General features: G+C 40.3%; 11 protein-coding genes across 22 annotated transcripts in view; 5 read left to right on the forward strand and 6 right to left on the reverse strand.

The window, feature by feature from the left end:
• Positions 1-5,216: 5,216 nt before the first annotated feature.
• LOC146628047 (long-chain fatty acid transport protein 2-like) lies at positions 5,217-12,359 on the reverse strand. 6 transcript variants are annotated; one of them, XM_085359335.1, is made up of 12 exons: positions 12,095-12,149; positions 10,421-11,743; positions 9,697-10,174; positions 9,344-9,553; positions 9,105-9,260; positions 8,769-8,893; positions 8,478-8,672; positions 8,299-8,389; positions 7,925-8,123; positions 7,749-7,846; positions 6,645-6,775; positions 5,217-6,528 (listed from the first exon to the last, which is right to left on the reverse strand). In XM_085359335.1, the coding sequence occupies exons 3-12, from the start codon at positions 10,154-10,156 to the stop codon at positions 6,352-6,354; spliced, it is 1,842 nt and encodes a 613-aa protein (XP_085215461.1). In that variant the 5' UTR covers positions 10,157-10,174; positions 10,421-11,743; positions 12,095-12,149; the 3' UTR covers positions 5,217-6,351. The 6 variants fall into 6 exon arrangements, with proteins under 6 accessions (XP_085215461.1, XP_085215460.1, XP_085215459.1 ...); XM_085359334.1 differs by having other exon boundaries at positions 9,697-10,177; XM_085359333.1 differs by having other exon boundaries at positions 10,315-11,743.
• Positions 12,360-13,072: 713 nt separating this feature from the next.
• Positions 13,073-32,988, reverse strand: LOC146628048 (long-chain fatty acid transport protein 2-like). 4 transcript variants are annotated; one of them, XM_085359338.1, is made up of 10 exons: positions 32,355-32,987; positions 29,924-30,133; positions 29,685-29,840; positions 28,465-28,589; positions 28,174-28,368; positions 27,969-28,059; positions 27,506-27,704; positions 27,334-27,431; positions 17,570-17,768; positions 13,073-13,194 (listed from the first exon to the last, which is right to left on the reverse strand). In XM_085359338.1, exons 1-10 carry the CDS (start codon positions 32,812-32,814, stop codon positions 13,125-13,127), a joined length of 1,803 nt encoding a protein of 600 aa, XP_085215464.1. In that variant the 5' UTR covers positions 32,815-32,987; the 3' UTR covers positions 13,073-13,124. The 4 variants fall into 4 exon arrangements, with proteins under 4 accessions (XP_085215464.1, XP_085215462.1, XP_085215465.1 ...); XM_085359336.1 differs by lacking the exon at positions 13,073-13,194 and adding an exon at positions 14,236-15,725 and having other exon boundaries at positions 32,355-32,988; XM_085359339.1 differs by lacking the exon at positions 13,073-13,194 and adding an exon at positions 15,665-17,487.
• Positions 32,989-35,409: 2,421 nt separating this feature from the next.
• Positions 35,410-47,195, reverse strand: cep152 (centrosomal protein 152). Of its 2 annotated transcripts, XM_085357528.1 has the most exons (26): positions 47,106-47,195; positions 45,068-45,177; positions 44,878-44,938; positions 44,449-44,736; positions 43,944-44,091; positions 43,498-43,638; positions 43,022-43,161; positions 42,567-42,767; positions 42,284-42,431; positions 42,092-42,183; positions 41,832-41,995; positions 41,523-41,724; positions 41,306-41,410; positions 41,090-41,220; positions 40,868-40,996; positions 40,491-40,791; positions 40,141-40,398; positions 39,459-39,590; positions 38,727-39,380; positions 38,307-38,382; positions 38,004-38,171; positions 37,815-37,899; positions 37,140-37,222; positions 36,821-36,977; positions 36,630-36,733; positions 35,410-36,227 (listed from the first exon to the last, which is right to left on the reverse strand). In XM_085357528.1, the coding sequence occupies exons 1-26, from the start codon at positions 47,193-47,195 to the stop codon at positions 35,410-35,412; spliced, it is 4,986 nt and encodes a 1,661-aa protein (XP_085213654.1). The 2 variants fall into 2 exon arrangements, with proteins under 2 accessions (XP_085213654.1, XP_085213653.1); XM_085357527.1 differs by having other exon boundaries at positions 35,410-36,243; positions 36,643-36,977; positions 44,422-44,736; positions 47,106-47,192.
• A 1,317-nt stretch (positions 47,196-48,512) lies between these two features.
• On the forward strand, positions 48,513-51,994 carry galk2 (galactokinase 2). Its single transcript, XM_085357529.1, has 10 exons — positions 48,513-48,709; positions 48,789-48,877; positions 49,162-49,285; positions 49,425-49,518; positions 49,640-49,786; positions 49,999-50,097; positions 50,215-50,367; positions 50,605-50,815; positions 51,074-51,275; positions 51,781-51,994. Exons 1-10 carry the CDS (start codon positions 48,660-48,662, stop codon positions 51,986-51,988), a joined length of 1,377 nt encoding a protein of 458 aa, XP_085213655.1. The 5' UTR covers positions 48,513-48,659; the 3' UTR covers positions 51,989-51,994.
• Positions 51,995-54,720: 2,726 nt separating this feature from the next.
• atp8b4 (ATPase phospholipid transporting 8B4) lies at positions 54,721-73,161 on the reverse strand. Its single transcript, XM_085357531.1, has 27 exons — positions 73,128-73,161; positions 69,139-69,197; positions 68,944-69,057; positions 68,757-68,855; positions 68,600-68,661; positions 66,926-66,998; positions 66,654-66,724; positions 66,429-66,508; positions 66,142-66,300; positions 65,910-65,998; positions 65,430-65,626; positions 65,118-65,326; positions 64,243-64,286; positions 63,989-64,154; positions 63,719-63,907; positions 63,421-63,536; positions 63,136-63,300; positions 62,941-63,052; positions 62,755-62,860; positions 62,457-62,598; positions 61,895-62,078; positions 60,986-61,209; positions 60,013-60,096; positions 57,726-57,971; positions 57,487-57,625; positions 57,277-57,407; positions 54,721-55,032 (listed from the first exon to the last, which is right to left on the reverse strand). Exons 1-27 carry the CDS (start codon positions 73,159-73,161, stop codon positions 54,721-54,723), a joined length of 3,606 nt encoding a protein of 1,201 aa, XP_085213657.1.
• A 10,741-nt stretch (positions 73,162-83,902) lies between these two features.
• On the forward strand, positions 83,903-91,012 carry sqor (sulfide quinone oxidoreductase). Its single transcript, XM_085357532.1, has 10 exons — positions 83,903-84,037; positions 84,664-84,868; positions 85,044-85,214; positions 85,347-85,400; positions 85,505-85,699; positions 85,830-86,039; positions 86,235-86,418; positions 89,728-89,795; positions 89,915-90,093; positions 90,180-91,012. Exons 2-10 carry the CDS (start codon positions 84,671-84,673, stop codon positions 90,235-90,237), a joined length of 1,317 nt encoding a protein of 438 aa, XP_085213658.1. The 5' UTR covers positions 83,903-84,037; positions 84,664-84,670; the 3' UTR covers positions 90,238-91,012.
• Positions 91,013-92,049: 1,037 nt separating this feature from the next.
• ctdspl2a (CTD (carboxy-terminal domain, RNA polymerase II, polypeptide A) small phosphatase like 2a) lies at positions 92,050-104,941 on the forward strand. Its single transcript, XM_085357533.1, has 13 exons — positions 92,050-92,314; positions 94,325-94,536; positions 97,332-97,467; positions 97,640-97,786; positions 97,974-98,213; positions 98,356-98,449; positions 98,959-99,070; positions 99,185-99,271; positions 99,382-99,444; positions 99,542-99,621; positions 101,412-101,538; positions 101,678-101,773; positions 104,029-104,941. The coding sequence occupies exons 2-13, from the start codon at positions 94,348-94,350 to the stop codon at positions 104,092-104,094; spliced, it is 1,437 nt and encodes a 478-aa protein (XP_085213659.1). The 5' UTR covers positions 92,050-92,314; positions 94,325-94,347; the 3' UTR covers positions 104,095-104,941.
• A 1,975-nt stretch (positions 104,942-106,916) lies between these two features.
• Positions 106,917-108,420, forward strand: LOC146628054 (uncharacterized). The gene is made up of 4 exons (XM_085357534.1): positions 106,917-107,331; positions 107,894-107,981; positions 108,060-108,255; positions 108,361-108,420. The coding sequence occupies exons 1-4, from the start codon at positions 106,917-106,919 to the stop codon at positions 108,418-108,420; spliced, it is 759 nt and encodes a 252-aa protein (XP_085213660.1).
• Positions 108,421-112,703: 4,283 nt separating this feature from the next.
• On the reverse strand, positions 112,704-118,209 carry parp16 (poly (ADP-ribose) polymerase family, member 16). Of its 2 annotated transcripts, none has more exons than XM_085357535.1 (7): positions 118,130-118,209; positions 117,252-117,448; positions 116,386-116,523; positions 116,096-116,302; positions 115,786-115,957; positions 113,803-113,947; positions 112,704-112,970 (listed from the first exon to the last, which is right to left on the reverse strand). In XM_085357535.1, the coding sequence occupies exons 2-7, from the start codon at positions 117,438-117,440 to the stop codon at positions 112,835-112,837; spliced, it is 987 nt and encodes a 328-aa protein (XP_085213661.1). In that variant the 5' UTR covers positions 117,441-117,448; positions 118,130-118,209; the 3' UTR covers positions 112,704-112,834. The 2 variants fall into 2 exon arrangements, with proteins under 2 accessions (XP_085213661.1, XP_085213662.1); XM_085357536.1 differs by lacking the exon at positions 118,130-118,209 and adding an exon at positions 117,913-117,998.
• Positions 118,210-120,573: 2,364 nt separating this feature from the next.
• scamp5a (secretory carrier membrane protein 5a) lies at positions 120,574-126,662 on the forward strand. The gene is made up of 7 exons (XM_085357537.1): positions 120,574-120,631; positions 121,476-121,554; positions 121,657-121,776; positions 122,871-123,027; positions 123,112-123,213; positions 124,303-124,420; positions 126,402-126,662. The coding sequence occupies exons 2-7, from the start codon at positions 121,548-121,550 to the stop codon at positions 126,588-126,590; spliced, it is 693 nt and encodes a 230-aa protein (XP_085213663.1). The 5' UTR covers positions 120,574-120,631; positions 121,476-121,547; the 3' UTR covers positions 126,591-126,662.
• A 7,355-nt stretch (positions 126,663-134,017) lies between these two features.
• Positions 134,018-140,036, reverse strand: part of LOC146628057 (ubiquitin-conjugating enzyme E2 Q2-like) — a 10,119-nt gene continuing 4,100 nt past the window's right edge. Inside the window, exons 2-13 of one of the 2 annotated variants that reach the window (XM_085357539.1) lie at positions 139,156-139,260; positions 138,926-139,048; positions 138,784-138,840; positions 138,536-138,685; positions 138,087-138,171; positions 137,916-137,976; positions 137,729-137,819; positions 137,581-137,639; positions 136,013-136,061; positions 135,841-135,936; positions 135,643-135,709; positions 134,018-134,462 (exon numbers count right to left, since the gene is read on the reverse strand). In XM_085357539.1, the coding sequence (XP_085213665.1) occupies positions 134,431-134,462; positions 135,643-135,709; positions 135,841-135,936; positions 136,013-136,061; positions 137,581-137,639; positions 137,729-137,819; positions 137,916-137,976; positions 138,087-138,171; positions 138,536-138,685; positions 138,784-138,840; positions 138,926-139,048; positions 139,156-139,260 (975 nt within the window). In that variant the 3' untranslated portion in view covers positions 134,018-134,430. Of the gene's footprint in view, positions 134,463-135,642; positions 135,710-135,840; positions 135,937-136,012; positions 136,062-137,580; positions 137,640-137,728; positions 137,820-137,915; positions 137,977-138,086; positions 138,172-138,535; positions 138,689-138,783; positions 138,841-138,925; positions 139,049-139,155; positions 139,261-140,036 lie in introns of both variants that reach the window. The other variant, XM_085357538.1, reaches the window with a different exon arrangement.

A 140,036-nucleotide genomic window follows, 5' to 3' on the forward strand; every position in this document is an offset into this window, starting at 1 on the left:
GCAACCTTTATCATAAATCCGCAATCTGAGCGGTGGTGGGCGTGCGCCAGTGCGCCTTCTGTATTCGTCTGCTGATTTATGGGGAGGAGCTCCTCTGCGAGTTGCACAAACGCTCGCTTTTTACTCTCTGGGGGAGAAATAACACAAACATCTCGCCGCACCCTGCTACCAAGTCTGCGCTTTCGGGAAAGATTTGTGATTTTAGTGTCAGATATTACCACTGTCCTGCAGATTTGAGCGGTGTGTGAAATTGCTAAGGCTGTTTCAAAGTGTGAAACAGGGTAGTAAACAATGCTTGTTTCCAGTAACAGGCTTGTTTTTCCCAGTAAATCTCTATAATCTGTAATCTGTACTTAAAAAATAGAGAAAAGCAGCAACTCATTCAGTGAAAATAGGTCAGGCTTAAAGGGAACAAAATCTAACTTCACTTGATGTCTTTATAGTGTTTGAAACTAGAGACCGACACCAGAAATCAGAGGTGTGGACTCGAGTCACGTGACTTGGACTCGAGTCATTAATGTTATGACTTTAGATTTGACTTGAAAAAATGTTCTAAGACTTGTGACTTGACTTGGACTTTTACACCAATGACCGGGGACTTGAATTGGACTTGAACCGGTTTGAAAAGACTTGATATTTCTCCCCAAATCTAAAATTTAACACGCATATTATATAGAAAGTGTGCACCATTAATTCAATTCATTCATTCATTTATTCAAACCACACTCCGTACGTATGTGTGCGGGAGCTGTAGCAAGCCAATCAAATTAACCAGATTTTTTTTAAGAAAAAAAAAAACGCTCAAAAATGCTGCAAGGAGTTATTTTTTTCAAGTACATAAACTATGAAGTAGTCAACAAAAAATGAAATGCAATATGCAAAACATGTAATCACAGACAGAGATGGAACAACTTCCAACTTTGTCCGACAGTTGAAGCTACGTTGATGATACTGTTTGGTTTGAATGTGTATAATATTTTTGTCATGCTATTTTAAAGCCGGTCCTACAAGCGCATCCAAGAATAACATGCAGCTTATCTCAGAATTGTTGGTGAAAATTATTCTTGGAGCCAAGTGTAATTGAGCTGCATTTTATAGAGGTGCAATTTCACAATTTGTGTATATTTTCTAAGATCACTATTCCGTCATGTGTTGAGAAAAACAGAGATTTAAAAATCACATGGTCTAATATTTACATTTAGCATAACTGCAACATTTTATTTATTTATTTATTTTTTTAAAGACTCGAAAGGACTTGAAATTCAAAGTTTCAGACTTGTGACTTTACTCGGACTTTTACACCAGTGACTTGAGACTTGACTCTGACTTGCCTGACATTACTTGAGACTTAACTTGTGACTTGAGGGTAAAGACTTGAGACTTACTTGAGATTTGCAAGACAATGACTTGGTCCCACCTCTGCCAGAAATCCACCAGGAAAGCTTAATTTACTCATAAAATCAGACTTCTGTTAGCAACCAGAGGAGCCACCCCCTGTTGGCTATTATAAAGAATGCAGCTTTAAGGCCTTAACTTTTCAGACCTGAAGCTTCTCCATAACCAGCAATACTAGTTTGCCTGTTTGAACAGTAGTCATGGCTACTATTCATTGTGGTCAGCTTAGGTGATGTGTTTGGAAACAACAGGTATTACCAGCTGGTCTATTCAGTTACTTTCTATTTAATTCGTTTAATGTCATGTGTTGTGAAGACCCATATTTTAGCACATCCTAGCACACTCACTCACTTCACCAGATGCACCTTGTTTAGTTCTCTCACCTTTGATTGGGTGTAGTGCTTGTCCTTAATTGCACTCACCTGTCACATGTTATATAAGGACGGCATTTACTTTTGGCTCACTCTTTCTTCACTCCCACACGGGGTGGCAGCAGCGGTGAGGTTCTGTTTGGGTTTTTGATTTTATATATTGTTTAAGGTAATGAGTAACTTAAATCTCTATTTTCTTTCAGCATTGGCAGTCAATGCGTATCTTTCCTTCTTTCCTTTATTGATTTGAGAATAAAAGGAGAACTCTGTGAATGATTAGATGACTGCTTATTCTCATTCTAATCAGATGAGCCCATGATGCTGATTACTTAAACCCTGAGCCTTCCTTCATAACATCATGCAAAACAAAAATAAATAAATAACTAGTGACGTGGCCCATGTCATCCTGTCAGAAGTCACACAGATCCACACAACATTCTGCTCAGTGACGTCGCAAACTGTGCGCCAGTGCTGCTGACTACAAATGTTGATGTAGAAATAAAACACGTTTGCAAGATTATTCAGCCCCACACCCCCAGTCAGCCAGATCATCACATCAAATAAATATTGTTTGAAGTGACAACGAAAAAAATCCAGAAAATAAAATTGATATGATTGTTTTCTGAGGTTCAGGCCAGTAATGATGAAAGTGTATTATCAAATCCCAAGAAGGACCCCAAGCTCACAAAAGAAACCAACTTTTCTGATCCTCCAGCTCCAGCTGTTCCTGCTGAACTTGTGATTATTATTTCAGCACAGGGTGGCAGTCACACCACAGAGTAACATCAGGCACAGTCCTTTCCACTCTGACAGAGACGTGCCCAGGCAACAGTGCAAACTTTGCACCAGTGCCGCTCATTGTTGATGTGACAGTGAAACACGTTTGCCTCATGTTTCAGCCTGTAAGTAAATAACTTTGACACAGTACAGCTTCTGCATCACCCCCTGCTGAAAGCTCATGCTTCACTGAGGTTCAGACCAGAGAAAATGTGATTATAATACCTAATCTGGAGAAGGACCCCTGACCCACAAAGGAAGCACTCTCTGTTATGGTTTCAGCTCCTTGTCCTCCTGTTGAACTCACAGAGCAGCCAACAACCATCTTACGCTTACTTATCCCCAGCTTAGATGAGTTCACCAAGGCCACCACAGTACAAGGCATTGCTGTGGTTTGATCTTTACTCCTCTTGAACCAGTTATCATTAATACAGATGAGAGTAGAACGAAGAAGAAAGCAAAGGGAAACTCCTCAAAACTCTGTCTATAAGAAAAAAAAAATTGATTCTTAAGATCAGTTAAATTTGTACCATAACAAAGATTTTAAAACAAAATAGTCAATTACAAATAAAGATTAGTAAGTAACTGTCACGGTCGGGATGGTCGGTGTGTTTGCGGAGTGGACCCAGAGCAGACAAGGGAGAGAGAAAACTAAGGTATAACAAAAAGGGAGCCATTTATTTGGCTGATAGGGAAAAAACACAAAACAAAGGCAAGGTGAACTGGGGCAAAACTAAACTAGAAACTAAACTGGAAACAGCTAAGACTAACTATGAGAACTATGACATAAGAACATGAACATGAATCTGAGCAGGAACATGAAAAAAACAAGATTTGAGGCAGAGAAGACAAAGGCGTGAACATGAACATGGAGCAATGCAGACAATCTGACACTAAACAGAGGGAGACAGAGGACTTAAATACACAGAAGGGTAATGAGGGAAGTGGAAACACCTCGAGAAACACAGCTGACACAAATGAACGTGACGCCACAGGGGAAGCAAAATTAAACACGGTGAACATAAATAAAATCTAAATAAAAACAGGAAACATGGAGAGACAAGAGACAGAGAGAGGGAACGAGAGAGGCAGAGGGACAGAGGAGAGAGACACAAGGGGAACCTACATAGACGAGGAGATAATACGTGATAAACAGAAAACAAGGAGACATGGACGATAACATAAACCAGACTAAACTTCAACTAAGATGAACTAATAATAACCCCAGGACTCAACATTAACTCATAAGTAATCAAAAAATACAAAATAACTCAAAATGCTGGGTCACAGACTCAGCCCCCTGACAGTGACAGTATAGAAATAGAAAGCTTTCTGAAAGATCACAAGTTGTGCAAGAAGATCAGCATTTTCTTTAGGACAACTCGTCATCTAATAGGATTTTAAATCCTCTCCAACCGGTCATGGCAGATGGCTTCCCCTCCCTGATCCTGGCTCTTCTGGAGGTTTCTTCCTGTTGTAACAGGGTGTTCCCCGTCCTGCTGTTGCCAAGTGCTTGCACATAGGGGATCACCTGACTGCTGGGGTTTTCTCCCCCTCGTTCTAGTGTCCTTACCAAAAAATATAAAGTTGCTTGAGCTAACTGATACTGTGATTTGGCTTTATATTATAAGATAACTGAAATGTAATGGAATTAAACATCCTAACAACTTCTGAAATCATTTCCAGAAAAAAAATGGATAATTTGGCAAAAGTTATAGTTTAAAAAAAGTCCAAATATGAATTCTACAAACAAAAAAACAAACAAACAAATCTTTCTACACGCATTTCAGCTATTGTGTGTTTTTGCAACCTGGACACATTTGTTGTGGAAAGGAGGTCACTAAAGAAACTGTTATCTATCACAGATAATCCTGATTACCTTCTGCACCACTTACTGGACAGTTAGTGCAGGACTTTCTCCAACAGACCGGCTCAGCTTCGCTGTCACACACACAGGTTGAGGAAATCTTTCACAGCTTGTGCATTAACTCTCTACATTGTGACACTTAACAGAGAAATCTGTTCTTTCACATTAACTTTATAAATATATATTGTATATTCAGGCTGGAGCCTATCCCACCTCTCATCATTCTATAACATGGCTAAGACATAAGGACACAACCTTACATACCTATGGCCAATTTATAATCACCAGTAGAGCTAAAATCCATGTTTTGGTGGGGGTTGGGGGTGTTCGGCATTGGCTGCTTTTTATAAGGATATAAGGATATTGTGTGCTCACAGTCAGCTTTCTTAGAGTTTGGGAAGTTCATTGATCCATTTCTTAACCTGTGAAAATGTCTCCCGCATTCGCCTCCAGCTTTGGCTCTCAGATCTAAGATAATTATTTTTATGCTTTTGTCATGTCTACATTTCTGTGTGAGTGTACTATGGATGCATGGTTGTAATTATGCATCGTGTGAGTGAGTGTAAGTGCATATTTAAAAAATGGAATATTAAAATGACGTCAGCTCCTCCTGTAGCTCCAAACAATGAAGTAACTTATTTGGATCAAATAAATTAAAAATTAAAAATAATCTTTATCCAATAAAAAATTTGTGTGGAGATTTTAAAGTATTCACCTGGAAAAACTAGAGATCCGCCACCCCCCCTTCCCCCTCCACAAAAATATAGCGCAAGAGAGAGGCAAAGCACAACAGCACATCCGTCGGCACTTTTCATTTAATTATAAAATGTGATCAGATCGCTAATATTCTTTAAAAAAAGAAAGAAAAGACAGATTTGATATAAACATGTTCAAATGCCATGGTTACGTTTCTTCAAGGAGTTGAGAGTTATTACCAGCAGCAAACCAACTCTTGAGTAACCTGACATTTAACTGATGGGTGGCATCAGAAAGGAATTAATAATATAATGAATTTAAAGTGTTATACATTTAATGCATTTCCTGGGTGTCTTACAGCTTATCTGATATGTGAGATGGAAAAAGGAGATGCTTTAAATCCTGACACTCAAATTTGAGCCAGATTCAGAACAATTGTGGTTTAATGCTGCCTAAAATGTGCGTGCATCCCTGTAAAATGCTGCACTACAGTTTGCTGTATGTTGACAAAATATCTTTCTGTGCATGTTCTCGAGGGCCGTGGTAATCCATCGACAGCAAGTCACTGGACAAAAGTGATGGATGGACTTGTGGACAGTGGCAGAAATAGCATAATATATTATACCACTGAAAGAAACATTTTTTATTCCCCCATTTATGATTCCCTTTTTAACATCAGTGACCCTGTGGTTAATGAGCTTGCTCTCCCCTGCCTGAGCTCCATGGCTTTAATCCAGGCCTCCTGAACACTACGAATCACTCAACCAGAGGGTGAAAAAAGAGCACCTACGCTGGGAGCTGGTGTGAGCTTCTGGGACATAAGACTAGATAAAGTTATTCAGGGTATACATTCTGCATGAAACCAGCTGTATGAGCTGAATTACGCCACTGAATAAATCCACTTACAAAAGCATAAACTTTGGGTGTGGAGGTTTTAAATGAATATTAAAGAGAGCAGAATGTGTGACAGAAAGATATGTTTGCTCCCACACTGCCAAAAGCCTACACGGACCAGAATGCAATGCAGGAAGGAGGTGTACAGCAATCCATTTAATAAACTAGTGAACCCATCACCACACTCACAGATTGGTACATCAAACTCAAACATGGGGGGTGTGCATGAAAGAACAAAAAATAAATTTATGCTTTACACCTTGTCATTAAAATGTGTAACCAGAAGTGACACAACAAATGATTCGCTTGTGTGTGAAAAGGTGGATTTTTTTCTTCAAAAGTAAAATCACTTTATATTTTGACGTCTCCTGCTATAATTGAATCAAATACATCTGGCGTGAGTGGAGTATAGTTCTTCTCTTTTTCATTCAGAAAGTAGAGTGGGTCTGTTATTTCATTTGGGTTGAAGCCCTGCTCCACTACTTTCGTCTTTATTAGCTTGAACGTGCCTGTAATGTCCAGTGACCTCTGTAATAAATCACAGTACAACCAATCATTAGTGGGCTAAATAAATCACTATGGCAACAAAGAGGCTTACCCACAAATGCATTTGTAAAAGTGTAAAATAACTGCAGTAAACATACTTGAATCCTCAGAAAGCGTGGCCTGGCGTAGGACGGCAGGAAGTCCTCGACATGTTTAAAAACAGCCGTGGAGTCAAACTTCAGTCCATCTCTCAAAGTAACAGCAGCCATCCCGGCTCTTCCCTCCTGGCCTGGAGACAAAAGTTAAACAGTCACAAAACAGGAGTTAACTGAAGTTCAGTATTGCTAATCTCACAATAGTGTGTCAAAAAATTCTCAGGAAGCTGGACAAGTGGAGGACAAAAGAAAAGGACAGGGCTAAGAAACCTACAGCAGATGAACAACATCTGAAAGTTATGTCCTTAAGAAATAGGAAAGTTGATCCATCTACTGTTCATAGAAGCCTCATCAGAAATCTCAATAGAAGAGTGGCTGTCAAGAAGCCATTCAAAGGATGTGAAACAGGGAGAAAAGGCTAAGGTATGCCACATTATACAAGAACTAGACTAAAAATCGGTGGTGACAGGTGTTATGGAGGGATGAATCTACATATGAAATTTCTGGTTCATGCCATCATGAACATATACGAAGGAGGTGAGGAGAGAAGCACAACATTGAGTGTTTACAGACACAATGGAGGCTGGTTTGGGGCTGCATTTCAGCCATTGTTTGGAAATTGATGGAATTATGAATGCAGAATAGTATGGTCTGATTTTAATCCACCATGCAGAAGTATTTGGAAAGCATTTGATTGACAAGAGCTTCATTTTTCTGCCTCACAATGACCCCAAACACACTGCCAATGTAGTAAAAACAAGTTGGATAGAAAAACATACAATGGATCACTATCAGTCATGAATTTGTATCCTCAGATCTTGGACTACAAAATTATTGAAGTAGTGCGGGATCATCTGGATGGAGCACAGAGCAACAAGCAGCAAACATTGCCCCCCCCCCAATATTTTGTACGGCTATATATAAAGATTCAAAGTTTGGTGAGGCTTGGTAATGCCATCTTAGAGCTCCTTTTTGTTTTAAAAAGAATTCATTTTTATGCATAGCGAAGAAAAAATGCTGGATATCATTGTTAAACAATTTGATCATTGATTCAGTACCATGTGTTTCTTGGTTTTGGCACAAGCGCAGCAACAAAGCAACATGTACCTGGCACTTTGACTCCGTAAACATTGGCTTCTTTAATGCAGTCAGCCAGCGCGAGGATGTCGGCCACCTCAGCTGTAGCTACGTTCTCTCCTTTCCATCTGTTGGTAATTTTTGTATTTTTTCAGTGCTCTGTGTAAGCTCACATTTTTAAGCATTATTTCAAAACATGCGCTCACCTGAATGTGTCGCCAACACGATCGTGGAAGTACATGAAATTATCCTCATCGATGCGCAGCAGGTCGCCAGTGTTGAAGTACAGATCACCTTTCTTGAAGACGTTACGCAGCTTCTTTTTCTCAGTTTGCTTCATGTCTCTCACATAACCAATGAATGGAGCTTTGGCTGTTATTTTAGTCACCAGAAGTCCAGGTTCACCTGATCAAAGTACAGGAGAAGTCATATTTGGGGTTGTTATATTTAAAGTCAATATTAATGAGATTTAAATAAATACTTATTTTTAAAGATGCATGGGTGAGAACTTTAGAAATATAAATAAAAGGACAGGAAACAAAGAATCTTTGGTTTTGTAAGCATCCTGCAAGTAACACACCTCTCTGAACCTCCATGCAAAAACCAGAAGAATCCCTCAAAGGTTCTTCTTTGTCTATGTCATATTTGATCACAGCATATGGAAAAAACATCTGTAAGTTTAAAAAAAAAAAAGCTAAAACACTGCTTCATGAGTGACAGGTTTTACTTCTTAATGTGAGCTGAAACATGGACTTTTACCTTGTGCAGGAAGGTGTGTCGCCCAAGAGCTCCCATCTTGCTGCTATAATTCAACAGAGCAAAGTTTCCCTCAGTTGCTCCGTAAAATTCTCTGATTTGAATTTCCCCAAATCGTCTCACAAAGTCCCTCCAAACATCTGCTCTGATCCCGTTGCCTACTGCAAGTCTGACTTTGTGGTTTTTATCAGTGAGTTTCTGTTTGAAGAGAAAAGAAGAGCATGCGTTTGTTAGTTTTTTAAAGCTTTCTGTGTGAGACAGTAGTATTAATGTTGGTGCTGTGTTGGCACAAACCTGTGGAGTGTTGCAGAGATAACGCATAATTTCACCTATGTACTGTATGACGGTGACATTATATTTTCTGCAGTCGTCCCAGAACTGGGAAGCAGAAAACTTACTCCTCAGAACAACAGGAATACCTGCACACAACAATAGATGACAACAGCACACTTTAAAGAGTAGCAGTGGAAGTAGTCAAAATTTTGGGTTTTTCAACAAATATGTAACATATAGTTACATATATGTAACTATGGTTTTTATATTACATTGGTTAAAAAAATAAATAAAATAAAGTCATACACCAATCATATATCTAAAAAACACAATATTATATATCCAAAGAGTTCATACCCCTCTCAATGGCCCCAGTGAAGACAAGGAAGCCGGTGCTGTGATAAAGAGGGAGGGTATCATAAATCACATCTTTGGAGTTCACTCCTGATGAAGGCAGAAGTAAAGACATGGTCCACACTCTGCCTTGAGTGATCAAAGCTGCTTTAGGGAGACCTGTTAAAGACAAGCCAGAGGCTCAGGTGGCGAATCTTCTGTTTCTTTCACTGATGCATCGTGAATCTCAGTAAGTAGTTTACCTGTTGTCCCTGAGGTGTATATGTAGGCTGCTGGACTCTGCATGGTTAAATGGGACCTTAACTCCTTGGGTATAGGCTCAGAGGAAGCCTGATTCATTTTATCAATGAAGCTTTTCACACCTGTAACTTCACATCTGTCAGCTAAGATGAAAACATTGATCTGCTGTTCGTGAAGATGGGGCAGCACCTCCTTCACTGCATCCAGCAAGTCTAGAAAATTGTTTCATACAATTGATGAACTCCAGGCCTGTCAGATTATTTATTTATGTATTTATCTGGTTATTTAATGTTGAGTAAATGAGCTCTCTACTGTCTCCATTGCTTGGAAAAGCAGACAGAAATGCAGGTACTACCTTCAGCTGCTACCAGAGTTGTGGCTCCGCTGCAGTTGAGGCAGTGTAGCAGAGACTTGGATCTGATGTTGGAGTTGAGCAAAGCTCCAGCACATCCAATCTTCACCAAACCCAACCAGAGCCACAGGAACATCGGCTGGTTCCCCAGGAACAGCGCCACCGTGTCTCCTTCTTTTACGCATCCAGCCTGCAGAAACGCTCTCGCAACTTTGTTGCTCAGGACGTCTGCGTCCCGGTAGGTGAACGTTTCATCTTTAAAATAAACGAAAGGCTTGTGCGGCTGCGTCTTCACCAGCTCTAAAAAGCGGTCCAGGATTGAGTAATTAGTCTGCACGCACTTTTCGATGAACCGCCTTACTTTTATTTTAGTGAGCACGAATTGGACATCCTGGAGGAAGGAAGAATGGCGGAGTAAAACGCCACATGCAATCAAAGCCGCACACACTGTCCAGACCAACATGTTTGTCTCACAGCTGTCCTGCTGAAGACAAAGCAGAGGTATAAAAAGGCATGTGGAGCAGGAGGAGCAGCACTGAGAAATTCCAAAGGTTGAAAAGCATTTTGTATTGCTAGTGAACAACCAGATGAGCTGCATCAATGATTTACAGTATAACATACTGCTTTCACGTGTTTTAGGCCTTTCACTGGCTTTATACCGAGTGACCACTTTAGATTGTGCTAGTGGACCAAAATGAAGCCCAAACAGACGGTGAGAGGGTAGCACCTGATGACCTGAACGTGAAGACAGGCTGGAGATTGTCGGATCTCAGCTAAGCTTTTGCTGGGCTGTGTTCACTCACACAGAAGGGCAGGTGCAAGTTAACCTTTAACTTGCAGTTTTGCCAAGAGCCACTGGTGAGTCTGTTGGGGCACAAGGCAAAAATTCAGAGGAACCCTTTAACTAGCACCAAATACTCTGACTATCAACAATAACTGTCTAGAAGGAAAGTGAAACCCTTTTCTGTGTCCGCTGCATCAGCCAGCAACATCGGGGAATTAGGCAGTCAAGGCCCCGATGTTTCTGACCTCACTGTTTATAATGAGATTACTAAGAAGACTCCTCATACCGAGACGTTTGTGCATGCAAAGAGGAGTATGCACAGAGAGCCTACTCCTGGCTCTGAATGTGAGAAGCTGCAGGAAATCTGGTCGAGGCCTCTGTTTTATGACTTGAGGCAGCGCCAACAGGACAGCAGCTTTGACAGTCCCTCCTAACAGCAAAACATTCTAAACGTTATGATCCCCAGTTTATGTTTTTCCCAGTGGTCCTAAGTTTCAACTGTATAAATTCCAATTAACATGTATCTGTTGTGGAAATATTAGTAATAGTAACAAGAAGTTGTGTGCCAGAAAAGCCAGACAGCTGTTAATTATTGAGCTTCAAAGATGTCAGAGAGGATTTCGTAACCTGCTGCTGGCTGGAGTTTACATATTTACAAAGTATGTATAGAGGAGGTTCCTGATTAACTCTAGTGAATATGTATGTTTCTTACTGCTTTATTGCCTTGTGTAAACAAACGCAGGCTAAATTCCATATCAGGAGTAACACTTCAAAAGCTAAATTCAGTGCAGTTTTGGACCTCTCAGTCAGTTTTGAGTAAATCTGCTTCTGTCTAAAAGCTTTTAAGTGGTCTATTACTTTAGCAGTATAGTTTATTACTGTGTGTATGTGTGTGTATGTGTGTGTATGGTCAGATTTATAGTGTCACGGCTGCCGAGGCGAGCCGTGTGGTGTTGGGGGAAAGGAGGACCCAAAATGCAGGCAATGACTGATGATTCGAGTGACATTTATTTACAAGGTGGTGTAATGGCAAACAGGCAGTGAGGGATGACAAGTAACTAAAGAAACCTAAACTGGGAAAACTAAATAACAAACCTGAGAACACACGAAACGAGGTGCGGGGCAGAGAGGCGCAGTGAGAGGAACGAAACACCGTGGAACACAGACGAACCGGCAGCAGGCAGGAGAACACACAGGGCTTAAATACACACAGCAGTAATCAGGGGATGAGAAACAGGAGGGCAACACACCTGGGAGAAGTCGGAGCTGGCGGGACAGGGGAAACGTAAACTGAACACACTCACATGAGACGGGGACCTTCAGAATAAAACAGGAAACTCAGACACAGAGAACCAGATAAGACACTGAACTAAACAGACAGATTCACAAACAGACAGTGTGACACCATAGACAGACAGAACACAGACGTGGGACCAGGGCAAGCACAGAACAGAAACCTAACAAATGGCAAATCATAACAGAATACATACTCAGAATAAACAAAAGCATAAAGAGACACAAAACACTGAGTCGGCAGACTCAGGACCATGACATATAGATGTTCAAACAAATCTTTAAACATGCATCAAAAGATTTGTTACTCTTGAGATGACTCACCCTCGAGTCAAAATTCACAAGTTGCAAACAACTTTGCACCTGTTTCAATATCTCTGCAGCAAAAAAAAGAAGAAGAAGAAAAATCAGATACAAAACAAAACAGTTTATATGTTGGGTTTATGTTATCCACAATTTATTGGAAGCTTAACTTCTGTTCACAACTTGCTGCTGTTGCCCAGGGATTACAGACGATCTCTATGGATATAGATATGGATATGGAGGGTGTGTGTATGAAATCACAGCTTTAATAAAATTATTATGAAGGCAAAGATCATTTAAAACACCTTGTCATTAAAATGTGCAGCCAGAAGTGCAACGCTGTCATCTCAATAATTTGCATCCCGGCTCTTCCCTCCTGACCTGAAGACAAAAGTTAAACAATGACAAAACATATGAAACATGACAAACACACTACAGGACAAAGCATGATGTCATGGGCTGGGTTTTTTGACCTAGCATTTTAAATTTCATGTCCCTTTTGTATTATGATTACAGAAATGACGGAGCCAACTAATGTGTCAGAGTTGCGCAGTTTTCTGGGCATGGTGAATCAAGTGGGCAAGTTCATCCCCCATTTAGCTGAAAAAGACAAAGCCCTGCGAGATCTTCTTTCCACAAAGAATGCATGGTACTGGGGGAACTGACCAAGCGAGAGCTTTCAAAACATTAAGAGATGCCCTGACCTCACCCCCAGTGCTCGCAATGTATGACCCCAACAGAGACATTAAAGTATCAGCAGATGGTTCATCCTATGGTCTCGCAGGTGTTCTTTTGCAGCTGTAGGAAGAAGGATGGCGACCAGTGGCGTATGCATCGAGGTCCCTTTCTCCTACTGAACCACGATAGGCACAAGTAGAAAAAGAGGCACTGGCGTCTAGTCTACATGGGCGTTTGAGCGATTTCGTGATTTCCTGATTGGTAAACATTTTTGTCTCGAAACGGACCACAAACCTCTCGTTTCCTTACTGGGAGGACAAGCTCTGGATCTCTTGCCACCCAGGATCTAGCGATTCAGAATGAGACTCATGCGTTACTCGTACAATGTGCAGTACGCCCCAGGGAAATCGCTCTGGACAGCAGATACTTTGTCCCGCTCGCCTCTGAAAAAAACAGTGAACATGTCAGACAAAGAGCTAATGGAAAGCACAGACATACAGGGAGAGCAGAATTATTAGGCAAGTTGTATTTTTGAGGAATAATGTTATTATTGAACAACAACCATGTTCTCAATGAACCCAAAAAACTCATTAATATCAAAGCTGAATGTTTTTGGAAGTAGTTTTTAGTTTGTTTTTAGTTTTAGCTATTTTAGGGGGATATCTGTGTGTGCAGGTGACTATTACTGTGCATAATTATTAGGCAACTTAACAAAAAACAAATATATACCCATTTCAATTATTTATTTTTACCAGTGAAACCAATATAACATCTCCACATTCACAAATATACATTTCTGACATTCAAAAACAAAACAAAAACAAATCAGCGACCAATATAGCCACCTTTCTTTGCAAGGACACTCAAAAGCCTGCCATCCATGGATTCTGTCAGTGTTTTGATCTGTTCACCATCAACATTGCGTGCAGCAGCAACCACAGCCTCCCAGACACTGTTCAGAGAGGTGTACTGTTTTCCCTCCTTGTAAATCTCACATTTGATGATGGACCACAGGTTCTCAATGGGGTTCAGATCAGGTGAACAAGGTGGCCATGTCATTAGTTTTTCTTCTTTTATACCCTTTCTTGCCAGCCACGCTGTGGAGTACTTGGACGCGTGTGATGGAGCATTGTCCTGCATGAAAATCATGTTTTTCTTGAAGGATGCAGACTTCTTCCTGTACCACTGCTTGAAGAAGGTGTCTTCCAGAAACTGGCAGTAGGACTGGGAGTTGAGCTTGACTCCATCCTCAACCCGAAAAGGCCCCACAAGCTCATCTTTGATGATACCAGCCCAAACCAGTACTCCACCTCCACCTTGCTGGCGTCTGAGTCGGACTGGAGCTCTCTGCCCTTTACCAATCCAGCCACGGGCCCATCCATCTGGCCCATCAAGACTCACTCTCATTTCATCAGTCCATAAAACCTTAGAAAAACCAGTCTTGAGATATTTCTTGGCCCAGTCTTGACGTTTCAGCTTGTGTGTCTTGTTCAGTGGTGGTCGTCTTTCAGCCTTTCTTACCTTGGCCATGTCTCTGAGTATTGCACACATTGTGCTTTTGGGCACTCCAGTGATGTTGCAGCTCTGAAATATGGCCAAACTGGTGGCAAGTGGCATCTTGGCAGCTGCACGCTTGACTTTTCTCAGTTCATGGGCAGTTATTTTGCGCCTTGGTTTTTCCACACGCTTCTTGCAACCCTGTTGACTATTTTGAATGAAACGCTTGATTGTTCGATGATCACGCTTCAGAAGCTTTGCAATTTTGAGACTGCTGCATCCCTCTGCAAGATATCTCACAATTTTTGACTTTTCTGAGCCTGTCAAGTCCTTCTTTTGACCCATTTTACCAAAGGAAAGGATGTTGCCTAATAATTATGCACACCTGATATAGGGTGTTGATGTCATTAGACCACACCCCTTCTCATTACAGAGATGCACATCACCTAATATGCTTAATTGGTAGTAGGCTTTCGAGCCTATACAGCTTGGAGTAAGACAACATGCATGAAGAGGATGATGTGGACAAAATACTCATTTGCCTAATAATTCTGCACTCCCTGTATAAGTGGACAGTATTGTAACAAACATGCCTGTCAGTTCCTCATATATGCAAACACTGAAGGAACAACTGAAAAGCGACAGTGTTTGTGCTCGCGTCATGGACATGTGCACCCAAGGCTGGCCAGAACATGCAAAACAAGAGCCTTTACTGAGAAATTACTGGCCTGACCGAGCCACGCTCACAAGACGGCCTTTTGCTAAAAGATACACGGCTTGTCATTCCTTCAGCGATGAGAAACAAGGTGCTGGAAAAACTACACGAAGGACATCAAGGTGTTGTAAAATGTAAAGCTTGTGCACGCCAAACAGTGTGGTGGCCCGGGCTGAGTCAAGAAATCTCTGAGATGGTGCTCAGAAGCAGAACGTGCTGTACAGACTGTAAAAAATCTTCTGAAAAAAGCAGCTGATCCTTATCTAGCTCTTCTTGCCTATAGAGCTACACCACTCCAGGCCGGATACAGCTGACTGAGCTTTTAATGGGCAGACGTCTGCGAACCACACGGCCAACACTTCCATCGCAGCTGGAGCGTACACTGCCGGACGGCGCACTGCTTGCTCAAAAGGAAAGGGAGAAGAGGATGATGGACATGGCAATGTCTAACAGGCGCCACCGTGCAAAACCTTTATGCAGCCTGTCCCCTGGAGAGCAAGTTTGGGTGCCGATGTCAAAACTCCAGGCACTGTTATCTAAAATCACTCTATACCACGATCATACACAGTGGAGTTACCACAAGGGACTGTGAGGCGTAATCACATGCATTTGATTCCTTTAAGTTCACCAGTGCACGAACCTGATAATGTGCCTGTGTTGCAGAAACCACAAACACCCAGTGTAATCCCTGCTACACCTGTTAACGCTGATGTTGTCTGAACCAAGTCAGGGAGGGCAATAGTTAAAGCTAAAAAGTTAGATCTATAAGAGAAAAAAAAAGGTTGTTGTTATATAACTGTGTTACAATGGTTTTGTAGAGCAGAGTAAAACAAATCAAAAAGAGTTGTCAAAAAAAGAAGAAGAGAGAAATGAAAAAAGGAAATAAAAACAAAAGGTTAAAAATGTGATGCAGTTTGTTTGCCAGATGTTTTTGTTTGGCTTTGAAAAAGAAAAAAATTATCAAAAGGTAGTCCACTCGAAGGTTCTGTCCTGAGAAAAGAAATATTCTGTTTTTGTTTAAAAGGGGAGATGTGGTGTATTCATAATTGTCCCTGGTACATTTGTTGTATGGGCAGTATGTGTTTATTGTTCGATTGTGTAATTACGTGTTACGCACTGGCAATGCATGCCAGGAGGCGGTAATACAGTGAGTAAAGAGTTGGTCTTACGGCACTCAGTGGTCCTGCATACTTATTCAGATTCAGAGTAAGAATCACACAGAAACTAGCAAGCTAACTCCCTGCTAACTTCTGACTCCGTTAAATTTCATAAATTTGGTTTTCGTGGATGCCTGGATGTTAAACTTAATTGTTACACCTGGTAGAGCAGCAACGCTGATCATTTTATTACAGATGAAAGGATTTAGACAGTTTTTAACTCCCAGTGATACTGCAGTGTTCGTTTGACTTTGGGACCTGAAGAGGAGTTTGGGCCCAAGCACGGCCAATGATGTCAGACTTAAAGACCGGATTCAGCCATCAATAAACGGCTCGCTCTTTGTTAAATCATAGATTTGGTACAAGTGTCTGCATTTGGGTCCACCTCCTCTCTCCACATGGTCTGCCAGCACAGACCCATGACAAATGGAAATGAGGTAGATGGTGCAGTTTTCTTGAATAGCCAGAAACAAGCAAGGGGGTTTGTCATAATCTATAGCAGCATTAAATTTAAAATAAAGTGAGTTTGGACCAAAAGCATTTTAACTCCGTTTAAAAATTACGGTGCTTTCAGATGTCTCATTTATTGTCACTGTCAGCTTTTATCTTCAATGTCACAATGTTGCATTCAGTCATCATGGTATGCTTTAAACTCTTTGCCTGTACACCCTTTGCCCCCTGTGATCACTGCTTCAGATAAGCTATACTGAAATATAGGGTACAATCCTCTGACTGACAAAGAAGGATAACCCTGCTGCACTCTAGTGTCACGAAGTCTAAAGTTAATAAAACTTGCGTACTTCTAAAGTCGAATCCATCAGTGAAAGTTCATGACCGCAGCACGACTTCAACTGACCTACCAAGTGCAAACACCACTGAGAAAATAGGGCAGGTTTTATGATCGATCACTACATTTCATAATCCTCTCATTGAAATTTTTAGAATGTCTGAAAATTTCTAGATTAGAACAAAAGAAGTGAATGTAGAGGAAGAGTCCAATTATTTTCTGTAGTGATATTTGGTGTAAAGCAAATATTTTTAATAAATGCACCAATATATAAAAGATTCAAAGTTTGGTGAGGTTTGTTAATACCATCTTGGAGCTAAAAGTTACCCATCTATTGAGAATGTGTTTTTACATTTTGCCAAGAAAATGCTGGAAAACATTGTGAAACAGTTTGATCATTGATTCAGTAATCAAACTAAGTGCAGTGTACTTTGATTTGAACATATGTTTCTTGGTTTTGGTGCAAGCGCAGCAACAAAGCAACATGTACCTGGCACTTTGACTCCATGAACAGTGGCTTCTTTAACGCAGTCAGTCAGCACAAGGATGTCGGCCACCTCAGCTGTAGCTATGTTCTCTCCTTTCCATTTGTTGACATTTTTTGTTTTCAGTGCTCTGTGTGAGCTCACATTTTTAAGCATTATTTCAAAACATGCGCTCACCTGAATGTGTCGTCAACACGATCGTGGAAGTACATGAAATTATCCTCATCGATGCGCAGCAGGTCGCCAGTGTTGAAGTACAGATCACCTTTCTTGAAGACGTTGTGCAGCTTCTTTTTCTCAGTTTGCTTCATGTCTCTCACATAACCAGTGAATGGAGCTTTGGCTGTTATTTCAGTCACCAGAAGTCCAGGTTCACCTGATCAAAGTACAGGAGAAGTCATATTTGGGGTTGTTATATTTTAAAGGCAAGATGCATGATACATGCTGTAAAGACATTGCATTTCTGAGTCTTTTAAACTTTCATTTTGTGCATGGTGAGGTACACTGTGGCTGAGAAAAGGAACTGTGTAGGTTTGGATTAAGGCATATAAAATGTTTATAGCATTTGAAAAGATGCATGGGTGAGAACTTGAGAAGAAAAGAGAAGAAAAAAAAATATTTTGCATTATAACCTTCCTGGAAGTAACACACCTTTCTCAACCTCTATGAAGAAACCATATGAATCCCTCAAATGCTCTCCTTTGTCTTTGATCACAGCATATGGAAAAAACATCTACAAATTCAAAAGAAAAAGCTAACACACTGCTTCATACTTCACAGTGTAAGCTGAAACATGGATCTTTACCTGTCTCGCCCATGATCTCCCATTTTGCTGCTATATTTCAGAGTGCTATGCATCAACAGAGCAAATTTTCCCTCGGTTGATGCATAAAATTCACTGATTTGAATTTCTCCAAATCGTCTCACAAAGTCCCTCCAAACATCTGCTCTGATCCCGTTGCCTACTGCAAGTCTGACTTTGTGGATTTTATTACTGAGTTTCTGTTTGAAGAGAAAAAGAAGAGATAACGGATAATTTCACCTATGTACTGTATGACTGTGGCATATTTTCTGTAGTCGTCCCAGAACCGGGAAGCAGGTAATTTACTGCTCAGCAGCACCTGGCTGCCAAGTCAAACGACTGTATAGGGTCCTATGGATGTGTTCTTTTTCACATGACCATATGTCCCATTTATGACGATGTTGCCTCTCTTGACTGTTTTCAGTCTGCCTCAATGTAGAAGATTCCTACAACTTATCCCAAAACACACGTTACTTTAAGATTAGGCTTAAAACTTTCCTTATTGCTGAAGCATATAGTTAGGGCTGGATCAGGTGACCCTGAGTCCTCCATTAGTTATGCTGCAATAGGTGTAGACTGCTGGGGGACTCCCATGATGCACTGAGTATTTCTTCTTTAATCACCTTTCTCACTCACTATGGGTTAATAGACCTCTCTGCACTGAATGATACTTGTTATTAATCTCTGTCTCTCTTCCACTGTACGTTTTTTATCCTGTCCTCCTCCTCCTCTCACCCCAGCCCATCACAGCATGGCTGCCCCTCCCTGAGCCTGGTTCTGCTGGAAGTTTCTTCCTGTTAAAAGGGAGTTTGTCCTTTCCGGTGTCGCCAAAGTCGTATTATTGTTGAGTTTTCCCTCTGTATGTATTATTGTACGGTCTACCTTACAATATAAAGGACCTTGAGGTGACTGTTGTTTTGATTTGGTGCTGCATAAATAAAATTGAATTGAAAATACTCTGACTTTGGCGTAAACAACATGAAATCGTGCATCAACAGTTCAGGCTACTGACGGTGATCCAAAGGTATGGGGGATATTTACTTTGAGCCCTTTAGTACAAAAAGACATCACTAAAGCCCGGTTACTCACTATTTATCATATTAGATGATCAGTTCCTTCGCTTGCCCATATTAATATTATTATTATTAGTATTATTGCAAATATATTGTGCACACAAAGTGCATACATAGTCTACAAACTACAATGTCCAATGATAACTACAAATAAGGCAGTGAAAGAGACATACAATATCAGTAGGTCTTTAATTAAAAAATATATATAACATGGACGGACCAGAATGCATTGAAGGAAGAAGGTGCAGAGCAATGCGTTTACTTAACTGAAACAATTCACTGAGTGAACTCACAGCTCAGTACATCCGTAGAAGGCTAAATCATTAAGGATGTGTGCATAGAATCACAGCTAAAATCAAATTATGAAGGCAAAGATATAATTTCAAACACCTTATCAACAAAATGTGCAGCCAGAAGTGCCACGCTGTCATCTCAATGATTTTCTTACAGAGGTGATTTTCTTTCCTTTAAAAAGTAAAATCACTTTATATTTTGATATTTCCTGCTACAATTGAATCAAATACATCTGGCGTGAGTGGAGTATAATTCCTCTCTTTTTCATTCAGAAAGTAGAGTGGGTCTGTTATTTCATTTGGGTTGAAGCCCTGCTCCACTGCTTTCGTCTTTATTAGCTTGAACGTGCCTGTAATGTCCAGTGACCTCTGTAATAAATCACAGTACAACCAATTATTAGTGGATAAAATAAATCATGCAAGCAACAAAGAGGCTTAACCACAAATGCAAAAAAGTGTAAAATAACTGGAGTAAACATACTTGAATCCTCAGAAAGCGTGGCCTGGCGTAGGACGGCAGGAAGTCCTCGACATGTTTAAAAACAACCGTGGAGTCAAACTTCAGTCCATCCATCAAAGTAACAGCAGCCATCCCGGCTCTTCCCTCCTGGCCTGAAGACAAAAGTTAAACAATCACAAAACAGGAGTTAACTGAAGTTCAGTATTGCTAATTAAAAGTGTCAGTACTGAGCAAAAGTCTTGAGCCACCACTCATCTCTTCATATTTTGACTTTGTCAACTGTTCTTATGCAATAGTTTTCCAGGCTTCCTTAAGATCTGTCAAACTCTTTCTTTAGACATTGGCTGCTTTCTCATTCATTTTTAGTCCAGTTCTTATCTCTGACCATTTTAAGAGGAATGTTTTTTTTTTGTTTGTTAAGCCATATGACTGTCATGGTCCTCCAGTCCTCCTGTGCTGGCTCCCCATTTCTCTCTCCACTGCCCATCTTCTATCCTTTGTGTGTGTCGCGTGCATTGTGTGTGCGCTCATGCATGAGAGAGAAAAAAAAAAATACACACTTTTTGATACAGGGACAGGTCATTCCTCTGCATCCTGTCTTTTAGTCCATCATGCCTGTGATGATGAACTCACTTGTTGGTAATCCTGTAATCGGCTGGTCACTACTTAAGGAGAAGGAAGGCCTGATTGTTAAACTGGATGCAGTTTAACAATCTCTTACCTGACAAATTGTAGGGCTGCGTTTGTAAAGCTTTAGCATATTGTGTTCTCCTCTGTGCAGATTTTTGAACATTCATACCATAGCTGGACTGGCCATCAGGCATTTGCTCGGTGGGCCGATGATTTTTTTTTTTTTTGGAACGGTATAAACAATGAAAGGTGGTGGATTGGCCAGATGCTGGCCGGTGTGTAAAAATAACTCAGTTGTTTGGTGGTGGATGTGGCGGAGCTTCCACAGATTCAGTAATATTAACAAGTGGTGGAGGCCAGCAGGTGGATGAGGGACAGGGGAAGCAGGAGGAGGAGAGACCCGAGGCAGCCGATGGTCTGAGTGTCATGTGAACTGAACTTCAGGTAAGAAGTTATGACCTGCAGTCTCTCTGGGTCACATATAAACCAAATTTAGGTGGAGTTTATTTTTGTTATGCTGACTTTTTACAGTCAGTTACAATAACTCGTACTGCGTACTAGCTAGCATGACAGAGTTTCTCTACAGCTGGGTGGGTGCTATGAATTTACTGATGTTGAACTTTATTTTGTTCATAAGGTTAGTTAGTAGAGTTGCCAACCGTCCCGTACAAAAGGAATCGTCCTGCATTCAGAGAAATTATTACGCGTTTCGTGTTGAGCTGAGAGGAGACGCAGTTTGTCTAGGATGGAAAAAGACACAAAGGTGGATTTATTCTGTCGTTACGCTGCACAGCTGCCTCTTCTTCTCTCATTCTCTCCTTCATTCTCTCATGAGTGGGAGACCAAAGATCACATTAACATGTGTGTCTCTGTATTAACAGACATGCCATATTGGCTTAGTTTATTTTTCTTATCATTGTTGTGAGGAGACCATAAATAGCATTTGTATTTTCTGTTGTACAGTCCATCTGCTGTTATGGAGTTCTTCTTATGGATAAAAAGTGTCTTTTTTTGTTTCAAAATAGCTGATAACCATTCGCTGATAGCGGCCAACATCCGCAAACAAATATAATTCTATAAAGTGGTTCTATATATTGTGTAACTGCTAATATAGAGCGTTATTAAATTTATTGCTAATGCAATCATATGGCACACTGACTTCTGAGGAAATTTTAAATGGCACTCGCCCTCAGAAAGGTTGCCTACCCCTGATGTAAAAGATGGATGAAGCCACTGATGTCATCCAGTGCTCTTTGGACTGTTTGTTTTATGGAGATAAATGTTTAATCTCAGTTTGCTGCTCCGTTTGGTTAACCCTCATAATGTCCTCCTGATTTTCATACACCTGTGGTCCTCAGGGACAAAAAATGACCCAAGGACAACACAATTAAAGCTTGCTTTACCTTTTCTTCAGCAGCTTCTCAAGTTGGTTATGGTCCATTACATCACAGCCGACGGCGTTTCCTGGATCGTGTCATCTCCTGTCCGGTTCCCGTGGTGGGCTTAGGTGTCCAAAACCCTGCTCGCTGCTGTTTTTTTTACATCTTGGGAGTCGTGGAATAAACCTTTTTTGCGCCTATTAACCTGGGCTTTACAGACAACTTCTACTCAGGCTCCAGCTCCAACGAGGACTGCTCTAATAAATCCGCAGTCCTTAGCAAATAGAATGTACATTATAAACATTTTTTTTTCTTCCAATGAATTGAATCTCCTTTTTGTTTGGGGAAACCTGCAGTCGGCTGAGACTGAAGAAGTCACTTGGGTAAGTGATGAAACGTTTCTCCCACAAAATGCTACATCCAGATGAACAGAATCAACTTTTGGAGATTTACTTACCTGGATGATTGAGCATGCGTCAAGACATCTTGTCACTGAGTTACCGCTCTCATCAGGTAACATAGTTATTCGTACCATCATGAACCGTTTTTCCAAGGCTGTACCACTTTGTGGCCCTGTCTAAACTGCCCTCAGCTCCTGAAACAGCAGAGTTACTTGGCCAATATGTCGTCCAGCTTGACGGCTTCACATCTGACATTGTCTCCGACTGAGGACCACAATTTACCTCTTGCATCTGGAAAGAATTTTTCACCATCCTTGGGCCACGGGCCAGGTTGCTCTTCAATACATATTTTCTTCCAACCAATCTACCTGGTGCTCCCAGTTGGTGTGGGTGAAGTATTCCCATAATTCCACAAACTCTGCAGCCACTGACCTTTTTCCTTTTAATTTCTAGCTCCGGTGAATTGACACATGGGAGTGTGTCAAAAAGGGGGGTATTCCAGGTTTAACATGAAACAATGGTTTCTATGATCATTTTTATGATATTTTTTTAGGCTGAGTATCACACTGGGACAGCAGGGTAAATGAAAAATGCTTTTTGGTCACATGTTAGAACGTGTGCAAGGAGGGAAAATGTTAGGATTTATTTTTTGATTTCTTTTACTAACATAAGCGGTTATAATCATTTTCATACACACATTGCAAATGTGCTCATGAGAGTCGGCACTCAGTCTTCTGAAGGTCATAAGCTTCGTTCGGCACGACTGTGTAGACTGATATATTGTAGGAAATGACTTAGAGTGCAGAGGGGTGACTGCAAACATGCTTACACACATAGATAATAATTAGACGAACTCTCTAGGCAGAGAGGTGTTTGCCTTTTCTGTCTTTTACAGAGGAAGGAGCAGACACCAGACGAGGTCATGGAGATATGAAGATCCTTCGCACCGAGACTGCCAAGACAGCAATTGGGGTCAAGGGTCATGCCGTTTGGGCTCCTGCTAGTCACCTCGAGAGGATCCCAGGACCACAGCAATAACCGTGAAGGGGTTGGCGGAAATCCAGAAGCACCAGACCAAGGCGGGTCTGGCCAAGAAAGGGGAACATGGCTGTGACCCCAAAAGAAACATGGATCCCGGCCAAGGGGCAAATAAATCCCCTGATCTATGCAACAAACTGAAGGGTAGTCTAACCCCTGACGTTGAAGAAAGAAGAGGAGAAGAGCACAGAGAATCGCCCGTCCCGTAAGATTAGCTGTTTAACTGTAAAGAAGGTCTAAAGCTCCTAAGACAGAGGTTCTAGTCTGAGCACAAAGGTGGAAGCAGAAAACAACCAGAATGGGAGATCTGAGAATTAGCTTTAGTAATAGTCTGTGATTTTTATGTTATGACAATTGCCCAAACACAACAGTCATCCCATATATGGTCCACCCGTTAAAGGGGGACAGAGGAACAAAGAGGGAAAAGCAGCGGGACAACCAAGACAACTGACACCTAGTGGGTAAAAAAAGGGGGGGGTGTAATGTCTGGAGAGATGTACTGCACTTTCATTCTTAAGAATACGACCCCAGATGGTTCTGTAACTAGAGCCCTGGGAAGATTCAGAACATCATTTAAGAAAATTAACGAATAGATAATGATAATGATAATCCGTTGGAGGAGTGGATGACGTCTGTCCTTGGGCAATGGAAGGGGTGTATTATGTCCATTAGGGTTTCCTTATCTGTTTTTACATCTGATCAGATCGAAGGAGGGACTGTTGGGATTAAATAATTTGCAGTGCCTCAATAATGCTATGTGTTTTTATTAATAAGTGTTATAAAGTTATATAGTGTAGTATTAAGTGGACACAGCCCTGTAAATAAAGGCATGAGAACAGGTGTCCTAGGGGAGTAGAAAACTGCAGACTCTCGCTCATGCTTGCCTGGGAAAAATACAGATAAGAGGGGACCATCTCTAATGGAAAGTTACTGAGACACTGTTGTTTAGACTAGAATGAGGGAGCTTCTGTAATAAAACTGTCAGGGGCACGCCACCATTTTGAGATCCGTGGCAGCGTGTCATGCAGGACGCATCTCCTACTGAGCAGTGTTTTGTCTTCCATCGGATGCCTCTGAGGAATCAAAAGAACTTGGTGAAGTGTTGATATTTACACTTTCTACCTTCAAGGCATCACTTAGCTACCGAAAGTGCAGACTCAGGGAGTCAAAAAGTGCACTCAAAACAGCTTTACTGCTGAACACAAAATAATTAAACTGAAAACCCAAAATAACTTGACAAGCAAGGCAGGCAAACAAAACACAGCATGAGATGAAGGAGATTGTGACACAGACCAAGGAACATACAGGGCTTAAATACACAGAGGGAGCAATCAGGGAATGGGAGACAGGAGGGAAACACAGCTGGAATAAATCGGAGCCAACGAGACAAGGGAAGCAAAACCAGAAACAATAACGTAGGACACAGACTGTCAAAGTAAAACAGTAAGTGACGGGAACACACAGGCATGGGACCAGGGCAGGCACAGAGACACAGACTAGACACAAAACAGAGGGAGTATGGAAACCAAAACCAAAAACACTTGCAGGCAAAAACCATAATGGCTTTTTGGCTCTCAGCGAAGGCGGTCGCACTTTTCTCCTCTCCTTTCCCTTATCTTCCCTGCTTAGCTCCTCATGTCCTTGTCTTGTTTTGTTTTTTACTACTTTTCCCTGGAACATCCTCTCACAGTCTGTTCTCTAAAACCTAAAAGAGGAATTATGGATTGGATCAACTGGTCCCTAAATGCAATTGACACCCCTTTCAACGAGAAGTTTGGGCTTGGGTGATCCTGAGTGCTGAAGATATCTACCTATTCAGAACCATGGTAACAGGGTTCTGGCTGATTGGAGCTGGCTTGGCCCTGACTTATCGAAGAATTAAGAAAGCGGAACTGGCTGTTCAAACTCCCCACAAGGCTGCCCGCTGGGATTGAAACGATGGGAGAGGCGTGAGTTTCTCAAAATGGGCTCATTGAGTCAGCACGGATAAGATCTTGGAGAGGCTATGGCTGCTGTGAATACTCAGAATAAGATCTGACTGCAGACTGGATACATCTCGGAAGGGCTAGCCCGGAATAACATCTCTGGGCGCAAATTGGATGACATCTCGGGGAGGCACACTGCCGTGAGTTCTCAGAAATCGTCTCCTTGAGCACAAGAAATGACAACATCACAGGACGCAAGTATGGCGAAGCTCGCGGCTCTCCAACGGGAGATTGAGAGACCAGTGTTGGACTGTAGAACTGCTTTGAAAGTCATATGAGCTGTTAGCACTAAAGTAACAATCACCATCACTTATGCGGATACCCTATTGGCGCCAACTGCAAGGCTGGAGCTGAACAACAACACCCTGATAACGACTGTGTTTAGTCTGTTCCTTCCCATTCCATGCAAGGCCACCTGGGTTGGCTGGTAGACTGTTTACTTAGCCTGGCAGGGCGAAGGACACTATCTCAGCTGAACTATGGACACGCACACACACTTACACTAATAAGCACACACTCATCCCCCTCCCTTTCCAAACGTCTTCGATGCTTGTTTCCTGCGGGGGAACACAGCGGGTCTGTGTGCCGCGCTGGAATGGTAGCGCTGTGCAGGGCGGCTGCTGTGTTCGCTTCGGATTACTCCTCACCCCCTACCCGACCCTGTGGCTTGTCATGTCCTTCACAATGTTGTGCTGTGGACATTTATGTGCAGAGGTTTTTTTGCTTCCTGTTCTCATGCTGTCCTGCCATGGAAGCACAGCATGAGTAGAGGTCTCTTTTTTTCCTCTTGTACTTTCCCATTGTAGTGTACATTTCAGTGTCTTTCTGTAATGCTACCGATCTCCGACTTGTATCCCCATGTAATGTCTGTGTTGTGTGTGTAAGGTCGGGGGGGGGGGTGTCCCATTTCACTGCAGGGAAACCTGCAAGTGGCGAATAAAGCTTTGATTGATTGATAAAAAGTACAAAAGTCAAAACACTGGGTCGATGACGACACTGTGTACAAAAGGCCCCGTAGTTATGGTTTTATTCTGTTCAGTTGTTAGTTCACCTGTAGTTTTTAGAGTGGCCAGTAGAGGTCACCCCACCGCTTTGTATGAGAGAGACTATTTTCAGGGAGAAACGTGGGCAAAGCACCTGAGCTTTTCTGCTCCAGATTACCGGCAGAGAATTGGTTATTCAGTGAGAAGTGTGCGTTAATGAGCAACGTAAGTTGGTGATGTGTGAGGATGTGATAATAAGATGTGTTTGGGACTGTAACCAAGGTTAGGGGGGAAATGACTATGTTTCTGTCTGTGCCGCTAGCGGGTGCTAAGCTAAGCTAACTCCTGCCGTGTGGTTGGGTAGAACTGTGTACCTGGTTAGCTCTCTCAGTGGGTCTATGCGTGAGTCGTGGGTAATATATGGCCTATGGTATTATAGAAGATGTTAGTTTATTTCCCGCCTGTGTTTATGTTAATGTACTCTGGAGATATTGTTGTGAACATTTTAGTAATGTAGTATTGTATTTTCTTTCTGTTCCTTTCAGAGACCACACACACACACACACACACACACACACACACAGATTTATTGCCAAGTAATATTTACCAGTATATCCCTGTATTCAGCACCAGCTGCCCGAGTAGTGTGCGAGGTGCATTCCACCATGGCACAAACTCTTTGACTGTATATCCTTTACCCCATGTGTTTACTGCTCTAAATAAGCTATATTGAAATAGAGGTACAATCTTCTGGAGAGAAAAAATAATAATAAAATAATAAAATCTTGATCTTGATTAAAAAAAAATGCTTGATTGTGGAACAATTTGATTAATGATTGACTAAACAAACTAAGTGTGGTGTACATTTTGTTCTTGATTTTGGAGCATAATATGTACCTGGCACTTTGACTCCGTAAACATTGGCTTCTTTAACACAGTCAGTCAGCACAAGGATGTCGGCCACCTCAGCTGTAGCTACGTTCTCCCCTTTCCATCTGTTGACATTTTTTGTTTTCAGTGCTCTGTGTGAGCTCACGTTTTTAAGCATTATTTCAAAACATGCGCTCACCTGAATGTGTCGCCAACACGATCGTGGAAGTACATGAAATTATCCTCATCGATGCGCAGCAGGTCGCCAGTGTTGAAGTACAGATCACCTTTCTTGAAGACGTTGTGCAGCTTCTTTTTCTCAGTTTGATTCAAGTCTGTCACATAACCAGTGAATGGAGCTTTGGCTGTTATTTCAGTCACCAGAAGTCCAGGTTCACCTAATCAAAGTACAGGAGAAATCATATTTGGGGTTGTTATATTTTAAATGCAAGATGCATGAGACATGCTGTAAAGACATTGCATTTGAGTCTTTTAAACGTTAATTTTGTGCGTGGTGAGGTACACTGTGGCTGAGAAAATGAACTGGGTAGATTTAGGATTTAGGCATATAAAATGTTTATAGCATTTGAAAAGATGCATGGGTGAGAACTTGAGAAGAAAAAAAAATCTTTGTTGTTATAACCATGCTGGAAGTAAAACACCTTTCTCAACCTCCATGCAGAAACCAGAAGAATCCCTCAAAGGCTCTCCTTTGTCTGCATCATATTTGATCACAGCATATGGAAAAAACATCTGCAAATTTAAAAAAAAAAAAAAAGAAAGAAAGAAAGAAAAGAAAAAGCTAAAACACTGCTTCATGAGTGACAGGTTTTACTTCTTAATGTGAGCTGAAACATGGACTTTTACCTTGTGCAGGAAGGTGTGTCGCCCAAGAGCTCCCATCTTGCTGCTATAATTCAACAGAGCAAAGTTTCCCTCAGTTGCTCCGTAAAATTCTCTGATTTGAATTTCCCCAAATCGTCTCACAAAGTCCCTCCAAACATCTGCTCTGATCCCGTTGCCTACTGCAAGTCTGACTTTGTGGTTTTTATCAGTGAGTTTCTGTTTGAAGAGAAAAGAAGAGCATGCGTTTGTTAGTTTTCTAAACCTTTCTGTGTGAGACAGTAGTATTAATGTTGATGCTGTGTTGGCACAAACCTGTGGAGTGTTGCAGAGATAACGCATAATTTCACCTATGTACTGTATGACAGTGACATTATATTTTCTGCAGTCGTCCCAGAACTGGGAAGCAGAAAACTTACTCCTCAGAACAACAGGAATACCTGCACACAACAATAGATGACAACAGCACACTTTAAAGAGTAGCAGTGGAAGTAGTCAAAATTTTTACTTTATCACCAACGTCGACCTCACACTGGAGCGGTTCACAGCTGAGTGACTAACAGCAGAAATGGGTGGGGGGTCCAATCCGGGTCAGAGAATTGTTGCCCCAAGTCGAGAAGTATCTTGGGGTCTTGTTCATGAGTGAAGGGAAAGGGGAGTGGGAGTCCTGTGGTGTGGGGTGTGGCTCAGCAGCAGGGGAGGGTTGACACAGTGGGTTCAGGGAGCAGTGGTAGGGAAGTCTGTTTGGAACAGCTGACAGACAGAGATGGGTGTGCGGCAGAAGAGAAGTTGACAGCCAGGAGCTGTTGCCATATACCAGAGTTCGGCAGGCAACAGCACAAGCGTGTGTGAAATCATCAATTAAGAGTTATCCTTCATTTGAAACATTGCATCCCATGTGTGTGTTGTGAAACCAGAACATGTTACAAGAAAACCGATGATTGAGGTCACAGCTGCAGTGATGCAGATTGTCATCCAGCATGTCTCTGACTCTGGTTACCTGGTCGACCTCCAAGAGCTGTCATTTCTGGTTTTTGGACTTGTTTTGCTTGTTTATTTTGATCTCAATCAAATAGTGTGTGTTTTGGATGTGGTGGAACAAATCTGCACCAACTGTGTGATGCATTCACGTCAATATCGACCAATATCTCGGAAGAATGTTTCTAGTACCTTGTTGAATCCATGCCACAGAGAATATTGCCAGACAAAGGCATTTAACACCGTACCACAAAGATCTGCTTTATATAGTAACAAGTGTCCGTTTTTGGGGTTTTTTGTTTTTGTTTTTTTAAACAGACCCAAAGAAATTCAATATTTAGTGATGTTTAAGTCAACTGTTCTCTTAGAAATCTGTTTTTAAAAAGTGGCTATTTTCTAAATGACTTAATGAGTTGTGGATTGATTGTTGGGCACAACGCAGGGAGAACGTGGAATTGCATCTGGAGATTTTGATCTCAGCTTAAACACTGGGTTTGTTGATAAGAAAACTAAAGATTTACACAGTTAACAATAGTATATATCCAAAGAGTTCATACCTCTTTCAACAGCTCCAGTGAAGACAAGGAGGCCAGTACTGTGATAAAGCGGGAGGGTATCATAAATCACATCTTTGGAGTTCACTCCTGTTGTAGCCAGAAGTAAAGCAAAGTTCCACACTTTGCTGTAAGTGACCACAGCTGCCTTAGGGAGACCTGTTAAAGACACGCCAGATGCTCAGAGGGTGAATGTGCCATTTCTTTCACTGATGCATCGTGAATCTCAGTAAGTAGTTTACCTGTTGTCCCTGATGTGTATATGTAGGCTGCTGGACTCTGCATGGTTAAATGGGACCTTAACTCCTTGGATATAGGCTCAGAGGAAGCCTGATTCATTTTATCAATGAAGCTTTCCACACCTGCAGTTTCACACCTGTCAGCTAAGATGAAAACAGTGATCTGCTGTTCATGCAGATGGGACAGCACCTCCTTCACTGCATCCAACAACTCTAGAGTAGAAAAGAAAGAAAGAAAACACAACAAACCTTACAAAAGATGTTCCTGTATTTTAACAAAGCTCAGCTCAATCTTCCTCTGCAGCTTTATTGCTCATGAGTGATGATGAAAGATGTGCTTGAATCCTTTAGATAAAGGGAGACAAACAAACAAATACTGGAGCACAAATAAAACCTGTGTATTTGAAATATTAGGTAAAAGGTCTGTGAAGGTTCTCAGTCATCCAGGTCATCGTAGTCAAAGGAGCTTGCAAAGAAAAGCGTCTGGACTTCTTTAAGTTGCTTGAAGACGTTTCACCTCTCATCCGAGAAGCTTCTTCAGTTCTAAGGTCAAATGGTGGAGAGTCCCAGATATAAACCTAGTGGGAGTTAGCCCCCCCAGGTTTCACAATGAGCTCACCCGAAACTCTGGCTGATTGGGACCCACGCCCAGTTTCACACCTTGGCTCAGGCGATTAGAGGATCATCAGGGGGTCCTTTTGTCCCTCTGTGGGGGGTTACTCCCACTAGGTTTATATCTGGGACTCTCCACCATTTGACCTTAGAACTGAAGAAGCTTCTCGGATGAGAGGTGAAACGTCTTCAAGCAACTTATAGAAGTCCAGACGCTTTTCTTTGCAAGCTCCTTTGACTAGGTAAAAGGCCTTTGCAACAAGACCACTTAAAAAAAAAAAAAAAAAAGCTAAGCATACAATCTACATGGATGTACATCACCCCCCCACCCCACCCCTTCCACACAAACAAGATGCACGAGCACCTAATGAAGGTAGGTTAGGGCCGGGTTGTGTGTAGAGATTTGATTGGGCAGTGACAGTAAGGAAAAATGTACGAATGGGTTTTTGTCATGGCTTGTACAGCTGGTGGACAGCAGCCCCTCAGTTGACCCACCGGGAATATGCCCAGTGTGCCAGATTACCAGTCCAGCCCTGGTCTCCCATATTGATGTGAAGGAATTTTGGCTGCCTCTGCTTTACAGGGTTTCTTCCGGTCTTTGCCTGCATTCATTGATGCGCAGCTCTCTCAAAGCCCCACCACTGCTTTTCAGTTGGGTTGGGGTCTGGACTTTGACTGGGCCATTGCAACAGTGTGATTTTTCTTCCCCTTTTTCAGCCAGTCTGTTGTAGATGGTTAACCTTTTTGGCCAAGCTATAGCTGTTTGACAGTTTTTGCCAATTTTACTTTTGTTTTTCCTTTTAACTCCTGGTAGATTCAATTATTGTGTTAACACATCTGAATGCTCCAGACAAGCAAACAGAGCTTCTGGTTTTACAGGTGCGCTCACACTTGTTGCCCACTCTATACAGTCAAAGGACTGTATAGATTGGAAATTATTTTTCACAGGACGATATGTCCCATTTAAGATATCCAATTTAATTTAAATCAAACAATCTCCCAATGAAACCCTAAAGCCACATATAATATATAAACTACGGTTCTATTAATACTGTTAATTTTTTGCATCCTCTTCAGCCATTTAGTTACTGATTGATTTATGCTGGGGAATCTTTTTTTATTTTTATTTTTTAATTCTTTGTTTCCCACTGTGACAGTTTAAGTCAGTAAATCTTTAGAGAGGCATGTTCCATTCTTGGAACTGCCTTGATGTTTTGTCACTAACAATATATGTGCTAAATGAAGGGGCAGTTTAAATAACTAAAAGTTAAGATGGACCACAAGTGCAACACATTATTTTTGTCTGCTTTGTGAAGAAGAAGATGAAGACAGCCATATGCAGTCATAAAAAGGTGTACTGCATGGTGGAGAAAGTGGTTTTCCTTCTGTTGAGTATACATGTACTCATTTCCAAATATTAAAAATTTAACTAAAGCAACAATAGGCAGTGAGAAAATGTTTAAGAAGCTTCTTATACGGTATGAAAAGTCATCCCTGTTACTGGAAAGTGACAACCATTCTTTGCATTTAATGTAAGATACTGACCCGGAAGTGAAGTAGAAGCACAATTTTAGATATGTGAATAAAGACTGATACTTTATTGTGGTGGAGTAAAAATGGAAATTCTTATATCAAACTCCATCAATAGATTACTCCATTGCAGGCAAACAGTGCATAGCCTACATTGGTGTTTTTCCCATGGCATGCCAAAGTACAGTTTGTTCTCTAATTATTTATGTATTTATTTGTTATTGAATGTTGAGTAAATGAGCTCTCTACTGTCTCCATTGCTTGGAAAAGCAGACAGAAATGCAGGTACTACCTTCAGATGCTACCAGAGTTGTGGCTCCACTGCAGTTGAGGCAGTGTAGCAGAGACTTGGATCTGATGTTGGAGTTGAGCAAAGCTCCGGGACATCCAATCTTCAGCAAACCCAACCAGAGCCACAGGAACATCGGCTGGTTCCCCAGGAACAGCGCCACCGTGTCTCCTTCCTTTACGCATCCAGCCTGCAGAAACGCTCTCGCAGCTCTGTTGCTCAGGACATCTGCTTCCCGGTACGTGAACATTTCATCTTTAAAATAAATTAAAGTCTTTTGCGGCTGCGTCTTCACCAAGTCTAAAAAGCGGTCCAGGATTGAGTAATTAGTCTGCATGCACTTTAATACAAAGCGCCTTCTTTTTATTTTTGCAAGCACGTACTGGACATCCTGGAAGAGATAAGGATGGCGGAGTAAAACGCCACATACAATCAAGGCTGCACACACCGTCCAGACCAACATGTTTGTCTCACAGCTGTCCTGCTGAAGACAGAGCGGAGGTATAAAAAGGTGCAAGGAGCAGGTCCACAACTTACATGTAACTACTGAACAACCAGGTGATCTACATCAAAACAGATGAGCAAGAGGGGCAGCATCCCCTCCTGCTCAATGATTGTGTAAGCCTTGTGTAAATGATTAGAAAGGACAGGAGCTGTTAACCCTCCTGTTATGTTGCGGTACAAATTGACCCAGGACCATAGTTGGTGTTCCTGGAAACCAACATAACAGGAGGGTTAATTATTAAGCTTCAGGCACCTGCAGACGATAATGGTAATGGATAATGGCGGAGACCGTGACAGCATTGCACAGTGTCTTGTGCGGTCAGAGCTGCTCTTCTGCCTTCCTTGGTAACAAGTTGTTTTTGTTTTGTTTTTTACTTACTGTTGCCTTCCTATTAGCTCAAAGCAGTTTGGTCATTCTCCTCTTGTATCAATAAAACATATTCATCCAGAGAACTGCTGATGGCTGGATATGTTCTTTTTCAGAACTTTCTCTGCAAGACCTAAAGACAGTTGTGATGGAAATTCCCAGTAGATCTGCAGTTTCTGAAATACTCAGATCAGCCTGTCTGGTACCAACAACCACGCCACATTCAAAGACATTTAAATCATCCTTCTTCCCCATTCTGCTCAGTTTGAACTTCTTGATTGTATCGGCATGTTTAAGTGCATGTAGATGGGCACTGCTACCATATGACTGCTATCAATAGGTAGTGGAACATGTACATGTATCAAGTTGCATGATACCGGTGTGTGGAAACAGCTAAAAGTTCGTTTTTATCTGTAATCCCTGGGAACAAGCAGCTAGTTTTGGACATGAATGGATGAATGGAGTGAGCCGGTGTAGACAAATAGACAAAAGCAAAAATCATTGTAAATTTGTAAGTCCTGCACTCGCTGATACATCTGAAAAAGGAAAAAAAAAAAAACATTGTCTAAACATGGACAATGTCTGCGTTTAATATATTAATATATGTAAATAGATTCATGTTTATTCATTTTCACATATCTACCAAATAAAGAGGAATAATAGATCAGCTGCTTTTTTGCTTGTAAGGTTTAGCTTTCATAATAAATTTGCTTCCTAGTTTTCAGTTAAATAAGATTTATTAAAGGAAGATTTCAAGCAATATACACAAACACAATATAGAAACATTTATAATTATGCTCTGCAGATCTTAAAAACATAAACATTATATATAAACATTTTTTTTTTAAAAGTAAAAAACACAAACTGACTGGTTTTAAAAAAACCTAACCCCAGACTGAGAAGATGTGACCCAGTAAGGATCCAGTATTTGACTGAGTATCTCTGATTCAGTGAACTCCTGTGTGCCAGTTACAGCCTATGACCAAAATAAATGTACAATGTGTACTAGATTATACCGTAGCACAATTATTTTCAAATGTGTGTCAAAGGTTGTTTGTTCTTCAGTCTGTGTGTGTATACTCAGATTTGTAAATGTGTAACAAATACTGTGTGCGATCTCTGGGTGCAGATTAATAAATGTGGATTTAAAAAAAAACAAAAAAAACAAAACATTTGCAGATCTGTAAATGTTGAAATAAATTTTCCTGGAGTGCTAGAAATACAGAAACGTTTTGAAGTTACAGCACAGACAGGCCTCTTGGGTGGCTCCCATATTTTGATGTGATTTTTGCTGTAGATACAGATATTTAAAGGGACATTTAAATAAGTGTCACTTACAAAAGGAGACTTGAAAACGTTTTAAACAGAAAAAAAAAGGTCCATTGCTTCACTGGACTTTGCCATTTAAATCCTTATATGAGATGCAGCCTGCGTTTGTTTACACAATGCAATAATTCAATACTAAACATACATATTCACTTTCCGCAGAGTTAATTATGAACCTCCTCCATACGTACTTTGTAAATATGAAACGGCAGGTTGCGACATTTGTTGCGAAATTGCAAAGGTCTTCACCTGTCTGCTTTTCTGGCCCACAACTTGTCATTACTATTACTAATATTTCATCAAAAGATCACATGTTAATTGGTGAGTTTATACAGATGAGGATCAAGGCCAGATTGGAGAGGGTCATGAGTATTTTCCCCCCAGAATTAAAAAAAAACAAACTAGAAGAAACACACCCAAAAATAAAAATGTATGTGTGTGTGTGTGTGTGTGTGTGTGTGTGTGTGTGTGTGTGTGTGTGTGTGTATATATATATATATATAATTTTTTTTTTTTTTTTTTTTTTTTCCCCCCCCCCAATGGCTAATGCCAGATCCTCTTCTGTAAGCTTCAAACATGTGAGCAGACCGATTTTGTTAAGACTTAGAGCCAAACTAACAGTTTAGTTAATTTTCAGCTGCTGTAGCTTCATACTTAAGTACAATCATCAGCCTTCACATCTTCCTCACCAAGCAAAGAAAAAAAGCTGCCAACAGATCAAACTCTGCCTAACAAATAACTCAACAAACACAAAGTTCAAGCACTTTCAGGACAAAATTTTATATAATGTAAACACTTGACACTGTAAGGCACCATTTGATGAGCTAACTGAAACTTTACCTCATGTCTGCCCTTCGCTTGTTATTTCTGTTGGTAGAAGGGACTGTCAAAGCCACTGTCCTGTTGGCGCTGCCTCAACTCAGAAAACGGAGGCCTTGACCAGCCTTCCTGCAGCTTCTCACATTCAGAGCCAGGAGTAGGCTCTCTGTGCACACTCCTCTTTGCATGCACAAATGTCTCTGTGTCAGGAGTCTTCTTAGAAATCTCATTATAAACAGTGAGGTCAGAAACATCAGGGCTGTGACTGCCGAATTCCCCTATGTTGCTGGCTGATGCAGCCGACACAGAAAAGGGTTTCACTGGTTCCACTTTCCTCCCTGAGTAGGACAGTCTGGGGACTTGGAAGTCTGTGTCAGAGTCACCACTAGTCATGCTCCAGTCGTTCTGTTTCTCATCCCTGACAGGAGCCTCCTGGATGAGGACAGGTTTTCTCTGACGCTGTGAATCCAAATGGGTTTCGGCTTTCCTCGAGTCACCTCCCTGCATGTACATCTCTCTGCTCTTACACCTCACAGACACATTGACCAAATTCATGTGGGATGGAGAAACCGTTTGATGAGAGGATTTGTACGACGGCTGGGTGGTATAAACATTTTGGGGCTTCATCCCTTCATCCACAGAGGTCTCCTCCCTCCTTGATGCAAGAATGTCCAGGTGGCTCAAAAGTTTAGTTCTCACATCTGCGGTTGGATTCTGTTCTGAATCAGCACAAGTCTTTTCCCTGAGGCATCTCTCTTCTGTCCTGAAGTCAGGAAGCTCAGTGAGGGTTGGCAGGTTCTTAGTGAAACCTGCGTTTCTACCTGGAAGGCAGCCAGTGGTGGATACAGCCATTGAACATCCTGTCAATGCAAAACACAGATGCAAACCACACTGGCATGGTGAGAAAAAAATCCCAGTAAAACAGTTTAGCACAGGGGTGTCAAACTCAAATTCACAGTGGGCCAAAATTCAAAACTGGAACAAGGTCGCGGGCTAACATTAATATTTATTGGAAAAAAATCTTCCTCCAGATTTAAGAATGAATCTTTTCTTATGGACTCAAACAAGTTTTGCTGAAAAACTGAATATGGAACAAGCAAAGCTTAATACTAAACAATATATATATTAGCTGTATAATACCAGTAGGCCAGCTCTGATAATAATTTGGTATGGCTTCGCGGGCCAAATGTAATTAGGCTGCGGGCCATATTTGGCCCGCGGGCCAGAGTTTGACACCTATGGTTTAGCACATTAGCACTCACTCTGGAAACTCTGGTTCTTTGCTGATTTACTTTTGATTGGAGTCTCCAGCACTTTGGCCATGGCTGCCAGCTTGCTTGCAGCATTCATTATTTTCTTTTCAGCACTGCAGAAGACAGGAAAATCGATACAATTAACAAGAGGAGCCATGATGAACCAAGCAAACAAGTTTAGGATAATTATGGCCTCTTGCCCTGCGGTCTTTCCTCCATCTTCCAATAACTCCTGCAGACAGGTCAGATAATACCGCCTCATCTTTCTAGCAGTGTCCTGCCTCTCCCTCTGCACTTCCCTGCGGATCATCTCAGCTGCACGCTCTCGACTTTCCTGGAGGTAACGCAGCATGTCTCCTGAAAGGAAAAAACCCCAAAAAACACTGTTTTACTTAAAAATGCAACATCCAAATGAACAGAATCAACCTTTTGGGACACATGATTTAACATAAAAACAAAAACAAAAACAACAACAAACGACAAGATATGCATATTTAATCCCCCGGCACTAACGCCAACCTCTGATCTTTTCCACAGTCATCAGGTACTGCTGCTTCATCTCCTCCAGGCCTTGCTGAAGCTTTTGCTGCTGACCAGAACTTCTGCAAGCAAAACAGTCAACAATCCTGGTTAAATACATATTTTGTCTTTAATCTCTGTGTATTTTACTGTATTCAGTAAACATTTTGACACAGTGTAGCAAGTGAATTTCCCCAGTGGGGGATTAATGAAGCCATGTCTAATTATGCAGTTCAGAAATTATCAGAGTGTTAACATACAGAAGAGTCCTTGTTTCTTTTGTTTTTTTAGTTTTCTTAATATAAATCAGGTAAAGCGGTCCCACAGTAAGAAGCATTTAACAGTCCCTTGAAGTAGCTTTGAAATCTCTTATTTTCTTTATGGTTTTTTAAAATCTAAATTGTCTTGACAGATTATGATGCCAAGATCATTTAGATGCTCCAAGTTTAAAATAAACTTGGAGCATCTTGGAGCGACTTGTCTCAAGAAATTAAACTTGTAAATTAAAAGATCAAACCGAAGAAACTTGTTGAGAGGTCTAATTGAATACGTAGCTCTGAAAGGCATTAGATTTATGAAACAACTTGTTTTTGACATAACTGAAGTGCAGCAAGGCAATAGCAATTTTCACTGTACCATTAAATTAAAGGCAAAAATAAAAAAAAAAACACAAACCCTGATGATTCTGTTGCTCTCTTCACTTCCTCTAACTGTTGCAGATGTTCCTCCTTTGCCCTCTGTAAGACGCTTTCATGCTCATCTACAACAGATAGCACTTAACCCGTCAGCACACATGCAGTTCCAGCTCATAAAAAAAAAAAAATCTTATAAAAGAATCTTAATAAGGTCTTTTAAATGCACTACCTTTGAGATGCTGTATGGCAGTTTTGTGCTCTCTAACACTGTGCTGGAGTTGTCGACAGGTTTTCTCTAAATGTCTCTGGAGCTCCTGATTCTTCTTCTGCAGCTTACTTACAGTTTCACTGCACTCCTTCCTGCAATGACACTGCTCCCTCTGCTGGGATAAGACTGCTAAAAAAAGAAAAGAAAAAAAAACCTTGCCATATAATATTGATACCAACCATTTCATGAAATGAACAGAGTATGTCATGTTGATATACAAGCAGAACATTTTCATGTCCTGCTAGAGAGGAGCTCATTGCGTACTTTGCATTTTCTTTATTTCTCCTTCGTGCTGTTTCTGCGTTTCCTTCAAAGCACGGCTCAAATTCTCTTCAGTCATCTGTGGGATCAAAAATGAAAGCTTCAGATGAAAAACTTTCTAAATAAAAGACAAATCTGTAAAATAAATAAATAGTGTGTATATATATATATATATATATATATATATATATATATATATATATATATATATATATATATATACACACACACACACACACACACACATATATACACACACATATACATACACACGTGCTGTACAAATCATTCATAGCAGTACTTGTAATAAAAATGATGACATTTCTTACTCATCTCTCTGGCTACTCTAATCTTTTCCTTTTGCACACCAACTTAATTTATACATTTATCATTTATATATTCTTTAGAAATATAACAACTCACTGTTTTCCATTCCTTCTTAGCCTGGGCTACTGCTCTTTGGACTATGTCTCTGCATGAAGTTTGGATGATGTGTGTTATTGTAGCCTCTGATGTAGCCCCGCTGGTCCTCCGAGTGTCTTCAGTACCCTGATGATCCGTTTTGGTATTCCTGAGAAGTTGTGCCTGGACCTCTGCGAGTGCAGTCTGAAGCTCTGCTTGTAGTTCATCTCTTATCTGCTTTCCTTGGATCGTTTCCTTTTCTGCATGCTGGCATCGCCACTCCTCCTCACGAGCACTCACAGTTTGCTGAAGCTTGGCCTCCATCTGTAGGAGCAGCTCATTCTTTTGGAGATCAGCATCTTCTCTGGCTTGGAATACAGCCTGCTCCAGCTTTTTGCACTGCTCTTGCAGCTTGGCTTGATATACCTGCTCACTGCGGGCCTGGATGATGGTGATCTCCTGCTGTTTGTCTCTGTTCCAGGCTGCTCTCGCTCCTGCCAGCTCAGCTTTCAATAAGGCAGCTTGCTCTCTGGTCACTTGCTCCAGCTGGCTCTGGAGGGCTGCCAGTTCCTCTTGCAGCTCCTCCATCCTTTGTGGCCCAGAGCCGTTCTCCTCCTGCTGGTTCTTGTGCTTCCTGCGCCACTGCTCTTCCGCCTCCTTCAGGGCTTGGGACACCTAAAACATTTAAATAAATATATAAACCCAGACAACAGCAGTGACACTTTCAAATAAAGGACAAAAACTCTTTCATACCTTCTGTTGGGTGTGTTTTTCTTGCAGTTGTTCCCATTTCTCCTTCTCAGTTTGTAGAGCAGCTTGATATTCTGGCAGTGAAGTGAGATCCTCAATCCAGCGATTATAGGCTCTGGTTACTGCCCCTTCAACCTGAAACAAACACAAACGCATTTTTATGTCCATTAACTGAATCAAATAATCATGTCAAAGAGGAAAAGAACTATCATTATGATATAAACATTTTTACATAATGGTGGAAAATAACTTAACCAAGTCTTGTGAGTAATATACACTAAAATTGATGGTTTAAATCTCTGTACCTAAAATAGATGAAGTTGACTTTAAGGGTCTGAAATGTCATATTCCGCACTCTGGTGATTTTTTTTTTTTTTTTTTAATGCGTCGATATCTGGTGAAATGTTTAATTATTTACCAAAGTCTTGGTCTGTACGGGATGCTAGTCCAAATCAGTCTATCAGCCTGTGATCGTAGCACAAAAACAAAGCCAAAGACCTCAAACTGCGTTGCTGGTGGGTTTTTTGTTTGGTTACAGCCCAATCACTTGACAGTCATCAAGCCTTTTCAAATTAAAGTAGGTCTACTTTAATAATTCAAAACACATGCACATGTATTTTGATGACCATTAAAATATGTTTAATATTTCTCTTGAAATACAATCATAAAACAAAAACGCACTGACTTGTTTAGCCATGTCGTCCAGGTGTTTCTCCTGCAGCTCTCTCTGGACTCGTTTCCTGGCTTCCTCCACAGCTTTCCTTCTGACATTTTCAGATTCCAGTTGCAGCTGCTGTCTCTGGGCACTGAGCCTGGAGTCCAACTCCTCAGCAGAAATTGTCCAACTGACCTCATTCTCATCTGTCTGACAGCTTGTCTCAGCAACCTCTTGATGTTCCTCTCTTGTAGCCTCCTCCAACCTCTGGGCCCAGGTCTTCTCCATCTGTATAAAAAGTAGAACAGAAGAAAATAAGTGTTGTATGAAACCAATATTAGTCGAATGAGGGAGATAGGAATACATTTTAATAGTCATACCTTTTGCAACTCCTCCTTCCATGCAGCCTCAGTGGAAGCTAAATGAGAAGTCAGTGTTTGCTGGAACTCAGCCTCTTTCTCTTTGGACCAGACAGCTTTCAGCTCCATAACTGAGGCCTGATGCTGAGCCTCAAGCTCACTTCTCAGCTTCTGCATAGCTGTGCCACTCTCCTCTCTGATCAACTTCTCCTCCTTCTCTCTGCTGCGGATGCTTTCTTCAAGCAAGTCCTTCTCCTTGCAGACAGATATGTAACATTCTTGTACCGCCAGCATCTTATCATTAGCTTCAGAGAGCTGGCTTCTGTGGAAAAAATAGAAAAATATCCACAAAAGTCTGAAATCAACTATATTTTTAGCATGAGATGCAGGAGACTTACTGTAACTGCTGAAGCTGCTGCTGGTGCTGTGTCGTCAGCCGCTCTACCTGAGCATCGTGTTCCAGCATGAGTTCTGTTCTGATCCTGTTAACCACATCATTCCTGTACTGCTGATGAATCCGCTCAGATCTAAGCAAAAGAAGCACATATACTTATAAATACACATAACAGGAAAATACACGTGCCCCAAGAAAGAGGAGGAAGAGAAAGAGTCAACTTTACCTCTCAGCAGCTTCTTGCTTTTCTTGGTCGAGCTCCTGGATCATTTCCCTCATTTTGGTGCACAACTCAGAATTGGCAGACTTCAGTTTTTCCTCGTTTTCTTTCAGCTCCTGATTCTTCTTTTCTAGCAGCTGCAGTTTGGAGAAGACAACAGTCTTTTGTGACTTAGCCAAAAAACTAAGAACATGATTAGTCTGGCGACAAACGTCAACCCACCTCCACTTGTTCCTGCAAGTGTGTTTTGTCCTCCTGTAACCTCATCAACTCTTTTTGAGAGTCTCCAGTCATGTCTTGATGTTTCTTCTGGCTGGTTTCTTTCATCTGGGTAAATCAAAAATGTCTGCATCAGTCACCTAATCCCACCCACTTTTAGTCCTTTTATAAAATTAACCAAAGTTTAGAAAAGTAACAATTTTCAGGAGTCAGCGCTCACCTCAGAGTTAAGTTTTTTTTCATCTAATTCAATCTGCATTTCATTCACTCGACGCTGACACTGCTGGAGCTCCTCCTGCAGCTGGTTGATCTTCTGCCGCTTCCCCTTTAAACTACCCAGGCAGCGCTGCATCTCTACTCGTAGCAACCTTAAAGCCTCATCCTTAGGCAGCTTAGAGTCTGACAGGTGAGCCAAAGCAGTACTGACAAAACAACAGAAAGATGTGTTTCCAAAGGTTACTCTGGAGAGTTCAGCCCAAGAGGGGAAGAGATACAGATCACAATGACTGGTCTGTATTCACACGGTTACCTATTAAGTGTGCCATTTTTCCTGTTTGTTTTCTTCAACCCCAAATCCACACAGGATTCAGACAGCTGGTTCTCCGAGTTGCTGCTTAGGTCTATCACAATGACACCGTGCTTCACTGCAGATTCATACAGAGCGATCTGCTCCTTGAGATCAGCCATATCCTCCTTTAGGGTGAAAATGGAAAAACACAAAACATTTGTGCAGCTTGTTCATCAGAAGTCACAGAAGTAGTTGTGCTTTAGAAAAATCTGAGGACAAACCTGTAAAACTTTGTTCATGTTCTCACTCAGGGCCTTGGCTGACAGTGCCTGCTGTAGTTTGATTTGCATTTGACTCATCTCTTGCACTGAATCTGAAAATAAAAAACAGATAATTAGATCAATTAAATGTGAGCAAGAATAAGGTAATGTGGGTGTCAGCTGCTCAGTAATGTTCATGTGGAGTTCACACACTTGTCTGCAGCAGCTTGGCACATTGTTGTTGACTCTCTTCCAGACGCTGAGTGAGTGCATTCACCACTCTGGCTCTCTCCAGCTGCTCTTCTTCTCTCTGGCGCTCCAACAGCTTCACATGCTCCCGTAACTTCTGACCAATATCAAGCTGGAAGCCACAAAACAAAAAACACACCCTGACTTAACAATAATAATAATATGATCAAAATTTGTCTGATGACAAACAATGGACTTATGGTTAACTTGTTCCATTTTCTAATACTATGTCAATAAAACTCCAGACCTGTTCATTCAAAGCCTGAGAGGTAGAGTCCAGCTTCTGTTGCAGGGCTAACAGAGCAGCCTCATGCTTCTCCTTTATGACGGCAAGGTCTCTGTCATGCTGTTCCCACGCTCTGGACAGCGTGTCAGAACGGCGAAGCTCCAACATCTGTTGCTTCATGCTGTCTACCGCAGCATCTGCCACCCTCTGTTTCTTCATGTTCTGCAAACAAAAGAAAACCTTTGCTGTATACACTAAAAAGAAGCATTCTCATACAAAGGTTTCAGTCATGCATCATGTTTCAGTAAGCAGAGCTGGTTTAGACACATTTGTATGCAAAATTTCATATTAAATTCTTAAATCTGTAAACGCATGTTTCTTTAATAGTTATACTTAAATATTATTACTGTCTTAAATTTAGCATTAAATAACTAAGAAAATAGAATGAAAACAGTGTTTGTCAGCACAGAACACACCTCGTGGTCTCTCTCAGTGAGGATCTGTATTTGCTGCTCCATTGCCTTCAGCTTGTTTTGCATTTGGACCTCTCTTTCCTTGGCTTCTTCAATCAATCGACTCGCTTCCCTTAAACTTACTGCTAGGCCGTCCTTTTCATCTATGGACAATATTTTTTAAAAGGACCATCAGTACATCTGGCAAGAAGTGCTACATCACTAACAGCCACAAGGGGGCAGACGTTTTAACCAACTAAAGAAAAACTTACATTTCCTTCTACTAATCTCAGTTATATAAACTGACAATCCCTCTCAAGTCCCAAGTGCCCAAGGTTTTGAGTGGATTATTATTATTATTATTATTATGATGCTTGTAAAAAAAATTAAGTACCAACATTAAATGTTCTTCCTGAAAGTATTAAAGAAATCTCCAAAATCACATCACTGTTCAAGTACTGCAACAAAGTGAGATGTCCCTCATTTAAAGTTGAACATACCTTTGACGATTACAAACTGATGCTCGAGGTATCTCATGTTACGCCGTGAATCCTCAAGTTTTCGCTCCAAGTCTTCAATTTGCCTCTGTTGAGCTTTGTTCAAAATCTGCACCTGGGCAAGCTGCTCCCGGTCAGCATTTTCTGAAACAAAGATCATTTAGTGTTTAATTTTAGTCATTTTTAATTGTGAAGACATTTTCAATTTAAGCAATGTCGTTTTATGTTTGTTTGTTTTTTAAAACCACTGGCGATACAAATTACACCTTTCTGCAGTACAGCTAGACTATGCATACAACTAGAAGAAAAAAAAAAAGCCTTGTAACAGATTAAGCTACTTGACAATCTCCACCTGCAGTCCCGAAACAGGCACACATCTCATCAAATAGTTTATATTTACATGTCAGTGTACTCAGTTATATTATTTAGTCAATGAAAGTAAGACTTACGTTGTGTCGAGTCAAGGAAATCTCTCTGCAGATGGTCAAACTGACCTTGCGGAGCAGTCTGTGGCTTAAACATGTTTGGCTGATGGGCAGGATGATGAGGATTGTAGCTCACCTTGTACTGATTTGCACCTCTGTCACATACTTCAGACTTTAAACATAGAAACATAGTATGAAAGTAGTGAAAATGTTGCTGTATTTAAAAAAAAACACAAAATACACAAACAAAACATACAAACATAAAAAAAATAAAAATGCACAAACTACAAATTGCCAGATAACAAGATGTTAATTTAAAATGACATTTGAGGAAACTTCATACACACAAGTAATGTATGATTCTTTTGGAATAAAATGCTGCTTTTTTAAAAACAATACTAGAAACCCTTTCATGTTACTATTTATTCAAATGATTTGGAGGCATTAAGACCTAAAACTTTAAAGGAAAGAACAGCACAATAACAGCTACGACCTTCTGGACGCTTTTGAAATTAAATGGTCCACTCACTTGAAATTGGTGGTTTTGCTTGTCTATGTATCCTCTTTCTCCATTATATTCCACATGATTACTGGCACCCTGAGGGTATGGTTTAGACTCAAACTCGGTGGAAAAATCACTGGTCTCTGTCATTTTGTCTGTGCCCATGCTTGTGCATGTATAATCTGCTTGTGTGAACTGATGATCCTGGTTCCAGGTGTGAGGCAGTGGTTGACTTTGAGGAGGACTCCGATGTCCATTAATACGAGCAGCTCCGTCCTTATATGCATACTCATTGTTCAACCCTTCGTCATAGTTCTTTAGAGAGACAATAACAGAGAATGATTCTTTCCCTTTTGAACTTTTTTTGTATGCACCATTTATGAGTTGTATTTTTTTTAAATGGCAAAAATATTCTAGGCCCCTAAATCTACTACTGAACATAAACTAACACTCTACCTGTGTATGAGGGGCTGGCCTTGGATGATCAGACCATTGCCGAGTCCAGCTGGACTGTGGGCTAAGTAGAGAAAGCACAACAAATGATAACTAATGTTGCAGTGACAACAAATCTGCTTGTCTTGAACCACACCCAGAGTTCTCGAAATGTGACATTACCAATAGTGTCATCAGCAGCAACATGTGTTACCTGTTGCCAGTGTTTTTATTACTGCAGGCAGTGTAATCCAGCTCTGGGGAGGAAGAGTCAATGCTGTCCTCAAGCATGTCATCAGGCAGGTCTGTGAGCAGCTTGTGCAGCTGCGAGAAAGGAAAAAAAAAAAAAAAAAAAAAAAGAAAGAGAGAAAATAGCACATGGAAATGAGTCACCATGGTTGCTTCGCAACTGAGTTATAAAGTAACAAAGATAGAGGAAAAAAACACCAGAGCTAAGCAATCACTGACAGCTTAAAAGGCTGTAAAAGTCTTATGCAGTGTGTTTTTATTATTTAGCTGCAGTTTTGAGAAATACTTGTTATATTAAATATCATTACATTATGCTGTGCAGATTTACTAAATCAAAATGACTCAGGCTATACCTTAAAACACTTTCAGAAGCTTTTTGTGTTTGCATATGAGATTTAAGGATAAACTTTGATTAAATGATTAATCATGGAAGTATTTGCACTCTCCGACTGTATTTTGCACAGCACTGCACAGTGTAGCCCAATCTTTATATGGCAAAAAAACGTCTACTATTTAAATATTTGCACATTGTGCTCATATGGCAGTATTTGTATTTTGTGACCTAAATGGGTGAATTTACTCCTATGTTAATCACTGGTTTAGAACCCATATGTGTAAATTTACTTTGACATAAAACTGATTCTCATTAAGGCTTTTCAAATGTACCCTTGTTTAATATTTTGACTCTTACAAATAAAATGACACAAAAAACCCAAACTCTTCAGTAACAGACTAACCAAAGTTACATAACAAACAGCCATGTGTGTTGAAACAAGCAGAGCCAGCTGGACTTACTTCCCATAAGGACCGCTGAATACTCCTCAGATCCTCCACTGTGTCCACAACCAAAGGACCCATATTATCCCACTTACACAGTCAACAAAATTTGAAAAGGCATTTCTACTTTAGCTGTGAAACCACGAGATAACCCCCAGCCTAATCTGCCTGTAGAGAAGGCCTTCTGTGTAAAACATCCAAAATGTGCCTGGCATGTTGTCGGCTCCCTGTGGTATTGTCTTGTTTGCCTCCCAAAGACCTCCATTGTTTAGACAAAACATATAGCGAAGTTAACTGGAGCAGAAACATTCCAGTTACTGCTGGCAGACATTATCCATAACGAGCTAGTGTATTATAAGTAGGTTATAGCCTAAAAAAAGAAAAAAAAAGAATAAATAAAAATAAATGAAATGAAAATCAATTTAATTAATACTATTTAAAGCCCATTATGCTGAGCTCTATAAGATCAGCAAATGCTTCTTCACTCTCTCTCCTGAAGCCAAGTAACCCAAATAGAAAGTGGGGAAGCCAAAGGGCTGAGCTGGTTTCAGTGTGACACACCTGGAAGGAGGCCTTTTCCTTGAGCCAATAATAGCTCAAGCTCACAGCACAACAGATTGTAGTTGTGAGTAATAACAGTGAGTAACTGTGAAGCAGGCAGTGCTTGTGAAATTCAAACAATGCACTTGTCAATGATTCCCCAGACAGCACTACAAACTCACAAAGAGAAATGTAAGATTAACAGTAGTAGTCCAATTTGGTAAACATACAATCACTGTACACAGTGACAGTAAATGTAAAGTAAGCTGAGATAAATAATGGCTTCTTATCATTTTGTAATTTTAGCATTAGCTGGACATGATGTTGTGTTCTTGCATGTTGAATAACATGCACAGGCTTTCTACTGTGTTGACTGATATCAGCAACTATGATGGCTGTAGCCAATGCGCGATGAAACAAGCAGAGTCAGCTGGCTAAATATGTTTAAAGACAATTAGATGAAGAGCCGAAAGACAAATCGTGTTTTCACAATATGCTTTCTCAGTTAGCTAAGTGGGCACTAAATAACAAAGTAAATAAATAATATCCATCAAATTGTTATTGTAAATATCCTAAGAAATTCAGGGTGCATGCCGAATGTGAACTCAGTCCAACAACTGGATGCACAACTATCAGACAGATGTTATCTGAATAATTCTGAAAAGCTGTAGATCTGAGTGTTGCACCTCTTGCTCTCTGGCGTAGTCCTCTTGGTCGTATTCCTCTTCATCGTGTTGGGTTTGAAGAGCAGCACTGTCAAAATCAATAGACATCATGCACACCCTCCTGGTCGTTTAGGGGATCCTAGGAAAACAGGAACAACAAAACTTAATTTATCTTTGACAGCAGTTAAAAACTCAAGTTAACTAAAATTACGCATTGATATCAGCTAGAAATATATATCAAAGCTTACCCGTTAGTTAAAAGACGCCAGATGTCTCCTTTGCTGAACTGCGTAACCCTTTATTGAGTATTAGCTTTAACTGTTAGCCATGCTGCACTGTTTATTACAAAACAGTGAGGCTTTTTAGCCAGCGGTAAACCCGGACATGCCAAACAAACGATCCAGCCGAGCTCTGGAAACATATGCCCAACACGTTTAATAAGACACGCAGGTTTAATGCCAAATTATAGGCCAGTTTACGAACATTTAAGATGGAAGCTAACTTTGTAGCGAACAAAGCTAACTCCTGCTAGCCGTACCTTGTTAGACTCGCCCACTTTGAAAACTCGCGCGCGTTAGCAGCGCCAAACCACTGAGGCTGAGACAGAGCAGATTTAAGAATCTGATTGCACACAGACTTACTCATTATCACCACAACTGACGCTAATTCACCGACACGAAAATATTAATTTAAATGCTTTTTGGCGTAACAAAACATACCAGGTGAAGCTATTTACAAGATTTCTTTTCTTGCTGAGAACCCCGGAGCTAGTTAACCCCGTGTCCATGGTAACAAAGTCGTTAGAATTATGGGTAATGTAGTTATCGAGAATATTTGGAAATTATATATAAAATGTTATGTTTGTTGTTGCTCTTTCATGTTATTTTTTGTTTTTCTTTCCTCCTTTTTTATTCATGGTCAACATGTATTAATTTTTAAGTGCAAACAAAGCCACACTTTTATGAAAACTTCGTCATCGCTGGCATTTTTAAAAAGCAATCTGATGTTCCCATCGTGTGGTTAAACAGTGACATAGCAACTAATTTCAAGATAACCGTGAACAGGGTTACTAAATAGATATTATAATCAGGTTAGTCGAACCTGGGAATTTGATCACAAAAATATGGCATTACATTTCTGTTATTTTAATTACCTTTTTTGTTTTTGTTTATTTTTTTACTGAAGTTCATTGACGTTAACATTAAAGCTAATTAATTTAAAGTAGGCTACTGTAAAAAAAAAAAAAAAAGAAACTTTGTGCATCAAATTTATGAATGACCGTTCTCATCAGTATATGGAGTTACTCCGTTCAGATTTGTGGACGTCGACTCATAAGACCCGCCTCCTTTCCGTCTATTAACTTCCGCATTTTGCCTCTGCTGCCTCAGCTGCTTCAGAGTCAGCTCTTCCTTTGTAGACAGACGCTAAACTCAGCTGAGCTCCGACCAGAGTTCAGCATTTTGGTATCCGGGAGCCTCTTGTGACAGTCAGCTGATCTAAACCCGGATATGTGAAAGCTCTGAGCTCTCCTGTCTGACAACAAGTGGACTCACAATTACTTTAAAACGGGTAGAAATGGCCACAAACCCGCCCAAGTTAAAGACAAAGATAGCTGCTAACGAGAGGTGAGAAGCAACGAGGTTACGCAGTGATTCTCAGAGTATGATATTATGATACTTAATTGCTTTTCTTGTCATTTTGCAGGATGAAAAACTTAAAAGAAACCTTTGAGTCAAAGTATGGGGAATCTCCTCTCTTCTATGCATTTGCACCTGGAAGGGTAAACCTAATAGGTAATTTCATACTTTGTGTGGCATGTGTTGTATACTGATTGCATTATTGTATATGCTCCATCTATTTTGTATCTGTTGAATAAATACAGTGTATACCCATATATCCTCTGGAGATAATAGTAGTTCTGCCAGTGGGTGTTCTTAATATTTTGACCTTGTTTCAAAGTAAAACATTTGTGGTAATATTATGATTTTGTTTGCAGCTTTTATCCAGGAATTTTTTTAGTGGTACCAGTCAAACACGGTCTGTCACATACGTTTTTTCATATTTGTCACATTAACAGGTGAACATATTGATTACTGTGGCTATTCTGTGCTTCCAATGGCCATCGAGCAGAATATCCTCACAGCTGTGTCACTGAACGATTCAGGGAAGATCCAGCTGGCCAACGCAAATCCTAAATACAAGTGAGATGTGAACACTTATAGTAACGGCCCCAAATATATATTTTTTGTTTGTTTGTTTTTGGCCTGTGTAATTTATTCAATGGTAGCTGTACATTATGAGTGTGTGTTCTCAGAAAGCTTGTTGTTTGTCATTATACAGGGATTTCAGTGTGTCGTGTTCAGAGGAAATTGCCATAGATAGAGACGATCCACAGTGGTATTATTATTTTCTCTGTGGGGTTAAAGGTATTCAGGTAAGCTTTGTGATGAGTTCTATACTCTTAAATTATGGAATGGCAAAAAATGAACACTATAACATGTACTAAATGCGTCATAAGTCGTAACATGATACATTTAGATTTTTTTTTCTTTCAGGAGAAGTTTGGGCTAAACAATTTAGCGGGGATGTCCTGTGTCGTAGATGGAACGATCCCTCCGAGCTCCGGCCTGTCCAGTTCTAGTGCCTTAGTTTGTTGTTCTGGCCTCGTAACAATGGAGGCAAACCAAAAGTCCCTCTCCAAGGTGAAGCTTCTTTGTAACCAAACCAAAAACATGTATTAATTTCTTTTGTTAATAGTCAAAAATGATGCTTTCAACAGGTAATGAACAATTAATCACAAAGAATATGACTCCTAATCCATATTGTCTTTTAATTTGTTATAATGTGAATCCTCATGAGTTAGACATTCTCCTGGATTTGTTGCTTAAACAAGGAAAACTTTGTATTTCACCAGGTGGCTCTTGCGGAGATTTGTGCCAAAAGCGAGCGATACATTGGCACAGAGGGAGGAGGCATGGACCAGTCAATTTCATTCCTGGCAGAGGCAGGGACTGTATGTAGCCCGACCGCCATTGACCTGTGTTTAACGAATATGGCACATCTAAAATACACTAAATAAACAAATTATAACTTCAGTATTGCTGGCTAAACTTTTTGAATTGTCTGCCAGGCAAAGCTGATCGAGTTCCAGCCCCTGCGTGCTACCGATGTCAAACTCCCTGATGGTGCCGTGTTTGTGATTTCCAACTGCTGCGTGGAGATGAACAAAGCTGCTTCTTCTCACTACAACATCCGTGTGGTGGAGTGTCGGATTGCCACAAAGGTGCTATTTGTTGCCATGATGCATTCCTGAAATATCTGTTATATATGTTGTTTTGTTTCCCGAGGTTCAATTTAATATTGAATTTAGTTTGACTCGTGTGCTCTTTCAAAGGCAACGGAGCACAACATTTAACCCAAGAACACAGCGATGAACAGCCTCACGCGTCGCTTTAAACTTTAAACATGTGTGATAAGTTTGTAATATTCAAAGTTAACATCACGGTGGATGTGTACTCAGATGCTGGCCCAGGCGCGGGGTGTGGACTCGAGCAGGCTGTTGAAGCTGGCTCATGTTCAGATGGAGCTGAAGGCCTCCCTGGAGGAGATGCTGGCTCTGGTGGCCGAGGTGCTGCATCCTGAGCCTTACAGCCGAGAGGAGATATGCAAGGTGCTGGGCATCACCTCGGAGCAGTTTTCAACAGAGCTGCTCAGCGCTAATACTCAGGACAGTAAGTAAAACCTTTATTTAGGTGAACTAAATTTCCAGCCAACCAAATTCTTCTACCCGAGTGAAATGAGCTACATTTCTTTCTTTCAGAACATTTTTCTTGTAAATACTAAGCAACTCTTAATATAGTATTTTCTGCTGATAGTCAAGTATTTGGTTATTCCATCACATTAGATTTTTTTTTTTCATTTCCAGTTTCATGAAAACAGGTTTAAGATTAAGGGTTTTGCTGGAACACTTTTCCTGTTATTTTTCTCAGTGACGCAGTTCAAGCTTCACCAACGAGCCAAACATGTGTACGGGGAAGCTGCACGAGTCCTGCAGTTTAAGAGCGTGTGTGACTCTGAACTCACCGATGCCACGCGGCTACTGGGAGAGCTGATGAACCAAAGCCACGCAAGCTGCAGAGACCTCTACGAGTGCAGCTGCCCTGAACTGGACCAATTAGTTGATATCTGCCTGTGAGTACTGCAAACTAACCCACTACTGCACAGCCTGGGAGAGAAACCTGGATGTTATCCAATGAATGTTTAGAGGTATTTAGGTTCATTTACCAAAAAAAAGATCTCAATTAATAAAAATGCACAATGCAAACTATAATATAATAACTATAACTATAATCTAGTTTGCATACAGTCTCTCATGTGTCCCAGTTCTAATTATAAAAGACAATCAATTAATCAAGTGCATCAGAATAGCAGAACCAGGCTGCTACTTGCCCTCTCAGTTCCTTTGGAAGCAGTAAGGATGGACTTAGTCATTCAAGGGCTGTATGATTTCTACTCGTGTTAGCATTAGCTCTTTGCTGAGTGCTTACAGTAAGTAGAACCTCACACCACTAGCATGACTGTAGATGTACGTGCAACTCCTTCCTCACATCTTTCCTAGAGGAATAATAGTATTAAAGTGTCATACTTAGCACTATACTGAAATATGTTGTCTTTTTGTTTTTTCTCGTGGTTGCAGGAAGTCAGGGGCTGTGGGTTCCCGCCTGACAGGAGCAGGGTGGGGAGGCTGTGCCGTTTCCATGGTTCCCAGTAAAAAGGTGGAGTCTTTCTTACAAGCTGTTAGAGAAGAATACTACCTCCCTGATCCACGCAGGGCAGCGATGGAAAAACAAAGTCTGTTTGTGTCAAAGCCAGGTGGTGGAGCTGCAATTTTCCTCGAGGAGTGATCTTCATAATCCATTTCTGATTTTATACTGCAGTCATTCAGTTTCAGTTTCAGAAATAAATGGGTTTTTCTTGCACTTGTGACTAATGATATGATGACTGATAAATTTACCTTTTTCTTCTATATAGATCATGCTGGAAAATAAGGGCCAAAATTTGCTTCCGGGGTGCATTCAAACATGTTCTTTTTTTTATTATGTTCTAATGTAAGATTTTGTTGAGAAGTCATTGTCTGTCTGCACATTTTTCTCATAAACAAAAAGAAAGCAAATGTGAGAACAACAACAACAACCAAAACAAACTTGTGCTGTATAAAATTCATCTATATTAAATTTTCAGACACTAACATTAAAAGGCAAACAAAACCCTCTCTCCATGTGCATCAATGGAAACGCAGACTGTTGGGGTTGTAAGTGTATTAAAGACATTCAAAAGGCTCAAATGCTGGATGTTAACTTCTGCACAGTAACATTTTTTACTTCACAAAAGAGCAGAGATTGTTGGAGGCTTAGAGGTCTATGCATCATATATCATATGCAAAAGAAATGGGGGGGGGTGTTTCGTAGGACATAAAAGTGGCCCCTTTTACATGTTATTCGTGTAAAATGATAATAAAAAATTAAGTATGAATCAAGTAAATGGTTAAAATGCAAATCCAAATAAGTTTGTGAGCGAGGCAAGAGATGGTTTGGAGATGTGGAGGAGAGAGTGGTTATTTTATAATATGAAGCTGCCAGGCAGGAGGAAACGAGGAAGCAGGTTCATGGATGTGGTGGAGGAGGACATGCAGGGGGGTTGGTGTGACAGAGGAAGATATTAAGGATAGGCTGAGATGGAGGCAGATAATCTGTGGTGACCCCTAATGAAAGCAGTCGAAAGAAGAAGAACACTATGTGAGGGTTTTCAGCTAGGGGTATATCTCATTCTTTCCTTATGAATCCATCAATGGCAAAATGCTCAAACGCCTTTATTATATCATATTTTACCTGGCCTGTGTTTGCATCTCTTTTATGAACTACTTCAAAAAACCGATGGTTTAAGTAATTTTTTACATTTAAAACTTCTCCACTTATTCGATGTTTCTTTGACGTATGATCAAACCTCCCTTATTTCCATATGTCTTACTCAAGCCATGCATTTCAGTTTTACTTTGTCCTTAAATATACTCAGGCCAAATCAGAGATGAAATATTAAATAGAAAAGAACCGTCTTTAACAGAAATTATTAAAGGCACAGCACAGGGCAATGGATCTCAGAGCAGTGTCATTGTGGCATGCTATATGCCACAAACTGTAAAATATATTAAAAGTTTAAAATCTGTAATTTATTGTGCTTATCATCCTATTCAGCAGCATTAGTTCAGCATTTACAATACTTATTTTTTAAGTATTGGATGTATGTTAAGACGAAAGTGTGTTTCAGTGCATAGTTTTTAAAGATGATGCTTTTTGTACTTGTGGCCAGGGCGATCTTCCCTTTTGTAATTTACAAGCCCAGCCCTAAAAGAGTTGGGGCATTGTGTAAGATGTAAATAAAAACAGAATGCGATGATCTGCGAATCTCACAAACCCACACGATAAAACCTAGAAAGCATGTCAAATGATTAAACTGAGACATTTTACTGTTTGATGAAAAACATTGTTTCAATTTGATGACAGCAACATATTTCAGAAAAGTTGGGGCAACAAAAGTGTGGCTAATTAGGTTGAATAAGATGATTGGATATGAAAAAAAACTGTATACAAATTGTGGAAAATTTTCAGGATAATGTTCCTTGATGTAATATCGCAAAGACTTTGAATGTCTCATCATCTACAGTACATTATATCATCAAAAGATTCAGAGAATCTGTAGAAATCTCTGTGCGCAGGGGGTGAGGCCAAAAATTCTGCCACAGAAATCACTGCACAGTTTCAGAAATCATTGTGTGAGAACACAGTTCACTGTGCCATCGATAAATGTGAACACGATCTAGAAACGCTGCCATCTCCTCTGGGATATATTAAACTAGAGTGGGACAATATCCCAAAAGTTCAGCAGCTGGTCAGTTCCCAGATGTTTAAGGACAGATGCTACATTGTGATAAAGATGGCCATGTCCCAGCTTTTTTGAGATGTGTTGATGGCATCAAATTGAAAATCAAATGTTTTTCTTCAAATGTTTCCTGAGTTTAAACATCTGATAAGTTTTCTGTGGTGTATTGTGAATACACTATGGGCGTGTGAGATTTGCAAGTGATTGCCATTCTGCCGTTGTTTACATTTTATACATCGTTCTGACTTTTTGGGGAACTGGGTTTGTTTTTATTGCACAAAGGTTTGTTTGGTAACAGCTAAAAGTACTGAAAGGTCTTTATTAATCAGAAGAGGACATGCCATTATAATGGTACAAAACTGAGGTCAAACTGGGTTATTTCTGAGCAACTATAAATGTTTCTTTAACTTTCGCAATTCATGCAAATATTGTCATGAGTGTCAGAGTGAGAGTTTGCCAGTTTCTTTGTTCGTTTGGGAGTGGTTCCTTCGTTTAATTATGTTTTGGCTGGCATTTATAACATTCAGTGTTCGCACAACTCACACTTTAAAAAACAAAAATAACTGAGGTACATTTGTGTAGCTGATTTGAGCAAAGATTCACCCAAAATTGTGCTTGGTCTGCAGGATCCATGCATACGGTACCCTTTACTCTATGCAGCGTCTTAAACGTCGAGTTCAGTCTCCGTGCTTTTTTTGCTTCAAGTCTGTATTGCACTGTTGCTGCTTTCTGGTGCTCCACCTTCACTTTCAGGTGAGGCACAGGAAACTTCATTTTTCCTCTTTAACATGCTTTCTATCCAGCTGGAGCTGTGGCTTTGTGCTGTTCTTTCAGGGGAGCAAAGTGAAGAGACTGTGCTCCTCCTCATGTTTTTGCCTGAGGTAATCAGCTCGCCGAAGCCTTGTTGGTGGGAGAAGGCGTAGGCAGAGCGGCGGGAGCTTGTCCTGCGTACTCGCCTCAGGTTCTGTTCCTGAGGTCCTTGTTTCTTCCTGGACTGTTGGAGACGACGAACCTGCGGAAATACATCATGGAAAAGTGTGTAAATACACAACACGTGTATTAAATATAAAAAGTCCCCAATGTATAAAGCAAAGACCTAAATCTAATTTAGAACGTACAAAATATTTATTACCAAAGTATACACTATATTGCCAAAAGGAGGGATTAATATGATGTCACTTCACCCTTCTCAGCTATAACAGCTTGAACTATCTGGGAAGACTGTCCACAAGGTTTAGCGATGTTTATGGGAATCTTTGGCCATTCTTCCAGATGCACATTTGTAAGGTCAGACATTGATGTTTGAGAAGAAAGCTTGGCTCACAGTCTCCACTCTAATTCATCCCAAACATGTTATGTCAGGTGGAGGTGCAGGCCAGTCAAGTTATTCCACACCAAACTGGATCATCCATGTCTTTATAAAACTACTTTGTGCACTGGCATGCAGTCATGTTGTAACAGGAAGGGGCTGTCTCCAAACGGTTCCCACAAAGTTGGGAGCGTGAAATTGCCCAAAATGTCTTTGTGTGCTGAAGCATTAAGAGTTCCTTTAACTGGAACTAAAGGGCTGAGCCCAACACCAGAGAGCCCAACACCAAACTTTATACTTAAATTTATACCCTCAGATAAGTGCTGTTCTCCTGGCAACAGCATCAAGCATCACCCCAGTGTGTGTTACACCACTGCCTTTCACAAGGGTCTAAAAACTGTCCTTAAGCAAATCTGAAGGCAACATGAAGCTTGGAGGTCTGTAGCGATTGATTCTGCAGAAAGTTGGTGACATCTGCGCAGTATGTGCCTCTGCATCCGCTGACCCTGCTCCGTTTTACGTGGCCTAGCTCTTTGTGGCTGAGTTGCTGTTTCCATCACTTCCACTTTGTTATAAAATTATATAACATGTATAACATTATAACATTAACTTTGTTAGAACTAACAGATGAAGGTACTGTGTAATGTTTAATAGCGGCAAAATTTAATGATTGGACCTATCACAGTACCATGTTGGACTTCACTGAGCTCCTGAGGGCGACCCATTCTTTCCCAAATATTTGTAGAAGCAGTCTGCATGCCTAGGCGCTTGATTTTATACACCTGTGGCCGTGGAAGTGATTGCACTCTTGAATTCAATGATTTAGTTCGGTGAGTAAATATTTTTGACAATATATTGTATGTAAAAGTGCTAATTCTGCAGAAACTCATATGATAAGTATAAGGTTACCAATACTGTAAACAGCATTTTACTGCTGCAGTAGGTTTGATTCTTAAGTCTACTTGTTTTAGTCGTAGAGGCTGGTTTACAGATTAATTTAAGGAGTCTAGAGAGGATATAGGGAGGATATGCTTCACTGATTTCTATTTATTATTTGGAATTTCCCTTAGTTATTACTTTTTATGAACAACCGGATAATTGTCAGTAGGCTTGTTTTGGGGTTTTTTGTAAAAAATCTTAATCCGGAGAGTTACTATTAACTACTGCTGTCAGATAAATATAGTGAAGTACTATTTGCCTATTAAATTTAGTTGAAGTATGAAGCTTCATACTTTACTATACTGACATAGTTACTTCCACCAAGTGTTCATTGTCTTGCTCAAACTTGCAGTTGCTGTAACTTCAGCTCCCTCTGAAGGCCTTAAATCCACATGGGGAGAAGAGTTGGGTATATCTATGTCAGATGACATTTGGTAAATTCCACACCACTCTGCGTTCACCACTCCCTATTAAAATTTAAAGTAGTTCATAGGGCCCATTTATCTAAATCCAAATTATCTAAGATTCATCCTGGCTTAGACCCTCGCTGTAATAGGTGTGGGTCTGATGATGCCAATCACACCCACATGTTTTGGACCTGCCCTGCCTTCGCACATTTTCGGGAGGAGTTTTTTGTACTCTGAACAAGGCTACTGACCTGAAACGGGCTCTTAACCCCCTATTTGCTCTCTTTGCTACAGTGGGGGAGGATGATAAGTATATTATCGGGGCAAAACTTCATTTGCTGTCCTCTGGTTGCCTCTCGGTTAGACGTGCCATTTTGGTAAGGTGGAAGGCTGCTGCCCTGCCCACCCATGTTCAGTGGCTTGCTGATCTCATGTTGTGTCTTAGTCTTAAAAAGATCCACTGCTCCATCCAGAATCATGGTGGCAAATTTGATCAAATCTGGGGTCTTTTTCTGACAAACTTCTCTTGCGTTAACCTTTTTTTTGTAAACTATCTACAATGTCTCAATAAAGTATTTTGAGTAACTTGCAGTTGCTGTACCTTGTCTGTCAACGTCGGGAAAAGATCCACTCTGAGGAACTTGACGACTAAGCCAGGCATAACACACACCACAGTGGTGAGCAGAACAACCAACCACACACTCTTCTCTGACAGACAGTTACGAGCCGTGCCTGAGGAGGAATAAAAGGAAATGCAATTTTCTCGTATCAACGTAATTTTCTTGCGCGGGCCACACTGAACCAGACTCACCGATAAATGGGAAGCTGCTCGGAAAAATGCCAAATAAGCCGTCGCTCTGCATTGCAAATAATATGGCAAAGTACACCATCAGGCTCCCCCATATGAAGAGGTGATTGACGGCAGTCCAGTAGTGCGTGTCGAGTCCGATCTTGGAGCAGACGTACATCAAACCATAATAATAAAAATAAGACCCTCTTTTCATTTAGCAGTCCTGTTTTGGCAGTATTTTGTGATATTTACAGTCTCACCTGAACACTTACAACAATGACCAAGGATGTTGCTATGGTGACGGCGAACGCCTGTTGGTCTGAAAAGGAGGAGCCGTCTTCTTTCACCATGAGAGGGAAAGCCCCGTAGGGAATGAAGAAAAGCAGGAATGACGTGGCAACCCCCTGCAGGGTGCACAGGAAAAACTGACGCTTGTTGAAGAGAAGGTTTTGCTGGCCGGGTTTGTACAGACTTGGGTAGCGAAGGCTGTTCTGGTCATTGACGTCCTTTAGAAAACAAACAAAGCATGAGTATGATATTATAGACTCTTTTGTTTATTTTAATAAGAAATAAATGATGGGAGGATAATGGGGGAAATGTTCTGCAGCAGTTTTATGACAAATGGTCAGTTAAAGCGGATGAGTGTAAAGTATACAGTGGCTTGCAAAAGTATTCCACATTTTGTCACATTACAGCCACAAACAGGAATCAATTTATTGGAATTCCACGTGAATGACCAATACAAAGTGGTGCACACGTGAGAAGTGGAACGAAAATCACACATGATTCCAAACATTTTTTACAAATAAATAACTGAAAAGTGGGGTGTGCGTAATTATTCAGCCCCCTGAGTCAATACTTTGTAGAACCACCTTTTGCTGCGATTACAGCTGCCAGTCTTTTAGGGTATGTCTCTACCAGCTTTGCACATCTACAGACTGAAATCTTTGCCCATTCTTCTTTGCAAAACAGCTCCAGCTCAGTCAGATTAGATGGACAGCGTTTGTGAACAGCAGTTTTCAGATCTTGCCACAGATTCTCGATTGGATTTAGATCTGGACTTTGACTGGGCCATTCTAACACATGGATATGTTTTGTTTTAAACCATCCCATTGTTGCCCTGGCTTTATGTTTAGGGTTGTTGTCCTGCTAGAAGGTGAACCTCCGCCCCAGTCTCAAGTCTTTTGCAGACTCCAAGAGGTTTTCTTCCAAGATTGCCCTGTATTTGGCTTCATCCATCTTCCCATCAACTCTGACCAGCTTCCCTGTCCCTGCTGAAGATAAGCACCACCAGAGCATGATGCTGCCACCACCATATTTGACAGTGGGGATGGCGTTCAGAGTGATGTGCAGTGTTAGTTTTCCACCACACATAGCGTTTTGCATTTTGGTCTCATCTGACCAGAGCACCTTCTTCCACATGTTCGCTGTGTCCCCCACATGGCTTGTGGCAAACTGCAAACGGGACTTCTTATGGTTTTCTGTTAACAATGGCTTTCTTCTTGCCACTCTTCCATAAAGGCCAACTTTGTGCAGTGCACGACTAATAGTTGTCCTGTGGACAGATTCCCCCACCTGAGCTGTAGATCTCTGCAGCTCGTCCAGAGTCACCATGGGCCTCTTGGCTGCATTTCTGATCAGCGCTCTTCTTGTTCGGCCTGTGAGTTTAGGTGGACGACCTTGTCTTGGTAGGTTTACAGTTGTGCCATACTCCTTCCATTTCTGAATGATCGCTTGAACAGCGCTCCGTTCGGATGTTCAATGCTTGGGAAATCTTTTTGTAGTCTAAGCCTGCTTTAAATTTCTCAATAACTTTATCCCTGACCTGTCTGGTGTGTTCTTTGGACTTCATGGTGTTGTTGCTCCCAATATTCTCTTAGACAACCTCTGAGGCCGTCACAGAGCAGCTGTATTTGTACTGACATTAGATTACACACAGGTGCACTCTGTTTAGTCATTAGCACTCATCAGGCAATGTCTATGGGTAACTGACTGAACTCAGACCAAAGGGGGCTGAATAATTACGCACACCCCACTTTGCAGTTATTTATTTGTAAAAAATGTTTGGAATCATGTATGATTTTTGTTCCACTTCTCACGTGTACACCACTTTGTATTGGTCTTTCAGGTGGAATTCCAATATATTGATTCATGTTTGTGGCTGTAATGTGATAAAATGTGGGAAAGTTCAAGGGGGCCGAATACTTTTGCAAGCCACTGTAAATTGGGATTAGGAACGCTAATCGCATGGGTTAAATTTAAGCTACAACCTACTGTAGGGTTAGACTTTTAGGTACGTCTGATGGGTTTATCAATCATGACACAGTGAAAGAGGTCAACAGTAATAAAATATTCACCTGAATGACTTGACAGTATCTTGAAAAGAAGAAACAAAATTAAACTATGAAACGGCTCTGGAGCTTACCGTTAGAGAGAGATTACTGAAATAAGAAAAAGTTCGATTTTTGTGCAAATTTTTAAAATATGCATAGCCACATTGAAATAAAACTTAAGTATGCTTTAACTTTGTACAAGAGCTATTATCACCTGATCAAAAAGTCCCATCGCTAGTACTGGCAGCGATGTATAGACAATGTTGAAGAGGGTGATGAACCACTGGTCATACACAGTCTATGGAAAGTGGACATTTTGTTAGAGCAGGGTTTTTTCCAACCATACAGCACAAACATTCAGAAGAGCGAGAGGTCTCGTGCATGAAAATTTCTTTCAGCTCAATATCGGAGAGAACAAAGGGAAGATCAGAGCAGAGAGGAGGACAGATGCATCAAGGAAAACAAGACTGAACACAAGCTGGAAGAACATGGATGAAAGTCAGTGACATGGAATAGCTCACTGGTTTCACCTTATTTAGAGTCTATGGTACAATAAGTATAAAAGTACATAACATTCACTTTTTATTCTAAACAAAGGCAGTCTGAATCAAGTACAGTAGCAGTCTGAGCCTATACATTCATGACTACAGGATCACCTGAAACATCCCTAATTTTAAGAGCTATGTAAAAGTTTTAAAAGAAACCTTAAAGGCAGAGAGGGTGTCTGCCTGACAAAGTGCATAGTTGTGCCTGATAGCTGAAGGCTCTGCCTCTTCTACTTTTGAAAACTCTACACAGGTAAGCCTGTCTGTGCTGGTGTACCAGGAGAAGGTTTGACAGACTGTATTGTCCCCGGTTGTGAAGACTGTCCTCCAGCAGGGAACACTTAGATTATTTCTTCTGCTCACTACTCTTCCTTCCAGACAAAGTGAACACATCTCCTTCAACTTTAGTCTATTAGGAACAAAATGGACTAGGTCTGTTCCTAAATTAGATAAAAGACACTCCTGACAGGCCTTGTGGCTTCTACAGAGTCAGAAGGAGACACATTTACTCCAGTGGTCCTGAGGTCAGCCTCCGTGACCTCACCACAAAACCAGACCTGACAGTTGGCATGCATAATTGATTCAACACAAACATAAAAAAAGCTTCAAATATGCTTGAAGGCTTCATTACAGTTTTCTTACCTGAGCTGAGAAGCCGCAGAAGAAACCGTACCAGAAGTGCACCAGGGTGAAGGCGAAGTTCTTGTAGAAGAAATATCCCAGAAAATTACACATGCGGAAGTAAGACCAGCGTCCGTGAACCAACAAGAGCCTCTGCAGGTACCGGAACTGGGCAAAGGAGTAATCTGAGGCCAGAACAGCCTGCATCCCCTCCTGTCCGCTGATCCCAACACCGATGTGAGCAGCTGAGTAAGACACACAGTGTGTGAAGCAATGCCCTTCATAACTGAAATATTTGTCATTACAAACAGCTGACAAGATTCTGGAAATATATTCACAAACATCGTTAAATAACAGTCTGGACTGAGTTTTTTTTTATAAATGAAGAAATGTTTTTACAACCAGCCTCTTACGCAGTGTGTGGCTGGTTGTAAGGTGTTGGGGTAAGGGAGGTAATTTCACTATTGTATCGTATACCCCAAAAAAATCTGTTAAGCAGAAAATATGAACAAACTGAGTAAGTACTCAGCAGTTTGACTGCTTAATTCATATAATATGATTCACAAAGTTTATAAAAATCTTTCATTGATCCTTGTGCCCTGTGGATGTGGGCATTCTCATCCTGCAAGAGAGTGCTCCCTGTGATCTTTAACCATGCCAGCAAAATTTCCCTTCGAAGCATAACAGAATTTCCAGCTCCCCTCAGGTTTTTCCTTTAATTTGTCACCTCTGGCAAGGCTGAAAATTCCCTCTACACACACGTGAACGGAGTCCTTGGATGCAGAAGAGTGTGCATCCACATCAGTTTGTGATATTTTCTTGAGAATTCCTGATATTTCTTTTCAAGTGTTTACTTGTAAATGTTATACTTCACTTTGTAATAGTAATACATACTACATGCACGCCACACGTGGATGATCTGAAACTTACTCTTGATCATGCTGACATCATTGGCTCCGTCTCCTATGGCCAAGGTGACAGCTCTCTTGTGCCTCTTCACCAGTTCCACCACCTGAGCTTTCTGCATCGGCGTGACGCGGCAGCAGATCACCGTTTTACATAGACAGGCCAAATCCAACAGGATGTGCTCCAGCTGGGGCTCCAGAGCGTGAGCCTGAAGGGCAGAGTACCCACACCACACCTATTAAATCTATCATTACCGCGGTGTAACATCAACCCCCTGCGGAGGGGACACTAAGCAACATCCCTGTGTGCATCACGCACTCTGCCCTGGGCACAGCAAGAGAGCAGCTCGCGTGCAAAATGATGTTAATAAAATCCTGTAATAGAGCCGAGGGCAGAGCTTATTGTAGACTTTGTTCAGTTGGCAGCAGGCACAGACGCAGCAGACTCATCAAAGAACATCGGAGCCATTTAGCAAACAGTGTGAAACCAACGGGCATCAGTAACAAAACAAAAACAAGTGCAGAAGTAAAAATGAGCATTTAATTAAAGGCAGTCTCCGTGAAACCACTTTTCATTGTTATCTTACCAGACTGTGTCCATTGATAACTAAGGCATACTCTGCAATTATAGCTTCTTCAAACACAGAATCGTCTGCAAACGCATCCGTCTTCTCAACATGTCCTGCACTGCTCACGCAACTCAGGCCGAGGATGTGCTCTTTGGCGCTCCTGAGGATAGATGCAAGGCAGTAAAAGTGAATCACACCAGAATTCTCTTCAAGAAGGCTTTTTAGCATTTTAAATCCACAGACTTTCTATAAATGGGACATTTAATATTCAAAGAATACCACCCTGAATGTGAATTAAATGCAAAAAATGTGTCACCTGAGCTGCTGCTGCACATCCTGCAGGGTGTGGCCGGAGATAACAAACACCTCATTCATGTCATCTCGCAGCATGTTGCAGGAGTAGCCAATGTTCATTGCTGTCTCTAATGAAATTAAACAGTTTACAGTCGTGTATCTTTCCACAGACAATCCAGCCAATATTAAAGTCATCATTCACAGGTACCTAGTTTATCTCCTGTAAGGACCCAGATTTTAATGTCAGCTAGATTTAGGCAGGCGATGGTCTCTGGAACTCCCTCCTGAAGTTTGTCTTCAATCGCCGTGGCTCCTAGAAGCTTCAACAAAGTCAGCAGTGAGTCAGCAGGATTAAATGCGATCGATTGCTTTAGGAGTGTAAACAAAAGCATGTCAATTTTACCTTCATGCCCAGTTCGATCTCGTCGTAAAGGACAGCAAGCTGATCTTCGCGATTCTCTATTACAGTGCTGGCAAAGAGAAGCCTCTTCATCCAAACTTTAAAATAATCTTCATCGAGGTCTTTGTAGGACAGAGCTAATGTTCGAAGCCCTTCCCCAGCAAATTCCTGCATGAAAAACGATGGAAAAATAAACATCTGACTAAGAGAATAAATCATTAAATCTGCAATCCACAGCGCAATTATTTACAAAGGAGACATTATGTTATCCACTGCGATAACACCTACACTAAGGTGTTCTGAGGTAGTGTACATGAGGTTTTCACAGGATGGATCCAGACGTTCGAAAATAATCGTGTCAGCGCCTTTGGAGTAGAGTTTAATCTGGCCTTCTGGGCTTCTCACTATCAAACAAGACAAAGCACAGCAAGAGGAAAAATAAAACATGGATTATTTGGCTGTCAACTAAATTGTCAGTAGATACAAAATAATCAGACATGTTGCCTCGTGCTGCTATTTCGTAATTATTGTCCACAGAGTTTCATGATGACTACTTGTGTGTTGCTTTTATAAGTGAAGACCTAACCAATGACACTCATTCTCTTGCGCACGTTGTTGAAGTCCAGTATGGCCAGAAGCTGGTAGGTGACGGTTCGTCCCATCTCACACAGCGTGACGGTTTCTGGGGTTCGCGCCCGGAAGACAAACCCAAAGTTTCGCGCCGCAGTGACCAGCGCTCCCTCATCAGGTGACTGTGCCTGGTACACCAAATTTCCTTCATTTGAACATAAACACATCAGTGAATCAGAGTTATTTGAATTATTACAGCTACAGTTTCTGGATCATGTATGTTTACCTTCACTCTTCTCCTCTGGCATGACAGTGTGACACAAAGCCAGCAGCCTGAAAAACTCCTGCACTGCAGGATCCTCCATTTTGATGGCTTCAACCAAGCTGCTGTCGTAAAACTTGAACCTTCTGTCGCAGAGAGGGTTGAAGGAAAAATCCACGCAGGCTGTTTTCTGAGACATTAAAGCACCAGCGCAATGATTGTGTCACATCTGTTTCACTAGAAAGAGAAAGAATTTCTGCTTTTTTCAATCTGCTCACCTCAGTAATTTCCACCTTCTGGTCAAATTCATCATAGACATCACCTAAAAACATAAAAGTAACAATGGCAGTTTTATTTATATAGCACATTTGATTATAAGTGAACACAGTGTGCTTAACAAAGAAGAGAAAAACATAAAAACCTCTGCAGGTTTACAATTCCCCCTAACCCCTTAAAGCCTGAACCATGAAATAATTGCCAGAAAATTCAAGTTTTTAAAAAATGTTGTTATTTATTGCTGAAAAACACATCATGCAATCTATTTCTTTTCAAGGGAGGGGAGGGAAGATCTCACTCACTAATGATGTAGAAGTCTCAAAAACCCATGTTTCAAATATGATAGGCGTTAAGGGGTTAAAGCACAAGCACTCAGCTATTGACTGAAGGCCTGTGTGGAAAAAAAGGCTTTGAGCCTGTTTTTGAATGTAGCCGCAGATGTGATTGATCACTGATCAGCAGGTAGCTGGTTCCAAAGAACAGGAGCGCGGTAAACGAAAGCAGCCTCAGTGCACTTGGATCTGATTCTAGGAACACTTAAAGGGAGATAGCTCTAACTGGGTTATAAACACCGAACAAGTCGGAGATGTGGTGGGAAAGGCGAACAATCGAGAGCTTTATCATTAATTATTTTGTCAAAGATTAAGAAGTAATTGCCTCTGTAGTTGGACCTGGCTCCCAGCATTACCCCCGAAGTCTGCTACAGTAAATTTGACCAAACAATTTTAACATTTTAGGGTGAACAAACTAAAAAAAGCAAAAAACATTTAGGTCCCATGCTTAACTGTTCAGCAGTTTTTGTTGAAGAGTAGCCCAATTTAACTGAGAGGCTAATTAGCCCAGTGTTTTAACCCGATGTAGTACTAAAGCTCCATACCATACATCTGTCCATTAATGGAGCACTTGCTGAAGACCATGATGTTCTGGGTGAGCGTGCCTGTCTTGTCAGAGAAGATGAACTCCACTTGGCCCAGCTCCTCATTCAGGGTGGTGGTGCGAGCTTGGGCTGCAGTGCCCATCGGGCTGTGGTACATCTTCCGGTCCCAGTTAATGAAGTGACTGTGACCAAGTCGCAGGACTTCCACACTGATGAAGTTTTATTGAGCAATACAACTATTTACCAACTTCCTAGTCAGTGTGACGGGCTTAATTTGAAAATGACTTTTACGACGACTGCATAGGTGCTTACCTGACATACAGCGAGATGGGCACAACAGTGTTGAGGATGATGATGTAGGACCAGAAGGTGAGGAATCCAGAGAACACAGCGCTAATCTGGAACGTGTCCCACGGCAAAAACACTCTGAAGTTTGTGCCGACATACGTTTCCCAAATAGTGTGTCCAACTGCCAAAATAACTCCCATACAAATAAGGAAGGCGAAAATCTGAAAAAAAGACAAGAGTACATATTTTTGTTCCCAAAGATGCATCAAATAAAGTGGTATGTTTTATATGCTTATATGAGCATATCTGTAGTAAAAGGCACAAAATGTGACATTTAAAACCAGTGAATGTAACTCTGGACTGCCAGCTTTTAAAGAGAAATTTATCATTTATGCAATTTATTTACAACTAGAACGGCTGCCTATAAAATAGCCAACTAAGCCACAATCATCAGCCCATGCTAGCATCGTAAAATGCAAAGCAGAGTTACAAAAATCAGCCTACCCACAAAACCAGAGTGTTCATGAGTTTGTCGATACTGGTCCTTTTCAGTTTCGTCCTTCCACAGTTCTGCATCAGTTTGGTTTGTGAGCCTGTTGGGCAGATGTGCAAACAACTGTCAGTGTTGAAAGAATATTAATAAGACTGTCCGTGACCTTTCCATCGAGGCAAAGAAGAAAAATATAGACGCAGCTAATGGATGTGGAGAATAAAACCATTAAAAAGCAACTATTACCAGCAAATATGACCATTCCAAAGCACCACTCAGTGTTTCTGAGTACACAGCCCCGCAGAAGCATTTTTTCATTATCCAGAGGATATTTATTGCCTTTCCAGTATAATGTTCCAGTAAACCTATCCAGCTTGTTGTTTGGAGGCTCACAAATGACTTCCCCTGAGGAACAAAGGAAGAAAAAGAAAAAGATTCGTCAGCCATGACTGATCAAACCGTCGCAAATAATTAGATATAAGTAGACAAAAATGAGAGAAAATGTGAAAATAAAAACTTTGGCATCATCTCACCATCAAAGTCCATCAGTTTAGAAATGTCTCCTAAATCTGAGGTAACGGTTAAAGCCTGACGGACTTTTAGATTGGTCTCTCTGGAGGGAAGAAAAAGGAAGACAAAGAAAAGTTGGCTATTTTTGCTAAACGTCAAATTAAATATACGCATGCACTTTTTGTGCTCATATGAATGTCTTGTGCAATTGCTCCCATCTTACTTTTCATACCTTGCGCAGAACTTACCCATCTAGCTCTGCAGTCTCAACATAGCACAGACCATAAGGCTCACTGCTACAGAGAAGGAGGATGTCTGCCTGTGTGTGAATCCAATACAAAATACTCAGCAGTGGAAAAAAAGGCAATAAATCAATTTCTGCATCACTGAACCTGCAACAGCACTTAACTGGCCCCATTTCTCCCAAAAGAACCTATTTTCTTTACTATATGTTAATCTAAAAGGCTGATATTACAGTCTAGCATGTAGTGTGACAGTGTCGTAGCAATGCTTTACTCACAGCAACAAACTGATTGTTCTCTAGTTTGATGATATCCCCTACTCGAACGTTCATCCATTTTTCATTCTGCAAACTTGAAAAACAGGAAACACAAAAGGTTAGGAATAGCTGTAAATGTAGCCTCTGCAGGAAAGCATCTACAAATCCAATTCCAGAGTTGAGTTGGGACGCTGCCCAAAATGTAAATAATCACAGAATGCAATGATTCCAAAATGGGAAGTGCACATGGTAAAATCTAAGCAGACCTGATTTTTCCTGTCCATGTTAAGACAGCAGTCCATTATTAATGTCTCATATTACCACGATACACCAAATCCCCCCATAAAGCATGTCTTCTCTTCATTCTGAAATAGTTTGACTTTTGTCTCCAGCAGAAACAGTAACAGAGTTACAGTTATTTAATAAGTGCTCAAAGGTGCCCATGGTAAATAAAGGATTGACTGAAACATTTTTGTATTTCATGAAAAATATTAGCTTCTTTGGAATTCAGTGTCAGCAACACGTCTTTAAAAAACTTAAGATGTGATCAACAAAGGCCAGAGAGGTAAGTGGTGCTAAACTGAAATAGCTGGAGGAAGATTTTGATTTGGCAGCAAGTCAGTAACATGAAAAGACATCTTAGAGAGGCAGAGTTTCTCAGAAGTAAAGACAGGCGGAGGTTGACCAAAGTACAAAAATAACAAAAAACTTAAAAATAATGTTCCTCCACATAAAGTTGTGAAGACTTTAACATCATCTACACACATAATATCATCAAAAGATTCAGAGTATCTGGAGAAATCTCCAGGCCACAGATCAATACTGTATGTCTGAGATCTATAGGCCTTCAGATGCCACTGCATTAAAACAGGTGTGATTCTCTCATGGAGGTCACTGTGTGGGCTCAGAAACACTTCCAGAAATCACTGTCTATGAACACAGTTCACCGTATCACCCACAAATGCAGGTTAAAGCTCGATCACACGAAGCAGACACGCCTCTGTCTCTTGGAGGCAAATCTCATTCAAAATGGACTGAAGCAAAGTGGAAAACTATTCCTTGGTCAAATGAATCAAAAATGGAAATTATTTTTGGAAAACACGGACGCCACATCCTTTGGTCTAAAGAGCAGAGGGACCATCCGGCTTGTTATCACTGAGTTCAAAAGCATGCATCTCTGATGGCAGCGCATCAGTGCCTATAGAACTGGCAGCTTTCACATCTGGAAAGGCAACAGAAGGACTGAAAGATACATAAAGGTCTGCTGCAACAGCATGACATCATAATAGAAGAGTCTGGGTTGCTGATCTGGCATGCCGGCAGTCCAGACCTTTCACTAATTTCATATATTTGGCGCATTATGAATTGAAAAATACAACAAAGCTGACAAGAATGGGATATTCCTCTCCCGAAAGTCCATCAGCTGGACTCCTCACTTCCCAGACATTTATGAACTGTTGTTAACAGAAGAGTGGATGCTACACAGTTGTAAACACAGCCCGTCATAACCTTTTTATCCTTGTTGCTGTCATCAAATTCGACACCGTCTTGTTTTGTTTTCTTAAAGTTTCCTCTTAAATATTTTCTCAGCTGAAACATTTGATCGGTTTTTATTGCATTCTGTTTATTTACATTTTACATACACATCCCAACTTTTTCAGAACTGGGTGTGTAAATGACAACGTCATAGAGTACCTTCCTCTGATGAGAACCTGTGACTGCCGGTTGTTGACTTGTTGGTCGCTCTTGTATCGGAACTGAAATTTTTAAAAAAGGGGGTTACAAATTTGAAGAAGAGACGTAAAAAGAATAGCATTCAAACAAATTGTAAGAGATAAACAATGAAACTAACATAGTCATCTGTGGCGTCCTTAACAGCCGTGATCACGAGCACAAAAACCAAAGGCACGATGGTTGTGAACCAGGACAGGGAGGATATTTCTGGAATTAGCTGTGAACAAAGTTTGCATTAGCCCTCTTTGTTTCCTACATCAATCAAATTATAGTTTAATGACACAATCAGTAGCACTTTTTCCTACCTGCAGTATTAAGAGCACTGAGAAGTAAGCGTTTGCCACCCTCTGGAACTGCTCAAACAAGTTGATGGGCAGGAAGGTGAAGATATTGTACTTTGAGGTTTTGATGCGATTATCCTGAAGATTCACATCATTAGAAACAGCGCCGATGAAACCCCACAGCCAACACTTAAAGCAAATTTAATGCAGGTAACTTACGGCATAAGAGAACCTGTCATTGTAGTCCCACGCGTTGGCTTTCACGCGGCGCTCTTTCTCTACAGAGAAGACAACACAGAGGAAAGGAGAACTTAAAGTAAGAGCTCCTTATTCTAAAGTCTGCCTCTCACACACATAGCAGAACAAATTTAACATCAATATGAGATTTTGACCATTTGCCTATATTTCTTTCCGTTTAAAATCCTAAAATACTTATATTCCTTTCAGACTGCCCTAACATTTATTTTCCTTCCAAATCACCTCTTGAAATGAGAGCAAAATCCTAAAGAAAGCTTAGTTAGCTTAGGGTAAAGTTTCATAACTGTGTATTTTATCTTTCTTTTTTTTTTTTATTCTCAAGATGAACACAGTAATTTGTCTTAGATTGATTTTTTTTCTTTTGCTCTTTATTTATTGTAAGAGAAGGGACACAGAGGTCTCGGTTCACTTATCTGCAAATAAAAGGATGATTTATTTATGAAGAGACAAAGTAAAAGACTGTTTCAAGCACCAACATGTTCCTCTGGTGTGGTGATTATTGAAGATAAGGATGATGAAACCTTTTCCTACATTGCAGTATTTCACAAAGTATTACATGATCAAGCCAGCAAACCCCGTGATGTTGCAATGTCCCACTTTTAGTTAAGCTTTAGTAAGCTTGACTGTGGTTGATAAAACCTCCTTTTAAAAAAAAGTTTGACTATATTTACAATGGAGAGCTCACTCTCACGCTGGTACAAGAAGAGGTCATTCTTTGATTAGCACATGTTTTTTAATTATTTCTCCATTAAATTGTTAGCAACTTCTTTGATTACTATATCTACATAAGGTTCTAAGTCTTATTTCCTAAACTTTGAATAAGAGCTTCATTGAGGGATAAAGATGGAGACAGATCTTTAATTCATATCTTTATATGTATTAAAACAGACATCCTTATTTTTAGCTCCAAATAAATCTTGTACTTGTAAGAAATTTTATAGGCTGAATGGAGCACCCCCACCAAATTGTGGGTAAATTTGTGTTTGGTTGATTCAAACACACCTTCTTTGTTGAAAAAAAAAATTTGCTCTGGGAAATCGATTTTATATTATTGGAAAGGCTGTTTATTCCCCTTTAAATAGTGCCACATTTGTAAAGAACAAGCTGGGTTGAGCAGCAGAGTTGAGTATGTGGGTTGTGCCCATTAAAAACTTGCCAGTTCTTCTTTGCCAATGCCAAACAGCTTATTCTGCTATTGATTCTCAGCAGCCTCAGTAGCATGATGTGGAAGGACACAGCCACAACAGCCTGGCACCTTCTCCTCACACTGTAGGATGGAAGTCTATTCTTCAACCAACATTTTTCACAAGTCAGCCAGTGTGGTTGTGTTGGTCACTCTGGGATGAAGCGCACACCCAAGCTGATCCCACAATGGAGTTGAAGTCAGGACTGCAGACAGGTAATTTCATCCTCTCCACTCACAAATTCTGGAGGTAGTCTCTGTTAAACCCCAATCTGTGGGAGACCCATTATCATCTTGAAGGACAGACTTCAGTCCCAGACTGTGGAGATATGAGATTGCCACTAGTTGCACGATTTCAACTTGATATCTCTCTGCATTGAGAATGCCTCCAAGGATGGCAAGCCTTGTTTTTCTAGTAGTGAGGTCTTTTCCAGATTGTCCGGGTAGAGACCTTTAACCATATAGTCCTGAAAACCTTGATTGCAAATCTGTGGAAGACTGCCAACAGGGTGCTGACAGGGTGAGGAAACAGTCTTCTTATGTTCTTGGGAAGCCCACTTCCAGCTTGTCACATTCCCTATTATATAGAACTGGGTCATAAATTTGAAGGGCTCACTCCAAATAATGGTGCAACTTGTTTTTGTGGAACACCGGCTTGAAATTGTCCAGTGGCACGGGCGCTATGCACATCAGTCAATCATGGCATGCTTGCAGCAGACACCAACTGACCCCTGTAGCAGGATCTATGCTCCTGTACCAGAAGCTCAAAACAAGAGTCAATAGCAGAATAAGCTGTTTGGCATAGGCAGAGAAGATGTGGCAAGTTTTTCGTGGGCACAACCCACACATTCAACTCTGCTGCTCAACCCGCAAATACAAATCTGGCAATAAACAGGCTTCCCAATGATATAAGATTTATTGACAAGAAGCAGAATTGTAACAACAAAGAAATAATTGACCAAACACAAATTTCCCTACTTTTTGTGCAAAGTTTAGTTCAAAAACTCCTTTGCAAAAATTCAGCTCCTCCAACACACTTGGAAACTGTAAAGTGAGAAGACTAGAAAGGCTCTTGTAAGTTAATGTAAAACTCGCTAGCGGTTCACTTAGCTTCACACTGATGGTGGAAACGAGAAAAGGGAAGCCTTTACTTTGACAAAATGAAATAAAATCCTACCAGCCCCTCAAAAGCTCATCAGTCAACATGATACAACATGTTTAACTAATCTATCAAATTAAAGTGCACACCCTTTTTTCTCAGAAGCTCAAAAAACCCTTCTCTACCACTTCTTAGTGAAATTGTCATGCAGTTTCACTCATCTTTTCATCCTGCGTTCCATGCTTCTCATGAGCAAGACTTGTGACATCTATAGAGGGATAAAGGGATTAACCATGGCATATTAAAAAAGGCTGACTTCGTAAAAGCTACTTTCAGTTGCTCCCTTATTCACAAGGGGTCACAGCAGCAGGTAGCTCTACATATTTGATTTGGCAGCATTTTAATGTCTGATGTCCTTCCTGACCCACCCCAAAGGGATTTGCGTCTCCGCCCAGGATCGAGCACTTGCCAAGTGAAACTACAAACCTCTAAACTTGATAAAGTTTCAAATGATGCCTTTTTGCGTGCGTCTACTTCAAACACACCTTGTCTTGGCCTGCCCGTCTTACCCAACAGCTGAAGACTTCATTTCCCAACTTTGACATTCTTCTCATGGCTCATACATAAACACAATGCATTAAGGGTCATTAATATGTCTGGTCACCCTTTCTAATCAGTCTCGATGTGAAAAATGTTGACTCTCAAACAAGAGCCGGTGTATTTCCCGCAAATGCTGAGATCATTTATCAGAGCATTTTAACTTTTCACACAAAGCCGCTCCCGAAAGAGCATGTACGCTGACAGATCTGCTGTTTCCAAACAAGGTTAAAACATTGTTGAATTATGCATAACGCACCCGCACAGAGCTGCAAAAGGATAGAGCATCTACCACGACAGCTGGGATCATCCTGCTATCACTTACTATGATACTTAATTACCGTATTAAGGGAGGCCACTATTGTTCAAACCATTTGGTCTGCTTAAGCATATAATTAGGGAAATATTTCAATTTTGTTTTCAGGGAATTTCAGTGGACTTAAAGAGAGATGCAAGTCTGAACAGCTTACAGTGAAATGATTCAGGAAATATTTCAGGTAGTCAGTCACTCTGAGGACTCTAACAGTAATACGGGAAGCATTAAGATGAGCTGTCTCGCTAGCAATGCCACATCTTTCTTCCTAAAAGGATAATTACACCTATTGTTGAGGAATTGAAATCCCATCTAAAGTGCAAGGAGCATAAGGTCACCTTGCGTTATGTGTGTAATGTTGCGCTCAAGGATGCCGCAGATGACAAACATGCAATCTGCATACACAGAGCACATGAAGAGCACAGATAGCGTAGGCGCACACCAGCACAGAGAAAGAGACAAGTTATATTAAAGTGCACACTCTTTTTTTCCTCAGATTTCATCTTTCCCATCTTTCCAAAGCAGCACTGCACCATAGAGAACATCTGCGAAGTGAGGAAGGCACAAGCTCCGCCTTCTGCTTTTAAAAGTAAAAAAAAAAAACAACACTTATGTGAAAAAAAAAAATATGTGCAACTCGCCTGCCTGAAACCTCACAGTTTAACTGCATTTTTGTCCTACTTTTAAGACATCCTCACTGTGGAATGTATTGTAATGTTGTTATAAAGAAATCAATTACAACTACAAATCAGTCTTACCAACATGAGGTTTTCTTCTCCAGAATGTCTCCATTTTCTCCTGGGACCTCCCGAGGATTTCCCTGAAAGGCAGATGGAGGACCCAGGCTTAACAAACAATAAACCCTGCACTGGCAGAGGTGTAGGAAAGAGCAATAAATGCACCATAATGGCATTACATGTGACTGTTTATCAAGGCGCTTTTAAACTGCAGGTGCAAGCAGCAGAAGGCAAATCCTCAGTGGACTGTGTCTCCTTGGGGTTTCCAGGTGAGGTGTAACCCCTGGCTGAAGTGCACATCTAGGCTCTTTGTTTTCAAAAGAAGGGGCCTGTCTTTATGGAAGTTTTCTCTATCTGTGCGTAGAATAAAACACAAACGGTGAAGTGTGACCGCATTTATCCACTTCTTACCTTGCACAGGTTTCTCACAGGCGCAGACTTGTGTTATCTCCATGTATCCTGTTATTTACCCGCGACCATTTATTTCAAGTAGCGCCTTCCGCTGATTTTTTCGAAGCAGACCCTATCGCCTCTTCCTGAACAGAAATCATCAGAGATAAAAACACACACACAAAAAAGCAGTTCAGCTGTGGTGATGGTGCTGATGTCGCTGTTGCGGTTAGAAGCTTGCTAATAATAATAAAGAAAACAGGACGTGGGCTGTGAGGATGGTGCAGGCAGGCAACCATCAGCAGCCCCGCTCTTCTGAAACAAATGAGCGGAGAAATAACGAGGCAGCAGGAATCAGCCGACGATCACTCACCAAGAACCGCGACATGGTGATGAAGCTGCAGCCCTCTTCTTCTGGGAGAAGTAGAAGTGAGTGAGTGTGCGCTGCAATGAACACCTCTTTCTCTCCCCCTCTCTCTTACTCAGCCCAGTCTCTTGGCAAATAGAAAAAAAGAAGTATGTTTACTGTGTGGCGCAGGTACGCTTTTCAGACGTGCCACCTTGGCAACCAAGTGAAAAAGAGCTAAACAGGAAGGTAACAACCTTTTTCCAAACTTAGCCAACAATAATAAGTGCTATTGTTGTTTAACACTAGCCTCGTTTTAATTATCTAAATCTAATCTAAGATGCTTTTATTGCCTTTACCACCTTTGCATTTTTTCCAGTAGTTAGTAGTACGAAGGAAAGCACTTACACAGAGCACTTAAAAGAAACAACATAGTTGACAAAAGTGCTTTCCAGTTAAAGGACAGTAATAACACACAGAAAATACACGTTAAACGAGAAGAAATACCAGTTTTTAAAAGGTCAGTAAAATACATAAAAAAAAGATGAATACAATGGACAATAAATAAACCTAGCAATAAAGAAATGAAAAAAGATTAAAAGTGACTGTTTAAAAAAAATCTCAAGTCATACTTTGCATTATATTTTTAGTTTATTGTCCAACTTCATCTCATTGTTTTTAATACCTAATTATTTTTAAGACCTAACATTACAGTTGCATTTAAAAAAAAATCAGTTTCTTTCTTCTTTTTATTGTAATAATAAAATTTAGCAGGTTTTAGTAAACAGGCTTTGTGTCAAGTTTATTTCCTGTTTTGTAAGTATCTTTCTGACTCTGTGTTATTGTATCTTCTCTGGGATCTAAAGTACCGTTTTTCTCAATCACTTTGATGCAATCCTCACAGCAGAAAAGTCATTCTCACCACTCTTTATGCAATTCTCAGCACAGCAGTCCCCCACCTACGTTAGCCGTTCTCATTGTTTTTAAAAACACGCTGTTTTCAATAAAAATACCTCAAACATTTTTCATATATGTAAGAACAATACACTTTAATGCTCTGTCAGAGGCACCAGTGAAACTGTCCTTCAGCTGAAATATAGCAAATATAGATACGTTCTCAGATGAGGGTTAGTTGCAACAAACAGAGTTCAGTACTACCAGTCTTATGTCACAGGTGCGTGTCATGGCATGTCATGCTAGTACAAGGTTGAATCCCCTATTGCCTTCAGAGTTGCCTTAGATTCAACAAGATGCTGGAAACATTCCCCAGACATCACACGGTTGCTGCAGATTTGTCAGCTCTGCTGAGATCTGTTGACTGTGGAAGCCATTGAAGCTCTTCTGCATACCTTGTTTGTAACGAGCGCTTGACTGAATTACTTTTGCCTTCCTATCATCAGCTTAAAGTAGGTTGGCCATTATCATCTGACCTCTGACATTAAGAGGCAGAGATAATTGTGCTGGATACTTCCCCCAAAGGTCAACAGTTTGTAAAATACTCAAACCAGTCTGTCTGGCATCAAAACGATGCCACGTTGAGTCACCTTTCTTTCTTCTGACGCTCTGTCTTTACCGTATTATATGAAGCGCCTTGAGGCGACTTTTGTTGTGATTTGGCACTATATAAATAAAATTGAATTGAATACCGTATCCGTGTGCCTAAACCCCAACCTAACCTTTTGAGTTGCTGACATATGTGCATAACTGAGCAGTTGAACAGGTGTACCTAATAAAGTGGCCACTGAATGTTTGTCGTTGGATTTTACTGGACTATGTCCTCAGATTGTATGTATATTTTCTTTGTCAGTTTTCTGATGCGTATACATTCATATACACATTTTTGCTTTTCTTAATTTCAACAGTTCTGTAAAGTTTCAATAAATCCTTCACATTTTAATTTTTAGTGTCTGAACACTTTTTACTCCAACAGGGAGAAAGTCAGTAATGTTGTGATAAAAGTGAAATGGTTGTGAGCTTTATTCATTGCTCACAGAGATGAAGTGACTGACTTGTGTTCTGACAAATGTCAGAAGCTCTGTATCCTGATAGAACTGTTATCTTATATTTGTCTCAATATCCGTTGCTGTCTTAGCCAGATCTCAGTTGGAAAAAGACTTAATCTCAGAGAGACTTTTTAACTGGTAAAATAAAAGACATGTAAAAGTGAATTTGCCAAAACTGATTTCAGCTTCTACCTCATGACAGGAATGTTCTTTCTAACTCACAATGACTTCATTTCTTCTACATGAACTCGAGTCATTAAATATGAAATGTTGTGTGCAGCAAGACAAAGAAATTTGTAACCAGAATCACAAATCAATAGTTTAAAAGTTGTGACTTTAAGACAGTCTTTCAATTATTCATTCATGGGTGAATGAACTATACAGATAAAAACACACACACACACACACACACACACAATAGAAAATATGGAGGACTAAGTGAAATTGATGCTTTAGTTAACCTTTTAGTCATACGAGTTCATATATTAGGCAGCACGGTGGCACGGTGGTTAGCACTGCTGACGCACAGCAAGAAGGTCCTGAGTTCAATTCCACCATCAGGCCGGGGTCTTTCTGTGTGGAGTTTGCATGTTCTCCCCGTGTTTGCGTGGGTTCTCTCCGGGTACTCTGGCTTCCTCCCACCGTCCAAAGACATGCAGCTTGTGGGGATAGATTAATTGGATAATCTAGGTGTGAATGTGAGTGTGAATGGTTGTCTGTCCTTGTGTGTTGGCCCTGCGACGGACTGGCAACCTGTCCAGGGTGTACCCTGCCTCTCGCCCTATGACAGCTGGGATAGGCTCCAGCGCCCCCCGCGACCCTGAAAAGGAGAAGCGGAAGCGAATGGATGGAATTCATATATTATAATAATTAAATCAGTTTAATCCAGACTTTAGTTTGCTGGAGAGGTTGCAGTTGTTTACAGAGTGTATTCTTTGTTGGAGTGCCCCTCTCTGGTGCGTTGGTAAAAGCTCCTGCACTAAGCTGATGTCATTTCTTATTGTCAGGGTTTCTGTGAGTCAGCTTTGATACTGGTTGGTGCTGTTGGGCTGATTGTGCTGCGGCTGCCATCTGGAGCAAAGAAAGCAAAATTCAAGCTCAAAACAAACAAGCCATAAAAAATAAATTATACAGAGAGGTGGCACTATTGCACCTGCTTCATCCTCTAAATGGCATCTAGTAGTCCAGTATGTTTGCCATACTGACGGTTATCTTATCTGAAAGATAAAATAACTGTTAGCCATCTTTCAATTTGTCTGCTAATGTAGCACATACATGTTATGTTTGCACTGTTACCATAAATCTCTAAAATTACTGTAAAAGACATAATTACATACAAAGCTCAAAGGACATTGTCACAGTCTGGGGTTGCAGACCGTGGGGATATGGGAAAGTAGAACTCAAAATGCAGGACTAGTGCGATGCAAAGGTGTCTTTATTTACAGTTAAGTAAAAAATAAAAGGCAAACAAAAAATCCCCTTGTGCTCCCGACTCCCGTTTCGTGTCTTCTCCCTGCGCCTGTGCTCCGTGTCTCTGTTCCCTGTGTACAATCTGTTCGCTGCTTCCTCCTTTCCGATAATCCTCCTGGGAAACGCACACAAAGGCACCCGTGAGTACTGGTGTTCTGGGAATCCATTCTACCTGACAAACCATCCTACCCCTTGTTTCTACGCATACAACACGAAATTCAGTGGCGAACCGACCTTTGTAAATATAAGCTACAAACATACTCTGACGGGTAAAATTAAGTGCCAAACCATCCTACCTTTGTAAATGTGACCTACAAGCATACTTTAACGGGTAAAATGAAGTGGCAAACCGTCCTGGCTTTATGAATGTGAGCTACAAGCATACTCACTCTGATGGGCAAAGTTACGTGGCAAACCGTCATACCTAGTTACATTTGTGCTGGAATTACTCTGTGACAGCAGAAATGTGCATAAACTACTTACGATAGGACATTTTGTCAGAACACCGTTACACAGCAGCAGAGTAGAATAGAATAGAATAGAATAGAATAGAATAGAATGCCTTTATTGTCACTATACAGTTGTACAATGAGATACAGAGCATCTCCTACTCAGTGTAAACATGCTGGGGGGGGGGGGGGGGGGGGGGTACAGTTCTGCAGCGCTATGTACATATGGACAGTATTAACATAGGGAAAAACATATATATATATATATATATAAAATGTACAATATACAAGACGTAAGTAACATGTAATAAATAGTGTTATGTATATACAGTTGAGTTATTGCACATAGAATTGGTATTGCACAGTGGTGGTCCATAGAGGAAGTGGGAAGTGGGGGGCTGTGTTATCTGTGCATGTGTGAGTTCAGGGTGGTTATCGCTTTGGGGAAGAAACTGTTTTTGAGTCTGTGGGTTTTTGTGTTGATGCACCTGTAGCGCTTCCCTGAGGGAAGCAGGCTGAACATGTTGAAGCCAGGGTGGGAGCTGTCCTTGATAATGTTTGCTGCTCTGCTGAGGCAGCGGGAGGAATAAATGTCCATCAGGGAGGGGAGAGGGCAGCCGATGATCTTTTGTGCTGTCTTGACCACACTCTGAAGCCTCACTCTATCTGCTTTGGTGCAGCTGCCATACCATACCGTGATGCAGTAGGTTAGCAGGCTCTCAATGGACGAGCGGTAGAAGGTCAGCAGCAGGTTGGAGTTCAGCTTGTACTTCCTGAGGACTCTCAGGAAGTGCAGCCGCTGTTGGGCCTTCTTGATGACCGCTGAGATGTTTCCTGTCCAGGAGATGTCAGCAGAGATGAGGACACCAAGGAACCGGAAAGTGTGGACCCTCTCCACACACTCCCCGTTGATGTAGAGGGGGGCCAAGTCGGTGTTGTGTCTCCTGAAGTCAACAATGAGCTCTTTGGTTTTCTTAGTGTTCAGTGCCAGGTTGTTTTCTGAACACCATGCTGCCAGCTTGAGGACTTCCTCTCTGTACTCTGCCTCGTCTCCCTTCGAGATGAGTCCGACTACCGTGGTGTCATCAGCAAACTTGATGATGAGAGTGTTGTTGTGGGTCGAACTGCAGTCGTGGGTGTAGAGAGAATACAAGAGGGGGCTCAGCACACAGCCCTGTGGGGAGCCGGTGCTCAGTGTGCGAGTGGAGGAGAGATGAGGGCCGAGTCTTACAGTCTGGGGCCGGTTTGTGAGGAAATCCTTTATCCAGGCACATGTGAGAGGAGGGAGGCCAAGAGTGACCAGTTTGGTGATGAGGATGTCCGGGATGATTGTATTAAAGGCTGAGCTGTAGTCCACAAAGAGCATTCGGACGTAGCTTTGCCGCTGCTCTAGGTGACTCAGCACAGCGTGGAGAGCTGTGGCGATGGCGTCTTCTGTGGATCTGTTTGCACGGTATGCAAACTGGTGGGGGTCGAATTCTGGGGGGAGGTAATCCTTGATGTGCTGAAGGACTAGTCTCTCAAAGCATTTCATGACTACCGGTGTGAGGGCCACAGGTAGTACTTACTTCACACAGTAGCTGAGAAACTGACGGGAAGTCACGCAACAATCCACCATCGAGCGCTCAGCCACACTGCTATGTAGTGCCCCCGACGATCCAGATCAGCTGCAGGTGTGTCATCCTCCTCCTTGGGTGTGGCCAGCCTTCCAACAGGAACAACCCTCCAGGCCTGGTGTGCCAGGAAAACCAGGACACCCCCAACACACACACACACACACACACACACACACACCAGTACACAGGGAAACAAGGGACAGCAGCACCAAACACACACCGTCAAACATTAACAAGTCCATAGACTGCTCACGAACCCTGGGTCTGACAGGTATAAATTCATGAAAACACAATAATAATAATAGAAAATTTATAAATTTGAGCTTTTCACCTTTCGGTTTCAAAATAAAATATTAGCTGACAAAATAATTATGTCTAAATACTGATTGTTTTTAAGTATTTGGTATAGGCCATGAAAATACCATATGCACTTGGCACTCAGCTAAAGTAATTATTTTGATCATCATGAAAACAAATAGGGTGGCCAAAATATTAGGAAAACCTCTCAACATTACGGACTGCAGCCATTTCAAAACAATTAAACATGGCAAATTTGTAATACTGTATTAATTTAGCAATGCCTACATGTGAGCAGTGAGTGACTACTGATAAACTACCGAGTGTCTGATGTCTGTGAGCAACACTTTTAAAACAGAATAACAGCCAAATCCACCAATAAACACTAAAAAAAATGTGTCTTCATAATGAAATGCCAAGGTAACTGTATGGGAAAGTATGTTTTTATAGGATAAAGTTCCAGCGGCAGGAAACATTATACAATGCATTCAAAGGACTTTTAAAAAGTAATGTTAATGCAACTGTAATCCTTTTTTTTCTTCACACATTACACAGAAAGATTTTAAATTGGGCATGCGTGCTGTTGTGGATATAAACTTTGTAAACTGATCCCCCACAACCACGTAGTTAATCCCATATTAAGATGGAGGGGAAGAGGACGAAGGTCAGAACGACTTTTTTAAGAGCACAGTCCAGATGAATTGCAGGAAATAAAAAAATAAATGTCCTTTACAGTTAACACAGACAACTGGGAGGACAGTAGTGTTTTCTAATCATGTGGGTTAATGCTGAGTTGTGTAGGTCAGGTGACTATTTATCTGTTGGATTGTTAGTTTAGGCAGACCAACTATAACCACTCTAGATTAGATTTAAACATTTGTGACATTGCTGATTAGTAGGGATGGGTAATGGACATAAACGGTAGTAACCAGACCGAAAAGCAGCGCACATTTCGGTGCTTTTTTTTCCTAAAACGTCATACACTTTGGATTCTAGCCAATCATTTCACCTTTGCAAGCGCAGGCGGGCCCAAGTAGGTACGTACGTTCTTTTAGATCAGAGCTACAGATTAAAAATGCCCAAGGTAAAGCGGTCAAAGTCTGGCTGTACTTCACAGCAAAAGATGCAAACTCAGCAGCCTGCAACAAGTGCTTTAAGGTGATACTGTGCAAAGGAGGTAACTCCTCGAATCTGATGAAACACCTGGCGACGTATAGCATTTTGTTAAAAGTCGCTTGCTGCGAGACCTCACACCGAGCACATCTACTGCGGGTGTGGTGCCTGTTATCGGACCCGGAGTTAGCAGCATCCCCCAAAAACCCGAAGAGGAGAGTCCTGGCCCCTAGCCCTGCCAGTGTAGCAGGGCTAGGGGCGTAGTTACATGGCTGTCTTCTTGTTTGATGGCAGATACTTCCTTCACCCTGGCCAAAAAGGCTAAAATGACGAAAGAAAATCATCCCTACTGATTAGGAAATAATGGGTTTTTTTGTCATTTAGAGAACAGGGTTGGGCAGTTTAAGAGTCACACCATTATCACAACATTAGACTTTCTACACTAACGCAAGCCGTGAGCTTCCAGACACCACTCCTGTTTTAATCAAGCAATATTTCTAAAGGTGTAAACTGAAGTGCCACTTGGCACCTCGCCCAAATGCTGTCTCGTTTACTGAGGACTTCTTTATTAGAACATGAATGCATGGCAAACTACAGCACAATGAGTGCAACACAGAGGTGCACCCTCTGTTGCATCAACCTTTCAAATAAAGCAAAACAGACTAAATGCTAGAAAGCACAAGCTCCGGTTAAACAATACTCTACGTAAGTAATGTGAAACTGTTTTAACAGTCATTGTCTTCACCGCTGAACATCTTTAGTTTTTAAAACGATATCACACCATATGTGCACTGCTTAAAACACAGTGTTCCTGTACTGCATAACACAAAACAGGTGTGCAGAAGGCGAGGTCGACCCTACAGGGACTAAAAGCACCTGATGCTCTCATTAGAAAGGGATCAAGGAGCTCGGAGAGACATAACCAAGGTTATTACAGTGGCAAATTTTGCGTAGTGTAGGTTGAATGTATGTCAGTCATGTAAATTTCCTTTATCCAGATTCCATTAAATGTATGTTTCTTTTATATTGTACTTATTTAACAAAATTACTTGTAATAAAATTACTTACAGTCAGCATTCGGGTCATAAATATTTGTTTGAGTGAAGGGTGACACAGTGGTGTGGTGTTTAGCACTCACAGCAAGATGTTCCTGGGTTAGAATCCAGGCTGGGGCCTTTCTGTGTTTAGTTTGCATGTTCTCCCCGTGTCTGCGTGGGTTCAAGTTCTCTGGCTTCCTACCACAGTTCAAAGGGAGTGCATGGGAGTTAGGTTAATTGGGGATTCTAAAAACTGACTGTAGGTATGAACGCCAGCGCGAATGGTTGTCTGTCTATGTGTTGGCACTGCACCAGACAAGCGACCTGTCCAGGGTGTACTCTGTCTCTCACAATATAACAGTCGGGATAGGCTCCAGCCTGCGAGGTGACTGTGTGGTGATAAAAACTCAACTAAAGCTAAACTTTTTGAGATAACTAAAGCATTTTAGTCAAGTAGAATACAAATGAAAACTAAAGTTTGGAAAAAATATATTATATTATGTAATATACAGTATGTTTCAAACTAAGCAGCTCAATCTCTTCCGCTTGATAACGTTTTCTTTAAAGATTTAACAATTTGGGATCAACTTTAAAGAAAGGCAGGTGTGAAACATAAAAGTGAGGTCAGAGGTCAAATGTTACGTGATATTTAGAATCTCCATATATATCATTTCTTATATGCTTGTTGTCAATACAAACAATGGCAGTAAGAAAATTTAATTGAAGTTGCTCTATAGCATTATTATCACTTTGACCTTCAGACCAGTCGACTGACCTTGAAGGAGAGGTCAGAGGTAAAATGTGACATGATCATTTAGATCTTTATATGGTACTCTCTAGGTTACACTCATTGTTGATTCCAAAAACTGACTATAGGTGTGAATGTCAGCGTGTCTCTCTGTTTGTGCTGGCCCTGTACCAGACTGGTCACCTGTCCAGGGTGTACTCTGTCTCTTGCCCCATGACAGCTGAGATTGGCTCCAGCCCCATACCCCATCCTGAATTGGAGAATGGATGGATGGATGAAAAACCTTAGTTATAGCATTTGTTAAATGTGTAAAAATCTATTATTCTTGCTTGAAGAGGCTTTGATGGATGTGTTTACTGAGACTCTGGATGTCTGCTAAGACTATGTGTCAACTGCTTTCAAAAAGTTTGTTTTTATTGCAATATCTGTACTGACACGTCTAAATCCCACCTGTAGCATATGAACTCCATACAACACTCCTTAAAAGAGTGAAGCGAACGCTGAAAATTACAAGTGAACTTTCATCATTTAAACTTTGGACTGGTTTATAGACACATGGTCCAAAAGCAGATGGTACATGGGGGTGACATCTGAAGCAGTAAAACCAGTTTGATGAATACAAAACAAGCACAGTCATGATGATAATGCTGAAAACTTTTCGTTGTAGGCTTTTTGCACCAAATTTAACCTTTATATAAACATAACCCTCCAGCTTATACGTTTTATCTGCTGAGCAGTTTACGTGATAAGAATCTGCGGGCGTGCACACAGGAAAATGACCAGCCATAAACAACAAACCTACAGCATGTTGATGGTTTAAAGGGCAAACTCGTATAGTACTACTAGAAGCCTACAGTAACAGAGATGTCACAGATGACTTTATTAATAATAAAAGCATTCTCGCACATCACGTAACAAATACATTGCTGGTCCATCACCGGCTCAACGGGTAGCACGTACAAGTCACAGTTTGTACCGTAAATAGTGCTTTCCCGGCCGACTACGTGCAGGCGGGGCGGGCATGTCCCCAACCCGCCCACACTGAGGTGCTTTCAGGCCAAAGTTAGTAAAGTAGAGTGTCAGATTTCGACAGCACAGGAAAACAATGTAACACTTAAAAAAAGTCTAAACTTTTGGGATATACGTTACCCCGTTTGCCAAAATACCCACAATAATCTATTCTGATGCATTTAGTTTAATTAGGCTACAGTGGCTGTAGAAGCTAACACTAGAGTTTTAAACTGACGGTTAAAAAAAGTCGATTGTGATTGGTGACTCGCCTGGAGTGGGCGGGACCGGAGGTGCCAACTGCAATTGGGCAGCGGGTAGGGCTTGAAAGCGGCACTGGTACCTTCTTCACTGAGAGGAAATTAGAAATTAGGTCAGACGGACTTGTTCCCAGCCTAAGAGCATTCCGCCTAAACGGACATTAACACGGGAGGTTGACAGCGCTCCTGCTGAGGTAGGCCTGTGCTTATTGACGTACTTGTGTACCTGAGCACCACGTTATCAGCTCTCTGTCTGTGTTGGAATGATTGTGCGGGTGCCAGCTTGTTACGCAGCATGCAACAGCAGCAGCACTGCCTTGAGTTCAGACTGTGCTTGGACCCGGATAGATGAGACCTGTGTTCACGTTTGTTTTGGCGTAACAGCTCTGAGGTGGTGGTGCAGTGTACAGCTTCTTTGGACCTGTTACTTTAAAGCACCGTTAAATGTTATGGTATCGCACACTGTGTGGGGTTTTTTGTTTGTTTGTTTGTTTGTTTATGTTTGTTTGTGTGGCCTGGTGGGCGCCTGTGTTACAATACTTGTGGGTAGAACCACAGATAAAACCCACAAAATCAAAATCATGACCTCACACTAGATATTTGGGCTGATTAGCAAATAACAAATAATGATCAGACATGTGATGAGAGTTTGAAATCCTGCTTGTTTTATTTCCACCAGCCATTCCTGTATCCGGCTAAGCTCTTTACTTTCTAGCTAATGGGAAACAGCAAAGCAGAAAGTAGAGATTGTCATGTTTTTGCACTAACCCCAGACAGTGTAGCTGAGGCTGATCTAAAACGACCTGTGTTTATGGTTCAGACACAGGATGGCTGCACTGCGTCATCTCAAGCAGTGCCACCCGAGGGGCATTGCTATCTCTCAGTTTCACACAAGCAGCCCTGCCTCTGCCAAACAGCATTACAAAATGCTTGTGCTGGGAGGAGGAACTGGCGGTATCGCAATGAGCTCCCGGATGAAGAGGCTGGTGGGAGCAGAGAATGTAGCTTTGGTGGAGCCCAGCGAGGTAAGGACACACTAGAGGATCACAGTAACCCAGCACCCACTGCAGATTTAGGCTTTCATTCATTTCATCCGTGACTTCCTGTTTACATTTCTGTGCTTCAAACCTTGAAAGGAAACTTGCACGCAAGCTTGTGTCAACAAAGTTTTTTTTATTAAAAAAAAAAAGTGTTTTTCAGATCCACTACTATCAGCCAATATGGACCCTGGTTGGTGCTGGTGCAAAGACTGTAGCGTCCTCAAGCCGTCCCACTGCGAGTCTTATGCCATCTGGAGTGAAATGGGTGAAATCTAAGGTTCAGGAAATTAACCCAGAGACAAATACTGTACGCACAGCTGACGGGACTGAAGTAAGTTTGCAACAGGAAACTGTAAAGTTATAAAATGGCTTAAAAACACGTGATCTGTCTCTGTGTGTGTAAGAGAGAGAGAAGCTGAATATTATTTTAAAGACCTGACATAAACTCGTTTTCTCCCTACAGATCTCGTATGAATATTTGATTGTGGCGCTTGGTTTAGAGCTCCATTATGAGAAGGTGAAATCACAGGGTTTTTTTTCCCATTTGTTTAATCAGCCTCTGCCAATTTACATCTTAAGAGATTTATACTCATACTTTTTTGCTGTTGTTTTTACTTGTAGATCAAAGGACTCCCAGAGGGGTTTGAGCACCCAAAAATTGGCTCTAACTACTCTGTCCAAACTGTGGAGAAAACGTGGAAAGCATTGCAGGATTTCAAAGAGGGCAATGCTGTGTTCACTTTCCCAAATACTCCTGTGAAATGTGCTGGAGCGCCACAAAAGATCATGTACCTGTCAGACGCCTACCTCAGGAAGGTACTTGAATCTTTGAGATCTATTCAAGAGACAAAAAATCAAATGTGATTTTTTTTTTTTTTTTTTTTTTTTTTTTTTTTTCCAAATTTGATGAGTGGTTTTTGTTTTGTTTTTTCTGCTTCAACTGAAGACGGGCAAAAGGGCAAAAGCCAATGTGATCTATAACACATCATTGCCTGTGATCTTTGGGGTAAAGAAATACGCTGACTCACTGTGGGAGATTGTGAAAAAGCGTGACCTACAGATTAACCTGAGGCACAACCTGATTGAAGTGCGCGCAGATAAGCAAGAAGCTGTGTTTGAAAATCTTGACAAACCAGGGGAAACCAAAGTTATCGAGGTAACTGTAACAGCAACTTTCACTTTTGTTTCATGTATAAATGTTCTTTTTAAGTACTGATAAAAAGGGTGTTTGTTTGGGGGGGTTACAACCTTTTAGGCTACACAGTTTCTCTTTTTGCATCTTAATATATAAAATATTTGAAAAAGAAACCCCAGAATAACCAGAATTTTTTTTAATTAATTTTTTTTTAAGTATGAAATGCTTCATGTTACACCACCAATGGGACCCAGCTCGGTGATTAAAGGCAGTCCGCTGGCCGACGAGATCGGCTGGTTGGATCTGAACAAAGAAACTCTCCAACATACCAAGTATCCAAACGTGTTTGGGATCGGAGACTGCACCAACCTTCCCACATCCAAAACCGGAGCGGCTGTCGGTAAGTGTGTTGTGCACTTAGGTTGATCGTTGCGCCGAGTGAAGTCTGGAAAACTCTGCTCATTCATTCCACAGCTTCCTCTTGTGTGACCTGCTTGGACTTTTGGTTGGGTTTTTGCATTTTTTTTTTTTTTTTTTTAAAGCTACTATCTGCTGTATTACACAATCATTTGTTGGAACAAGACTATAAAACACCACCACACCCAGTGAATTTGTTTCTGTGGGGACATTGCTTGTTTTAGTAGGTTGGTCAGTGTGTCAGGTATCGTTTTGTGAGTTTGATTGGATCCTTACATTTCACAAAGAAGGTTTTCTTTTTTGTTTTGTTTTTTTGGTTGTATTTGGCATGAACAGATAGTACAAGCTTTAATCCTGCACACTTGGCTAATTTTGGATTTCCTGTGTCGTTGCAGCCAGTGCAATCATTGTTAATAATAAACTACATTTCAAGCAATTCAGCGCAGACTTTAGATTTAACATATCGTGTCTCATCACTTAAGGAAAATACCCACACTTTGTGGTGCAGTAGTTTCATTTTTCAGTGTGGAGACAGATTTCCAGGTTAGCTATTATTCCTGGATCATCCTGCCACGGTCACACGCGATAAAAGGATTACGTGAACAGATGTTCTCGGGTGTTTTAAGCCCACGTTTGGACTGGACTAATCAGGCAGAGTCGGACATGTCCTGAAGCCACTCCAGATTTGTCTTGTTTGTATCATTCAGGGCATTGTCGTGCAGAAACTTGACTCTTCATCTTAGTGTTCGGTTGCTGTGCTCTGGAACTGGTTTTGGCTGCTTTCCTTCCTTCAGCTCCAACCAGGCTGAGATGTGTTGGCATTAAGGCTGATATGAGTCGGTGATGAGCAGTGGCCGAGTGTTAAATACATGGTCTGTTCACTTCTGACTGGATAGTTCAGTTTGGAGTTCTTTAAAAGCTCTATGGCATACTTTACAAAGCTGTCTAATGGCTTTTTACTGAGAGTCACTTCTGTGTAGCTGGGGTACTATACTGTTGTCCTTCTGGAAGGTTTTCCTGTGAAGAGCATTTCTGTTAAAGTGATGTTTGAATCCATAACAGAGGAGTGTCCTGCTTTGTTGCTCAGCCAACTTTACCAATAGAGTTCTACAAAGAGTTCGTGTGTGTGTGTGTGTGTGTGTGTGTGTGTGTGTGTGTGTGTGTGTGTGTGTAACATGTTTTTGCTTAGTCATGGTGGGGTATGCAGCCTGAAGCGAGTGTATACCTTTGTAAATGTATCGCTCACTGCTTTTCTTTTTTCAGTCTAGAGGATGTGGCTGTTTTTAGCCCCTCTAACAGTTGTAGTGTTGACATTATCTGCCGGTCAGTCCATCTGTCTGTCCTTGGGTGAAGTTTGATCTGGAGGGAAGTGTGTCGGTAAAATGCTACACAAGGTGAACAAGTTTCATATTTATAGTTAAATCTTAGGTTCAGAGCCACTGCGTTTCTGGGAACGTGATCTAGTGAATATGAATCTACTCTATGCTGTCTTCTGGGTGTACAGGTCGAAGGCATACACAATGGACGCACTTGAACAACAGATCACTAACTATAAATGCTTCAGATTTTGCTGTAGTCTTCTTTAGGATAAGAGCTCAAAACTTTCATCGCTGTTTGCTTAATTTGGAACAGTAACTGCTGTAAGCATCTCTGGCTTCTGATTGGTTCAGATGTTTTAACAAGCTGCCTGAACTTGTTAAATTTAGTTGAGGCTAATGAAGTCAGAGAGCACAGTAGCCTTACATGCTGCTTGCTATGTTTGAAGTCTTTTATTCTTCTGCCACATTTCTTATTTTGTAACAAAGACCTCCGAACGCCTCAGAGTTGAGACTTTGACTCGTGGCCTGCCCACTTTGCATCGCCACAGGTCATTATGCCTTGATGTCAACTAAATGTTCTTGACTCTCTGATGTAATCACTTCCTGTGTGTACTTCACTTCAGGCTTTAATTCCCATTTAAGAAATGGACCCACCCTCAAGTTGCTTAATAGCTGAATAGTCCCCGTATATCGTTCCCTATAAGCTTCTATGGCAGTAAGAAACATAGTTTTAAATGGTTCTTTGTAGTATTATCACTTTGACTTTCAGATCAAACTATTAAGGAGAGGTCAAAAGTGACATATTTTAAGTCTTTATACAGTAGGGTTCTATATATCAATAATGCACACCAAATTGTAAGAATCATAGATTCTAGATTTTAAGGCATTTTATCAATTTTCAACCAATAAATCACTGAGAACCTTCACAGACAATAAATCATTAAGTTGACCTTAGTGGATGGAAGCAAAATTTTAATGGTTTGTTAACATGACCCCACTCTACACCCCTACAAAGTTTTATCAGAATACATTCAAAACCTTTCTGAGCTAATGTGTTTACAGACAGACTGATAACACGCAAAGGTTCTACTGAGAAAAATAACCTCATTGATGAAGGTAAAAACCAAGAGTAAAACTCACAGCTATGTTTAACAGTCAGGGTAAAAGCATTTCCACACACAAAGTGTAACGCAAAATCAAGCGATTCTGACTAAATGGCTGTGTAGCTTTAAGAAAACCACGTATGACTGGGGGACCTTCAGTTTGCAAATCAGAATAGAGGTTGGACTCTAGAGCAATGGGCAAGGCCCAGGTGGTCTGAACTGGATTTGCCCTGATCCAGAGCAACAGGTATGACAGGGTAAGAAGATCGGTGGATGAAGTGATTCACTTATCTTGTTTGGTGCCTGCTGTAAAAGTCCGTGGGGGCAGTGTGGTGATCTGGGGTTGCTTCAGTTGGTCAGTTTCAGCAACATTGTGTGTCCAAAAGTAAAGACTGAATGACCAGGCTTTTCCATCAATGGCATATTTTCTTCTACATACTTAAAAATGGAAACAATTTATTTGGCTCAAATTGTAGAACAGTGGTTGAGGGAGCATGAGACATTGTTTGCCCTGGATTGGCCACAACAAAGTCTAGATGTTCAGGATGTGCTGGAGAACAGTTTAATCCCATCATCAATGGAAGCTCTTTACAAAAAAAGGAATGTAACTCTGGATGGAAATGAATGTTGTGGTGTTGCACAAGCTTATCAGAGCTAAAGATAGTCCAACAAAATGTGACTTTTGTTTTTGGTTGAGCTTTGTATTTGTCAGTATGTGCAGGTCACCTCAATGATGGTGTGCATTTTAGGACCTACAACAGCTTCCAGCAAACTTGACCAAGATAAACATGCTGGTGTAATTCAGTTTATCGAATAAGGACCTGTTGGATATAAGCAGAATTTAAACTCTTTTTGTTTGTTTGTTTTTAGCGGCACAGTCTGCCGTCTTGAGCCGAACTATCAGCAAAATATTGAAAAAAGAAAAACCAGATAAGAAGGTAAGTGTGACAGCTATGATTCATGTGTTTAATTTTCTATATGGTAAAGCTGCTTCTTAGGAAATACGTCTACTGAAAAACACACAAACTGATAATCTGTCCTTTTCTTGTTTATTTAGTATGATGGGTATACTTCATGTCCCTTGGTCACAAGCTACAACACAGTAATCCTGGCAGAGTTCGACTACAACGGACAACCGCTGGAAACGTTCCCCTTCAACCAAGCCAAGGAGAGGCGATTAATGTACCACATGAAAACAGATGTGATGCCTCACCTCTATTGGCATGGGCTTCTTAGGTATGTTTACAGTTAATTAACAGCAGTTAATTAGCAGCAGTTAAGCCGCTACAACAACAGCTTTGTCTTTATTTGTCTCACGACAGGGGGCTGTGGGGCGGACCGGGACCTTACAGGAAAATCATGCATCTTGGGATGAAATGAAACCTCATCTTCAGTTTGAATCTGAAAGGAAATTCATTGTGTAATCATCTACCCAAGGGTGCACACGCATATGGATAAAGGAGTAATGTGAATGTTTTGAACATCATGATTAATCGGTCTCACAGAAAAGCTCATTTAAGTAGCGTTTTTGATATTACTGTGGAATTAAACGACTGGAATGATGGAGTGGGTCTAAACTGCTCATAGATCAGCTGTTTTTTTTTTTTTTGTGGGTTTTTTTGTTTGTTTTTTGGGTTTTTTTGTTTTGGGGTTTGTTTGTTTTTTTTTGTTTATTGGTACTTTTGACAGCCCAATGAATGGCCGGTCGAGATGCTTTCATAAGCCAGAGATGGGGCTTTTATAGGGACCGAGAACAAAAGTTTGTAGAATACTCTTACTCCACACCTCTGGTGTTTTGTTTTGTTGTTGTTTTGTTTTTTTCAGTTATAGTTGGTCGGCATTGGCAAATTTTATATAGTGACATTAAAAAACCAACTCTAAATTCAGATTATTTCAGGGTAGCCTTTAAGCACAGCATATAAATATTACTCTTTCCTAGATTGCTACATTTAAAACCGTGCACATGTGTACAGTTTAGTCATTGTGCGTGAGATGTGTTCAAGTCTTTGGCTTTATTTAGAGTTTTAAACTAATCAAGCTACCACACATTGTGTAGGATTTGCCATTTGGGGTGTTTGAACATTAACATGCAGGCTACAACAAGTGCTTTTTCTTGCATTTAGACGTCAGTGTCTGAAGTAGAGTTTTGTACATGATGATGATTTTTTTTTTTTTTTTTTTTTTTTTTTTTTTTTTAATTAGTTCTCAACTGAGGCGAAAACATCTTGGTGGCTGTACAGTCAACGCTAGCTTCATTGTATTAAAACAAAAAAAAAAATCCTATAATCATTAAAATGACTGAAGCTTATGAAACCTCACGTCAGACTGTTATTGCAGGATAATATGAAACAACAAATGAATTGTTTTGTTATTGCATTAATTATTACTTTATAAAATTACAGTATTGGACTTTAATGAGCAGCTTTGATTTGAAATGGTTAAATCTGAAAAGCGGTTTTCAGACACGGGAGGGAGGCCAAAATTTAATTGCACACTTGTGTAAAATTGCCCGTATGTCCTCTGAAATAAGAATATGATAGGCTCTCAGAGGAAGACACTTTCGATAGCACTTTTGCATAATCTGAATCATCTGTTTTACCTGATCACTATCAATAGACTTTGATGTGTACTTGTATAAAAGTTGGATTTAATTTGCAAAATCCAGAGACCTGGGTCACTGGATTCAAACAGACTACTCTTTATTCTTCTCTCTGCATATTAAAGGTCATCAGCAGGACTACACTTCTTATTGCAAACTGGCAGAATATGTCTTCAGTTCGTGATCACCTTTCCAGCAGCAGTTTAATGTCAACGTTAAAAACATCAATAAATGTCGGAAACCTGCAGGGATATTTAAATGACTGTCTCGGATTTGGTTAAATGCTAAGTTTAATTCACTTTCATCCCCCCCCCAACAAGAGATGATCTAAATTTGACTAAAAGCTGAGCCTGCTTTTAGTCCAATTATACAGTATAATGTGGAGAAGCTGCTTTTGTTTTGGGATTTTGTTTTTTGCTTGCAAGATTTTTGAAAGTCTTAAAACGTCTGAACCATCCTGGCCACTGTCCTACAAAAAATGCCAATTTGCAGTCCAAACGTTCAGATTCGGCTTAATTAATACAGGATTCTTGCAGTCGCACAACAGCACCAGCAGGGATAAAATGTGACGGAGAGCCCGGGTCCAGCTGCGCACATACTAAAGCCATTTTCCTGTTGACTGCGCTCGCCACGTTGGTTCACCTACGTGTGTGTCACATTCTTCTGCGCACCGCAACGTTATGTTTGTGATGAGGCGGGAAATGGCGTCCGCAGACATGGTCGATCTGTGACTAGCTACTGAGCGACGGACACAGCTGGCGGCAACAACCACGGCCCGATCTTTGTCCGTGGCCGCCACGGTCGTGGCCGAGAGCTGACAACGCTGCGGGACGTTTTGAAGAGCTTCCTAGATCATCGGTAAGCATCGAACAACGTCAACATGTAAACAAAAAGGCTTGTCCCCCCCGTGAAAGCCCGACTCCTGCTAGCTAGCAGCTAACGTTGGCTACCGAAGGGGGCGTAGTCTCAATTGCTAAAGATGGTTACGGGAGCGAACAAAATGACGCGTTAGCCACAGCGAAGTTTGCTTTAATTACCTTTATTTCACTGAAGGATTAAAGAGTAATTTCCATATTACCTATAGATATGCTGTCGGAAGACACACTAGAGGAGTTTTTTGAAGCGGAGGGAGTAATGTCACGAAATGGCTTTTGCTGCCTTTGGCGTTTTGTTAGCTTGCAAGCTAACTATAGTTTGGTTAACGTTAGCCACAGAACCCACTGACAGACAGCGCCTGTTTTATGCTAGCATTAACAACAGTTCTGTTAAGCCTACAGGTGTCAGTTCTGACTACGTAAAGTCGGCGGTGGGCCAAATAATGCGGGGCATCAGCGTCAGAGCGGTGTTGTCTGTGTAGTATTGATGCTAAATGTCAGCGGTTGGCTAACGTTAGCGGTAGCTGACGTCGTTGGCGTTAAGGCAGCCCGTCTGATGTTACATAACGTTAGACAGCGGTGCTGTTTGCTGTCAGATCTCATTCAGCAACAACTTAGCAAACATATATAAACACAAAGCCTATCCTCTAAGCAGCAGCTAACCTCGGATAACTCGAAAGCTTCATATTTTTGCTAACTTCTGCTGTTTACCACCCACTCCGCTGACCGGTCCGGCTTACACGAATTTTTTGTTTTCATAACTTTTCTTTCATTTATACCGGAGTCGAGTGGCCGTGACAGCTAAAAAAAAAAAAGGCAAAGGTATGCGTTTCATCTGAACTAATTTGATGAGCTTCCTTAAGTTACTCAATTGTCTGCACACATTTTGACTAGATTGGTGGTGAAGTGTCCATAAATCGTGGGTTTTCGTTGCACAGCTTTAGCACGCCAATAAAAACGCATTTGACTGTATCTGCGAAGGGAGACAGAATGAGGATGTGAAAACTGTAAACATAAATAAATACAACTTTAGGAACTTGCTTCTTTGCTATAGTAAACTAGAACCACACACAGTCATGTCAACGTATGTGACCTGTATTTACACGTATTTCATAAAACAAGAATTTGCGTTGGAAACTGAGGGGAATTTAGAAGCTGCATCAGTGTTTTTCGTGCATTTAAAAAGAAAAACCAAAAAAAAAAACTGAAACACATTAAAGAGGTTTTTGGGTAGAGCTTAAAAAAGATGGTTAGCTTTGTGGTGTATTTTTATTTTTTTAGTATTATTTTGTTTAGAAAATAAGCAAGAAAGAACATAGATGAAGTAACTCAGTCTTAGCCCTTGCTGTACTTGCATAGTAACGCCCAAAGGCCAATTTTTTTATTTATTTTTTTTAAATTTTTAAGCCAGGAAAAACCCTGACACAGTTTGTCTGCCGAAGAGAGAAGTTGCTATATCCTGCTCAGCACAAGTCCTTGTCAGGATAAGAAATGTTTGCTTTGTGTTTATGTAAAAAGTCTTGTCTTGTATGATATTGGCTGGGCAGCAGATCTGAAAACCTATCAGGATTTTTAGGCACATGGTTGGAGAGGAACTTGTGCAATTTCCTGCTGTTTCTGACCTTTTGGTAAACAAAAGCCCTTTTGATACTCAAGTAAATTAAAACACCTTTTTTACAAATTAAAAAAACAATTTAAAATAGTGATAATTTTTATGTTTTTATCACAGTCTAGGTTTTTTGAGGGGGTTTTCTTGGGGGGGTAGAGTTTCATGTACTTGAGTGTAACTTGCATTTTTGGTCATAAGTAATGGGGACATGCACGATTCCTGTCAGAGCGGCAAAGCACACTTTTTTTTTTTTTTTTTTAACCATTTATGGATGGATTGTGTTTACTGTTATAACACAAAGGATTGAGTGTCTACCCTTTGTGTTTGAAGTGCAGTGTCAAAACCGCTCAGTCGACTTAACTCCATCTTTTCCTTCCTTGTCAGATTTTTCTATGTGACGTTGGTACATGATGAAGCTGAGAGTGCGTAAAGCTCCTCAGCAGCCGAGCGTAGGCCATCAAACCCACCCGTCCCAGGCCAAAAGGAAACACTGTGAAGTGGAGCCATCGCCGGTGAGAGGTCGAGGCAAAATGCAGAAGAATGAGACAGGCCTGTTCTCCACTATCAAGAAATTCATTCGTGGAAATGCAGTCAAGGTAAGCACAGCTTTTTTTTTTGTTTTGTTTTATGTGCTTCATTCTGTGCTTCATAGTACGGCGCAAGAACACACACAGCTACTTAAAAAAACAAACCAAAAAGCTGATAAAGGGAAGCTGTGTCACGCATGTAACTGTTAGTAGTGTTTTTAGACATCGAAACAGCAGGTTTACAATTATTTTAAGTCTGACTCAAATTACTGATGTCCACACAAAAGTTAGATATTTTTGTCTTAGACTGCCGAAACCTCCTATAGGCTTCAGTGGGTTCGTTAATTTTTTCCACGTTGTTTAGTTTTACAGTTTCCACATAGTGCTAGTTTGCTTGGTTTTTATTTGTTTTTTTTTAGTTTTCATTGTAAATTTTTGTTAATATAACACAGGTGATGAATGTCAGGGGCAAGATCTAAAAAGTTCAGAATAGGGATTATAATACAAGCACAGCGTTCATGCTATGCAGGCATGTCAGCCTTAATAAACACATACACTAATGCATCCTAAGGTGTATATTAGTTCTACACAGCCAGGTTTTCTTTGTGTCTGCTGGCTTAACAATACCTTAAACCCCAATCAGAGATAAACTTAAGCTTTCTGCTTGCACGCTCACGTAAAAGGGGCGGCGTTTGCCCACATCGTTTGACTCTTCTGCACAAAAATGGTTCGATTTAGCACCACTCATTCCAATCAGAGACATTTTACTCTGTAAAAAAACATGACAATATCACAGTAAAATGCAACACTGCTGCTTACAGGAATACAAGAAAATGCAATGCTGCAGAAAATCCCCAGATCTACTGAGTTCATGATCATTATTAGCATACTGTGGAGTAAAGTAAACATGTTAATATCTTTGCTGTTTTTTTATTTCCGACCAAGCAGCCACACATTAGAGCTTGAAACCTTTAAAATGCATCTATTAAAGCATCAGAGGTTACTCTGTGTGTTTGACTCTGACTCTGTCTCACAACCTAATAAATTAGACTTGGAAATCAGTTTAGTTTGCCACCAGATTAAAGTGAAATCAATTTTATTGATTGAATAGATATCCTGTTTGATAAACGGCCTAATAATGTAACCATAATCAGTTTTCTGGTCTGTGTTCTAGTAACTGAAGTTCCAGCAGTGTAAAACAGGTAGAACAGAATGTAAAAAAAAACATGTAGACATTTTCTGCATCACCAGCTGCATGCAAATGCAGTGACAATGTCACACATTCATTTCAAAGGAGGGCTTCATTTAGTGGTGTTGGGACAGTTTGACTTAACAAGTTGCATTGAGTTGAGTGTTCTCCTTTTTCCTGTCAGTCAAAGCACTTTGCACACTCTGTTTTTACCCCTCAGCCATAAAAAGGTCCGTGGGGTTTTGTTGTCTCCCTACTTGGCAGACAAAACTCTGTGTGTGGCATGTGCTCACGCAGGTTTGTGAAAGTGATAACTTGATAATGTGCCATTGTCAGGGGTAGACATTTGTTCAAACACAAGTAAGAGAAATGAGACAACTGCAGACCGACTCAGAGTGTAATTAGAAAACGTGCGCACGGGTGAATGTCTCTGAGAAGACACCCACACGGGTGAATGTCTCTGAGAAGACAAAACACACCGAGCACAGGCTTGCTTGCTTTATTTATAAGGCAAAAATGGGTTACATAGTACTTCCTCTTTTAACTGTCAGGGAAGAGGTTAAACATTAAATCAACTTATCTGATCTTTCACACACTGGGATAAGAATACAGAAGTATATCATGCTTTATCTGACATCACAGACACTGAAGGAAAAGAATGCATCATTATATCATGCTGTCAAACATCTCAGACACTGAGGTAAGGAATGCATCAGTTTTCCTTTAACAATAGACTTGGTTAGGTGATTCTTCAACAATAGGCTTGGTTATGTGAAAATATATGAACACACAAAATATAAGGCATACTTGGTTAGAATATAAGGCACACTTGATTATATTGTATTATAGAGATTTGGTTATAATGTATAATGTAGAAAATCTCTAACAGCCATTCATACCATAGGTGCATCTACTATGTTTGAATTTCAGTGATCTCAACCTCAAGGTCAGAGGTCACTGGGAGTTTGATTTATAAGTGCATCTACTAGGAAGCTGAGGGGTAGCACTGGCAGCTGCCAGTATTGTTATCATTGTTATGTCCTTAGAGGGGTACTACAAAGCAAGTTTAGTGGGTTAGTGAGGTATGTCAGTGCACTGACTTTTAACAGATCATCCTTCAGTTTTCTTCCATTTATTTGATTCATAGTGGTGAGGCAGACTTGAGGCTATCGTAGAGGTCATGGGGTAGAGATGGAGTGTACTCTCGACAGGTTGCCTGTCTATTGCAGGGTTGACCCACACAACCATTGACAGTCACACTCAAACCTGCAGCCAATTTGGAATCACCATTTAACCTAACATGAATGTTTTTGGATTGTGGGGGGAGGCTAGAGTACCCCGAGAGAGCCCACGCAGACACAGAAAAGGCCCCGGGCGGCCAGTGGATTCAAATCTAGAACCTTCTTGTTACGAGGTGGCAGTGCTAACCACTGAGCACCGTTCCGCCCCAGAACAGAAGTCACATTTTTAATCAAATGTCATCACATGCTTGTAAAACATCCACATTGAGAAATTAAAGATGCGCTTTCTGTGGTAATGTCATGGCAACTGCTTTCAGTGCTGCTAAATATATTTTGCATTGCAACATGTTAGCGATTTGCACACTGAAGAAGTTAAAGCTGTGGAAAAATGTCAATTATGTACATTTGTAACTGTGTGTGTCGTTTCTTTTTAGGTGGAGCAGGATATTCCTGCCAAGCGGAGTCGTATTGATTGTAATCCCGACGGTGATCTCATTACTTCAACACCACAGACTAGAGGCCTCTCTAATAAATCCGTATCCAGAGTTTGCCGGAAAAGTCCAAATAAAGGTATGACAGACCAGTCTATAGAAGCTGACCATAACAATTCGCATATCTTTCATGTATATTCTGCAGTTTTATAGCTCTGTCTTAAGAACCCTAAAAATTTTACAATAGTGTCAACAAACTAAAACCATGTCCTTTTTCCCCCTCCTTTTTTTTTTCTTCTTTTCTTCAAAAGACACCATGACCTGCCATAGTAAACCAATTAAACCAAACGGTAAACTGGAGGCCCCCGTCGACTCAACGAGCAGCCCACCACGCACCACCCTCCTTGGAACCATCTTCTCCCCAGTCTTCAACTTTTTCTCACCAGCAACTAAAACTGGTAAGAAAGTCCACAAGTATTCTGTAGCCGATCCACAGGTAATTTAGGCTGAATTAATAAATAATAAATAAATGATAACAAACAATCATGCTGAAATATCATAAACTGAATGGTTTTAGGGGTTTTTTCTGAAGAACCAGCGATATATGACTGAAAGCCACATCTTATTTGTATTCCCTCTGTTAAGCCACTCCTGGCTCTGATTCTCCCGGCCAAGCCATGGAGGCAGAGGAAATCATGAAACAGCTGGACATCGAGCAGGCTGAAGAGATGCCGAGCAGCACTCTCACATCCACCCTCACATCCACCGAGGGCATCGCTCCGTGTCACACTGCTCCGATTTTACCACAGAGGCTCCACATTACCTCCGATACAACCATAGAAGAAGGAGAGATCGTCACTGAAACTGACATGCCCCCGTTAACAGGTACGACCACGCACGTTAGGCCTAATCCTCCTTGAATTTAAAACTTAATTCACATAAACAAGGACAACTTCACAGTAGAGGCTTGTTATTTCTCAGAATCATTGCATTTGAATTTCTCTTAAATCTTATGTGTCTCTGTCAGCTCCTGGGTGTATGCCAGATGGCAGCTATCCACACTCATTACCTGCAGTTCCAGCAGAACCCTCATACGATGAGGACTGGGAAGTTTTCGACCCGTAAGTTAATCAATTTTTTTTTTCTTTTTTTAAAACAAACTCTAAATTTAATATAAATCCTTTCAGTGTTAATTAAGTAAACATTAATAGACTTGGTGCTAATAGAATAAGTGCTGCATTGTTGTTAAATTTGAGCTTGCACTTTGCGCAGCAAACCCTGTCTTTGTTGAGTTTTGTGGTGTGATTCCACTTGAAATCACATTCAAGGTGACTTTGTATGCTGGTGTTGAGCTTGTTGTGAAACTTTCAGCCACCAGGTGGCAGCAAAACCACACTTTTAAGTCTGTGCATCGCTCTGCGTTTACTTCACTGGAGGATACTGTTTGCTCATCCCCGATTCCCCCAGTGAAGATTAAATATTCTCTTTGTTTTCCTTTATTTTTTTTATCCAACATCTATAAAAGAAACAGTAAATAAGTTATATTACTATCAAAGGTTCAACTGGGACATTTAAATACTTGTGATTTTTGACTGTTGATATATTTCCTTTTGGTTTCTTTAAATTCGAGGTACTTCTTCATCAAGCACGTGCCTCCGCTGACAGAAGAGCAGTTAACACGCAAACCGGCGCTGCCTTTAAAAACACGCAGCACACCAGAGTTTTCTCTTGTCCTTGATCTGGTAAGCAGCAAAATGTCCCTTATGCTTTCATCTCAAAATAAAATAAAAAAAAGACTCAAATTAAAGACAACAATAAAATAAAAATAATTTGTTTTTTTCTTCTCTTGCTTCCAGGATGAAACTCTGGTTCATTGTAGTTTGAATGAGCTCGAAGATGCAGCTCTGACATTCCCCGTGCTTTTTCAAGATGTAATATACCAGGTACAGGTTCAGCATCATTCCCCAGTTTAAGAGACTCACTTTTTATGGCTGTTCCTAAACCTTCTGTCTCTTGATCTATTTTTTCTTTTTTTTTTTTTTTAAACCTGCAGGTGTATGTTCGGTTGAGGCCCTTTTTCAGAGAGTTTCTCGAGCGCATGTCTCAGTTGTACGAGGTAAGAGGCATCTTTTGTTAGAGTGCATACGTTTGTTTAGTCTGGCCTCCTCTCAGATTCAGTATTAGTCATTTATTGCTGTCCATTAAAATTTCAGATTATTCTCTTCACTGCTTCAAAGAAGGTCTATGCTGACAAGTTGCTCAACATCCTGGATCCGAAAAAACAGTTAGTAAGGTCAGTGGGAACGTGCATCCAAAGATGAACTCTGCCTGCTTTGTAAGATGTCTGGTAGCTGTAGAGTAAGAGAGGAAATGAACAGGATACAAACCTGTATTCATTCCATCAGAGTTCACCAGCTTTATTCTGTAGTCATCCTTAGGAGAAGATCCAAGATGAACATTTAAAATATCGCTCTTGACACAGGGAAAAAAAAAAAGGAACTTCCTTGATTTTTATACCAGGTGTACTATCCAGTATTCAAGTTCTTCGTGTTTCCTTTTCCAGTAAAACTAACAGCAGGTTTTCTTTACTGGAAAAGCCATAAAGCTCCTCCCCCTTCCTGATTGTGTTGATTTTGTAAACAAATCCTTTGAAGATTTGTGTTTGGACTTCTCAGCAAGCTCCGTTGTTGTTTAGAAGAGGTTCAGTTTATCAGGCAACCAGCTTGGTTGTGTGTCGCTCCTAAGCAGAGCCTATGCACAGCTCTGGAGAGTCATGAGGGGGAAAAAATCAGTATTCCCCAACTAGTAAGGCTTCTGGTTGTTTCGTGTATCTGAACGGCAGCAAAACTTTGAGCTCCGATCTTTACATCCTCTAATTGCACCTACACCGCAGCTAAAGCCACTCTTTTATTAGCACTTGCTCCGACCCAGCCAGTCAGGATGCTGATTAAACAAGGACCTAAACCTAAAAAAGCCAGAAAGGATGTATCAGATGACGATGTTAGCAACGAACTCCAAACCGAGAAGATGGAAGAAGCTAGCGCCCAACAGACCAAGACTAGTGTTCTGACTGCAATTGAGTTGCAAGTGATTATTGGGGTTGCTGGTAGTCGCTGGAAAAACAGTTGCTTAAGGTCCAGTCACACAGGTTTGCAGAGTGGTTAGTAACTCCCTGGCAACAACCTGTTGCTAGCATAAATGTGCATTCCCCAACTGATTGGCAAAACCCTCTTTGTGATTGCTTTGGCAGCTGCAGTTGTAGTTTGCATGGAAGTTATGGACCTCTCTACAAATGCTGTTCAGCAGCTCTGCTGGCTGTAGTGAAGCTGTGAAAAGTGTAACACAAACCAGAAATTGAGATCATGTTGCCTTCAAAATAAAAGTTTGAAGGCAATGTTGCCTGTAGCACTGAGCCACAAATCATATTTTAAAGACTTTCTCCAATTCTAGTTAGTGTTGCACTTTTCACCATTTTGCTATTGCTGGACTTGCTTGGACTAAATCTCTTTTTTGCAAATATTATGTATCAAAATAGTGTCTTGTCAATCACGAGTTGTTAGCCAGTAAGCATGCAGTTTCCCAGTCATACCCACCTTGCATTGGTATTTTGGCAAACTGATGGTGGGTGTCATTCATTTATTTATTTATGATTAATATTTGAAGGTCATCACTTGCACATAAACATGCAGCTTATATCATTTTTCTCACTCATTCAAGCACAACCAGCATTACTGATTTGGTCCTCTCAGCGTGTCCAGTGTTTCATGAATATATTATTCTGAAAGCACCATTCACTCCCTTTTCATTGTTTCAAACAAACCAATCTGAAATGCCTGTCGGGACGCTTGCATTTGTTTTTGGGGTTTTTTGGGTTTTTTTTTTTTTCATGAAACATTTATTAATTTCTTTTCCTTCTGTCACCTTACCGCCAACCTCGGGACAAATGCACAGTGTAAATCATTTGACCCTTTGAATTTTTCTGTAAGCATCATTAACTTCACCAGAGCTCTTCTTCCTTTGGTGTTATTTTCTCGGAATAAATCTGTCATGCTGCATTTTTCTTTTTTGCTTTCTTTCTTTTAGACATAGACTATTTCGTGAGCACTGTGTGTGCGTTCAAGGAAATTACATTAAAGACCTAAACATTCTCGGGCGGGATCTTTCCAAAACTGTAATAATCGACAACTCACCCCAAGCCTTTGCTTATCAGGTAAAGTTCTTACACCAGAAATTATTTTATTATTAGTTGTTTATTTGTTTTTTTTAAATGAATGAATTCATTTTAAACTGCACTTTTATCCATGATTTTGTGTCACATTGATCTAAACACGCGTTTTTGTTTCTTTCAGCTTTCCAATGGAATCCCCATTGAGAGCTGGTTTGTGGATAGAAATGACAACGAGCTTCTAAAGCTTATTCCTTTCCTCGAGAAACTTGTGGAGCTGGTATGTACTTGGACTTGTAAATATTTGCATCTGTGCAGTCACACCAGTGGAAAATAACCACAGCTGGCAGTCTGCTGTCACTGTTCCACCCACTCTTCACCACACGCAGAGTTAGCTGTGTAATAAACTTACCAGTTTTATATTTAGTGTTGCTAATAGAGAACATATAAACAAATATGTGTAAATTATTTAAACAAACCAGTTAAGTTTCTTACTTTGCTACTGATTCATTTAACTGAGTTTCAGTCTGTATATCTGCATTGGTTCATGGTTTGAAAACCACTGCACTGTACCAACAAAATGCTGCGTATGGCTGCTGAAATCGCAAATTTTGATTGGCTAGAAAGCTGTAGTCTAACTCTTGGTTAGATAACAGCTGTCAGTCAGCTGTCAATGGCTTAATTTGGTGCCAGGTTTAGTTTTGTGACCAATGCATTTAACCACAAAAAAGGGAAGTGTCAACTCAGTCAACAACGCTCACATTTTAATATTAGATTTTTTTTCAAAGCTTTGTAAGTGTATAAACCCAGTCAGCAAAGAGAAGGTGGTCTGAGAGGAAGTGCAACCAAAAAAGAGCAGAAAGTAAAATGGTGCAGAGAAGTTTTAGGTAATGTGAGTAAAGCAGAGGAAGACGGACGTGAGAGGCAAACATTGCTATTAACACAGCACTGTGTAACATTAACTCTGCTGGATTGACAGTAATATCATGATTAGAGCTGGGCAATAAAACGATAACATTATCATGCAAAAGGTTTACTCAATAGTGATATCAAACATGGTCGGTATAAAATCGATAGAGCTCACTCCATCCATGTTTTGACGGACAACACAAAAGGCCATTGACAATAAGTAGTGCCAAGACAGTCATGTGGGTAGAATAACATCAAAGCCACACAGGTTGGGTTGACGTACACGGGGTAGGAGAGACAGCCGGCAGCAGCACATGAGCTTATATTTGGGCTGCTACACGCATTGCGCTAAAAGCTCGGGCAAGGTAAAAGACGACATGGCAACAGAAAATGAAAACTCAGAACAGAGTAGTGTGCGCTCCAACACTGCAAACTGTGTTGAAAGCAGGTTTCCACAAAGGCCAGGTGACAAGGCATGATGCCAGTAAGCAGAGTCGAAAATGTCAGATTTAAGAAGCTGATTAGAGAAACTGAGCCTGTTACCAACTTCGTGGCTATAAACGTTTCTCTCAGACGACTTTATCCTGCTACATGTGGAGAGAAGAGGGAGAGATGAACAGCTTTTTACTACCACAGCGGATTAGTGGTGGAACGAGTCACACATCTGATCCATGACTGAGGTCTAAGGAGCTTGGAAAGAAAAAAGTGTCTGGACTTCTTTAAGTTGCTTGAAGACGTTTCACCTAGCCCCACCTTATCCTGTAATTTACTGAGGTCAGATGGCCCAGGCTGTGAGTGGGCATTAAAGCGTCTGGCGTCTCATTAGGGGGTCCATTGTCCCTCTTCAGGGGGACACTCCCACAGGGCTTAAATCTGGGACTCTCCACCATTTGACCCTAGAACTGAAGAAGCTTCTTGGATGAGAGGTGAAACGTCTTCAAGCAACTTAAAGAACTCCAGACGCTTTTTTCTTTCCAAGCTCCTTAGACTACAATGACCTGGATGACTGAGAAGCTTCACAGACATCCATGACTGAGACTCCCATTGATACAAAAGTAGAACACAATTGAGTGTTAGTTTTGCTTATGTTCTCCTTTTATGTATATTTGAAAGTTTTAAAAAATTTGTACTGATATGTTTAGTATTTTCTGTTTGTGGAGTTAAAATGCTTTACCTCTATACTGTATTTATTAAATTTTTTGTTGTAATAGCTGCTTTATTTTTTTGGACCTGACCAAAGAATTTAGTGTTGCAGTTCGTTTTTGTTCTTCTGTAACACTTGAAGGTTTTTCCTTGTCAGAAAACCCATGTCACATATTTAAAATACAATTGCACAATGTAGCAGCGCATTTATCATGTTCAACGGCTCAACCGTAAATTTTAACATCTCATTTTGGTGTAAAAGGGAACCTTTGAACTTTACGGAAGTAGGGATTTTAATTTTAACGTGATATCAGTATCAACTGAAAATATTAGCAGCCCAGCTCTAAACACATTGCATTTAGTGAAAGTTTGTCTTTACTTGTTTCTCGTGCAGAGAAGAAGACATCCTGAATGTGTGATCAAAATGAAATTTTAATAATTTACAGTTTTTAAATCAGTCTCACCTTGTCTGTCTCGTCCCAGAATGAAGACGTCAGACCGCACATCCGAGAGCGGTTTCGTTTGCACGACCTCCTCCCTCCAGACTGAGGTGCTAATGTTCATTTACAAGATCGCAGTGGAAGAAGGAAAAAAAACAAACGGACTCATAGAAGGATGTCTTCAGTGGATTCAGCTCTGAATGGCAGTGTTACATACACAACATTGCCATTATTATAATTTTTTTAAGTCGTACAAAAAAAAAAGAAAAAATGAAAATTATGCTCGAGTCCACAAAAAAAGTCCTGGATGTTTCTCCACACACACGCACACACACGCACACACAGTGAAGGCAGACTCAGAGCAGAGGTTTCTTAGCTCACTTGTTTTCAGTGCGACCTTGCAGACGGCCTCCTGGAAGGTATTTTGTCATTTGACAAAACTGAATGTCACAGTGTTGGATTACAAGGACATTGTTGGTTTCCTCCTGACCTCCAGTGGCCAGTCAAACCTGTAAAATATTCACTCTATTTGCCTGTAAATATATGTACATAATTGTTTTGTTTTTTTGTTTGTTTGTTTTTCTCTGAGGTTTTTAAGTCCTTTTAGTTTCACTTCAGATTTTAGTATGTACTCTGACTCGGTTGCTTTTTTCTTTTTTAACTGATAAAATGTTGTTTTGTTTGAACTTGTTGATAAGCAGCTGCTTTTCTGTTGTATGCCTGCATAATTCCTGTGATGCTTTACTCCATTACATGCAGTCGTCTCTTATAAGGTGCAGTTTAAAAAAAAAAAAGAAGAAGAAGAAAAGAAATGAGTGTCTTTGGGAGGAAAAATTTTTCTGAAATAATATTTTAAAGCTATGAAATGTAAGATAGACTAGGGTCTCAAATGAATACCAACCCATAATGGCAGAATCTTAATTTTGGAGATTTTTATTTAAGAGTCCGCTTCTGGTTGCGACATTTTGATCGTCCTCTTTGACAGGAGGGGTGGGTGGGAGGGTGGGGTTCAGGCATCTTGCACTTTGACATCCAGCCCTTTGTAAGTTGATGTAAACTCTTGTCACTTTTCTACACAGATGTGTATCGCCTAAATTTGTTATGTGGGGGAAAAATGAAATTGTAGCACCAGCAAATTGCCAACATGTTTGCTTTGAATCTTCTTTTCCAAGACGTCTTGTATGTGGGATCTTTGATGTAGGAGTCACGAGTTTTATTGACTTATTGAATGATCACTCCTGGTGTATTCAGTGTTACTCAATGGTTTCCTTGAAAATAAATACATTTTTATACGACACAAGGCTTCCTAGCAGTAACTGAGATTTTAGTTTGTTCAGCAACACTTTTTTTTAAAGATTTATTTTTAAAGTGAAGACAGCTTGCAGGATTATGCAAATTGATACAGAGGTGGACGAGTGAATGTGGAGATGCTCCTCTGGGATCAGTGCAACAGGAAAGAGGAGCAGGAGTTCTTTGGTTTGCTTTTTCTGATCAAAGCATCATTTTGATACTTAAAACTTTTTTCTTTTTAATTTAAACTTTATTTTGTTTCCTAGACCTCATCAGATGACATAACCTTCAATGTTTTTGAAGGTTATGGGGACTAGACGGGGCATATTTATCCTATATGGGCTTCTCTCCTTTGGCTATGTCAACGACTAAGCAGTAGGACATGAGGACTAATGTGTAAAAAGATTTAATTGAATAATTAAAATTAAGTGAGAGAATAGCAGCTAACGTTAGCTAGCTGGCGTATTATTTAAAGAGGAAGAATAAAATTATTAGTATTATTAAAAATAATAAACCTGTGGCTCTCTTTCACTTTTGTCCTGTCTTCCTCCCCTCGTCCCCAACTGGTCTCTCAGATGGCCACCCCTCCCCGATCCTGGTTCTGCCAGAGGTTTCTTATTGTTAGAAGGGATTTTTTTTTTTCCTTCCCACTGTCTCCAAATGCTTGCTCATAGGGGGGTCATCTGATTGCTGGGGTTTTATCTGCATTACTGTAGGGTCTTTACCTTCCTTTTGTAATGCACCTTGTGTGCATTATGTCTAGCCTCTTCATATTTTTTTTAATTGTAGTTTTATCTTCCTTTATTAAATTGTTTCTCTGCACTCAGTAAACCTGGACGTGTTTCCAATTCGCTATGTTTCTCGTTTGTGGACCATCATACTAACAGTTCGTATGGATCCAAATGAACATAGAGCATATTAAGAGCCAAAGCTAAAGAAATCCTTTTCTGTCCTCCAGGATTTTACACAGAACATTTCCTCAAAGTAAAGTCATTAAATATCTCTTGTGGCTGGGGTTATTGTGGGCCTTTTTTTCATTCAAAAATTGAATAAAAAGTAATGCAAAACGGGTTTAATATCCAAAGCGGCTAATTTTAATATGTTAACTGCAGCATAAACTACAATAACACAAAACAATTTACCTTTTTGTGACTTGCCGAGGACTAAGTATGTTTCTGCAGCAGTTTGTCCTACTTTTAAGCAGATGTTTCCCTCTTCAAAAGGAAAGAAATGACATACAGCAGCTGCAATGTCAACTGACAGACACCCAGTGAGTGCGGCCATATTTTACTGGCATGCACACAACCTGCGAGATTTTTCATTCAGCTAAGAACCTTGTGAGGCGTCCGGATGAGATAACCTGCTGATTTGTTAAACCTTTTGTTCTTTTGGGAAATGGGACATTATCTGATTACAGGTGCACACCGAATTGCCCCTTTCAGAGGTCATGTGACTCCGAATTCACCTTCATCCGAGTTTATCTAACAATGTTCGGACGGAAGACTTGTTTCAAAACAAAATCGCACTGTTGATAGCGTGGAGATAAGACGTGGGGATAATTAACCGTATATTTTAGACTAAATCCATCCATCTATTGGCTGGTGGTGGTGGGAGGAGGTTGTGGCTCATAAACTACGAAGCATGTGGTGTGACAATGCCGGGGTGCCCGGGGATATAAAAGGTGCAGACAGGCGCTCTCCCCTCAGGATAACGTCAGGTCTATCAACGATGCGGATGCTGCTATTTCTCAGTGCGCTGTTGGGGGTGTTCGGGTTGGAGAAAGCGTCCCCCGTGGACACCCAGCAGCTTCGGGCCCTTCAGTGCCCGCCCTGCGAGCGGATACACTGCTCTTCCCGGCGGGCGCTGAAGCTCCAGTGTAAAGGGGGCGTGACGACGGGTGTCTGCGGATGCTGCCCCGTGTGCGCCAAGACGGAGGGGGAGACCTGCGGGGGGACGTGGGACTACCTGGGGAAGTGCGACGAGGGGCTGGTGTGCGTTTTTCAGGACTCGGCAGCTGCCAAACCAGACGCAGAACGCAAAGGGATCTGCAAAGCAGGTGAGATTGTAACCATTACTCTAAAATGATGACAAGCAGCCACTGCGCATCAGATCCACGGGTGATGCTTTAATCACTCGTGAAATGCAATAGTGGGGAAATGAAAAGTTTTACAGCAGCACAAAAAAGTTATCGAGTTGTTCTGATTTATTCACATGTACAGAAACCATCATGCTAATTAAAAGAAGGCTCTGTAAGCAAGAATGCAATATTTAACTCTTCCTTCTGGAAATAAAGTTGGCGGGAACTACAAAGGCGCTAAAATCTTCTCTAAACGCGTAAAATGCACTTGGTGAGATTCTTTGACTGTAAGTCTGTGTAGTGGGAATGGTGCTGGTGCGGTAAAATCTGGTTTATGAGCTGTGAAGACTGATAGTGTGGTCAAGGCTTCCTTTGAATCAAAGGTTCCTCAGCCATAATTACTCATCTTATCTGTCCCCGATGAAAAGAAGTGTCACCGTTATCAATACGATATCAGACCTTTTACAGTTTTCCTGTCTTTTTTTAAAGTCTGACTCCACAATGCGGGACTCTCATTCGTAATTTCTTTAAATCTGTGCAGTGATTGAACAGCTGGATGCAGAGAGCTGCCAACCAGAGTGCACCAAGGAGTACTGCCAGGCCAACCCCTCTGCAATCTGCTCTGCCAGGTGAGCCCCCTCTCCATCCTCTTAATGCCACGTTGTTTTTGTTGTTTTTAGCAATAATCAGAATTTCCTCGTCTGTAGGTCTACATCTCTGCAGAATAAAGAGTGCCAGGGCTCCTGCCAGCACACGTCCTGCTCCAGCTGTCTGCTGCTGAAGCGTCCATCGTGCTCTCAGACCTGCGCCCCGTCCGATTCCACCTGTCTGCAACACTTTGGGAAGTGTGTGCACAATCACCTGACTGCACCTCACAGTCCCATATGCCACAACAACCTCCAGGTAAGGAAAAACAATAATAATAAAAACCAAACTTTTCCCTGTTTTTTCTTTTTTTTCTTCTTCATTGCGCTCTGAATCCAACACGGTCTTTTTTTCTCTTTGCAGAGTAACTGCGAGGGGCATTTTGTGTGCTTGATCCCGGACTGTCCGAGCTCATCCAGCTAAGAAGAAACCAAGAGGAACACTTGTAGCAAAATGTGAAGAAAGGCAGCTATGTTTAAACCCTGTGAATATCTCAAAACTACTTAATCAACAATTACTTTTCGCCCCCTGCAATTTAAATCAAGATTAAAACCTTCTACTTTTTAAAATTCTATACCATCATGTATTGACTTTGCTCTATTTATTTATGGGGATTACCAGGCTGGATCTGCACTACTCTAGCTGTTAATTAATGCTGTCCAGTGATGTGCATTGCTTTATATGACGTTAGACAGTTGGCATAATCACTGTTTGTTTTTACGTGTTTTCTTGTATCTTATATGAACTTGTGTGTCACCATAAGTGTTTAATTCATGTACCACAACATGAAAACCTACCTGCTAAGTAAACATATGTCAGATTCTCTCTGTCACCTGTGTGTCAATTATTTAATTAGATCTCAAATTACTGGATATCATTACCAGTGATTGAATATTCTAATCCATATTCTTACAGTTTCAGCTATAAAATACAAATGCAGTAAACACATTATTTATAAAACACAAACTAACACAATACTTTACAAACAACCTGCAGTTTTTGGCCAGACCAGTAAATCCACTGCATAAAAAGAGCCCACAAACATGTGATAGATCTGTATCAGTCAGTCTACTGCCATAAAATATACTGACCAGCCACTTTATTAGGTACACTATACTAATACTGCTTTGGACCCACTTTTAGTTAATACCAATTTAATTCTTTATAGCACAGATTTGACAAGATGCTGCAATTATTCCTGAACTCATTGTCATGCTCTTAAGCAGTTTGAGATGATGTGAGGTTTCTGAAATGGAGCTTTATTATGTTGGAAAGAGCCATCAGGAGATTGGTGCACTGTGATTATAAAGGGATGGACATGAGCAGCAGGAGTACCTGGTACGCTATGGCATTTAAAAATGCTCAAAGTGTGCTGAGAAAACATCAAATCACCACCAGCTTCAACTGTTGATCCAACTCAGGATGGATTCATGATTCATTTGTGCAGTTTATGCCAAATTTTGACCCCACCATATGAGCGCTGAGATACTCAGAGCAAATTCACTTCCTCCTTCTAACGCTTGATTTGAACTTTAGCAGGTCATCTTGACCAAGCAGGGTAAAGACAACCTGCTCCATGTGGTTGGTGTCATGTGATTGGCTGATTAGATATTGGTGTTAACGAGCAGCTGAACAAGTATACCTAATGAAGTAGGCAATGAATGTACATTGCAATCAACAGATAAAAGCAAAAATAACAACAAAAAGAGATTTTACTTCTTTATCAAACAAGTTTCTGAGGTGTTTGAATGCTTTCCACACCTTTTCACTTGTGTGTAGCAATGCTTGCAGCAAGGCATCATGTATAGCAAAACATTTTATATAAGACATCATTATTTTCCTGCTTTGCAAAACCATCCAGTGGACTGTGTTGAACGTTTAAATCACGCTTAAAAACTCGCCTGTTCCATCTAGCTTTTGAAGCAAATTAGTTTGGACTTCCACCTGGTCTGCATTTGTGCTATGTAACTGTAACTGTCACTGTAACTATAATTGTTTTAACTGTTTTTGTTGCCTTTTGTTGTAATCTGCTTGGCTACCTTGTAGGAAGCACTTTGATGGACACTGACCTTTTTAAATGTGCTATAGAAATATAATATTGATTGATTGATTGTACTCTCTGACAGGTCTGCTCTGGCCTCGATCTGTAAGTGAGGGTTTTGGAGTTTTGGAGCAAATGTTGGCAAAGATAACAAACATCATACCTGACTGCAGACCTGCCTCAAGTTCAGTCCTGCACAATACACGTCTTTTACAGGGAAATATTAAATTGTTAATGCATGAATTTTTTTTATGAAGAAAACAAAGTGTGAGGCACAAACATTTAGTGGAATAATACAGATTCCCTTTCTTCTGATTGCTTCTCATTTTGGGAGTTTTTTCCTGATAAACAAGTTGAGCTCCCTCTACGGCTGCTGCCCCCCTCACAGTTGATGGTTATTGAATAACAGACAGTTTATGAGGCAGCAATAATGAAGCCTGTACATAAAGGGAATAAAGTGTGGACCAACAATGGGCAGTTTGTTCTGTGGCCTTCAAATGTGAGCCATTTCTGATGAACAGAAGCAGTTTATCTGAAGGATTTCGCAAGACGGGAATGGTTTTTAAACCAAAACAATGGCCTGCAATGTCTTTCATCTTCTTTCAAACTTGTTAGTAAGCTGCATCCGTGACGTAACGAGACATCGGAATAATATCTGATGTTTAATTAAAGTACAGAGATTTGTGCAGCATAACAAGTACACCTGAGGAAACGAAAACTAAGACTGAAAGCACTGTGCCATCGGTTATTTATGAGTAAATGAAATTATTTATTGACACAAAGTGTTCTCCTGGTTGTCTTCATTTCTTAATGAGAACCCTGATTTAAGCTAAAGTCTTGCTTTACATCGTTGCTCCACAAAACCAAACAAAAAAATTCTCTTTTGCGCGTTTCTCGGGCTGTTAATACACACACATCAGCACATCGGGTATCTATTAGGAAAACAGGATCGGTCACCAAAGCAGGCCGCCTGTGTTATCAAACCCATATATCACTCTCACTTTTTTCTTACTGATAAAGTACCACAGTTAAAAGAGGACTGTCTGTGTGCCAGCAGTAATAAATTTGCCCCTGTTAGAGGTAACCCATGTTTGAATGCAACACGAAAAGCTGAGAACAATAGAAACGACGCACTGTTCGAAAGAGGTGCCTCGCACTGTAAACACTGTTTACATTAGAGATGTTAGTATTTCAAATTCATTTTAACCTGATGCTTTAACACTTTTTTTATGCTGTATGGAAAAAAAAGCATGTGCACTGTGAAAGATTTTGAGCCACCCCTCACTTTTTTATATTTTGTTATCAATATGGGACATAAGTGCAATCATTTATCAAAATGTGCAAAAATACATAGATGTACAGCACCAAGACACAGGGAATAAAAGTCATTATTTCCTGGGCCACCTTTATAGTTAGCTCAGTCCATGACTGATAGTGCTTTATTGTACGTTTTTCTATCCAGGTGCGCTGTTACTGCAGTGGCACTGCGTTTGTGATCGATGTCATGCTGAAGAAATGAGACACACTCCAGATGGTGGATCAAATCTGGTTTCAATTTAGAAATTTTAACAAGACCTCCAACAACACTGGCTGAAATGCAGCCGTGACAGAGCCGCTGCCGTGTCTTACAGATAGCTGAAACTCACGGTTGTACCTTTCTACTGACCTCCATACATACTGACAATGATTTGAACCAAGCCGCTGATTTTCAGTCCACCTCTTGTGTAATTTAACGTCCCCATTTTCCTTCCTTCAGAATGGCCTCATGACAGCCAACCTTCCACTGAGAGTATTTCTGATCAGGCTTCAATGAACAGTAGATGGATCAGCTGAAGGGCCAGTTGCATCTCTCAGATCCTGTGTCTGGTCTTTGCTGGAATTGTTTCATATTTCTTAAGGACATGACTCTCAGATACTGTTCATCTGCATTAGAGGGTTTGTTTGTTTGTTTTTTAGGTCTGCCACTTCTTCTTTTGTCATCCACATCTCCAGTTTCCTCAAATTTTTAAGAACATATATCGAAAGATTCCAAGTTTTTAGCTACTGTAGACATGAAACTGTCATTCCACGAGTTAGGTACCTTTTTTTTTAATGTTTTGATGATTCAGAGATCAGTGGTTTTAGATGACAACCCTGAATATCTACTGATCCATACTACAACGCCGCAGTCCCCAAAACCGAATGTATACATTAAAATAAAAACCACTATATTTGATCTACACTTAAAAACAAAAGATTTCAAAACATCCCAATTTATTAATTTCCAAAATACAGACAATGACAATCTTAAGAATTTAAAAGTGGAATTTCAGTTTATCATTAAGGCCAGAAAAACTGATTAGTGATAATAATGGCTCAGTTAACGAGGAGTTCGCTGCACATCAAACCAGAGAGAGAAAATCAAAACACACTGATTATTTAAACAGGATGATCTCCATCGTTGTGTCCTCGGAGGACTGAAACAACACAGTAACAGAGATTAACTATAAAACTGATTATTTACTGAATCATTCAAACTCAAGGAGCAACACTGCAATTGTCTTAAAATCAACAAAGATCTTCATACAGATTTCATTAAAATCAATATATAACAAGATTCCCATCTGAAACGATATGTTATCTTGCACTTACAGTAATGATGACTATATTACATTACATATTGCAAACAAAGCAAAGAACTATAAGAGAAAACAGTAGAAAGGTGCATAAAACTCTTCTTCTCATGCCTTCAGCCAACATCTTGGCAGGAAGGCACTGTGGATTAGAAACATCCATGCCATGTGTCCTGTTGTCGTTTCACCTGAATAGTCTGTTCCAAAAGGATACAAAGGTGTTGGAGTTTAAGGCACCGATGAATACAAGCAGCAGAAGGTAGAGACTCATCATGATGGCAAAATGGTGTCTGAGGAGCCACGAGCGGCTGCGGGAATGTCTGAGGAAGAAAAACAGAAAAGCACGGTGACCATCAGCACAGAAGAGCGAGCTATCAAACCTCGGGATGAAAACAAGTAAACATTTTCATTTTCTTTCATGCTATTGATTATTTATCTGTCAGTTCTCTTAACCACTCATTAAATGAGGGTCACAGCGGAGCTGGAGCCAATCTGACATTGGGCAAGAGGTAAAGTACACCTTGGATCTGGACCCTGTTTTATTTTATTTTATTTTATTTCAAGTGGCTACTCGCGTCCATCCAGCTCTGGGTTTAAGAAGAGATGCCTACACCACTCCTGGTCCAGCCACCTCCTCTAGCTCTGTGGCATTCCCAAGACAGCCAATAGAAAAAATACTGCCAGAATGTCCTGGGTCCATCCTGGGATCGCCTCCTGGGTAGACATGCCTGAAACACCTCACATAGGAGGCACCCAGGAAGCATCCACCACATCAACTGGAGGAGTAGCAGCTCTACACTGAAGTTCACTCTAAGGCCAAGCCCAGATACTCTTCAAAGAAAAGTTGTCTCTACTCAATACTATACTCTCTTTTATTTAATCTGAATTAGTAAATGAATGAGTAAAATAGATAAAAACAAGTTTAAAAAATTGTATTCTGCTTCTCTTCTTTGCTCTTAGTGGGCTGTAATCAGATTACTGAGACTGCGTGCTGGAGGACATTCAAATAAATGTGACCTTTCCACAACTTTCACATTGAATTTCTGATTTGTCAGCCAATCCTGTTCTGTATGAAAGCATTTTTAGGTCTAATGTTGCCTATTCACCAGTACACAAAAGCAAACTGCATCATTTGTCCCAGAAAAGTCTTACCTGGACAGGTGCCTCTGCTGAGAGTAAACAAGCAGGTACTTGACTCGTAAAAGCTGATTATTGGTGACTACAAAGTATTTATGTGGTACATCCCCTCCTTCACTGTTCTTTGCCCTCGAGCGCTGGCGGTCTACAACTTCAGAATCTGAAATGAAAAATGAGCGGAAGGCTTTAATAGGTTCTGATTTAAAGAGCAATAAGCAGGTAGAACATTCCTGGAAAGATTTATGCAGTTACTGAGTGTTTTGAGAGGCATAAAGGTCCGAAATAAATTCAAGACAAAGTGTAGGCCACTTTGTTTTTACCCACAACGTGTCATATTACATCATATAAGAGCATTATCGCTGCCACGAGTACTCTCTGCAGTACTTTGTGACTCCCTGAATTGGTATTTTTGGCAACAGTGAATTTTTCTGTTTCCCTAACTCTAGCCTGTCTGGACATTAAGTCCTCACTCTTCCTGATAAGTGGAGGTCAGCTGTGAATCAGGAGAGCAGATTGCATGCATACTCCAGTGGGCTGGTCCAAGTGTCCCTGTCCAAGATACTGGACAAAGTGCATCCACGTGAGTGTTTGTAAGAGGTAAAAAGTGCTTAAAAGACAAGAGAATAAAGCAGTGCATTAATGTGTGTGTGAATGAATGAAAGTGACTTGTAAGTGTTTTGAGGGCTAAGTTAGAGTAAATGGAAAAAGTGTACTCCGGGTCAGGGACAGGTTCCTGCCCCAAGTTGGAGGAGTTTGGTCTTGTTCATGAGTGACGGGAGAAGGAAGCGGTAGATCGACAGACGGATTGGTGCAGTGTACTGGTCTGTTGTGGTGAAGAGAGAGCTGAGTGTAAAAGCGAAGCTCTCAATTTACCAGTTGATCTACGTCCCTACCCTCACCTATGGTCACGAGCTGTGGGTAGTGACCGAAAGAACGAGATCGCGAATACAAGAGGTGGATATGGGCTTCCTCTGAAGGGTGGCTGGCCTCTCCCTTAGACATAGGTTGATAAGTTCGGCCATTCGGGAGGGGCTTAGAGTAGAGCCGCTGCTCCTCCACATTGAAAGGAGCCAGTTGAGGTGGTTCGGGCATCTGACAAGGATGCCTCCTGGGCGCCTCCTGGGTGAGGTGTCCTGGGCATGTCCCACTGGGAAGAGGCCCCAGGGCAGACCCAGGACACGCTGGAGAGATTATATCCCTCGGCTGGCCTGGGAACGCCTTGGTGTTCCTCTGGACAAGCTGGAGGAGGTGGCTGGGGAGAGGGAGGTCTGGGCTTCTCTGCTTGGGCTGCCGCCTCCACGACCCGACCCCAGATAAGCGGAAGAAAATGGATGGATGGATGGATGGATGGATGGATGGAAGTGTATATAGGTATTTAAGCAATAAAAGTACCTTGTTTTAACCAAGTTAGCACAGGAGCCTTGGTGGATCTTATGCAAGCAAAGAGACTTAAAAACATCACTGTGCATCGTCTACATGATCATTAGTGCAGGCTTGGTACCCACAGCTGTTTTGGTCCCATCAGCACCACCCAGATCCCCATCACCTTTCTCTTTCTCCATCTTATGCTGGCTGATCGTTAGGTATTATTATCTGCTATGTGAAGTATCACGACTCAAGTATCAAACAACAAATACTAATTCTGTTACAGCCTTGTTACATGACGTGTCATTCGAAGTTATCCCTATCTAACATCACTCACCCATCAAGTCCCTCGCCCATTTCTGCTCTGGTTCTGCTCACTCCACCGAATTATGTCTCCCATTATTTTCTCTGTTCCTTTTCTCTTCCCAGTCTCTCTGATTCACTCTTATTTAAAAACTGTGACCCGTCATATATGTACAAATGCACACATTTTTGACCTCTTTACTCCATATGTCTTATTGCTAATTGTTGACAGCTCAGGTGTTTTCATAAACTGTCACTTTTTTGTTGCCTCCTCATAGCTTTGGAATCCATGTTGAAGACATACTGCTTTTACCCGACTGTTAAACATACCTTTTTTCTTCACCTGGCATTTAACATCTGGATGATCAATGACTTCACACAAGGCGACACAGCTCAGCAGTGGACCTAGAATGCTTTCTCTCCAGCCGCTGCTGTGGGGACTGTAGAGGACAGCCATACTGAGGTCACTAGTGAGGTAGGTCCCCTCTCCAAACACCGAGTTCTGCAATGAAAAATGTCCATGTAAGCCCAATGTATCACTCTGATTTACACTCCAGCCCTTCAGCATCCTCTTAAACTTGCCTTGCTCCTCATGATCTGTAAAAAAACAATTTTTTAAATAAGGTTTCGGTACACTGACCTTGTTGAGGTGACAGTGTAGGCCGTTGTGAATAATCGAATGAAAGTTCTCCAAGCGGCTCCCGTGGAAAGCATAGAAAACATCTCGTCCTTCCCTCGTCCTCTCAAACCTCGCGTTCATCTGATCAGAGTACTCCAGCTCAAAGAGGAAGTCTGGCACGGGTGCAGACATCCCTTCATTTTCCGTCAGGCTGCAGAGTTTGGCGTACTAGTGAAGATCGGAGAAACACGCTTGAGCAAAGAAGAAAGCTGTGCAAGTTTGTGGTTTATCTCTCTATGCCTGTAACATACCTCTTCCTTCTGTAGTGTCTTTACAGCAAAGCTCTTTGAAGACAGAATCCAGTGTGCGAGGGCCAAATGATGATCTGCTTCTCCAGGTCGTAGTCTCACCAGCTCTCTCACACCAGGCAACGAGTTCACATCTGCCAGCTGGAGAAGGAAAAACTCCTTTCTTTTATCATATTACCACAAACAGATTCAAATGTCTCTTTTACACACGTCTCTCAAAGTGAGAAGACACCAAAGACATGAAATGATCACAAATTCATCTATGAGTAATAATTGGCATGAAGCTACCATTAACAGCACATCACTGCCACCGAGTGGATATATATCATGTTACATTTGATCAGTTCTCTCAATTATCTTAGCAGACCATATCGCAACTGAAAATAAACAATTCTTGTTTCTTCCCACTCATTCAACACAGGATCATAGGTCAGCCTATATGGGTGGTAGTGGATTTGAGAGTTGATACCGATTACTTGCTGGGAATTTTTCTGAAGTAGCTACATTTTATGTTCTACTGTTGAGTCTGCCATCCCTCTGTCTTCCCCTTTTGTGTAGATGTGTGCATGTATGTTATTTTTTCTAGTTGCCATGTAAAGCTCTGTATCACTTTTCATGTTAATGAGTGTCCTTGTGCTAGGATACCTCTGTCCATAGGCTTGGTGATCATTCTGATCAGTCACCTGAGTGAATGAATATATGGCTGAACTACAGAGGCGCTGCTGCTGTTGGTTTGGTGATCTTGACCCTACCCCTGAGGCTGGTTAAAGCTTGTATGATTAAACTGAGGAGCACTTAGGGAAGCATAGGCTACCAGTGACTATAATCTAGGATCTTCAAGAGGTTTTGACAATCACTTTAGCACTCACCAACTCCTCAAACTCCTTATTGTCACCACTTAAGTAACGAGGAGGGAATGGTCTAAGCAAAGAGTCTCTCTTGTAGTTCTGAGTGGCAGCAACGAAGAGGCTGCATCGCAGGTCTGCTGCTACGGGGTCTCTTTGCAGGCAAGAGCACACCAGCTCTCTGACTGCTTCAGGTGGCAGCGGTGGCTGCATTCCCAGCACTGTGTACAAAGAGATAAGATAGCACACGGCCAAGGTCTAGGTTTCCGCTTTATGCAAGTCTGCAGTCAATAATGACTAAGTTTTTAATCCTCACACATTGAAATATTTCAACTATCAAGGCTCTTGTAGTTTATTTCACTCAAATCCTCACATCAAAGAGGATGCTATAATTTAACATTTAGCTTTTTGGTGAGTATTGTGGCAGTGTGGCATCTCGCTGCCTTTTTTCTTTTACTTTGAAAGATGTTCTGCTTGGGATGCAAACGCTGACATTACACCTCACCCTTGGTTTGCTAAACTAGGACACTAGCTAAATTCAGCTCATCTACTGGAACAATTACATACTTTAGCTTTTGCTAAGTTAGATTGTTTTGGTTTAATACAATCTTTATAAAGTCAATATTAGGACAAAAATGACAGTTCAATTATAGTTACTAATGCTGATTTGTAATGTTAGTCTTACCTTTCTGTATTTGGTTACTAATATTATGCAAAGAAAGCGACGTCTGAGTAGCTAACATTAGCTGAGCCACTACAAGAGAGCATAACTGCCGCTCTTCACTAAATAAAGCCTTGTCGGACTACTGCAGGTCCCCGTATGTATTGGGAATACATCACTGTGGCACTCGTATGAGTTAAATTTGACAGACCTTGTTTAGAAATATAATTTTTGCCCTTACCTTCAGTCTTGCTTAACTCATAGCACTGAAGGGAAAGCTAGCGTTAGCTTCAGGCACTGCTGCGTTCAAGCACAGTTCTGCCTTTTGGAAACCGTATACGAAACACATCAGACAGATGTGCAGCTGAGAAAGCGTGTGAGCCGTGCTATCGAGGCAGTCTGAGACAAAGACGGAGCACAAAATTAATTTCCGCATAAACGCCAATGTGTATTCGGTCTGCTGTTTTAAAACGTTTATTCTACCTGGAGTCTAACATTGCACAGGGCACGCGAAGGCAGGATTCATGAGACCAACTGTACCGATGTTTCAGAGAGCCATCTAATGTTTGACAGTAGCAACTAAACAGTGCTTCAGCTGCTGGGGTGGCACGATAGACAGTCTTAGGCCATTCATTTCTTTGTATTTTATTAGGCACACCGATTTAGTGAGATATATGCAAACATACAGTACATTGAAGTACAGAAAAAAAAAGATTTTGGACCATTCTAATACGTTTGAAAGTCAATATTTGATATAAACATATCAGTTTTTCACCACACCCTGAACGCTCTTTGATAAGCTTTCTTATCATTTCTTTAAGCAGACTTCAGAAATAGTTCTCCAGGTTTCTTGAAGGGCATTCAGAGGTCTTTTTTGAATGTTCGCTGCCTTTTGTTCCACTCTTTCTCAAGATCTTCCCACACTGCTTCAGTAATGATGAGGTCCAGGCGCTGGGAAGGCCAGTCTATGACTAATAGTGATCCACTGTTTGATTTGAATCACATGTTTTCCAGATGGTAATATGTGGTGGATCAAAATCTGATGGTATTTTTTGTGTTCATTATTCCATCAATTTGCGAAGATCCCAAACACCACTGTGTTTTCCAGGTGGCTGTCTGCTATACCTCTCTCTCCTGACCTGTTGCCACTGTTCTACAGTCCAGTTCTTGTGTAGTTGGGCATACCTCAGCCTTTTCTTTCTGTTTCCCTTCCTTCAAATCTGTTTTCAAAGACATGTTATATCCATCAATTACTCTTAAATAGAATTAAATAATCTACCAGACCAATTCCTTCAAGAAAACCAAACATTTCCTGTGGAATAGACTACTGTCTTTTGGTCTTTCCGTAGATTTTTATACAACAAACACTAAACTCAGAAATATTTGTGGGTGTTTTCTTGTTTGTTTGTTTTTTGTACTACTTGAACACTAAAATGGTCCTCACATGAGATGACAGTGCCAGCAGTGGCCCACAGCGCATTTAAGTTTGAAACCCCTGTTCAAGTTAGCAGAATATGTACTTTGAATAAAAGAAATCCCTTGGTTGCTTATGGTTTCCCAGTTTCTAATAATACTAATCAAGTCACATGAGGGAATTGTTTCGCAGCCTGGTATAAAAGTGATCAATAAGTCATTTATAAATAATTTACTACTCCTTAGTATCTTTTCAGCTTGATAAGTATTTTAATTGCACACAGCAATTTCAGCCATGCTGATTATGTGGTTTCTTTGGAATAAACTTAACTTACTGTGAAGCAAATTTGTAGTCAAGCATAGGAGAAAAGCACAAGAGAATTGATCCAGTCCATATTAACTTGTTGTACCTCAGGTAAAGGTACTATAATACTATTGTTTTTGGATGAAAATATTTTGCAGCTGGTGCCCGAAGTCTAGAATTTATAACCAAATGCTGCACTTCCTCCCTTGAGAGGATTTGCCAGCTGTTTAATGAGTGTCTCCTTTGCTTGCAGCGACATCTTTTTAGACTTCGTATTGAGCATGTCAGTGCACTGCTACTAAATGCACGGAATAACGAGGGAACAGACCTCATCTAATCATCAAATAACTTGTTGTATAATTGTACATGTTTCGACCCTCTGAAAATAGGGGGTACATATAAAAAGTTCCTGAATCAATTGAATTGAAATCCATTATCTTGGTGTACAGATGCAAAATTACAAAAAAAGTAATTCTACTTATCAAGTGTGTTTTTATTTATTTTGTTTTATTTTATTGCACTTGTATATATATTAAAAACTACTACTACTACTACTACCACTACTGGGAAAAGAGTTGTACATTGAAATGTATTTATACTACTAGTAAAGCGGTATCTTTATTATGGAAGTAGCTGATAACAGGCAGCCAATCAGGTCAGGTTGTGTAATGCCTCCTCTGATTTTTAACACTGTCAACCTATTGGTTAAGAGCTAAAATATTTCTCCTTTGTGATTGGTCAGGTCAGGTCAGCAACAAATCCATTGTTTTTCCAGGGCCCTGGTCCTACCCGGCCGGGCACAACCCAGCGTCGAGGAGGGGGCCGGTATGTACGTAATGAAAAGACCATACGTCACGTGCCCGCCTCTTACTCCCAACCCCATCATTTGAGGAAATACGCGACATTTTCGTGTGATTAGCGCCAGATCTAGCTGTTTCGGCCACTGTATTTTAATACAGATGAAATCGTAGGATGCAATTTAAACGGACGGAGGTATTCTAGCGACATTCACGGACTGAACCGGAGGTAGGACATCGCATTTTCATTCATTGGTCTCCAGCTAGAGAGGGAGGGAAAATATTGGATTTTTTTATTTTATTTTATTTTATTTTAGCGGATTCTAGCTTCGGTAAAACCTCGAAATTTGTAGGCCGGGCTGTTTACTGCGAGGAGTTTGTGCTCGACTTGCTCGACGTCCGGATGATGAACAAGAGCCCCGATGCAGCAGCCTGTCGCGCAGGCTGAAGGACGCTTCTCCATCGCCTGTAATCTCAATGCACTACCCCACTGCAGCATCACTGCCGCCAGCCGAACGAAATACACGTCTAAGACAGCCGGCGATTCACAATGAATAAAAGCAACTTCAGCCAGACAGCATTTTCGTGGCATAGATTGGTTTATCTGTGCCAGAAAGATGCCCTTCAAAACACCATGCGTCCACCATGACGTGCGCTACAAATATGATTTTCTAACACAGTTAAATATGGAAGGTAGTTGATTATGGCCTGCTTAGCAAGGAGAACGCGATAAACAGAGAGTAACGTCTATATAATCCAGCCTTTAAGCTCAATAGGCCTTTCAAACGCCTATTTTGAATCCCAAAGGATATGCATTCGAGATCACGACAAGGCCACACTGTGTCCTGGAGCGCGCATTACACCGCTAAAATATGTGACCAAGAAAACAGGTTCATCTCAGTCTATCTGATGCTCCTCTGGAGGCTGGGTACCACCATGGGTACCTCCTCTCTCCAAATCGTGTCAGGATGTCAAAGACTCCTATTGCAGTGATTGTGGCCTGTTGCTTACAAGCAGGGCCGGGATAGTAAGTGATGTTGCACTTAATCATGCACTTCTCTCCTTTTCTGCAGTTTGCTTTTCAAGGGAGCTGAGATTGAAGAACTCTGTGTGCCTGGTTTACAAGTGGCGGAAAGCAGTGAATCATGGCAGGTGAGCTTCCCCCTTTTATAAAGGTTGAATAAAAGCTCATGCACCTCTCTTGACTTGATTTCTTCTTGATGTGAAGCACTGAATCATGTCTCTGTGTCCTAGAAAACAACTTCCCTCCCCTTCCTCGCTTCATCCCCCTTAAGCCATGTTTTTACCAAGACTTCAACGAGATCCCAGACCAACACCGCACTATGTGCAAGAGGCTCTACTACCTCTGGATCTGTGAGTGTACCTGCAGGAAATGCTTTTTATTTTCTTTGCATTTGGAAGCAGTCGGTATTTGCATGCATCTAGCTGTAACCCGTTAACCTGTCTACTTCTCTTCCTCCTCATGCCGGGCTGCTTTGTTTTACCCAAAATATTATGAGAACTAAAGAGTGCAAACACTCCGTGCAGCTGGGAAACTAGATTGGCCGGTCTCACATTATGTCACAGAGCCAGATAACCACCGTTTTCATTTTACCGTGGTTTTTATTTTGAGGGGTAAAGTTCGAAAATGATTTAGCTCACAGATTTACTTTGTGGTTTGTGATTTGACTGACAAACTGTTTACAAATCTGAAGCCCAATTGAGGTCCCACGGGCAGAAAATGAGGACTTCAGCTATATTTTTTTAATTTCCCAAGAAAATAATTTATTTACACAAATCAGTGGGGTACAAAATGAAAAATGGTACATCGTGAAACAAAGTTACAATCCAATACCAATATTTGATAGTATTGATACTTGGATTGTTCCATTCACCTCTAATGTATGCTATAACTCTTAGAATATAATACAGAAGTATGTGTGTGCAATCTTAGGCTTGACAGGTGTCACCTGTCACAGAAAGAGGAGTTATTGTACAGTTTTATAGTGAACGATAGGAATAATTTCCAAAAACATTTATGCTCTTTGTTTATTCCCCACTATTATCTGAGATCCACTAACTCTTAACTCATTAATGAAGAACATAATTTGTACATAATTACAGTCACATGAGTATTATGGTATGTTTTTCATTATCACATAGGTGCTGCTATTTAAAGCAAAAATGTAAGTCTGGTGAAAAGAGTTTAGAGTATATGTTATGTTGGGTGGAAATGGTGTGCTGAATAAAATGCACCTCTATATCATATTTTATTATTGTAGTTTAAGTCTTGAATGTAGAACTGGAAATATGGCAGTGTGTAGTTGTTAAATTAGTGATTAAATCCTGCTGAGTTATGAGTAATGATGGAGCCTGCGGGGTGTTTGCTGTAGCGTTTTTTTTGTTTGTTTGTTTGTTTCCTCACTCTTTTATGTTTTTGTCATTCTTCCTCTCTGTGACGCTGATAGTGCATAGTGCCACGCTAGCTGTTAATCTGATTGGTTGCCTGGCATGGATGTGTGGAGGCGGTGGAGCTACCAACTTTGGCATGGCTATCCTGTGGCTCATCCTCTTCACCCCTTGTTCCTACGTGTGCTGGTTCAGGCCCATCTACAAGGCCTTGAAGTAAGCGTGTTTCCCTCTGAGTTACACTTCTTCCTGCTGTTCCGCTGAATCAGATCGTTTCTGACGATTAGTCTCTCCACGCAGGACAGACAGCTCATTCAACTTCATGGCTTTCTTCTTCGTCTTCATGGCCCAGGTGGTGATCAGTATTATCCAGACTGTTGGCATTCCAGGCTGGGGAGTGTGGTAAGAGTTTGTACTGGTTTATTAAAAGTAATGTGTACAGATGAAATGGAAATTAACTGGCATGTATAGAGTTTATTTCTTGTCTTATATTGTTGTTAAAGATGATTCTAGAAGCACCTGAATCAAGGGGTATACTTTGTAATCTAATCTAAAGCATACACTTTCATTCAAAAAATAATTTTTTTCTAAACCAATGAGGCTTTAAAGAGGTTCATTATCCTTCTGAGGTCTAAGCCATCAAACTTTAACTCCTAATTCTTAAATCATTTTTTTGGTGATAAAATATGATTAACTTTGATGCATGGTTGTTTTCTTTGTTCCCTGATTGCCAAGATATGGGAAAATAATTTAATAAATGAAATAACTATATTCCCATCACCTAGGTTTAGAGTTAGTGTTTGGGTTTTCCACCACCACATAAGTATACTGTAATATACTCAACCTCTCTTTAACGTTAATGTACTGAAGAGAAATGGGAAATATTAAAAAGCAGGTATACAAGCAGTTTTTTACCCCTTGTAAATCCTTTTTGTTCGAACCACCATTAGCAGACGGCCTGCTATACCTCCTGAGCTACAGCAACCCCAGGAGACACCCTTTAGGAAAACACAGAGTTTGTCCAGCACAAGGCTCTCTACAACTTCCATTTTGATCAGGCTGTTTTGAACTCCACAAACACAACAACCAGCTGATCCGAACAGAATCATGCCTGAATTATTCTTCGGCAGGAAATCTATGCTGTAGCTTTCGTTGTAACTGAAAACTCTTTTTAACTCTACACTGTAACCTGACATTCAGCTTTTAAGAAATGTATCTATATGCTGGCTCAATGGCATGGAGGGTTGCGATGTAGGGTTAAGAGGGGTTTCTGGTTGTAAAGTTAGGATGTAGATTTTCTGCAGAAGTCTACATCAGGCTTTAGGCACAGCATAGATTAGTAATTCACAGCTTCTAACAATAGTCTCTAAATATTTTGGTATCAATCTTAAAAATCCAATATCAGAATTATCTAGAATTATCAAGCTTAATGTATTATTTAAATATGGCGTATTGTGAGCATATGATGATTCTTCTGTGCTTCTTCTTCAGCGGTTGGCTGGCCACCATCACCTTCTTCAGCACCAACATTGGCTCAGCTGTGGTCATGCTGATTCCCACCATCATGTTCACTGCAGTGGCTGTTTTATCCTTCATCGCCCTCTCAAAGGTGAGTGACAGATTTCTACCTGGTCACAGAAATTATTAGATCAATCAGTGCTGGTATTATCAAGTGAAAGATAGCAATCCAGTCCAAGTAGCATTGAATAATTAGCTTGTATTATAATGCCAGCGCCGTTTCCCACTTAAAGGGAAGCAGTGATAACATGACATTTGATCCATTTGCACTAGCAACAGAAATTTTTGGAGGTGATATTTATTTATTTCAGGCTGTTTTTAAATCCCTTTTTGGTGAATGCAAGGAATCCATGAGGGGCCCAAGTACTTATTAGAACTTGGTGATCAGAGGTTATTGTGGCTGTTTTTTTTGTTTTTGTTTTGTTTGTTTTGTTTGGGGGGGGGGGGGGGGGGGGTTCTATAACTCTGTATTTGACAACATATTACAGTAAGGTTTAATAGGATAACATTATGACGTTTTCTATACAAAATGTCGAAGGTTGACTTCACTATGACATCAGAGTGTTCTGCAAAAACATTTGAAGCCACAACTCTTGAAAAGAAGAGGGGATTGTGACCATATTTCATGATTGGTGGCATCTAAGTTGATGATGCTAATCCCGAGTTCTAACGTTAAAGCTTTGGTCAAGGTGTGACTGTTTTGTGCTGCAGGATTAAAGATGTGTGTGAAGCATCCACCTTTTAGAATCTGTTGTTTCTTTAAGGCTATTATTCTAGTGTTTTAACTATACCTGCTAAGTCATTGTGGCAATTTCTTACCATGGGAATGCTGTCCATCTATCACCACACCCTCATATATCAATCAGCGGTATTCTTTGCTCTCATTGGTAGTTGCTTCACTTTGTGGATCCCAAGTTAACGGGTCCCAAAATAGCAACACCAGGAGTTATTTTGTCTTGATGTCACTTATTGTCATTGAGGGTCCGATGCCCCTTTGGCTGTGCCTGCCCACATGGACATTACATAAATCAATCGGTAGTCATGACTAGGTGGCATAAACACACAGCTCTGGATCTGCACTCAGCTCTTTTGTCCAATAAACTGTGACAAAAAACTAGATGATTGTGAAAACTATCTTTTTGATTTTAGTAAAGCACAGCAAAGCAAAGATATTACAAGAGGGGCCTCAGGAACGACAGAAATTCAGTTTGAAATTACTTGCAAGTATGTACCATTACATATTTATATAAATTTATTATTCATATAAAAAGTGAAGTAAAAACGGTAATAACAGTTGGTTATGTTGTGATAGTGCTCATTACTCTGACCTGAATTTACCGCTCCTGTATTAAAGTTTGTGTCCCAGGCAGGCGGGTCACAGATTGGCCTTAACACTTTGCTTAAGACTGGGTAGGATTAGCAATGAATAGCCAACAGCCTGTGTTTATGTTTTTAATACATTTTTCAGAGAAATACATCAGTTTGCCTTGTGTTTCGATCAGAAGATCTAAGATCGGGTGGGCTTCATGGGATTTTCTGGTTTTTAAGTGGGCCGCAGCATAGTGATGATTTTTCATCCACTTCATTATTGTTTTTTCATATTGGTATAAATTCAACAAAAACAAGATATTAGTGTATTTAAAATGCAACATTAAAGTAGTAAATAATCATAAATATCCCACTGCAGAATTGTCACATACTTAACAAGGTGCGTCAACTTCATTAAGAACGTCATTAAGATATAGGATGATATCATTTAGTATTATAAGCTGGGAATTTCTTGCGTTACAGCAGGTATAACATTATTTAAACATGACAAGCATTGGGAGTGTAAGTCTCAAATATATCTTTTTCGGTCTAGAATTGCTTAGGAACAGCTCTTTGGAAAGTAAATGTTGCCAATAATGTGGTCATGACACAAAAAAATGAGGTGCCACTACAGACAAATAATAAAATTCACCTTTTCTTTATGGTAATTTGGTCAATTTTACAAATTTAAAAAAGTAAAAGTCATACTTGATAGAGAGTAAAATTCATGTTGAATCCCATTTCTCCTTTCTGTCTTTTTTTAGGTGCATAACTTCTACCGCGGCAGTGGTGGCAGCCTGGGTAAAGCCCAGGAGGAGTGGGCTACGGGTGCCTGGAAGAACCCCCATGTCCAGCAGGCAGCCCAGCAGGCCGCCATGGGGGCTGCTCAAGGCGCCATGCAGCAGAATCAGTACTCAGCAGCTCCCACCTACAACTACGACGAACCCATGTAGGACAGAGGAGTAGGCCAGGCGGCTGAGTGGGAGAACTAAAAAGGGATCAATTAAGAACACAATTCAGAATTAGGTGCCCGTCATTATAACACTGTAATGCTGAACTCAAACAGAACAATGTAAAAGTCATGTTTTTGGTGCAAATGTACTGGGATTTCATTATTTTACTCGGTTCACATTTAAATCAACAGTTATTTTAAAAAGCAAAAAATGTTGCTGTTGTTTTATGCTGCTCAGTTGTAGCTGGTCGGTGTTGTTTTCCAACAGAGACACATAGCCTAAAATAGGTAGACCCAGTCCCCTGAGCATCTTCAGTTTATTTGAGTAGGTGGTCTCCAATGTCACTCTGTAAATTTTCTAATGATCTTTAATGTGATATTTAAGGGACTGAAACAGCTATATTGTTAAGGGTCTTTACTTTTATTAGCCTTGAAGATCACCAATGCTGAAACAGTTATTTCTCAGCTGATGTAATGGACTAGCTGTTTGGCTAAATTCTTATATACAAATGTCAAGAATTTTTTATTTCCCATTAAAGGAATAGTTTGACCATCTTGGGAAACACCTTAATTCACTCTCTTGCTTCAGGGTTATATATAGGGTATTATAAAATTAATCTTTGCTAGTAGCCAGTTAGCTTGAATTAGCAAAAAGACCAGAAACTAAAGCTGAAACAGATAGTTTGGCTTTATCCAAGGATATTAAAATCTTCTTAGCAATTATAGCTAGCAGTATAGCTCTAATAATCTGACTAGCTCGTTATATGTCACTTAAGAGCTCTTAGAGGCAGATTTTATTTCATTTTGACAAAGTCATGCAAGCTGTTTCTCACAGATGTGAAAGATCCACAGATCGCAAGGGGAAAATATGTACTCTCCAACGGGCTAGCAAGTGGTTCCTGGATATTGCCAATAGTCACCAGGTGAAATCACTCAAAAAAAAAAGGGTGCAACACCAAAAACCTCCCTTGTGGTTGCTTTGGTTGCTAGCAGGTCAAATTTAGTTTGCATTGAAGATGCTGACTTGTATGCAAATGCTCGCTAACTATTGACCTAGCAGCAGTAAAACTTGAAAAAGTGCAACTTAACCAGGAACGTTCTGCCTTTTGAAACATGTTGGCTGCACCGCTGAGGCACAACTTTTATTTTAAAGGCTAACGTTTTCCGTTTCACCACAGCTCAGATAGCAGTTAGACAGTTTTTGTAGACAAGTTAGCATCTTCCTTGCAAACTACTAGCAACCGCAGCAATCTGTTAGCGACCAAAGCTATTTCATATTTACATACAGATGTGACAGGGGTTGCTTTTTAACTTACAGCAAGAAATTAATTGGATCAAACTACCTATTTCTTAAAGGTTATGGTACATTTTAAGTAACCTTTTGAGTTGTTGTTTTTTTTTTTAAATTATGCTTAAATACCAGTAAAGAAACTCATCATCTTTCTCTGCTTTTTTTCTTTCCTTTTTTTTTGATTGAAAAAGAAAGTTAAACCGACTAAAATGAATATTCTAAAAAACAGAAATATGGAGTTTTTGTTTTGGTGATCTTTTTGACAGTATAAGTCGATTTATTTACATTCTCAGGAAAAGTCTAATAGCTGTTTTTAAATTCTACCTGTAAAGCCTGTAGAGCTTCAACATGTCGGGCTTTTGTCTCCTTATATCGCCCCTATTGACCATGTTTGGTTTTGTCGTTACATACTAGTTTTATGTTGAGCAGGCTGAGTTTAGTTCAAGTATTTCATTTTTTTTTTCATGTTAAAGTGAAGCACACGCAGTATTTAAAGATTGGAGTTTATTGGTCAGACATTCCAAATCGATGTTAGTATAAAGGTCAAAGTGAAAGAAAACCAAAACACTTGCAGGTTATGGTAAGTAATAGTAATAATTGTTGTAAGGTGGTCATAACATTGTATGGAGTGATGGATGTTTACTCTCCCTTTGGCAAACTCTCCCGCTTACCCCTACGTGTAAATGCTTCAGTGACTCCTTGTTTCTGAAATTCGGGATTTCAGGCCTTAGTGTGTTATTTCGTGGATGTTGGTGTTATTCCATGAGTTGGTGTAATAAGAAATCTACATAAAAGAAAAAAAAAGAATATTAAATTCAATCCAGCTATTTCTTTATGGAGTAAAATATCACAAAAAGACATTCGTGCGTAGCCCCGGTGAGGCCTGATGTGTTCAGTCAGAGACGGTGTCGTTCTGGTTTCTTCGAGTCTTTGAAAGCTTCAGCATACAGTAGATGGTTCGTACAGTCGAACACTATTAGATTTAAAACAGTGAAGTTATCTGAATCCTCGTTACTTTAAAATCTGTGAGTCGTCTTGTCTGATTGTGATGACGTGGTTTCCAGTAGGCTGTTTGTTGTGCTACCTTTTAGTTGTTTTGTTTATCTCTCTTTTTTCCTGTGTATTTGAATGACGTGTGGATGCTTGTGAAGCACATGATTTGTTGTGTCTTTCTGTTTTTTGTTTTTTTACTATACTTTTTGTTTTTGGAAAAAAAAGTAAGTAATATTTGCGCTGGTTTTCCTCTTGGCATCGGTGCAAACTTCATTCAGAGTGGAGCAATACTAACAGTAGAGTTATTACAATCAGCTGGGGTCCTGTTGTGCAGCCTTTAAATACAGGAAGAAAAATGTTACCAACCCCAACCTAAAGTGTCATAAAATGAATAGCTAGCCTGTTTTTGAGTTGGACACCACTTGTATGATTTTACAGTTTCATAGCATTTTCACCAGCACATGCACACACAGAAGTAAGGAGGTGTAACCCTGTAAAAAGTACCATACATCCGCTCATCTGTTAGTAAATGCACAGCTGGCCATTTCTATAACGTAAATGTGAATTTTTTTGCACAAAGTTGAACAAATAAGCTACTTTCCCTGTGTATGTAGTAAGTTGGTGAACTTTGGATCAGTCCAAACTTTCCGCCATATGTACATACGGCACAATTCATGTGTTTATGGAAATTGCAGCTGTGTAGTTATTGTGTAGCAGGAGCCGCTTATACACTTAATGCCACTGTATCAAAGCTTCTGAAAGCCATTTTCCATCTTATTCCCACATGTACTGTATGTTGTGTAAAATGTATTAACATGTACTATATCATAAGTATATATGAATATATAATTACTTGAGGTGCAGTAAATATTTGCCATGGATCAAACAAATTGAGTAGGCCCTAAATAGTCGAATAAGTCGTTTGAGGGGGCTGCGTCTCCACGAGTGAACGAGGAAAACATTTTGTGTATTACTTTTGTATTATTTGGTCTTACCCTAATAGATATTAAATAGTTCTTGTTGCATCCTGTTTTGTTATGTGATGAGTTTGCATACGGGTACTATACAGTTGTAGATATGGAAAATGTAACTTTTTTTTAAATGAACTATTGACTTTTAGGTGTAAATAGCTGTGTCGAGTAGCTGACCTTCAATTTCTTCTGTCCAAATACAAACCTTAAATATTCTAATATTCATCTCACCTCCGACATAATTGAATTTTGATTCTTTTCTAGGTTAAAACTCGCTAAAAAAAAAAAAAATCCAATTTAGCCTAAACATGGTGATGAACAGTGATGTGGTTTCTTTTTACATCATAAATTACAATTCATAAACACTTTTATGGATGCTTCATTTTTAAGGAAGGTTGATGATTTGAATACTCCAAATGAATCAGGGGCATTTGTATATATCATTCATTTCATACCTCAGCACACTGTATCCGATTATTACAACTGGAAATGATGTGGTAGTGGAGTAGTAACTAAGTAACCTATAATAAATTACAGAGTTATAAAATATAACAAAATGGTTCTAATAGATACAAATAGCTCTAATTATAAATATTCCAGATGCTGATCACTATGCTAGACAATCTCCCAGTTTATATTTGTTATATTTGTTCAACCTGCCATCAGCAGCCAATCAGCAACTAAGTTTAAATCAGAGAGGGAATAGAGCAGGTTAATGAGGGTGGCAATAAAAGAAAAACACAAGAGGAAGCCCATTGCTTTCTCCATATCCCCCCTGACTCGTATTTCTGTAGCTTTGCTCTTTGCTAGTGCCATCGTCCCTGCTGGTAGCATGAGATGGTACTTGCAGCCTATTCAGGTTGCATATCCATGCATGCTGTCACAAGAAAATTTACTGGGTCTTCCTGCACAGTCCAGCACAGAAATGGAGAAGGGCATCAACCAGGCAGCAGGACCAGCCCCTTTGTGCGAGGAGGAACAGGAGGAGCTCTCCAAAGTGACCTGCAGCAGGCTACTCGTGTAAATGTTTTGTCAGAAACAATGAGATCTGCCAGTGAAGCGCCATGTGAGCCCTGAGCACATGTGACAGATGTGAAAGGGTCTGGACACAGCGTGTTCAAAATTACGCTACCAGCAACATCATCCAGCATGATCCTTCAAGGCATATTCTTGAAGGATACCATAAACCTCCATGTTCCAGCCAGCAGTACCAGGCTAAAACCCTCGGATCTGATGGTGGCCTCACCCATCATGTTCCCCAGGCACATCCATGACTTTATCCAAGTCTGGGGGAAGATTCCCAGCACACCATCCACCATCACTTCACGAGTGTTCCCAGATGTTGGGAGTGCACATGCAAGTGGGGGCTGTAAACAGTAATGAGTACTAAATGAGCTGCATCAGCCTGTAATTTGAATTTTTAACTCTGCTTTTTGTGGTTTTGAATCCAGCCCTCAACAAGCTGCTGAAAGGGTTTACACTGACCGTTATATCATTTCATTCTCAACAATTTATACTGCATCCATGCTTACCAGTAAAGATTTTCATCTTGAATATTTCATTCATCAAGAGCCAATGTATATTTTAAGTGTTTCCTTAATTTCCTGGAGGTGTAAAAAGAATTTATGGATTCCTAAACACAGCTCTAAGAGATTAAGTATTTACCCAATTATTCCAATAAACTACAGACTTAAAGGATATCAATCCTTTGTAGTAATGTTTGTAAACTCACTTGAGTACAAATATTTGCTAAATAAGCAACAGAAACAATTTCCCAAAGGTTTTGTATTTATGTAGTTATTTACACCTTTGCCAAATTTTGAGTCAAATATTCAATTTGTACAATTTTAGTTATATTTAAGTATTTGAATACATTTTCCACGCTTGGCAATAAGAATAATGTAAAACCAGGGAACTCTGAAACTAAACTTTAACATCACTACTAATTATTGCACTTGAGATAAAACCAGATAAGAGTTACCTTACTCTGAATGTGCCGGTAGATTTTACCTCATTTTAACTATTTTTCTTTTAAGTACATAAATTATTACACTACATTGTAAATATGCAACTACATAATAAAATTGTGTAAATTACTTAATACACATTACAACTGCCACCTAATCAACTTTAAATTATGGAGAAATATATTTGATATTCAAGAGAAACAAAAACTAAAAAATTTGCTACTGAATAAAATGTAAATTAAAACAATTGAAAAACTTTACAACTCCAATGCTACACACGAATACCAGTGATAATCTTAAAATTCTTTATTCATAAACTTGATGCAAGTTTACAAATTACTGTACATGGTCAAAATTTCTTCAAATGGAAAAAAAACCAAAAACAAGAAACCCAAAATGAGCCAAGAGTGTCAGACTTGTTGGTGCCAGAAAATGAATTGAGATAAATGATACACAGTCCAGTTAGAGAAGCGCCCAATTACCATTGCATGACCGTCAAACTTGAATCGTCTCAGTATCTGCTGTGACCCAAGCTTTTGCATTTTGAAGGGAGGCAGTCACACATGTGGATAAAGGGTCTGTAACAGAGGGTTTAATGTGCACCTCCTCTCTACACCTGACCACACGGGTCCCCATCATTGGTGAAAGTGTCTTGATAAAAGATATTAATAACCTCCACCCTCAGATACATCCTGTTGTCACAGGTCTGATGTAAGCAGTGTGCTGAGAACAAAAGAAATTCTGATCAGAAATTATTCACGATATGACACCTCTCTGGGGAGAAGGGGGGTGGGGGTGAAAAAAAAAAAAAAAAAAAAATCAGTGAGAGCAATTACACAGACTGGTCAACATGCTCCTTGCAATCCAGCACTCGCTATGTAAATTGCTTTATTACAAAGTCATGCGACCTGTGTTTTAAAGTTCAGTTCATCAGTGGGCAAGTATGTCAAAACATTACTGAAACTGCGCACTAATTAAACCCAGAAAGTCACCCGCAGCTCAACATGGACATGTACCGATCCCCCTCCTAAGTATTGTTTGTTACCTGAGTTGCCATTCAAATGTACTTTTGCAGACAGTGTTAGCAAATAAACTGCAAAAGAGCCAACAGATTGATAGATACAACGTGTGTCCTGTAATTTGGGGAACAGCAGCACTCTGTGTGTACTACAGGATATTTCAAGGTCAAAGTTCGAATGTACAGTTTTATAATCACACTACTAAATCATCCTTTTCCACAAGCAACACTGAAACACACCTGTGCTATATTGTAATGGCAGAGGAAGCCCTACAGATAATGGACATTTAGCTCCAAGTCATGTCGAGTGACAGGGCGGCAAACTTTAAATGGGCAGGGAGGGGAACGAAAAACAAAACAAAAAACAAACAAACAAAACACTACAACAAATTTATGCGAGGATGATATGACAAGTTTGCTTTAAAATTAAATTAAAAAAAAAAAAAAAAAAAAAATGAACAGAGGAACATCCAAAAAAACCTTAATTTATTTCCTCAATAAAGTCCACTCCAGCAGATATGCTGGATGAAATGACTGCAATCAAATCAAACCCAGCTTTTTAGATCAGCGGCTGACTAGGGGGCTTCTGTACAACGTGCTGTTAACTTTACACACAGATGGCTTCATTGTCAGCATCCAACTAGCCATCAACCTCTACAGCTATTTAAAAAAAAAAAAAAAAAAAAAAAAAAAAAAAAAAAAAAAGCACTTGCAGCCTTTGACATAAATAAGGCAAGAGGACCCAAGAGGGGTTAGAACTTCCAATCTTATGTATCCTCTCACTATAAGATATACAATATGAAAATTCTGATTTATTTCATACCTATCGGCCTTATTTTCTAATTAACTGCAAGTTGACTTGTTCACAACACTGCAGCATTTTGTTTCTGCTTGACCCGATGTTCTTCACACATTATAAAAAGTGCCAAAAAAAACAAAATAAACAAACAAAACAAAAAACAAAAAACAGTGAGTAGGTAATCTCAAATTTAAGATAAGCTTACAAAATATGGAATCGTATCATTTGTTGTCTAGGATACCCAAATAATTTAAAAAAAAAAAAAGCCAAATAATATTTCTAGAACAATGTTTGCATCTATGTACCAGTTAATTTCCAAAAAAGAGAAAAAAAGAAAGAAAAAAAAAAAAAAAAAAAAAAAAAAAAAAAGCAGTTGTGAGGAGGTTCTGCTTCCGTATCAATCTTCCTTTAAAATTCCCACTAAATGAGGGGTAATGGACTGTGAAGCCCGCTTTGTCAAAGCAGCTGAAGAAAAAGCATTTCCCCAAATTTCAAGGGAGAAAAATTTTTTTTTTTTTGTTTTTTTTTGTTTGTTTTCAAAAGACAAATGAGCATATTTAGAAAACAGAACTAGTGATAACCTCACATAATCCTCCTCACTAAAACACTGAGGGGGAGAAGCAAAGTGAGACCGGAATAAAGTCTTTCCTGGAGCGAGGTGACGGGAATACTTGTCAAATGAGCCACGAGATGGTTTCTGTGAGAACGATGATATATTCCCAGTAAGTCAGAGAGGGAAAATATTCCAAAGAAAGCAAGACGACTCAAAGACATGTTCCCGGTGCATAGTGGTAGAAGCTCCTTATCCATCCTCTTTAGGTGGTGTGTACCAACCTGAAGGAACAGAAAGACAAACGCAGTTATTTAAAGAAGCCTTGTTAAAGTGGAATTCATTGACAGTGCATATTGTACACGAACACACAAAAGCCTGATATAAATGCAGTTTCAAACAACTAGAACTGTAACACAGATGTGGTGAAAGAAGAGTGCACAGTTCATCCTGCATGTGGGTCATTGATGTGACCTATTTCTGTGCACCAGCGCATCATTTCTGTTAAATGAATTCGTTTATTTTATAAAACTTAGTTTGAATACATTTGTAGTGCCTTCAAATATGAATTTTTAAAAGTTATCTAAAACCTGTAAATGTCACATGGTCCAACTGTTCGTTTAAATGAACAGAAGACCATCTCTTTAAATGGTAAAATATTTAAAATAAAATACATCTAGGCTGGTACACTTTTCATGGCAGGTGGTATGACCAGTGTATGTCATAAAAAAGTGATATGTTTATACTATTGCTACCAAAAACAAAGGTCAACATTGGTGTCCAAGTAAAACCCTATTTAAACTGGTAATAGTTGTGAAAGTAAGGAGTGCAATCTCAGATCTTTCTTATCTAATAGCTTTTATTATTTAATAGTTTTACTATAGACTCAGCTTTTGTCATGAACTGAATAAATTGTTTTATACAGAAATTTAGGCACAAAATATGATTCAGAGACACAAATTTATAAAACATTCATACATAAATGCGTTCATGCATGAATACCAAATACTACGTCACATCGATGACCCACAAATGACTGCAGTACCCAAAAAAAGGCCATTTTAAACCAAGAGAAACAGGGTGTGTGTATATACATGCAAATGAAACATGCACTTATAACCTTTAAGGAAGTACAGTACAAAAATGCAGTGGTATTTTACATATGTGGAAGTATGCTTAAAGCTAATGGAAATGCCATTAGTAAAAACATAATACTCAAATTGTAATTTGTGTGAAAAAACAGTGGGACTAGTATGGATTTTGTTTGTAAAAAGGTTAATTTTTTTTTTTTTTAAACTTTTGCCTATAAATTTTAATTTCCCAGTAAGAAAAGCTTGCTCATGTTTACATTTATATGAAAGTAGACTGTATACATGCATCAGTGAATGGGGACCATTAGCTAAGGATCATGATGTTCCCATTGTGTGTTTATTGAGTGTCAGTAATTCATAACTCTTTCCTTACCATTCTTTTCATGAATCTGAACCAGGGATTTGTATGACTGTTGTGCTCTGGCAAGATTGTACTGGTTCTGAAAGACAAAAGGCAACATGTCAATACGCAGAAGCAGGATGATCCATTTATTTTACTTGTTTTCATTACTGAAACAAAGTTCATTTGAAAACAAAAGCAAACATCACACCAGTTCATGATATGTGTTACCTTATTGGCTCCAAACTGCACCCTGGCTTTTCCTTTAACCAGAGTTGCATTTATCTGCATAATGACAGATTCTATGGAATAGGCACTGCTCCAGCCCTAACAAACGCAAATAGAAATGAATCAGTTCCTGTTGTTAGTCCTAATTATTATTTTATTTATCCCATTTGCATACCTGTTTTGTGAGAAGTTCCATGCACAATGCTCCTCCCCCTAAAACATAACTGAAAAAAAAAAAAAAAAAAGATTCACAAATGTGTCATTGAGTGAGAGTATTAATCTTTTCAAAAAAAAAAAAAAAAAAAAAAGTATTTTTCTTGCTCTCCAGAATTTTCTTTCTTAATTTGCTAAAATTATCAGAAGCCTTGAAAGTAAGTATAGCACAGTGATGTATGGCAATGGCGTGTGCTTTATAATTCCTTTTAAATTAAATTTTAACTGCTTCACCTCTACTGCCATAAGCATAGATACAGTGAATCTTCACAAGTCATACCATACTTATTTACAACAGGACTTCTCTAGCAGAGGATCTCCTGTTCTATGATAATAGGTTATTTCTACCCTGTACCGAGCACAATGCAACATAAGCCACTGTATCTTTTAAAAAATAAATAAATGAAAAAAAAATCCTAAGCCACTTAATTTCATGTAACATTTGCTTTATTGAACCACTTGACACACACTTTTTTTTATTTTTACTTAACTCTTTAGAGTATTATATATATATATATTATATCATCAAACTCCTTATTAAGCACCTGTAATTCAACTTTTGTTTTAAATTTTTTTATTTCCGACTTCCTTTGTTTTATCCTGTTTAAGTTCGGTCTTCCCATTTTCATCTTCGTAATATTAACTGCCTTCGCTCACTCCACGCCATACTTGTCAATGCTCTTGTCACATCTCGTTTAGATTTTTGTAATTCTCTTCTCTGTGGTCCACCTCAAATCTCTCCATAAATTGCAGTTAGTTCAAAACAAAGCCGCTCGTATTATATTCTGAATTAGATCTACTGAACATAGAACACCTGTTCTTAAACCGCTCCGTTGGTTTCCAGTTCACCTCCGTGTCCATTTCAAGATCCTGCTTCTTACTTTCAAAGCGCTTCTTAACCTTGCTCCCCCATATTTATTTGATCCTTTCCATACGTACTCACCCCCTAGTACACCTTGCTCTTCTTCAGTTTCCCTTCTGTCTGTTCCACCTGCTCGCCTGACTTTCATGGGACTCAGACCCTTTAGTTGTTTTGCCCAGAGACTTCACAGTTCGGAGATGTGGCAGAAGTGCATTCCAAACTCTCTCTCCACTTTTAAATCGCGTCTTAAAACCCATCTATTCAAAATTTCATACCCTTCATCATGATTCCGTCATAGTCCATTTGTACCTTGTTTAGCTTTTATACTTTATTTTTCATTTACCTTATGTTTTATGGGTTTTTTGTACTAATGTAAAGTGACCTTGAGCGTCTTTAAAGGCACGATAAATAAAATGTATTATTATTATTAGTTTTTTTTAAGTTATTTCTTTAAACACCACCTATAAAATGGCTTAAACAATCTTAAGGCTGCAATACAGCAGGAATTTACATATTTGTTTAGTCTAAACAGTGGGGTGTTATTTTTTAATAACAGAAGAAACCATTTGAAGTTGTCAAGCAAATCATAAAGCATATTCTGGGCAGTAACATTCATAAGATGCATATGATGTATGTAATTTGGGCTGGGAACACTACTGCACACTCACCCTCCAGAGAGCACAGGCGAGACAACCCGTACAAAAGGTGGGTCAAAGGGAAAATTATCCTGTTGTAGAGAAGAAGAAAAACTGCCTTAAGACAGCCCTATACTACAAAAAAAATAAATCTGTTGACAATTACTTCCATAGGACTCACTTTATAAGAGAAATTGAGCAAAATGTAATCCACTCCTTCCTTTTCTTTTAAGACCTGCAAGTCACTATGTAATGGACTATCTGGGTCTACCCTGTAACAAACAGCAACAGAAAAGGTCAAATAAAAGCATAATTTTCAAAGTTGGAAATATAAATAGAATAAAAATACACTCAGAATAAGAACTTACGTCCTTAACTTCACATGCCATTCATAAAGGCTGTCATTGACTAGTTCGACTGAATAAATACCTGTGAAATGAGTCACAAACGCACAAAGAGCTTCACTTAAAGCTTCTGGAAAAAAAAACATTAAATACAATGCAAGCCACAAGCATTGAGTAATGGTTCCTTGTATTCACCTGTCTTGTAACTCTGTGACCTGTAGATCTCCCTGAGTTCCTTCATTAGGCGGTCTGAGGCTTGCACTGAGCCAGAGACTGCACCCTGCAACATAAAACAACTGACGGTTAAACAACTGGACAAACAGGAAGCATACCAGAGGTTTTCAGATTTTGCACAATTTTCTTGGACTGCTGCATTTTTGCACTGAGTGTTGGAGGTTGCTGTTAAACTGGTAGGTTGCATGAGAATGTACAACTTCTTCCCTTTATAATTGACAGACTCAATGAGTCTGTCAATTATACCGCGCCGAAAAAAATAAACAAATCATAATTAAAATTATTTTCTAGTAGAAATTCATACAAAAGACTAATTATCTCATCGTGATTGTGCATTCATAATCTCCAAAAGCCAAAAATATTAACTGAGATTAAGGTTTGATTAAAAATGTGACAGATGGAAATCTTACATTCAAGTGATCTTGTCTCTGATTTTTACGGATTTTCTCCAAGATAGCCAGATTTTCTTTTTCTATCCCTTCATCTTCTGACTTTTTTCCATCCACCGGCTCCTCTTCTTTCATTTCGTAATGGTCCAGGTCTTGGTCCAGATCAATATCCTGCTGGCAGAACACATACATTTGTTCAGAAAAGAGAAAAAAAAACCCCAAAGATATTAAACAAATTGACGATCAATCAATGGATCATATTTGGATACCTCTCCCATTTCGTCTTCTTCTTCCTCTTCAGATGTCACGTCACCTGATAACCCGTGCTGTGAAAGGTTGGAAATTGAAAAACAGTGAGTAGCTAAGGTCAACGAAAGACTCTTGAGCTTTACTCTTATTTACTGAGCTTACTTTTCTGTCTTGGGTGATCGGGCCAGCTGGTAGAGGCTGGTCCAGCATTTCTACATCTGGATGTTGTGGCAGGTTGTAAAGACGACAGAGATCACAAATAAGGCGCTTCAACTGCTGTAGAAGCTATAAGAAACATCGAGAAGATCAACTGTCAATAATAATATTAAATTACATTTTCCTAATGTAGCAAAGCATCCTATGTGGAGCAAGAGCCATATTAACCATCTTACCAATGTGCTGCCTTTCCTCACATCTTCTAGGCGCTCCAACACTTCAGCCAGACTGGGATCATCAGAGTCGACAAACCATATTGGTGGCGTTGAGGGATAGGATTCCTGCAACAGCAGCAATAAGAATCATGCTCAAGTGCTGATGGCTTTACAGTCAACAGAATGCACTTGAATTGTACAGAGAAAACCACTGCTTTTAAGAAACAAAAATGTCACCCTGGGTTAGAAATCTGATTAACATAAAGGGTAATAAAGTTCGTTTCAGAGTTACAAGTGACTTCAAACCAAAAGCCTTAGCCCACACAGCCACCCACTGCACAAAATTAGCCTCCTACAAGCTGAAGAGCGAAAGCAACTCGAGCACGAGAGAGAAGTGGTTAAGTGCTCCTTTGACATTTCAATTAGGTCTTAATACAGCTTTTAAAGTCATGAGTAAAAATACAGTTTTCAACTGCTGTGCCTAGCAGCAAACGTATTCAAACAAGCATTTAGACACATATGGTAGTACTATGTAAAGTTTGTAAAGCCCAAGAGAAGAAAATACTGCACACAGAAGAAGAGAGAACCGTGTATATATTAATAAGAGATGTTTTATTTTTGATTAGGTTTTTCAGAAAGTTAAGAAAGATGTTGAGAGAAAACATGCTGTATAAAATATGCAGTAATGACTGTGCAGTATTCATGTTAAAATGACTGCACTGAAGTCTGAGAAAACTTCCCTACTTTTCAACTGATTCAAGATCCCAATTTTTAAAAAAAAAAAAAAAGAAGTTTGTCTCGATTGGTAGTTTTAGTTAAAGTTCAAGACCAATTTTTCTTCTCGTTTTAAAGGTTAATAAATCTGCTGGTTTTCCAGAGTCTGAGTAATCATGCTGATTAAC

The sequence above is a fragment of the Diplotaxodon limnothrissa genome, linkage group LG7 (assembly GCF_057381915.1).
Source record: "Diplotaxodon limnothrissa isolate DT_005_m linkage group LG7, D_limnothrissa_male_GT1.1, whole genome shotgun sequence".
Lineage (NCBI taxonomy): Eukaryota > Metazoa > Chordata > Actinopteri > Cichliformes > Cichlidae > Diplotaxodon > Diplotaxodon limnothrissa.

Bases quoted from the DNA above. Each gene is read 5' to 3' on its own strand.
- LOC146628047 (XM_085359330.1), bottom strand. From the start codon at position 10,312: ATGTTATACTGTAAATCATTGATGCAGCTCATCTGGTTGTTCACTAGC. The intron at 9,261-9,343 runs GTAAACTACTTA...TGTCTTTAACAG, and splicing joins ATACACCTCAGGGACAACAG to GTCTCCCTAAAGCAGCTTTG. The intron at 7,847-7,924 runs GTGAGCGCATGT...AATTACCAACAG, and splicing joins CGTGTTGGCGACACATTCAG to ATGGAAAGGAGAGAACGTAG.
- LOC146628048 (XM_085359336.1), bottom strand. From the start codon at position 32,814: ATGTTGGTCTGGACGGTGTGTGCAGCCTTGATTGTATGTGGCGTTTTA. The intron at 29,841-29,923 runs GTAAACTACTTA...TGTCTTTAACAG, and splicing joins ATACACATCAGGGACAACAG to GTCTCCCTAAGGCAGCTGTG. The intron at 15,726-17,569 runs GTGAGCGCATGT...TTTCTCTTATAG, and splicing joins CGTGTTGACGACACATTCAG to ATCTAACTTTTTAGCTTTAA.
- cep152 (XM_085357527.1), bottom strand. From the start codon at position 47,192: ATGTCTATTGATTTTGACAGTGCTGCTCTTCAAACCCAACACGATGAA. The intron at 43,162-43,497 runs GTATGTTCAACT...TATTGTCCATAG, and splicing joins TCAGTTTGTAATCGTCAAAG to ATGAAAAGGACGGCCTAGCA. The intron at 40,399-40,490 runs GTATGACTATTA...CTTTTTATACAG, and splicing joins GGAAGGAGGAGTTGCAAAAG to ATGGAGAAGACCTGGGCCCA.
- galk2 (XM_085357529.1), top strand. From the start codon at position 48,660: ATGGCCACAAACCCGCCCAAGTTAAAGACAAAGATAGCTGCTAACGAG. The intron at 50,098-50,214 runs GTATGTAGCCCG...ATTGTCTGCCAG, and splicing joins TCCTGGCAGAGGCAGGGACT to GCAAAGCTGATCGAGTTCCA. The intron at 50,368-50,604 runs GTGCTATTTGTT...ATGTGTACTCAG, and splicing joins AGTGTCGGATTGCCACAAAG to ATGCTGGCCCAGGCGCGGGG.
- atp8b4 (XM_085357531.1), bottom strand. From the start codon at position 73,161: ATGGAGACATTCTGGAGAAGAAAACCTCATGTTG. The intron at 69,198-73,127 runs GTAAGACTGATT...TCTTCTCTGTAG, and splicing joins GAGAAGAAAACCTCATGTTG to AGAAAGAGCGCCGCGTGAAA. The intron at 65,327-65,429 runs GTAAGCACCTAT...AAACTTCATCAG, and splicing joins CCCATCTCGCTGTATGTCAG to TGTGGAAGTCCTGCGACTTG.
- sqor (XM_085357532.1), top strand. From the start codon at position 84,671: ATGGCTGCACTGCGTCATCTCAAGCAGTGCCACCCGAGGGGCATTGCT. The intron at 85,215-85,346 runs GTAAGTTTGCAA...TTCTCCCTACAG, and splicing joins GCACAGCTGACGGGACTGAA to ATCTCGTATGAATATTTGAT. The intron at 86,040-86,234 runs GTAACTGTAACA...TTTTTTTTTAAG, and splicing joins GGGAAACCAAAGTTATCGAG to TATGAAATGCTTCATGTTAC.
- ctdspl2a (XM_085357533.1), top strand. From the start codon at position 94,348: ATGATGAAGCTGAGAGTGCGTAAAGCTCCTCAGCAGCCGAGCGTAGGC. The intron at 99,445-99,541 runs GTAAGAGGCATC...TTAAAATTTCAG, and splicing joins GCATGTCTCAGTTGTACGAG to ATTATTCTCTTCACTGCTTC. The intron at 99,622-101,411 runs GTCAGTGGGAAC...TCTTTCTTTTAG, and splicing joins CCGAAAAAACAGTTAGTAAG to ACATAGACTATTTCGTGAGC.
- LOC146628054 (XM_085357534.1), top strand. From the start codon at position 106,917: ATGTGGTGTGACAATGCCGGGGTGCCCGGGGATATAAAAGGTGCAGAC. The intron at 107,982-108,059 runs GTGAGCCCCCTC...CCTCGTCTGTAG, and splicing joins TCTGCAATCTGCTCTGCCAG to GTCTACATCTCTGCAGAATA. The intron at 108,256-108,360 runs GTAAGGAAAAAC...TTCTCTTTGCAG, and splicing joins TATGCCACAACAACCTCCAG to AGTAACTGCGAGGGGCATTT.
- parp16 (XM_085357536.1), bottom strand. From the start codon at position 117,970: ATGTTAGCTACTCAGACGTCGCTTTCTTTGCATAATATTAGTAACCAA. The intron at 116,524-117,251 runs GTGAGTGCTAAA...TTCCTTCTCCAG, and splicing joins ATAAGGAGTTTGAGGAGTTG to CTGGCAGATGTGAACTCGTT. The intron at 115,958-116,095 runs GTCAGTGTACCG...TTTTCATTGCAG, and splicing joins TACACTGTCACCTCAACAAG to AACTCGGTGTTTGGAGAGGG.
- scamp5a (XM_085357537.1), top strand. The intron at 123,214-124,302 runs GTAAGAGTTTGT...CTTCTTCTTCAG, and splicing joins ATTCCAGGCTGGGGAGTGTG to CGGTTGGCTGGCCACCATCA. The intron at 124,421-126,401 runs GTGAGTGACAGA...GTCTTTTTTTAG, and splicing joins CCTTCATCGCCCTCTCAAAG to GTGCATAACTTCTACCGCGG.